This window comes from Ursus arctos, unplaced genomic scaffold (genome assembly GCF_023065955.2).
Source record: "Ursus arctos isolate Adak ecotype North America unplaced genomic scaffold, UrsArc2.0 scaffold_8, whole genome shotgun sequence".
In the NCBI taxonomy this organism is placed as follows: domain Eukaryota; kingdom Metazoa; phylum Chordata; class Mammalia; order Carnivora; family Ursidae; genus Ursus; species Ursus arctos.
Genome location: NW_026623100.1, coordinates 65,509,578 through 65,632,482, shown reverse-complemented (window position 1 = coordinate 65,632,482; position 122,905 = coordinate 65,509,578). Strand labels below are relative to the sequence as shown.

The 122,905-nt window shown below is 44.7% G+C and overlaps 3 protein-coding genes across 10 annotated transcripts; 2 read left to right on the top strand and 1 right to left on the bottom strand.

Annotated features, from left to right (window-relative positions):
• The first annotated feature begins 22,840 nt into the window (after positions 1-22,840).
• GAREM2 (GRB2 associated regulator of MAPK1 subtype 2) lies at positions 22,841-38,468 on the top strand. Its single transcript, XM_026520332.4, has 6 exons — positions 22,841-23,061; positions 25,907-26,047; positions 31,514-31,644; positions 32,326-33,369; positions 34,302-34,471; positions 34,994-38,468. The coding sequence occupies exons 1-6, from the start codon at positions 22,950-22,952 to the stop codon at positions 36,018-36,020; spliced, it is 2,625 nt and encodes an 874-aa protein (XP_026376117.1). The 5' UTR covers positions 22,841-22,949; the 3' UTR covers positions 36,021-38,468.
• On the bottom strand, positions 38,462-85,974 carry HADHA (hydroxyacyl-CoA dehydrogenase trifunctional multienzyme complex subunit alpha). 2 transcript variants are annotated; one of them, XM_026520294.3, is made up of 20 exons: positions 85,761-85,974; positions 77,133-77,174; positions 76,971-77,041; positions 74,479-74,612; positions 72,405-72,543; positions 71,323-71,442; positions 68,400-68,502; positions 57,915-58,037; positions 57,332-57,450; positions 55,131-55,187; positions 53,464-53,573; positions 49,733-49,867; positions 47,369-47,540; positions 44,992-45,078; positions 41,738-41,878; positions 41,262-41,330; positions 40,321-40,516; positions 39,638-39,752; positions 39,048-39,193; positions 38,462-38,959 (listed from the first exon to the last, which is right to left on the bottom strand). In XM_026520294.3, exons 1-20 carry the CDS (start codon positions 85,972-85,974, stop codon positions 38,814-38,816), a joined length of 2,439 nt encoding a protein of 812 aa, XP_026376079.2. In that variant the 3' UTR covers positions 38,462-38,813. The 2 variants fall into 2 exon arrangements, with proteins under 2 accessions (XP_026376079.2, XP_048078732.1); XM_048222775.1 differs by lacking the exon at positions 85,761-85,974 and adding an exon at positions 85,704-85,722.
• A 141-nt stretch (positions 85,975-86,115) lies between these two features.
• On the top strand, positions 86,116-121,255 carry HADHB (hydroxyacyl-CoA dehydrogenase trifunctional multienzyme complex subunit beta). 7 transcript variants are annotated; one of them, XM_026520304.4, is made up of 16 exons: positions 86,116-86,220; positions 92,573-92,647; positions 92,758-92,802; positions 100,296-100,395; positions 103,182-103,226; positions 107,088-107,187; positions 110,765-110,852; positions 112,370-112,557; positions 112,890-113,070; positions 113,937-114,058; positions 116,396-116,475; positions 116,553-116,600; positions 117,457-117,544; positions 117,868-117,942; positions 118,354-118,518; positions 120,697-121,255. In XM_026520304.4, the coding sequence occupies exons 2-16, from the start codon at positions 92,581-92,583 to the stop codon at positions 120,730-120,732; spliced, it is 1,428 nt and encodes a 475-aa protein (XP_026376089.1). In that variant the 5' UTR covers positions 86,116-86,220; positions 92,573-92,580; the 3' UTR covers positions 120,733-121,255. The 7 variants fall into 7 exon arrangements, with proteins under 7 accessions (XP_026376089.1, XP_057165118.1, XP_057165121.1 ...); XM_057309135.1 differs by having other exon boundaries at positions 112,370-112,627; positions 112,819-113,070; XM_057309138.1 differs by lacking the exon at positions 103,182-103,226.
• Positions 121,256-122,905: the final 1,650 nt, after the last annotated feature.

Sequence of the window (122,905 nt, the reverse complement as noted above, 5' to 3'; positions counted from 1 at the left end):
AAACGACAGCTTTTTTTTCTTTTTTTAAGCTTTTACTTACTTAAGAGAGAGCGAAAGAGAGCATGAGTAGGGAGGAGAGGGAGAAGCCTGATGTGGGGCTCGATTGCAGGACTGCGGGATCAAGACCTGAGCTGAAGGCAGACACCCGACTGAGCTACCCAGGCACCCCAACAGCTTTGTTTTATATAAAGAAAAGCTTACTCCCGTATTAGGGCATTATTAGTCAATAGATAGAAATATTTGTTGACAAGATTATCTCTGCGGGAAGGGTAATGTGTAGAAATTTTCTCATCCTGCAGTGTTGATAGGAATCACCTGGAGTGTTTTTAATGCTTCCTCACTCACTCTCCAGCTTTTTCTTTTTTGTGTGTCTAGGGTGAGGCCCACGATTCTCCTTTTGAGACTGGTATAGGAAAATACAACATGGTCTCTGCCCTTAAATTTGAGATCTAGTTTATTGTTAAGATTGTATTTATTTATTTGTCAGAGAGAAAAAGCGTGCACAAGCAGGGGGAGCAGCAGGGAGAGGGAGAAGCAAGCCTCCTGCTGAGCAGGGAGCCCAATGCAGGGCTCGATCCCAGGACCCTGGGGTCATGACCCAAGCCGAAGGCAGATGCCTAACCTACTGAGCCATCCAGGCACCCCTGTGATCTAGTTTAGAAAGCAAAAGCAGTCATTAGCTAAGTGTATATAGGAGCCAATAAGGGGCGCCTGGCTGGCTCCGTCAATAGAACATGCAACTTTCGATCTCAGGGTCGTGAGTTTAAGCCCTGAATGGGGCATAGAGCTTACTCAAAAAAAAAAAAAAAGCCAACTAGATGCAATTCAGATTTTAAGTACCGTATTAATAGTTAAGAGCAAGATCAGTTGATGGGAATAGTTGGGGTGGCTTTTTGAGGGAATAGGGACACGAACTGGTTCTTAGGTAAGTAGATTGGCTAAGGCTAAGGGGGAGGTTAAGAAGGGACCAGAGGTGAATTCAAAACAGGCTTTGCTTATGTGAGAAACCAGAAATCCAGCTGGGCAATGACAGGCAATGGGGATCCTGGTGAGCCCTCAAGAGTGGTGAGAGCAGTGTGTGTGTGAGGAAAACAAGTCTAGATGTGCTGGAAGAGGAAGACGCTGGGAGGTTCCAGAGATTGATCACATAGGAAGTTAGTAGGTTGAGATTTGAATTAGGATCAGGCTAAAATGATGGCAGAGGGCAGGGTTTAAGTTCAAATATGTGAAAGGGAAAGAATATTTTTTACCTACTAGGGAGCCTACTAGTAACTCGTGACACTGTTACAGGGTTATGTCCCCAACGACCTGGTGAGATGGTATCCAAAATACCATTTATTTTGTAAATAAACAGTCTCAGATTAAGTACTTTGCCTCAAGTTGCACGTCCCATTAGTGCTGGAGTTGGATTTTGAAACCAAGCCTGACGCCAGTGCTCATTGTTTTCACATTCACCTTATCACAGTTTCTCAGGATAAGGTCTTAAGGTTTGGTTATAATGATTTTAATGGGGGTAATACGGGCTCTGTGCCAGAGTAACAGAAAGAATGCTAGAGTGTAGTCTTACCTAGTTAATATAACCATTGAGCCTAACCTTGGCCCCTTCTAACAGAGTTATGCTCTTGAAAGTACTTAGCCCAGTTAACTAATGTTTTTAGTTTAAACCCATATTCCACCCCGTACCACCCGGCCCATTTAGTTTCCTCCTACTCCAAACCATCTTTTGGCTGAAAGTAAACAGTAAGGCAGTTGCTTTTCACATTTCTCTTAATTGGCTTTCTAAGGCTAGTTTGAGGGGCGCCTGTGGTGGTCATTAATCACTGCTGCGAGTAATGGTGAAAACACTCAGTACAGGAGAGGGGAAGAAGGCAGTTGGGTGTGGAGTATAACTTGTGGAACAAGATTAAGAGTCCCGTACGGGAATTGAGGGCTTCAAGCTCTTCTGGGGCACTGACTTTAGGCCTGAGGTTTCCAGCCCCGAGATAGAGGTGTACTCCTGTTGCATCTTGGTTAAAGAGAATGGTTGCTAAGAAAAAATCTCTAGCACTAAATTCAGAAATTTCTACCATTGAGGCTTATTGGCCTTCAAAGGGAAAATGTCTCCAATGTGAGTTCATGAAACACATAAATTTGCTTGTCATTTTGCTCTCATTTTTGTGAATTTCTGTAAAAGTACATTGAAAATCCGTGGTGGCATTTCTGCAGGGACCTGAAGTAATGAAGTGTAGACTTGTAGCTTTCTGGTGATTTGCTATCGACAGTTTATTTGCTGCTTCAAGAACCTTTCTTGAAGGTAATTACCATTGTCATTTGATTCTGAAATGATCACAGCTCGTCTTCCGAGCGGAGCTGGAGTGGTCAGTCCGAGATTGAGCTCCCCCGTGCATGCTTGAGGTGCAGGCTTTTAGTGGTAAGTGGAAAAGGTCCATTTGCTTTAGACCAGATGTGCGGGGGTCCGAGTGGATACCACTTTGAAAATGAAGGGACTCAGAGGAGAGAGAGGCTGTTCGCCCGGGCCCCTTCTGAAGTGCTTGGAGTCCATTAGCCTCCTAAGCGTGACCTCGGCAATGACAGATGCCGTGGGCCTGGCAGGGTTTGAAGGCGGGTGCCGCGGTGGACTACCTGTGAGAGGAAGGCGCTCACTTTCCCAGGCCGGCGCTCCGGGATGAGCCAGCCGCGTCCAAGGTCCCTCTAGGCTGTGCCCTTCTCCGTGGTGCCTCCCGCATCCCTGCGGCCTCGAGGACACCCGAGCATGGCCGAGGCACGCATCCCCTCCCTCTTAATCAACACAGGCCACCTATGTGTTACCTCAGAAAGAAATGTTTGGAGAGAATTATGCGAAGAATAAATTCCGAGGATAGGGATCACTTTTCCAGTTTCAGCTCTAGGTCACTCATGTGGGAGGTGACATTACTATTCTTGTTTCTGATCACCCAGCTTTGAGACCTCAACTGCTATGACTCTTTGCCTCACGGTCACCTAGTACTGTTCAGTGTTCCTCCATTGTTACCTGTCTTCCCCTTCACATTCCCACCCCCTCATTTTGATACTTGGTCCTCTCTTGTAGACCACGGCATTACTTTCCTAACTTGCCACCTAAGTGAGTTGACCTGGTCCAACAGTTGAGGACCTTTCCCCAGGTCCCAATCCATGTTACAGCCTTAACTGTCACCCAGAGTGCTACACGGATTGACTTAGCCATTTGTAGGCCTCAAAACAGGTCAGGCAAAAAATCGCCTCTACCATCCCTTGGCCTAATCCCCCTCTGTGCAGTTCTTAGCTGCAAATGGTAAAAACCAACTTTGCTTTACTTAGTGGAGGACATTTCATAAAAGGATGTTAAAGTTGCAGCCCTAGTGGGTCACTATCGGAAGCTGCTTGGGAAACAGCGCTCTTCCCCACCACACCTTCCCTGGCAAATAAAAGAACCAAGAACTTACCTTGACTTCCCTCTACAGGCTGTACCACCAGGTGACTGAACAGGAAAGGCCAGAATCAGCCACTGGGGCATAAAAATGATTTTCAACTGAAGGGTTCTGAATTTCTGAAATCCCATATCTGCTTTAAAGCATAGCTTCCCCAAAGCTCTCACCTGTCACTAAGGAGCAACTCTAAGCTCTTGGGGAGATTTACATCGTCACAGGACTGTTTGACCTCCTGGCCTCCTAAGGGTCCATTTGTCTTTCCAAAAAGTCATGTAAGTGCCCTTTCTCCTCCTCCCCGTGTAAGAAGTCATTTGTTCTCTAAGAAGTGCTTCTCTGCCCTTCCCTACACACTATTAAGGTGGCGTATAAGCCCCGAATTAGAAGAGACCCATTCTTCTGTGAACGCACAGAGACATAGTGGATACAAATCTGCTTTTCTCTTACTAATCTGTCTTGTCGATTTAATTTGAAAGCTTCCAAACACTGCACCTAGGAGGACAGAGAAAGTTAGTAAATAAGGTGATGTATGTCTGTAGAGAAGTATTCCACCAGGAAGAAAGAAGAAATGAGAATATCGCTGTTTTGTAACTGCTAATGAATTAACAGATCCAGGAATGATCAACGGCTAACATCACAAAGGAAGATCCGACAAAACAGAGACCGCCAAACACCTGCGCACCTCTGACCACTAACGCAGGACTTCTACGATCAGGCCACGCCAAAAAAATCTCAAACATGAGTCAGCTCAAAGTTTCGGTCTAGATCCAACTACCAGTTTATAGGAAATCTGAGGACAGAGGACCATAATGAACTACATCGAATCAACAAAATCCAGACTGGCAAATTTTACAGGACAGCTGACCCAGTCTCTGCAACAATTAAATTTCAATGGTGGGAGAGTGAGAGTTTATAAATAAATCAAAGACTGAAAGAGAAAAAAAGGCAAAACTCAACTGTAGTGTATTTAGGGAACTATAGAGGTAATATAAAGAAAATTAAAGAAATGATTAAAAGTCAGGATAGTTATATTCTTAGCAGGGAGGGAGAAGTTATAAATGGTAGGGGGTTGGGGCTCCTGGGTGGCTCAGTCGGTTAAGCGTCCAGCGCTTGGTTTCTGCTCGGGTGATGATCTCAGGGTCATGGGATCGAGCCCTGGGTCTGGCTCCGGGCTCAGAGGAGTCTGCTTCAAGTTTCTGTCTCTCAGGACCCCTGGGTGGTTCAGTGGGTTAAGCATCTGCCTTTGGCTCTGGTCATGATCTCAGGGTCCTGGGATCTAGTACCGCGTTGGGGCTCCTTGCGCCGCAGGGAGCCTGCTTCTCCGTCTGCCTGCTGGAAGTTCCCCCTGCCTGTGCTCTCTCTCTCTCTGACAAATAAGTAAAATCTTAAAAAAAAAAAAAAAAAAAAAAAAAAAAAGATTCGTTTCTCCCTCTCTCTCTGCCCTTCCCCCCCACATAAATAAATAAATCTTTTTAAAAATGGTAGGGGGCACATGGAGGGTTTCAGGGATAGCAAAATCTGGCATGGATGTTTACAGGGGTGTTTGCCTTATAACAACTCATTAATCTACACATCTGTGTTATGGGATTTTAAAGGGTGTATTATATTTAATCATGAAGGACTCTCTGTGGGTTTAATGTTATATTGGGCAGCTCACACTCTCCAGGACCATAGGACCAGTTTCAGAGGCCGAGCGGCCAAGACCACCGCTCAAAATCAGGCTTAGCAGAATTGGTGCGCTGAGGCCTGAGTGCGCCTGCGGCTGACCCCGCGCCCCAGGAATGGCCGCCGCCACCGATGCCGAAATCCTTGCTAAGGTCGGTACTGTGCAGCCTCCACTTTCAGGAGCTTTCGCTGCCAAGTCTGAGATGGTTAAGTTGGCTGGTGAAGCCCAAAGCGCATGCTCGTGCCCCAGGTGCTAGGGAAGTGGGGGAAAGAGAGTCTTGCTGCAGCTTCCCTAGTGTGGGGTGGGCTCTGACTCTAGGTGGGGGGTTCAGGTGCGGGGCAGAGTCACACATGTCCCCGACGTCAGTGATGTTCACCGTGTGTTAGATCACCTGGGAAGCGCTTTTAAAAATACCAACGCCAAGGCTGCACGCAGCCCAATTAACACAGTATCTCTCAGCTGAGACTGGAGTGTGAGTGGTTTTTTTGTTCATGAACCGGTGCCTACACCCTGGCTGCTCGATGGGATGAGCCACACTGGAATCACCTGGGAGCTTGTTAGAAGCGCGGACTCTCAGCACACACGCACAGCCCTACCGAATTAGAATCTACTTTTAAACCAAAGCCCTAGTGCGAGGCTGATTGCGCATATTCCAATTTGAGAAGGGTTGACCTCGACTGTTCTTCCAAGGCCAGCCCCAATCCCCCCCCCCCCCGCCCCCGCCTTGGGCAGGGACGGGATCCCCGCTTGGAGCACTTTCGACCTACGTCCTTTGGGATTTACTGCAGACTTCCTTGGTTGCAGTTAATTGTCTTCTGTTGGCTCATCTCCTTACCAGGTTGTAACCTCTGGAGGGCAGGGACCCTGCCTTGTCCCCTTTGTCTTCACAGCGCTTAGCGCACTGCTGCCCACGCAGCAAGAGTTCAGGACCTGATGGGGCGCCTGGGTGGCACAGCGGTTAAGCGTCTGCTTTCGGCTCAGGGCGTGATCCCAGCGTTATGGGATCGAGCCCCACATCAGGCTCCTCCGCTATGAGCCTGCTTCTTCCTCTCCCACTCCCCCTGCTTGTGTTCCCTCACTCTCTGGCTGTCTCTATCTCTGTCGAATAAATAAATAAAATCTTTAAAAAAAAAAAAAAAAAAGTTCAGGACCTGGGGTAAGTGACCCAGTGGCTTCTCTTCTGTTTCTTTCGACCCACCTCATTCAGCAGGGGCTGCACTGACCTCCTGGTGCCCCCTGCCACCTTCATGCCCTAACATTTGTATTATAATTTGAAGGCAACTTTGAATATGACTTTAAAAGAATTTTAAAACTCAAGCGTAGGGCCAGTTCGGACCTACCCTCTCCAGATACGGGACAGATTGGTTGACTCCTGTGGCTCTCCATTCCCTGTCTATAGAAGCAGGCGGACTAGAAAGCACGCCGAGCCTCAGTCCAGCGTAAATAATCCTGTGATGCTGGTTCCCCTCTGCTGGATTAACCAAGATTCAGTACTTTAACTCTTGTGGGTTGGCCGGAAGTAGGGAGAAACTATAAATTAAATAGAGTCATTGAGCCACCTTGTGGCCATTGCTGAGAACTGCATGTCTTCATTGTGTCACAAGAAACTTCCCTAGAGCCCGGCACTCTGAGATCCTATCCTGTAGGAGTTTTGGTGAACGTGGCCACACAAAATTAAATGGGAGATAGGCTTCCAGTTACAGAATGATAAGTCACGGAAATAAAAGGCACAGCGCAGGGAATATAGTCAAAGATACTGTCATAGCGTTGCACGGTGAGCATAGCATAATGTATAGACTTATCGAATCACCATGTTGTAATCTGAAACTAATGTAACATTTTGTGTCAACTCTACTAAAAAGAAAATGTTAGAAGGCAAACAATCTGTGATGATTAAAAGGTTTATTTCTGCAAATATTGAACTTACGTCTTCTAAAAATGGGAGATGGGGAACAGCTAGGGCTGAATGTCCTAGAACAGAAGTTACAACCTCATTGTTTTCCGGGAGGACTGCCGATAAAAAGTGCGCAGATTTGCCCTGGATCCCAGAGTTCCAGGATTTAGGAGCGCCGGGTTCCACTGAGATGTCAGGCATGGGGCCGCAGATGAACGGGGAGCGGCAGGAAGTCTCTGCAGGAAGTAACGGGAGCCCGGCGTCCCTGACCATCCCTCGCAGCCGGGAGTTGCTGCCACCCCTCCTGAAGGTTTATGATCTGCAGAAATGGAACGACAGAGGCTCTAGACCGAGCACCCGGCGCATGGAAAGGTGGGGATGAGGCCAGGATCAAAAACAGCGGGTTCAGTGAACAGCTGCGCCTTAAGCGATGGGCTCCTCCCATTCTTTCCTGCCGGCCCCCCTCCCCTGCTCCGGTTTTGGGAGCCAGACACAGGTGCCTAGGCAGAAGATTTGGAAGGTCTCTGGAAAACCTGGCTCAAGAGAAAAGACCGACAAATAGGAGGTACCCCAACTGAAAGTCAGCTCCCTGCGGATTGTGCTGTGCTGAAGGTTTCTAGTCACCAAGTCAGATGAACATCCGTAAAGTTTCCAATCTACCTAAAACACCCATGAAATCATTCAAACGTATAAAAAGCATAGACAATAAAAATCCACAGACCTGTTATCCAGACTGAACAGAGATTTGCATTCAATCAGACATTCAGTTCTTCGTGGTGACGTAAAAGAGAATAAGACAAGTAACAAAGAAACAAAAAAAAAAGGAAATAAAAACACTGCAAAAACCAAAGAGAAACCTCAAACACACTTTAATGAATATTCTTGGATACGACATGACCTTGAATCCATAAAGCAAGAATAAGATGCTGGGGCACCCGGCCGGCTCAGTCGGTAGAGCGTGCAACTCTTGACCTCAGGGTTGTAAGTTCGATCCCAGCGTTGGGTGTAGAGGATACTTAAATAAAATGGGGGGAGGGGTGCCTGGGTGGCTCAGTCAGTTAAGCATCTGCCTTCGGCTCAGGTCGTGATGCCAGGGTCCTGGGAGGTCCTGAGATCGAGGCCATGTTGGGCTCCCTGCTCAGTGGGGAGTCCGCTTCTCCCTCTGCCCCTCCCCTGGCTCGCTCTTTCTCTCAAATAAATAAATAAATAAATAAAATCTTTTTTTAAAAAGAATTTTAAAAAAAGAATAGGATGCTATTAAAAAAAGCAATGAAATGGAATTCATTAGAATAAAAACGGTCAACTGAAATAAAAGATTCAATAGAAGAATTAGAAGGTGAAAATGAGGGAAATCTCCCAGAAAGTAAAATGCACAAACCAGCAAAAAGAGAAATAGGGAGAGAGACGGGGGGGGGGGGGCATGGAAAAGAGAAATAGGGAGACAGAGAGAGAGGGGGGAGAGGGACATGGAAAAGAGAAATAGGGAGACAGAGGGGGGGAGGGGGACATGGAAAAGAGAAATAGAGAGACAGAGAGAGAGGGGGAGGGACATGGAAAAGAGGAGGAATGATACGGAATTCAGAGGGCCAATCCAAAGGCCAAAATCTGATTCATTGGAGGTCCAGAAAAAGAAAAAGAATGAGGAAAACAGAAGGAAGGTGATTATCAGGAGAGAGAAAACAAGAAAAGTGCCCAGAACTGAGGATATTAGTCTCCAGATCAGAAGGGCCTAGCCCAAAAGAATGAAAAATCACTGTACCAAGGAATGTCATCATGGCATTTCAGAACCCCAAGGATAAAAGAAAAGATTAAGAGAAAAAAAGAAAAAGCATGGGGGAGGGGGAGAGAAATAGGTCACCTACAAAGAACTGAGAACCTGAATGATAGAAATTTTCCTAAAGTAAGGCAGAGACTTAGGAAACAACAGGGAATAGCGCCCAAATTCTGGTCCAGTTTATGCAAAACTCCCTGAAAGAGCTGTGTATACTGGTCTCCAGCCCTTCTAGAGCATTCCCTCAGGGCATCATCCCCTTCACCCCCATCAGGAGTCCTCTTGCCAAGATCCGAGTGGCCACTAATTCTTGAGACATTGACTCGATCTCCCTCCTTCCTGAAACACCTCCTTCTCGGTGTCCAGGACACCCCCTGCCCCCTCCCTCCTCCTCCTCTCCTCCTCCTCCTCTCCTCCTCCTCCTCTCCTCCTCCTCCTCTCCTCCTCCTCCTCTCCTCCTCCTCCTCCTCGGTCTTGCTGGTGTCGTCTTCATCTTCCTGACCTCTAAGTGTCAGAGTGGCTCAGAACTCAGTGCTCAGAGCGCTTGTCTTCATCTGCACTCACGGCCCCGGGGAAGGTCCTGCAAGCACCTGGCTTTGGACACCACATGTGCCTATAGACTCCCGGCGTAGCATCTCCGCACCCCAGACTCGCCCAGCTGCCTGCTCAGCCACCCCCGTCCCCAGGGGTAACTGTCCTAAGACACACCGATTCCCTTGGCCCTTCCCACAGCCCTCCCACCTGAGAAAACAGGCAGCACCCTCCTCTTGGTGGCTCTAAGCATCCCTGAGTCCTTCTTTCTCTCCTACCTCACGGCAGTCTGTCAGTAAATCCCATCGGTTTTACCTCCAAAATATCCGCAGACCCACCACACCTCACCATGACAGCTCTGTCTCGTGCCCCGGCCCGTCATTTCCAGCAAGTAAGGATGAGAAAGCCCCAACAGTCCGCTTCCTCCCTTGCTGGGTGGGCTCTTCTCCACCCAGCAGACAGAACGACCTCTGAGAACATCTAGATCGGGTCATGGTTCTTCCAAAAACACTCCAGAGGCTTTCCACCTCACTCAGAAGTCCTGAAAATGTCACCCATTGCCCCTCTTCCTATTCTGACCCCTAACAAACCACGCTCTGCCTTAGGACTTTTGCATTCACTGTTCCTTCTGTTTGAAATACGCATCCTCCATATATCAGAACCACTCACACAGCCACTTCCTTCTGGTCTCTGCCCAGAGGTCCCCTTATCATCCAGGCCCTCCCTGGCCGCTCCACATAAGATAGGAGCCATGCCATCCCGGCCCTGGATTCCCTGTCGTTTCCCCTTGCTTTCTTTTTTCGTCCAGTTCTTCCCACCATCTGCCATATTAAAATCTACGTGTTCAGTGGTTGATTGTCTGTCTCCGCGCTGGGATAGAAGCTCCGTGTGGACAGGGGCTCTGTCTGTCTTATTTGCTGCTGTGTCTCCAGCACTACACTGGCCCCTGGCACGCAGGGGGCTCAGTAAGTGTCTGGTGAATGAATGAATCCCATCTCTTGCCCCTACTTCCTGCTGGGAACTTCTCACTGAGGAAAGGGAAAAGCAAAGCAGACATTCTGGAGGCCTTTTCTCAGGGTCGTGGAGGGATTGGTGTCCCCAGAGATGCTGTCTCCCCCCCAAAGGGAAGGGGCTAGCCCAAATGCAGCAGAATTGCCTGCTCTGCCACCCACTGTTTATTATCTGACTTCAACCAATCCTGACTTAGGAGACCTGCTCCTTGACTTACGTGTTCTCATCCCCGTTTGGCACACAAGTAAATACAAGCTCAGCAAAGTTATGTAATTGCCCTGATCACACAGCTCGCAGGGAGAAAAACTTCGGTCCGATGCCCGGTGGGTCTGACTCCCAGACCCAGGTGTTGACCTCCCTCTGAAGTCCATGCCCTGATGAAGGGCTGGCTTCACTCAATATCTGTAGTAAAAATAAAGCAGTACCTTAGGAAAAAATATAAGAAGTATATATATTATGATATTATCAAAATGGGAGTTTGCATCACACAGAGGTAAATTTATACAAGTGTTTAGTTTACAATTCCTTTTTTCAAAACTGATTTTTATTAATATTTAATTTCCCATAATGCTGTAGTAAGTATTCACATAAAAAGGCAAATAGAATAGACTTATGTTGTTTATAAAATAGGATTATGTATATTAAACAGGTCTCAATAAATTAAAAAAGATTGAAATCATAAAAAGCATCTTCTAGGGGCACCTGGGTGGCTCAGGTCATGATCCCAGTGTCCTGGGATCGATCATCGGATCATCGGGCTCCCTGCTCAGCAGGGAGTCTGCTTCTCCCTCTGCCTCCCCCGCCCTCCGCTTGTGTGCTCTCTCTCTCTCTGTCTCTGTCTCTCGCGCGCGCGCGCATGCACACTCTTTCTCTCATGCACACTCTTTCTCTCATGCACACTCTTTCTCTCTCTCAAATAAATAAATAAAATCTTAAAAAAGATAAATAAAAAGCATCTTCTCTTTTCAAAATTACAATGAGATACCGCTTTACACCCATTACGATGGTCATAACAAACACAACCAAACACCACCACGAGACAAGCGTTAGTTAAGTGGAGAAACTGGAATGCACGCACACCGCTGCTGGGAACGTCGGATGGTGCAGCCGCCGTGGAGACCAGTTTGGCGGTTGCTGAGCCAGAATTACCATGTGACCCAGCAAATCCACTCCTAAGTATATAACTAAACTAGTTGAAAACAAGTGCAAACAAAAAATTTATACGGGAATGACCACAGCAGCACTGCTCACAACCGCCAAAAAGTAGAAACAACCCAACTGTCCATCAACTGAAGAATGAATAAACCGAATGTGCCCCGTGTCTATACACTGGAATATTATTCAGCCTTCAAAATGAGTGAAGCGTTGACACGTGCTACAAAACAGATAAGCCTAGAAAACACTGGGGTAGGTGCATGAAGCTGGACGCAAAAGATCACAGTATGATTCGTTTATATGACATGTTCAGAGTAGAAAAATCCTAGAGACAGGAAGTAGCCTGGTCCTTGCCAGGGCTGGGGAAGAGAGGGCCTGGGGACTGACTGCTTGGTGGGGGTGGCGTTTCCTCTTGGGGTGATGAAAATGTTCTGGAACTAGATAATGGTGATGGTTGCACAATGTTGTGAATGTACTAAATACCCCCAAATTGTACACTTTAAAATGGTAAATTTTAGGGGTGCCTGGCTGACTCAGTGGAGTGTGTGACTCTTAATCTCAGGGTTGTGAGTTGGAACCCCACATTGGGTATAGAGGTTACTTAAAATCTTTTTTTTTTTTTTTTAAGATTATTTGAGAGGGAACGAGATAGAGGGCACAAGCAGGAGCAGGAATGGGAGCGGGGCTGGGAATTGGGGGGAGGGGCAGACGGAGGGGGAGAAGCAGACTTGATCCCAGGACCCTGTGATCATGACCTGAGCTGAAGACAGACACTTAACCGACTGAGCCACACAGACACCCCAAAAACTAAATGGTAGAATTCTTTAAAATGGTAAATTTTATGTTATGTATTATAATTTTTGTTACCACAGTTTAAATAGCATTATATTTAATTTTATCAGTGGTTCAGTAGTAAATTAAATGCTTTCCTCAGGGGAGTCCCCTTACAAATAAGTTGAAATATATAATTTGCTAAAAACTTCGAAATTCTCATGTTCCATGTAACAGCCAGTGGTTTCACAGTGAGTTTTGAGTTTCTGCATCAAATCTACTTGTGAGGCCAGAATCATGACATAAAGAATCAATTCAACTTACCAAGAGGGCTGTTTCGTCACTATGTAGGTGACCGGGTGGGAGCTCTCCCACAGGTCCTAGAAACTTCTTTGCTTGACTAGATTAGTAAGCTCAGGGCTCTCAGTTGCTGCCTTCCATCCCTGTTGCCAGGTGGCCGGAAGCCTGGTGCAAAGAGCGGCAAAGCAGGGGTGAGGGTAAATTTGTGGTTGGCTTTCCTAGTTGTAAAAGCATCCGCCATGTTGTGCTTTTTTTGTGATGCGAATAATTTCATTTCCTACGGAAATAGGGAAGCTCTCCCTTTCCTGTCCCGATTTGGATATATGCCAATATGTTAGCTCCTGGAATTTGTTGCCTTCTTCAAAATGTCAGATTTAAATCTGGAGAGGGAAGCTGACGCTCTCTGGTAGCCATGAGTATTGTCCAGGTTTCATCTGCTGCTCAGATCGGTAGAGCAGACGTTTGTAATTTTACTGAAGTCCAATTTTTCTTTCATGAATTTTTTTTTCATGAATGGTGCTTTTGGTGTTGTATCGAAGGAGTCATCACCCAGCTGAAGGCCATTTATGGTTTCTCCTGTGTTAACGTCTATGAATCCGATAGTTTTGTATTTTATAGTTACATCTATAATCCATCTTGAATTAATTTTTGTGAAGGGTGTTAGGTCTGTGTCTAGATTCTTTTTTTTTTTTTTTAAGATTTTATTTTTTTAAAGCAATCTCTATACCCAGTGTGGGGCTCGAACCTACAACCCTGAGATCAAAAGTCACATGCTTCACCGACTGAGCCAGCCAGGTGCCCCTAGATTCCTTTTTTTTTTTTTTTTTCCTTTTTTTTGCGTGTGGATGTCCTGTTGTTCCAGCACCATTCGTTGAAAAGACTATTCTTTCTTTCGGCATTGAATTGCCTTTGCTCTTCTGTCAAAGATCAGCTGACTCTATTTGTCTACGTCTGTTTCTGGCTCTCCGTTCTCGTGCATCGATCTCGTTGTCTTATTGCTCAGATGGGAATTTCAGTGGAATTATTGGACAATCTGTCTCAGCAGACAAAGGCAAAGACGTTAGATCCTCAGCACATCATCGACCTGATTCACACAAAAGCTGTTGGGCAATTTCTAGTTTTGCTTCATCATTTGCTGTCACTTGGGCCCAGATGACACCGAGTCCGTCCAAAACGTCTATTCAGGCAAATGTGGTTCTGGATGGTATGAAAGACAAAGGGCACAAAAACTCTCTTTTAGAAAACAATGTGAATAAAGTCATTTTTAAAGGATTCTGAAACTTGTCATGTTGTGAAAGTAAAAACATTTAAAAGCAAGAGATGAAAAGGAAGAGGAAGCTTCAGATTTAAGAACGCCTTCGTGGGGGGCACTTGGCTGGTTCAGCTGGCAGAGGGCGGACTCGGGGTCGTGAGTTCAAGCCCCATGCTGGGTGAAGAGCTTACTTAAAAAAAAAAAAAAAAAGGTCTTAATAAGGGTGAAGCTTAATTAGAAGAAATTTTACAAAATAAAAAATAGGGGATAAGGAAACTAATGAAACATGTTGATCATTTTTGACTTTTCTAAGCTTAAAATCCTATTCAGAGCAAAACATTTTGTTTTGGATAAATGTATTATTTAGCTAAAAATAAAACATATTCATTTAAAAAATATACAATTTGGGACGCCTGGGTGGCTCAGTCAGTTGAGCGTCTGCGTTCGGCTCAGGTCATGATCCCAGGACCCTGGGATCGAGTCTCAAGAAGGGCTCCTTGCTCAGCGGGGAGCCTGCTTCTCCTTCTGCCTTCTGCTCCCCCTGCTTGTGCCCTCTCTCTGACAAACAAATAAATAATGTCTTTTAAAAAAATACACAATTTATAAGAGGTAGAGTTTGATTTACTGTGTTCAGCGCTATTGACCAAACCTTCAAGTTCTAGCTTCCTGAAGTAAATATTTCATGAGTTACTTATTTTGAGGAAGGAGCATTTCAGGAACAACCAAAAATGAGGATTAGGCCTCCATTCCTCTTCATCCTACAGTACCCTCTTTTTTATGATAAAATAGAAACATGCTAAGAAATTCCCTAAATAGGCTCCTTTCCACATTTTCTTTTTTCTTTCTTTTTATTTATTTATTTTTTTAGTGAGCTCTATGTCCACTGTGGGGCTTGAACTCACGACCCTGGGATCAAGAGTCACATGCTCTACCAACTGAGCCAGCCAGGGACGCCTCCACATTCTCTTTTGCAATAACAAGCTACATTTGGTACATTGCAAAAGCCAATCAAATTGTGCTTCTTTTCCATCTTGCTGTGTTCTAAGTGATTCCATCATTCACACCACAGAAATAAGAAGGAAAATCCTAAGTGAACTATTCTTAACTGTAGAGGACATATAAAAATGAAACTACCACACTGTTACAGCCTGACTTGAATGAGGGCTGAGAGTCAACAAATTAAACTCAGTGTCCTTAAGAATGGCTCAGTTTAAAACAATTTTTTTTGAAGTTTTATGTATTTAAGTAATCTCTACACCCAACATGGGGCTCGAACTCATGACCCTGAGATCAAGAGTCCCCCGCTCCTCTGACATGTCTCAGCTTTTTGTAAGAACACATAGTGACAGTACCCATGTGGTGCTCCAAACATCAGCAATAAGAAAGACTTCCAGACTGTTCTTTGGTCTGTGCAGGCTGCCAGCAGAGAGGGCGGTGATTATGGTGTTCCATCCACAGAGATATGCAGCAGGTGGACAGGATTGTGTTCAAATGACAACACGAGCTTCTTGTTTTTTTTAAGATTTTATTTGTTTGTTTATTTGTTTGTTTATTTATTTATTTATTTATCACAGAGAGAGAAACCGCCAGCCAGAGAGGGAACACAAGCAGGGGGAGTGGGAGAGGAAGAAGCAGGCTCCCAGCAGAGCAGGGAGCCCGATGCGGGGCTCGATCCCAGAACGCCGGGTTCACGCCCGGAGCCGAAGGCAGATGCTTAACGACTGCGCCACCCAGGCGCCCCTCTTACTTGTTTTAACGCTAGTGAGCCTCTCTCAGCGGCCTCAACAGAGCTGCCTGGAGCACAGTTGACGGGTCACTGTGAGGAAGTCCTTGAAGTAGTCCTTGAAGAAATGGCTGATTCCATTCTTGGGCTGGACAGGGACCGTGCCGAATGACCCTGGAACATCCTATTGTTCCAGAAAGTTAGAAAAATTCCAAAGAACTATGGAAGCCTGACAGTGGAACAGAGGAGCTGGCTGAAAGCTGCTCCCATCGGTCAATTGTAGGACGCGTGAGCGTCACAGTGAATGAAGAACTTAGAAGAACTCATGAATTGTTAATCAATAAAGGGAGGGGGAGGGCAAGTGCCTCTTCACAGCAGAATGCGGACTGGTGCGTGTGGAAATGAGAGAGGGAGAAAATCACCGTTTGGCAACCGTGACAGGAATAACTGACTCGGGCAGGAATCAGAGCGGGTGCTGTCATGGGAGGCAAGCGTGTTGGGAGCAGCATGCTTACCCAGCCAAGCATCTCCCCGCCGATTCTTTATTAATCACAGAGGGGGGAGAAAGTGCCTTTACAGTGGGGACAGCTGGCAGACGCCACCTTAACCAAGTGATCCAAGTCAACAGGACAAAAATGCGACACACGGACATCACCTGTCTCCCGACACGACGCGCTAAGTCTTCCCAACAGTGACGCATGAGCCAAAACGGATCATTGAACAGAGTAAATGGTCAGTATTCTTCAAAGTTGTCAATTTTCTAGAAGTTCAACACAGGCTGAGAAACTATTCTAGATTCAACCAGAGACATAACAACTAAACACAATCTATGATCCTAGATCCTAGATTAATCTTGGGGGAAAAAAAACAAAACCAGCTCTATGAAGTATAAATGACAATACTGGGATAATAAAAATTAAACATGAACTGAATATTATTTATTAATATTGAATTTCCTGAATTTAAGAACGGAATTCTAGCTGTGTAAGAGATGTCCTAGTTCTTAGGAAACACACACTGAAGGACTATGGGCAAAGTGGCATGGTGTCTGGAACTTGCTTTCAAATGGTTCAGAAAAAAAAGAATAATAGGTATTATATTATGAATCTAGGTAAAGGACATATGGGAGTTTGTTGTAATATTCTTGCAACTTTCCTATGGGTTAAACATTTTCAAAAGAAAAAGCCTAATTGAAAAATGAAGTTGGGACACATCCGCTTCTGGTAATGGTTGAGTAAGATCCTGCTAGAGCAATTTTACACAGAAAAAAATAATAAACTCTGGATTTAACACATGCACATAAAAACAGCTAAATTAAGCCCCTAGAGAGTGGACTATAAATACCAAATAAAAGCAAAAGGATTTCAGGCCCCTGGGTGGCTCAGTTGGTTAAGCATCTGCCTTCAGCTCAGGTCATGATCTCAGGGTCCTAGGATTGAGCCCCGCATTGGGCTCCCTGCTCAGGGGGGAGTCTGCATCTCCTTCCCCCCCTCCCCCTTTCGTGCTCGCTCTCTCTCTCTCGCGCGCAGCGCGCGAATAAATAAATAAAATCTTGGAAAAAAAAAAAAGCAAAAGGATCTCTTTAAAGGCTGGGGGAAAAAAGGTGTCAACTAAGAATTCTATATCCAGTGAAAACATCCTTCAAGAATAAAGGTAAAATAGGCATTCTCAGATAAAAGAAAATTCACCACCAGCAGATTCTCACTACAATAGTTGCTAAAGAAAGTCCTACAGGCTGAATGGATATAATACCAGATGGAAACTTAGATCCTCAGAGAAGAATAAACACCATCAGTGGGTAAATGTGAAGGGTCTGTTATTTTCCTGTTAATTTCATTAGTATTTGTATGACTCTTTCAAGTAAAAGTGACAACACCATCAGGGCACCTGGGTGGCTCAGTTGGTTAAGCATCTGCCCTCAGCTCAGGTCATGTTCTTGGGGTCCTGGGACTGAGCTCTGCACCGGGCTTCCTGCTCAGCCGGGAGCCTGCTTCTCCCTCTTCCTCTGCCCCTCCCCTGCTTGTGCTCTCTGTCTCTCTCACATAAATAAATAAAATCTTAAAAAAAAAAAGTGATGACACTGTCTTGTGGGGTTAATAAGCTCTATGTGGATGGAATCCATTTCACATATTGGAGAGGGGCTAGATAGGTCTATAGGTTGCAAATTTTCTACATTTAGTCTGAAGCAGTACTGGGAAAACACAAGAGTGAAGGATGTAATCCCTAGAACAACCACACGTACGTGCACACGTGGTGGAAAGAAGAATAGCTAAAAAGCCAATAGAAAAAGTAAAATAGATTAAAAGAAAAAAAGAGGCAGGAAAGGAAGAACCAGAGGAACAAAAAATAGAGACAAACAGTAGCAACGAACAATTGGAAACATTGTCAACTGACAGACATCTGAGGACAGTCACAATTCTGAATCTGTATGATGGCATCGTTGGAGTCACTCACTGGGACAGCTGTATTATTATTTTTAAAGATTTTTTTAAATTTTTAAGTAATCTGTCTGTATACCCAATGTGGGGCTCAAAGATCACAACCCCAAGATCAAGAGTGGTGTGCCCTACCAACCGAGCCAGCCAGGCACCCATATATTGTTTGTTTGTTTGTCTCAAGTTTTTATTTAAATTCCAGTTAGTTAACACATAAATTGTCTGATTCTTAGTATTGCAAAAGACAATCTGAAGAACAGTAAGCAGAGGTTGAACAACATATTGGAACTATATGTCCATGGAAATTACTTAGTGGTTGTGAGTGAAATGAAAGACAATTCCAAATAAACTGTCAAAAGGTTATGTGTGTTTAGTGCAAATAATAAATGCCTAAATTTGCAATAAAGAGGTAACGAGAAAATGTCTTTTTCGGTGGGGGGGGCAAGAGAAGAATTTCTTTTCTCAAAGAAAACTGATGTTGAATGAGACACACGATCTCCCTGTGAGAAGGCAAGCTGGCTGTGTCCAGCTGTGGGGGACCTGCTATGCCCAGAACCCTCGTGTGGACCCTGTCCCCGCAGCAGGCCTTCCCCCGCCCCACCGGCCGGGCCTGCCTGGGAGGCCCCGCTGCTCCCTCTGGTGGGCAGCGGAAGTGCCTGCGTGCAGAATATTCAAAGACCAGACTCTTGGGAGGCAGGCAGGGCCTCATCATCAGGTCCTACTCCCTCATTTGTAAAGTTTCAACCGGCTTCTAATTACCAAATAAATGCCTCTTCACTATCTAAAACTTTGGAAAATATTTGAAAATTAGAGAGACAATATCACGTATTCCGTGACCCAGACACAAACACTTGAAACATTAGCGCAGGGTGGCCGGGCGGCTCCGTCCGTGAAGCGTCTCCTTCAGCTCAGGTCGTGATCCCAGGGTCCTGGCATCGAGTCCCGCATGGGCTCCCTGCTCAGTGGAGAGTCAGCTTTTCCCTCTGCCCCTCCCGTCTGCTCCTGCGTGCGCTCTTTCTCTCAAAAATAAATAAAATCTTAAAAAACAAAAACAGAGCACGTTCCCTTTGTTTCTTTTTTTATAGTTCATTTATTCATGAAATGCTATCCTGACTTTTTTACATTAACCCTATACAGTGAAGATTTCCCCAAAACATCACGATTCTTTCATAAGCATTATTTCTAGTGGGCGTGGGTGGTATTCCCTGGCACATTTGCCTTAGAAACGCCTGACGACAGGACAGCTGCCCTCAGCTGCCCACCCAGATACAAATAATATTTATGGCAAAATCCTGGTGATGGTGGCACAATATGGTGAATATGCTACAAACATTGAATTGTATACTTTATTTTTTTAAAGATTTTATTCCTTTACTTGTCCGAGAGAGAACACAAGCAGGGGGAGCGGCAGGCAGAGCAGGCAGAGGGAGAAGCAGGCTCCCCACCGAGCAAGGAGCCCAACTCGGGACTCGATGCCACAACCCTGCCATCACTACCTGAGCTGAAGGCAGACGCCTAACTGACTGAGCCACCCGATGTCCCTGAATCGTATACTTTAAATAGATGAATTGCATAGTATGTGAATTATATCTCAATAAAACTTTTTTTCCCAAAGATTTTATTTTTTTGAGATAGAGCAAGAGCGAGCGAGAGAGTGAGAGCACCCGGGGGGGCGAAGGGTGCAGGCAGAGGGAGAGGGAGAAGCAGGCTCTCTGTCATGTAGGCAGACCAATGTGGTGCCTGACCCCAGGACCCTGGGATCATGACCTGAGCCGAAGGAGATGCTTAACGAATGGAGCCACCCAGGCGCCCCTTCATAAAACTTTTTAAAAAATTAAGAGGGGGAGTAAGCAGGTGCATAGAAATACGTGGAGGATCATAAGAATATTACCTCTACTTTTGTGTACATTTAGAATTTTCTAGAATAGAAAGTTGGTTACAGTATTTCCTGGAATTCTCAGAGGTGCTTATCCAAATGTTCTCTGGCTTCCCACAGTTCATGGACTCAGAGAAGGCTATCTGTTCCTTAGGTGGGGTGGGGTGGAGCTGTTTCACAAACAACACCGGCCGCTGCTGTCCCCTTTGCCATCTTTCTTCTCCACTGACCACTCTGCCCTACTCGCGGGCTGCTGGGCTAGCCTCTGCTGCTGTCTGGCCTCTGGGCCAACAGAGGGCCTCTGCCAGGGCTACAGTCCCCTCCCCGTTCCTTCCTCCATACCCCTGAACTCTTACGTGTCCTCCCCTTCACCCAGTAGGGAGCCACCTTCTGCCTGTCACCGGCAACCCTGTCAGCAGAGCAGCTGGGACCCCAGTGACCCAGCCTTTGCCTCTTCTTCTCAGCCTGACCCACACTCTCCCCAGGGGGAAAGCTCAGGCATGGCCTCATACACCACCCAGGTCCCCTGGCTCTCTCCCTTCCAGATCCGGCTGCTCAGTCTGGCTTTTCTACTGAACATCTTTCCACTTCACCCTGCTTCCTGGCTCTCTGTCCTGCCAGCCATCTTCCAGAATCCTCAGCCTAAGCTCTAAGAAGTTTGGACTCTAAGTGGCACTGAGTTCCTTCCCACACAGTGCCTGAGCCCCAAGCAAATCCAGGGATCTCCGTATTGGGGTACTTGTCTCGGGTCCCTGGAGCTTTGCCAACCACTAAAAAGCCCCAGAGAAGTTCTGGAACTCTACAGCCAGTTAGGTGGTTCTGCCCGATGTCTCACACCTGTGGTGGGCCCCGACTCAGCCCCCGTCCAGAGCTGTATACAGGGCTTTCAGCGTGAACGACAAAGGGTGGCCTCAGGGAGAGAAGACTGGAGGGGGAACCCAAGTCAGGCGGGGACAAGCAGGGCTGGAGAGGATGATGGGCTCCACAGGACATGTGCTCGAAGCAGAATCGCCAGGACTTGGTGACCAGGTAAGTAAGTAAGGGTTAAGGAGATTTCTAGATTGGGGCACCAGGTGAAAGTGGTTCCTTAGTTGGGATAGAAGGTAAAAGAGGAGCAAATGCAAGTGCAATTGTTGAAACGGGAGGCCTGTGGATGCCGCTGCCGGCGGTGGAGGCGCAGAACTGGAAACTGAGGTCCAGAGCTGGGGGGAGCCAGGGTGAGTTGCCATAAGCCCGGTCTGAGCGTGAGAAACCGCGGTAGGTGCGGCTCAGTGGCACCCTTCAGAGACAGGGTGACCATATGGCCCAGTCCTGGCTTGCACCTGCTGTCCCAGAGTCTGGTTTATGCCTATTCCACTCAGCGTCTCCTTCACTCTCGAAAGTGTCCTCATTTGGGTGACAAATGATCCAGTCACCCTACTCAAGAGAGCCTGCAGGGCAGGGAAAGAAAAGTGACCAAGTCAGGCTCCTCTCACCCACTTGCTGCTTTCGGCCTCCTCCTCCTCCCACCTCTGACCCTCCATGTCTGCCTTAGACGCCTGTATTTTCTCTTCGCTCTACCTCTTCCTGCCCACTCCCCCCCTCCCCATCCGCACAGACCATCTGGGTTACCAAGTCACAACTGTAGTGGCTGAAGGAAGAGCGAGCCGAGGACCAGCCGCTCAGCCTCAGCTCAGGGGACATGGGGGGAGACGGCCTCGGCTGGGCCGTGAGGGCCTGGTTATGGAGTCAGCGCTGGCGGAGGCCGGCCTCCTAGGCCTCTGCTTCCCTGTTTTGTTATCCTGGAGCAAGACATGTCTGCTCTTGGAGTTGCCCTTACTGTCGTCTGCAGAAGACGGAGGTTGAACAAATAATTCGAAATGTCTCTTCGCACTGGGAGGTTGGGTTCATCTTCTCCGGCAGAGGCCGCTGCTCATGGGGTTCAGGTCACACGATGTGGGAGGTCCGTCCCCTCCAAGAGGGTGTGCATGCACGTGTGTGGGGGCCTCCCTGGGTTGGGAGGCTGAGGACTAGAGTCCATGGAGCCCTTTAAGGACCAGTCTAGGGGCTAAGGCCTCCTTCTTGGCGTCCCCGGCCCCTCCGCAGGCCTGCACCGGCCCCCGCTCACCTGCAGAAGGCGCCGCAGACGCATGGAGGGCAGGGGGTCCTCGGGCGGCGGGCGGGCGGAAGGCCCCGCAGCTTCTGGGAAGGGCTTCCCGAGAGGAGCTCCCGCGCTGGAGCCAGGACGGGCTGGAAGGAGGAGGCGCGACAGCAGAAAAAGAAGAGCAACTTCAGGGAAAGAGAGCAGGGACAATCCGCCTGAGAGAGAGGACTCCACCGCCGGTCACCGGCTCGAACGTCAGCCGGCCCCTGCGGAGAACGGGGGCAGTTGTGTGTGGCGTGCTGGGCGTGCTGGAGCTACCCCGCCCACAGGACTCATGGAAATCGTTTCCAGGGCGCTGGGAGCTTGGCAAGTGCTCTTTAGTGGGGGCTCAGGGGGCGAGTACCGGGGAAGGCAGTAGGTTTTGAAGTCAAACCAGGATACAAGCCGAGCGGCCACTTGACCACTCTGAGCCTCAGTTTGCTCATCAGTAAAATGGGGTTGATGAGGCGGCCTCGCCGGGCCGTTCACGTGATGCTGGAGGTGATAGAGGCCGTGGAGGCCGCGACCGCAGCTGCCGAATTGTGGGCAGTAGCTTCGAGAAGCGGAGCAGGACTGGGGTGGGGTGGGGGGCGGCACGAGGAGGGCGAGGAGAAAGGGGGTCCAGATGCACTCGGCGGGGTAGAGGAGGCTGCCTCCCGACTCCGACCCGGAGATGCCGCCGCGCATCTTCCTTTTCATTCCACGCGCCCGCCCGGGGTCCCCCGTCCTGGGCTGTCACCTGGACACCCGGGGAGGGGGGCCGGCGCGCCCGGCGGGGCGGAAAGGCGGGACTTGGCGGCGGCGGCTGCGGGCCCGGGCCGGGGGGTGGGGCGAGGGCCGGGGGGCGGGGGCCGGCGCCCCGCGGGGAGGCTGGCCACGTGACGCCCGCAGCCCCGGCCGGGCAGCCAGGCGGGGAGCGCCGCGGCGGCCCCAGGAGGTGGCGGCCGGTGCGGGAGCCCGGGCCACGCGGGACTGGCCGTCGGGGGCCCCGGGACGGCGGCCCCGGGAGGCGCCCATGCCATGGAGAAGCTGGCGGCCGGGCTGGCCGGCCTGCGCTGGAGCATGGGCGCCTTCCCGCTCGACCTCATCGTCAGCCGCTGCCGCCTGCCCACGCTCGCCTGCCTCGGGCCAGGTACTGGGGTGCGGGGAAGGGCGGCTGGGGGTCGGCGGGGAAATCGGGGACTCTCCGGGCAGGTGCGGGGGCGGCGGCGTGAGGATGTGGCCCCTGCCCTCCCGCTCCCGGCGCGGGTCCCGCGCGGCTCCCGGTACGCCTTCCCTGGGGACCCGCGGCCCGAGAGCCGAGGGTCCGCCGCCTCCTGAGCCCTGCGCACGGGCCCGGGGACAGAAATCCGGGACAGGCACTGAGGCCGGGCCGGGACAGTTTTTTGGGCCAGCTAGAACCCAGAGCGTGGCAGAGGCCCCGCGCCCGCCCCGTCGTGCATCCCTTTCCCGGCCGCGCTCAGACCCCCGCCCGGGCCGCGCCCCCTCAGTCCCTTTGTCTCCCGCCTCTCACCTCGGTCCTCCCGCATCCCTTGGGCCTCGGACTCTGTCTTCCCACCGCCGCCGCCCCCCAGCCCTGCTTGGCTCCTCTTGGGACCCTTCTTGCACCTTCCTTCCTCGTCCTCGGGAGCAGTCTGCGGCCCCAGGCGGGCAGGCCACCTCGGGGAGAGACCCGAATGATTGGCCCTCCCGCCGGGCGTGCCCCCAAGCCCCCGGCCCTCCCCCACATCTTGTCCCACTTCCCAGGGGCCCTGGTGTTCTGCCGATGGGACTGTGCATGGGGACCCTTAAGGGGACGCCTGGAGGCTGCACGGAGTGAGGGGACCGTTTGGAGGAAGGGGAGCTGCTCGGCTGGAGGAGGGGCGGGAGCGGGGGCTGGCAGCCAGGCCGGGGGTTTTGTGTGTGAGAAGAATAGGGGTTTGGCCCGCGTTGGCACACTCGCTTCCCTGAATGCTAATGGGGCCCGCGGCCACAGGCTCCTCTCCTCTCCATGGGGCCCGCAGCCCCTCCTCCGGCCCGCGGCGGCGAGGAGTGGGCACCGTGAGGCAGGCAGCGTGTTTCTCGAGCACGCTCCGTGGAGCCGTCCGTGCCCGGGCCCGTCGGAGAGAGGTGCTCAGCAGCCCGACGTCTTGTGCTCTGGGCCGCCAGCGTGTGATCCCGGGCCGTCCTGTCAGCATCAAGGCTGTATGTGTCTGCCTGTGAATGGGCTAAGCTGGCCCTAGGTTCTGCCTGGCTGCTTCCCACGCATCCTCTTTGGCATCTCTCCTTCCTGGGGGTCCTTTCTGAGCTCCCCAGTCTGGGTGGGCCTCTCTTGGACTCCCGTGACACTGCTGCCTTGAGTCCTGCGTGCCCAGTGTAATAGCTTATTGTCTTACCGCTGGGCTGCAGCCCCCTTCAAGGGAGACATCCTGCTTAAGAAAGATTATGGACTTACCCAACGGATGAGAGAAGGGACGACTGGTCACAGCTGTCTGTGACAGTGGGGGCTTTGGCTGTGGTCACCATGAGTGTGACTATGTGAACAAAAGTGTGTCTTGAGGTCTTCAAGGTCCTTGTAAGCCTTGCATTTGGGAGAGGCCCCTTAGTGGGGCTGTGGGATGAGTTGCATCAGTGGGGTGACAAGCTCCTGTCACTGGGCCAGGTGGCTGTGTTGGCTCAACTGTTGGTGTGTGCCCCGTGTGGCTGTGGAAGGATGGGCTGGGGCTTAGGAGAGCTTTCCCGGCCCCGGGAGGGGGGGGGTGTTGAGGAGGAAGGTTCAGACACCCTCCAACAGAGTGGGAGCCAGGCCCTCCCTCAAGCAGCTGAATGCACCCTCCGCACACTCTTCGTGGAGCCCTCCGTCATCAGGAGAAACCCTTTCCATTTGGTTGGGCGGCAGCGATTTAGTAAGTTGTGTCTGAGAGGGCTGGGAAGGAGGCGCCCCCACCCCCTCCCTGCCCACCAGCTGCAGCCGGGAGACCGGGAGACTGCTCCACCACGGGCCTCCTGGAAGCTGGGCCAGCCCCTCCTGCTCCCCTGGAAACCGTTGCTGGGATTGGAGCTTTCTGGGCCCAGGCCCCTCCCAGTACCTCTGCCCCAGGGCAGCTTCCCCCAGAACTAGCCCCCCCCATCCACCCCCCCCCCCCCCGGGGCCCAACCTCATCACTGTGTTCCAGAGACTGGGAGGGTGAAGGGCTGACAAAGGGAGAGCCAAGAAACAGCCTGAGAGGGGCTGGGGGGTATCTGCGACATTCCTCCTGCTCCTTTGAGGTCCCCTGAATGTAGGAGCCTCCTGGGACAATGGGTGAGAAGGGGCTGCCCACGGGAGAGGCAGGAATCCGTTCCTCTAAGCCCTGCTCTTCTTCTGACTCAAGTGATGTATGGCTCTGGGGGAGCCCTCGGCTGGGACCCACAACGGACAACCCTGTCTCAGCCTGTTGGTGCCGCCAACAAGCCCTCCTTGCCTGGCTCAGGCACTGACTTGGGGGCTGAGACTCTGCTGCTGGTCCCGCGGCCCAGCTCTAGCGTCTGCTGCTCAGCAAGGCCTCACCGCACCAGCAGCGAGTTCGCTGCTCCCCCTGGGAGTGCCCAGACACCTCCACTCAACGTCCAAGGTGGCCTCATTTCTCGGTCCGCATCTCTTTCTTCCTCCCCATGGGTCTAAGTGCTCCTGGAGGGCAAGGCTGGCTCATCAGCTGGGAGGTGCTCCTCCCATCCCCACTTCCAGGGCCCCACACAGCCCTGGACCTGGGACAGCAGGTGGTCCAGGCCAGTGGTGAATGAAGGACTATGGCGGGGCTGGTTTCTGCGGCCCTGTTGGGGGCCCTGGGAGACAGGGCATGACTCACAGCCCTGAGGCCACAGCTGGCAAACTGCCTATCCCCTGAGCATTGTTGACCTGGACAGGATCAGGGAGAGCTGTCCCCCGTCCGTCTGTGTCTCTGCCCCTCCTAATGTTTGCTTTACCTTTCTTTCCTCTTCCGTCCTTCGCCTCCCAGGGGAGTATGCCGAGGGTGTCAGTGAGCGAGACATCCTGCTCATTCACTCCTGCCGTCAGTGGACAACGGTGACAGCCCATACCCTGGAGGAGGGCCACTACGTCATCGGACCCAAGATTGACATCCCCCTGCAGTATCCAGGTGTGCCCAGCCAGGGACAGATGACATAGAGCCACTGGGGGGTAGGCGGGTGGGGGGTGGGGCTTGGGAGAAGCTCTTGTGACCACCCTTTCCTTGGAGCCCCAGGGCTGAGTGCGGGCCTGGCTGGCAGGGGGCGGTTAGGGCCCAGCGGTTTTCATTACTGTTCCAGGGAGTCCTGGTTTTCTTGTTGCAAACCTTTGATTCACATTTTATTTTAAAATAGATTTTAAATGATTAAAAAAATACCCGCACTGTCAGATTGCTACAAATCATACCTTAACCCCAATGAGAGACCTGAGGTGTGTACAGAAACGAAGGGAGGCTCGGGCTGATTATCCGGCTGCCTCTGTCCACGGTAATTCTGTTCTTCCCAATTTTCGTGTTAAACTCATTGTTTTCGTTGACTGACTTTTAAAGTGAATGTTAAAAGTTTAGGCTTTTAAATAAGATTATGCTAATGAGCTTCTTTTATCTTTTATATGTATGATATTGGGATCCTACATCAGATTTTGTTTGAAGGATTCTGCTGCTGGAAAGGGAAAGTACAGCCCTTGTATTTTACCCGTGATAAAACAGAGGGTTTAAGAGGAAGTGACTTGCTCAGAGTCACATTGCTAGTAAGCCGCAGAAGCTAGTAAGCAGCAGAGCGTGGGCTAGAACCCGCGTAACCTGACTCCTGGGCTGGTGCTTGCTTGCGCCGCACCAGCAATGCAGGGTCGTTGTCACCTGGGTGGGAAGGATGGGAATCTGGTGGCCCCATCCCAGCGATGCCCCCGTGTGAGTCCACGATTGCACAGCTCCTGTGTGTTAAACCCATGGCTGCCTTCCAGACACTGAGCTGAGTGTTTCATCATTTTATCCTCATGGCCACCCTGTGAGAAAGTCTTATTAATTCCATTAACTCACAAACTGAGTCTCCAGGAGCTTCAATAGCTTGGCCTCCACCCCCAGCCCTTCTTGGGTCTCCTCTGAACCAGGGGGACAGGACTCAGACAAAGGCTTCTGCTCTTTACGACAACCCTGCGAAGCTGGTACCCCCATAGCCCTCACACCCCATTTAGAAGATGAGAAAACTCTCTCAAGTGTCTTTTTGACCTGGGGTTCTGTCCTGAGCCCTGAACCCCTGAGAAGGCCTGCTTAGAAGCTAGAAACTTCCCAGGCTGGGTATCTATCTGGGTCTAGGAAGAGGTCCCAGGTTGTCTTTTTGGGATAAAAAAGCAAAAATTGGAAAAAGCCCTCACTGACAGAAGTGTGACTTTACTCTATTTCAGTTGTGTGATTAAAAATCTGGGAAACCAAGGCACAGCGCCTCCTGGGGAAGAGTGAGTGCAGGAGGCTTCTAGCCCTTCCCCTATGTCTTTTGGTGGCCCTGCGTGCATGTGGACGGTGTGGTCATGGGGTGACAGCTGGCCTGTAGGAGAGGCACATCCCCATCAGCATCTTTCCAGTGGGTGGCTCGTGGGGGAGGGGAGGCCAGGCCCCTTAGGAGCAGGAGGGGCGGGGTAACGAGGAAGCTGAGTGCAGAGCCCAGTTCCTCCTAATGAATTAATAATGAGGTGGGCGGGGGCAGTGGCTGCGGACGGAGGGCGGCGGGGGAGGGGAGTGCAGCCCAGCACCCGGGGAGTCAGGGGGAACCTGGCTGCTCTGAGGCAGCCCCCACCTCCCGCGTGGGCGGCCGGGGGTCTCTGGTCAGCGACCGCTGGCACTCTGGGAGCTAAGCCGTTTGCGTCCATTTCACAGATGGGAAAACTGAAGCCTACAGAGATTAGTGTGCCTAAGGTGACACAGCCGGTTGGTGCCCGAGATGGGATCCAACCAGGTCTGTCTGCCCCCAAGTCTGTACATTTACCCATCATTCTTGAGAGAACGGCTGCCGGGTCGGGTGCTGGGAGGAGGCGTAGAGAAGCAGGGCTGCTTCGGGCTGGACCGGACGCCGGGCAGCGCACAGGTGTCCTAGGAGGGGAGGGCAAGGAGCAGGGGCAGGCGGGGCGGTGAGGGGGGAGAAGGTCCTTGTGCCCGCGGGGTCCTCGGGGGTCTCGGGCCGGGGAAGGCAGGAGAGGAAGCTGCAGCGGGAGTAAAGGCTTCCAGGGGCTAGCGCCTCACTCCCTGGAGGGCTCCCTTCCTTCCTTCCTCCTGCAGTAATGACCGGTGCTGGGCTCGGGCTGCGGCCGAGCCGGTGGTGCTGGCTACCATGGTTACATCGATCTGCCGGCCACATCCTCCCCCTGCTGCAGCCCTGACTTGGCTCCAGCTCTCCCCACAGGGGGCAGGGGGCATTTGTCCCCGCATGGCTGCCTGGGGTAGGGGGGGCTTGTGTGTTGGGGGGGGGGTCTGGGTGAGGGAGCGGCACTGCTCCCGGTAGGAAGGTAGCAGGTGTGCAGCTCCTGTCACCGGGACCCCCAGACCGCTGTTCCTTGCCAGGCGCCTCCCCACGGCATCCCTGCTGCCCGCAAGGGCTGTGGCACGTCTTCTTAGAGGGTCTCAGAGTGGTGAGGGCAGGACTCCCTTCCCAGCTTTCTCCCGGGCACCTGCCTTTCTCTGTCTCCGTTTTTACTCTTTTTCTGCTTCTAGATGCTCATGGACTCTGTCCGTGGCCCTTTCCTGCTTCCTACCCAGCTCTGGGGAGGTGAGGTGGGGGGTCCTCAGTCTGGGATGCTGGCTGGGTTTGGGGGAATCCAGGACCCCCCACCCTGGATACAAAATGGTGTTTGTGTTCATGCCAGGAGTACGCTGTGGGCATTTTTCTGGGAAGACGGTTCCCAGCCGTTTAAGATCCTCTGTTGTTCTTCTTCCCTTGAGCCATCTTCCCTGCCCTTGTGAAGACTCCTGCTGTGGGCTGGTGACCTTCAGTCTGTCCTTCTGACCCGCAGTCCCCAAGCCCTGCCCCCGCATGCTCGCCCCGCCCCCCCCAGGAGCACCCCCTGGAGGGCCTCACTTGGCCTCCTCAGCACTGGCTCTGGCCCCACAACATGTTACTTCCGGTTCCCAGGGTCCGTTAGCAGCTCTGCCAGCTCCTCTTTTTTTTTTTTTTTCTTCTTTTTTCTTCGTCTTTTCTTTCTTGTAGTTTCAAGTTTTTATTTAAATTCCAGGTAACATACAGTGTAATATTCGCTTCCAGTGTAGAATTTGGGGATTCATCACTTACTTACAACCGCCGGTGCTCATCAGGACGAGCGCCCTCCTTGGTCCGCATCCCCATCCCCCATCCCCCATCCTGCCCATCCCCTGCCCACCGCCCTCCAGCAGCCCTCAGCTTGTTGTGTAGCGTTAGGGGTCTGTTTTGCCAGCTCTATATCTCCGGGGCTGGTAGCCCGGGTCCTCTCCTCCCCTGCCTACTCCTAATGTGCCACCCTGGTCTTCCTTCCACGTACCCCTCGGTCTGCTGGATTCTGCTGTTCCCGCAGCTGCTGTTCCAGCTCGGCTGCAGAGCGGTCACTGGCTGATTTACCTGACCGGCCGCCCCACTTTCTTTACGGAGCTCAACTTGGATCTTGGCATTTCCTTGCTCAAAACACTGTAATTGCTTTCATTTCTTTTTCTTTTGTCTCTTTGTTTTTTTGAGGGGAGGGGTCTGATGACCCTTTATTGAAATACTTCCCTTTCTGTTTCTTACCTAGCGGGCATCCCACGGCACCTCTGTTGATGCTGTCTGAGGTCATGGAGGTGGCAACCATCATCCTTGCAGCCTACAGACTGGGCAGTCCCCAGGATCTCTTGAATGGTTCCAGAGAGTTCTCTAGCTAAAGATGCATGCCGCTTCTGTGGGGCAATGTTGACAGTCTCCTCAAAAGTGATGTTTCCACTATGATTCAGGTTTTTCTGCTTCTTTCTGTCTCTTGGCGGTTCATTGAGGGCTTCAATGATCAGAGCAGAGGCAGAAGGTACCAGTTCAGTCTGGGCCTGTCTGTCCTGAATGGTCAATGTCACTGTCCTCCTTAGACCCTTGCAATCACCACTGACCCAGGCGATGTCCTCACTCACCTTGTTTGGAGACGGACCCAGGGGGCCAGTCTTGGGGGCCCAGCAGACGTGGCCCCAGCTTCCCCACCGGTGTACCTCAGGTGTAAGACTTGGATCTCGTTGGGATTGAATTTAGGCGAAAAGCCGAAAAGCCCAAAGCTCATTTCTTCCTGAGTAGAATCCTTCTGCCTTAGTCTGGCATTCAGAGCCTTTCATCATCCGGGTGCTACTTCCCCTGCTGTCGTCCCCTTCCTCAAGTCCTGGGCACAGACCTCCCCTATCGGCCGGCAGTCTGCTCTCGAGACTCGGTCTGGTTCGAGCCAGTTCTTCCGTGTGCAGGTCTGTTCCATAAAACTCTTCTCCTTCTCTCAAGATCCCCTCAGGCTGCCAGGCGGGTTCCCTCTAACTCTGTGGTCCTCCGGCTCTCTAGTCCGGGTCCCCACCTGCTGGCCCTGGGTGCTCACGCACTCTGTGGGAGTCCCTGGGTTTGCACCCTCTGCCTGGGCTAACCCAACGTCTGGCACGCATAGTGGGCCCCATAACTGTGGATTGAATACATGCTTGGCCCTTGACTGCACCAACCACCAGGAAGACTATGGAAGCTAACGAGCCTCCTTGTCTCACCTTGGCCTGTTGTCCCCTTACCTAAGATTCTCCTCTGTCTGTGGAAGGCCCGAGAAGGGGTCATCCGTCCAGATGTCCGGGAGTTTCGCAGCCTGTCTTTGTGCTCACGTAGGTGGGCGCATGATGTGTGTGTGACCAGTGAGGCGAGACTGTTTACACAGGGTGTTAGCTTCATGGATTAGCCTCCTTCTTTGAAAGTCCGTGTCTTCTGGGGGCATCCGCTGAGCCAGCCAAAACAGCCCTGAACTGTAGGCTTGGAAGGCCTCCTCTGAGGGAGGGGCTTTTGCTGGGCTCAGGTCAGAGGCCTCTGGAATGGTGGGGCTGGACGTTGGGACCAGGACAGGGAGAGGGAACAGAGCTGGAGTCTGTGCGGCTCTCTCGAGGCCTCCAAGGTCTAGGGCTGAGCCCCCAGTCTGCCCAGTGCAGTGGTGAGGGTCAGTAATCCGACGTTGACACGTCGGATGCCAGATCCAGACAGGGCCCCGAATCACCTGTTCCAGCACCCTCAGATGAGGACCCAGAGAGGGGGAGGGGCTTGTCTAGGGTCCCAGCAAGTCAGAGTGGGGCTGGGACAGAGCTAGGAGCCAGCATCTCCAGTGGCACACTGATGCGTGGTTAGAGGCCAGCTCTGTGGGCAAGTGTTCAGCTGCTACTTTGCATCTGGATTTCTCACCCACCCACAAGCTCTCCCTGGGGTTCTAGGTGCTATGTCTGTGGTCACCTTTGCCCTTGAGCCGGCTGGCCAGCCCCTTCTACCTCCTGTGGGTGCAAACCTGCCTTTCTGGCCGCCTGGGTCCCAGCGGGGCTGGCTGCCATGAGGGTAGCAGGAAGCAGGGACTAGCAGGCAGGCCCGCCCTAGCAGCCTGTGCTCCTCCTTCGTAGGGAAGTTCAAGCTCCTGGAGCAGGCCCGGGATGTGCGGGAGCCAGTGAGGTACTTCAGCAGCGTGGAGGAGGTGGCCAGTGTCTTCCCTGACCGCATCTTTGTGATGGAAGCCATCACCTTCAGTGTCAAGGTCAGTCCTTGCCACACCAGGCAGGATGCCCCCACACTGGTTGGAGGGTTGCCTTTAGGCGGAAGGGGTCAGTGTGGCTCCTGGCAGCTCCTTGATGGCATGATTGGGCTGTATCAGAAGAGCTAGGTGCATGACCGACAGGCCTGCAGAACTTTCTGGAAAGGTGGTGAGGCGGGCCGTGTGTGGAGTGTCCTGCCCTGACCTGGAGACCGTCGGGGCAGCCTGTGCTAGCGTCCACCGGTGCAGGGGTAGTGGTTGTTGGGGGAGGGGACGCAGTACCGACAGGCCCCCACTTGTGTACAGATTGCTCTTTACTGTTTACAAACCCTTATCCATCAACTCATTTCTCTTCACAGTAGCCTTGTGGAGTGGGTGGGGCATTATTACTGCCCACATTGTAAAGATAATCATGCTAAAAGTTGTCATTTATTGGATAGTCTCTTAAGTATGTCCCTGTACATACAGCAGTTCTTCCAAGTAAGTTATTACGTGAGGCCGCTCATGTAAGGCTGCACAATGCTCTGTGGCCTTTCCAGGCGGGAAGGTGCGTCTCCGAGCCCCCCCCCCCCCCCCCCCCCAGTCCAGCGGTCTTGACCGGGCTTCAGCGCCACCCTGGGAGCCTCAAAGGGTGGCTTGCCCTGGGGCTCCGGCTCAGGCCTCCCGCGTTTCTGGGCTCCGCAGGTGGTGTCGGGCGAATTCAGCGAGGACAGCGAGGTCTACAACTTCACGCTGCACGCGGGCGACGAGCTCACTCTCATGGGCCAGGCGGAGATCTTATGCGCCAAGACCCCCAAGGAGCGCTCGCGCTTCACCACGCTGCTGCGCAAGCTGGGCCGGGCTGGGGCGCTGGCCGGGGTGGGCGGCGGCGGCCCCGGGGGCGCGGGGACCGCGGGCGGCGGCGGCGGCGGCGCCAGGCCCATCAAGGGCAAGATGCCGTGCCTCATCTGCATGAACCACCGCACCAACGAGAGCCTGAGCCTGCCCTTCCAGTGCCAGGGCCGCTTCAGCACGCGCAGCCCGCTGGAGCTGCAGATGCAGGAGGGCGAGCACACGGTGCGTGCCATCATCGAGCGCGTGCGGCTGCCGGTGAACGTGCTGGTGCCCAGCCGGCCGCCGCGCAACCCCTACGACCTGCACCCGGTGCGGGAGGGCCACTGCTACAAGCTGGTCAGCATCATCTCCAAGACTGTGGTGCTGGGGCTGGCGCTGCGCCGCGAGGGCCCGGCGCCGCTGCACTTCCTGCTGCTCACCGACACGCCGCGCTTCGCGCTGCCGCAGGGCCTGCTGGCCGGGGACCCGCGCGTGGAGCGCCTGGTGCGCGACAGCGCCTCCTACTGCCGCGAGCGCTTCGACCCCGACGAGTACTCCACGGCCGTGCGCGAGGCCCCCGCCGAGCTGGCCGATGACTGCGCCAGCCCGCGCCGCGCGCGCCTCTGCCTGCCCGCGCCCCCGCGCGCCCCTGCGCCCGCCCGCGCCTCCGGCCCACCCGGCGACGGCGACCAGGAGTACGTGAGCCCGGACTGGGCCGGCGCCCCTGAGCCCGCCGCGCCGCCCGCTGAGATCCCCTACGAGGAGCTGTGGACGCACCAGGCGACCGAGGGCCTCGCCGAGGGCCGGGCCCGGGCGCCCCCCGGACCCGACCTCATCTCTTTCGGGGCCGCCGGGCCGCCCCGCCTGGAGCCCGAGGCGCCGTCGCCTCCCCCCGTCCCCCCCAAGTCCGAGGCGGTGAGTGGCCATGTTGGCGGGAAGGGAAGGGTGGGAGGCAGGGAGCGGAGCTGGGGGCTCTCTCTCCTCCAGGGAGGAAGATGGCCGGCCAGATGCAAGTTCTCCTGAGCCCCAGCCTGCAGCCCCTGGAGTGTGTGACAGAGGGGACCTGGGAGGGGGGCGGTGGAAGGGGAGAAGAACAAGGGGAAAGACACAGGAGCAGATTTGTAGTAAAGCATACTAGAGACAGTGGCACTGGGAGTTCTGGAGACAAAGATGCTAGTAGGTCTCTAGCTTGAGAGAATTTGGGGATGAGCTCTGAAGGTCCCACAGAAAAGGAGTCCTTTAAGTTGTCCAGTGAAAAGAAGGCCCTGTGATGGAATAAGTTTAGAAAAATGTAGTGGATGATTCCTAGCTCAACCCCTCCTTACGTTGGAGCCACAGAACTTTGGTTTTATTTAAGGCTCTGAGAAGTCCTGCACTAAGGAACCCTATTTATGCCTAACGCAGAATTTCCCAACCATACTTGTTCATAGAAATGGACTATAGTTTTTAACATCCCAGGGAGTCCACTTTGAGTATTTGACTTATAAAGAAGGGATCCAGATGGCAGATACTTGTCCTTCCCTTTCGTCTCCTTGTCACACCACTTTCCTTTTCCTTGAGGGGGGACTAGGTTGACTTACCTGTTTCGATCTACTTCTGTCTTCTCTTACATTCATGATGGGTTTCCAAGGCCATGGTAGATGGTGTATGTGGGCTCTCTCAGAGTGAAACAGGCTGGAGAGACCAGAAGGGGTGGGGGTGGGTGAGTAGTTGGAGGTAAGGCAAAGGCAGTCTCATGGCAAAGTGTCAGGTCCAGACACCCTCCTTGTCCACCTGCTTAGGAAAGGGAAGATAGGAGTGTCTGCTGCTTGGGGACAGGGTGTGGAGTCATGGCCCTCTGCTTGCAGGTGAAGGAGGAGTGCCGCCTTCTCAATGCCCCCCCTGTACCTCCCCGGGGTGGCAATGACAGCGGCCGGCTCTCAGGCAGCCCCCCGGTGCCCCCACGCTTCTCCAAGCTGCAGCCTGTCCACTCGCCTAGCTCCAGCCTCTCCTACTACTCGTCTGGCCTCCAGGATGGGTGAGCCCCTGCCTTCTCTCGGTGCTGGGTCCTCCTGAGGGCGATTGAGGAGGGGAAGGGCAGGGAGAGGGGAGCCAGTGCTGAGGGAGAGGAAGAATCCAGGCCTGCCGTCCAGAGCGGGTAGTTCTGGAGGGTGCCGGGGCTGGAACGCACTGCTTCGCTTTCCGCCTTCCTGCTTCGGCTGGTTCCTTTCCTAAGTGCTGACGATTGGGTGGGAACACTGCTCAGGTTCCCTCCAGACTGGCATCGGCCACAGGATGGACTGCTCTTTGCTCTATTAAAATTTTTATGTAATTCAGTTTAGTTTAATTTTTCCTGGTGTAGGAGAGGCTGGAAGAAAGATTAGGCCAGTCCCAGGGGGTCTCGGGCCTTGGGGGCTGGGGTGCGAGCAGATGTTGTGAGATCCGAGTGGCGGTCTCTGGCCTGGCGGAGCGGTTTGCCGTGTCCTGCGTGTGAGCCTGTGGCGTCTCCGCCTTGCACTGGCTTACCCTTCCGTCTGTGTGTGTCTCTCTCCGGCCACAGGGCAGGTTCTCGCAGTGGCAGCGGCTCTCCGTCACCAGATGCCTACTCCCTTTATTGCTACCCATGCACCTGGGGAGACTGCAAGGCAGGCGAGTCCTCCAGCCGCCCACCCCCGGGACCCCTGCCCTCGACCACGCAGCCCAGCCAGGCCGCCCGGGCCCTTGCAGAGCCCCTGAGCGGTCGAGCCACCTCCCTCTTGGGGGCTGACACCCCCGTCAAGGCGTATCACAGCTGCCCGCCTCTGTTCAAGCCCTCTCACCCCCAGAAACGCTTTGCTCCGTTCGGAGCTCTCAACCCCTTTTCGGGGCCTGCCTACACCTCGGGCCCTTCAGTGGCTTCCTCTTCTGGGCCCACCACCAGCTCGGGTCCCCTGGCTACCTCCAGCCCTGCTTTTTCTCCAGGCCCGGGCTCACCAGGCCAGGCCTATCCCGCTGCTCCCACCTCCTGTCCCACCTCCTGTCCCACCTCCTCCTCCTCTTCCTCTGAGTGGCAGGAGCCATCCCTGGAACCCTTTGATCCCTTTGAGCTGGGCCAGGGCAGTTCTCCAGAGCCTGAGCTGCTGCGCTGTCAGGAGCCCAGAGCTATGGGGGCACCCCGCCTTTCGCCGCTTGGACCCCCCAGGGCCTTTGAACCAGAAAGCTTGGTGCTGCGGCAGGTCCCCACCCCGCTGTCACCGGTGGCCCTGCAGGGGCCCGAGGCAGGCGGAGCACGGCTCCTTCTCCCCCAAGGGCGCCTGGAAGGGCCTCCTGCCAGTCCCCGGGAGGGGACTGCAGGCTGGGGAGGCCGGGATGCCTCCTCCTGGCAGCCCCCTGCTGACCTGTCTGCACTCTCCCTGGAAGAAGTCTCTCGAAGTCTGCGTTTCATTGGGCTCTCGGAGGACGTGGTGAGCTTCTTTGCCCGGGAACGCATTGATGGCAGCATCTTCGTGCAGCTCAGTGAGGACATCCTGGCGGATGACTTCCATCTCACCAAGCTGCAGGTCAAGAAGATCATGCAGTTCATCAAAGGCTGGCGGCCCAAGATCTGAGCCTCCCAGCGCGGAGGCGGCGGGGGTTAGCCGGGTCTGCGGGGGCCGCGCCCGGAGCAGATCTTCCCGCAACGAGAGTCTGTGCCGAGATGGAGGCAGCTAGGCCGCCCCTCGGGGTGAATCCAGGGCAGACACACTTGGAAACGGGGACGTCTGGCCTTTGTGCCGAGTGGGGAGGGGGCTGGAGGTGCCAGTGCGCACCTGGGCCTGGGGACACGTTGCTGTGATTCCCGCGGGGGGCGCGTGTCAAAAGGAGGATGGTGACCCGACATCCTCCCACGTCCTGACGCAGAGCTTCACAGACCTCTCGCGCCGCTCAAGCTTGTAGGTGCAGGTTAGGCACAGGGAAGCAGGTGTCCGTAATCTAAGCACAAATTCCCCAAGTGCCCCCTCTCTCCTCTGTGCTCTGTGCACGTTTGGCCTTAGCGGCCCCAGAGTCTGGGGGCCGTTTCTGTATCTCTGGGGTGCCCTTCCTTTCCCCTACTATGAATTCGGGCCCTGGCCCCGGGTGCAGGGGTGTCAAGGACGAGCCTGTGCCACTGCGCCTCGAGGCTCCAGCTCCGTGCACTGCGGACCTGCTCATCTAGTTAGCACGGCAGGTGTCCCCTGACGGCTCTAGTGCCCGGGCTTCTGCCTTCCGTCCTGCCGGCTTGGGTCCGGTCTGAGAAGGTTCTCACTCCATGGACGAGCAGGTAGACTGCGGTCAGCTGCTCCTGGATTCTAGAGGCAAGTGGCCTTCAATCACCCCCACTTCCCCCGTCTCCTGCCCCCTTCACTTGACTCTGGCAAACACGTGGTGTCCTCCTCTGGTTTTCTGTCACTGGCACAGGTGGGATAGGTGGGAAGGAGAAAGCACGGTGGTTTGGGAAAACCGGCTCTCCTGCTCCTGGAGCTCGGGCCTCCTGCCCTTGTTCATATGCCTCAGGTCAGGCGTCTGGGGTCTGGGTCCCGGGCACAGCGATCTGCTGGCACCTGGAGCAGCTGGCCTTTGCGTACACTACCCGTCCCCCCGCGCTCTCCCGGTGTCACCCATCCCGAGCCGCACTAACTGCTCATGCCACTAGCGTCGGGCCCTAGACAGACCAGGCTTCTTTTCGGCCTTATCTAGCCTACCTAGATATTTATTTCCTCCATTTTTCTCTCGAGTAGTGAAGCTGTGCTGGTGCTTGTGCCCCGCGCAGGGGAGGGGAGTCGGGAGTAGAGCACACACGCGGTCATGCTGAAGCACTGGGTTTCCTTGCCGATCACTCTGTGAATCCTCAAGGACTCGGGAAATAAACTCTAGAGCGCTGAACAGTAGTGGGGGTGCAACTCTGGGCGTCCACGCTCTCTTCCTCTGGAGGGCCCCGGGACCGACAGGTACGACGTGTAGGCCTCTGGGCAGGGGAGGACTTTGGAATGGGGTGTGCGTGCTGCCCACTCCTGGGTTCCCTTCTGAAAGCCCCTCCTCAGCCCCGACCCTACAGGCACCTTCCAGTTCCCACCGTTTCAACCTAATTTCTACCTTCTCGTGCTGAGTGGAAAGCTCCAGGTCAACAGCCAGGGCCCAAGTTTAAGTTCCTGCACTGACCAAATGCCTGCCTGAGGCTCTCCCAGAGACCCCATTTAGAAGCCCATTAATGGCTCTGGCGAGAAGATCCGTTTTCTATTTTCTGCCGGTCATCTGAAAATCCCAATGCACAGATGACTTGGTTTTAGAGTCTGGCTTCACAGCAACCGTGAGTAGTCCGTGGAGACAGCGCAAAGCTCTCTGCCCACGGCTCCGGCACAGCTGGCACCAGGGGGACGTGAGGGGCTGCACCGGGAGCGGAGGCAGGAGCAGTGGGTCCCACGAGTTCAGAGCATGGCCTGCAGAGTATGGTCTGCACACGTGCAGTGTGGGCCCCTCTGTCAGACTGGTCACGAGCCTCAGGGTGCTGCTGCTGCCAGGACAGGCGCGCAGGGTTGGCTCAGCATTCCTTGAACTGCTCAGTGTGGTCTCCGATGATCCATCTGTCCTTCCATGCTCTGGGGTAGCCAAGACGAGCAGGATCTATTGACCAGGAAAATATTCTCTCCTCTGCTTCACTCAAACGGTAACATCCTGAGAACACGTGAGTCCCACCACGGAAAGAACTGGATACCACTGTGCTACAAGGCATTACGGTTTGGGGAAAGAAGTCTCTCCCGGCCTCCAAGCCTGTGGCACTTCCCCTGCTCTGGTCAGTCGGGCCTCTCCCCCATGGCAAGCAGAAGCCCGCCAGAGCGGGTCAACACGGCCAGGTTTCAAAGGCTTTGGCGCATCAAGTCCCCCTTTGTCATCACGGTCTCTCTCTTAAGGTGCTGCCTAGAACTCTCCCAACACATTCACACCCCCAAAGCCCAGGGCTTTATTCTGGCTCCTTGAAGGGGAGGAGTTAAACTGGAAGGGCAAAGACAGAAGAAAGAGGAGCAGGCAGAGAGGCTGTTAGAAGTTTGGTTTTTATTGTTATCACGTATGTGGCTGGGTGCGTAACGGCCCGGGCCACCCCCCGGGCCCCGGAGGAACAGGCAGCAAGACGGCTCTGGAGACACTGGTGCTCGGGGTGTCGGGACTTAACGGGTTCCTCCTAACATGAAGTGCAAACTCCTTCACAGCCAGACGTCCCCAGGAGGGCGGGGCTGTCCCAGCTGAAGGCACTTTAACCAGGGCGCACATCCAGGGCCGGAGTGTTTGCCTCCTGGTTCCTCTGGTACGTGTCGACGCCACTGTGCCGGCGCCCCAGTGCGGCTGGCCGCTGGGCGAGTGTGCCAGGGAGCAGGGCCAGGGCCTGCTCACTGGAAGAACTTCTTGTTAGGGCTGCTGGCGTGGTCAATGAGCAGCTGGCACGGGCTGAACTGTGTTCCATAGGCGGCCTCGTACTTCCTGAGCCGGTCCACGATCTTCTGAGCACCATACAGATCCACGAAGCGGAAGGGCCCTAAAAGGAAAACCAGGACTTTGCGGAAGGAGACAACAGAACGAGCTCTAGGATAAATCAAGCTACCTTCCCAACTTGCAAGACCAACCTCCAAGACACGGGGGAAAGCCGAGCCCAAAGACTGCGCCGATGTCCCCCTCTGTGGGTGTGGCCAAGATCCCTTCCTGCAGGCACATGACGGCCTCATTCACAAATCTGGTCACCAGGCGGTACTGAATGTCTTCGTCAGAGGAGCTGCCGACGGGGGGAGAGAGACGTTCAGGTAGAGGAAGCGTCACGGGGGGAGGGGTACAGGGGCTGCAGTGCAGAGATGAAGGAAGGCTGGTGCCACTGGCGCTCCGAGGGCCGGCCCTGCTCCTGGCAGGATGGCTCAGAGCTCCTTGCCCTAACTAACCAGAGGCTGGCACCTGGAACGGGCTGGGCGGAGCAGACGGCCGCTCCTGCCAACGTCAGCCATCAATTAGAAATGATAAAGAGGGCTGGGGCGGGGATCTTTCCAAGGCTCAGCTACAGTCCTTACCACGATGCCTGGCAGAAAATGAGACAGGACGTTTCGGAAGGGCAAAAGTATTCTGGTCAGGTAAGGTGATTATCACAGGGAAGATGGAAGACGGCTGAGAAGCTCTGGACTGAAGAGAAACAGGTTCCCACGCTATTAGGTACTTAAAGTTAACTCACACGTCCGACTTCGGGGGCACCTTCAGACTTGCCAAAATACCATCCATGTCAGAATTCACATTCTTACTCTTCACACCCTCCTGGTAGATGTAAAAGCCCTTCCCAGACTTGCGACCTAAAAGAAGCCAGAAGCGGGAGAATTACCAAGTCTCAGAGCCTAGGCCTGCAAGTCCGCTGTAAAGCTCGAGCCTCTCAACTGTGTTCCTGAATTTGTCTGTCTAGCTAAACCCTACAAATTTAGTGTTTGTCAGCAGAGTCGGCAAAGAAGGAAAAACGATCTCGTGTTTCTCAGGGCTTGAAGATCTGTGTATGTGGATGGGAAAGGCCACTTGGGTGAGCTTTAATGTCCAGCTATGCGACACCAGGACCTAGGATATGCCCTGGTCCTAGTGGTGATTTTGCTGTTCCTTTGCCAAGAGAGCGAGCCACGGGGCCGAGTCTGCTCCTGCAGCATCACAAGCGTGTTAGAGGCCTTGGGCCCGATGAAAAGGCCTGTCTTGCGTACCTTGGGCAATGGCAGAGACTCAGGCCAGGGTTCTGCCTAACAGGTTGTCATGAAACCATTTAAAAACTTGCCCATGATAGTGGGCTCTGTGTTCAGGAAAAACTCCCACATGGGCCTTCTGTAACCATGTGTCTCAGGAAACTGCTCTGACGGTGTCAGTTCCTCTGCGGCTACTCACCCAGGAAGCCCCTGGACACCATCTGCTTTAGCAGTTCTACGCTTCCACCTCCAAACCGCTCCCCGAAGGCTTTGCCCAGATCTTCTGATACGTGTTTTGCTACATCCACACCCACTTCATCGACCAGCGTGGCAGCACCCACAGGAAAGCCAAAGCTTGTGGTAAGGGAATCCAGCTTCTTAGGCTCAACTCCTTCCTGAACGGGAGGTAAGCAGGGAACTTAGGGGAGGAAGGCGTTCCAGACCCTCCCGCAAGGGCTCCCCACGCTGGCCCTCCTGCACCTGCTTCTCCTGGGTGCCGCCGGGCCAGGACTGGGGCTGTCCCACTCAGGGAAAGCAAGGGTTTGGGAGCCAATGGGGGAAAGTCTGAGCCTGCCCTAACCCACCGCACTTCTCGGACTGAACGACTTCATTTCAGAGATGAATACGTTATTCATTCCCTCCTTGTCTGCAATTCTGAATCTCAGTAGTCCTGAGATTCCGTGGCAGACAGGGCAAAGTCTCCCACAACTCAGAGAAGAGACCGCCCCACAGAGCAGTGTGGTGGAGCCCCCGAGCCTGTCCGAGGAGGTGTCCCCAAGGAGGTATGTAGCAGAAGCTGCTCCAGCACCTATCAGACCAAGTGGGCCTGTCTGTCTGTCTGTCTGCTCCCGCCTCAAAGGGAGGCAGGAGCTGTGCAGAAGAGCACGTCAGGAGGCGTTTGGTCCTAGTGGAGGAGGGAGGAAGGGAGCAGAGCGAAAGTTCTGCCCCTTGTAGGGCAGCAAATTCCATGATTTCCCACCACTGTGTGGAAGGACCGGGCACAAATGGGGCTTCTTGGAGAAGAGCCTGGACTTGGTGTATTAGAAGGAAGCCTGTTCCTCATCTTGACAGTACTAGTCTGGAGGACTGGTTTAAGGAGTGAGTGGAAGATGCCTCCAACATTCCGAGAGCAGTACCAACCTGGAGGATTCTGAGGACTTCAGACATCATGGGTGCGAGACACCTGGTGGTGTAGAAGCCAGGTCCGTCCTGCCGAGGGAGAGAACGTGAGCTCGCTGGCCCCTCCGCTGTAGGTACGACGCGAGGCTGAAAGCAGGCTCTCTTCCCCACGTGTCATTTCAAAATTCAAGGCAATTTATATTCCCAAACAGAATCGTTAAAATTACATTGTGGGGGAAGCCACAGCCAAGGCAGCACGGCATAGGGTTTCACAGCCACCCGAAAGTTCTGGAATGGCTGGGAGACCCTGCCACGTCCCAGACACTCTCAGACCCTGACTCAGCAGCACAGTCCATACCACTGTCCACACTGCACACAAGGGGAAATCATACCAAAAGGTGACCTATTTCCCCCAAAATAGTTATAAACGAGCCTGAAGGTATAAGGAATCTTAACAGAACTTTGCCCCCATCCGCTGCTGTTACACAGCTCCTTACCTTAACCACAATGATGACCTTCCCCTGCTTGAGCCCGACGGCTACCGCCGAAGCGGTCGTGTCCTTAGATGTTTTCTCGGTTGTGATAATCTCCAACAGCTGCATCTTGTCCACAGGAGAGAAGTAGTGCATGCCGATCACCTGGCAAGGGGAGCGCAAAGCCAACAGAGCTAAGAACGCGGAGGAGGAAACCGGCTAGCACTCATTTTTTTTGCTAGGAAAGCAAGGGAGATCCGGCTGAGTGGTTTGGCTCTGCGGTTCTTTGATAAAAAGTTCAGTATGTTCAGAGGGCTCATTGGAATCTTCCTCTTCCATCTGCTTCTAGAGCCTTCACTGAGGGCAACAGATTCTACCAACAATTAGTGCCAAAATCACAGCTAATGGCCGAACTAGATTTATCACGGAAGCATTCATTCCTCACTCACACTACTGATACTGAGGTTTAGAGGTGGGGGATGCAGGGCTAGGCAGAAGAATCCGTTAATACGCTGGACTGTCAGATGTGTCTGGATTTTACACAGATAGGTCTCACTACCAGGATACTGGGTTTAAATAGCATTTAACATTCCGGGCCATCTGGGTGACTCAGTCGGTTGAACGTCCGACTCTTGATTTCGGCTCAGGTCATGATGTGGGGGTCACTGAGATCAAGCCCTGTGTCGGGCTCTGAGCTCAACGGGGAGTCTGGGATTCTCTCTTTCCCTCTGCCCCTCTCCCCCACCCCCGCATTCTCTTTCTCTCTTTCAAATCTTAAAAAAAATTTATCAACATTCAAATGCACCTGAAGATTTGTTAAACCAATGATTCTCCAAGTGACGTAGCGGGACCAGCAACACTAGCATTGCCTGGGAAATTCAGAACTACAAATTCTCAGGCCCACCCCAGACCCAGGCCTACTGAATGAGAGATTTGGGGCAGGGTCCAGATCTGTGTTTAAGAACCCTTCCAGGGGCGCCTGGGTGGCTCAGTTGGTTAAAGCGGCTGCCTTCGGCTCAGGTCATGATCCCGGGGCCCTGGGACCAAGGCCACATCGGGCTCCCTGCTCGGCGGAGAGTCTGCTTCTCCCTCTCCCTCTGTCTGCCACTCTGCCTACTTGTGCTATCTCTCAAGTAAATAAAATCTTTATGAAAAAAAAAAAAAAGACCTTCCAGGTGATTGATTCTGATACACGCTGAAGTTCAGAACCTCCTACTTAAGCTGACAATTAGTCCTCCCAACTGAATTGCTGTGGGCGAGAATTCATAAATTTATGAATTTAATCATAAAATGTATAGTTCTGCTCCCCCTACCCTTGCTTGAAGATATAACTAATGATATCTACCATTTACTGACTGCTGGCTATCCGCTGTTCTTTAGTACATTCGCCATTTATTCCTTACATTTAATCCATCGCTCTGAACCAGTCAGTCTTATCTTGATGAGGAAAAAAGTCATTGGGGGTTAAAATTGGTAGCTCAGGGTCAGTTAGTGAATGGCAATGGGATTCCATCACAGTTGGCCTGTCTCCAAAGCCTGCCTACTCTCCATTATGTAATGCACAGGTCACTTCAATGTCCCATAAACTTACCAATCCAAAGTTGCTCCTAAACCCTAAACTGTTCCTTATGTCTAAACTAAAAAGACAGGGGCGCCTGGGTGGCTCAGTCGTTAAGTGTCTGCCTTCGGCTCAGGGCGTGATCCCGGCGTTCTGGGATCGAGCCCCACATCAGGCTCCTCCGCTAGCAGCCTGCTTCTTCCTCTCCCACTCCCCCTGCTTGTGTTCCCTCTCTCGCTGGCTGTCTCTGTCAAATAAATAAATAAAATCTTAAAAAATAAATAAACTAAAAAGACAGGACCTGAGTCAGACTCAGACTTCTGAGCAAAAGGAACTAGGCTTTCTGACCTATAACTTATTCCTAATCAAACGCACAGACCTTAAGGTCTTTACTTGGATGGTTTTGACAATTACGTACACGCTCGTGTAATCACTACCGCAAGCAAAATCTATCTGCATGATTCAAGAAAGTTGGGTCAAAGGTGACCAACTTGTCCTGGATAAACAGATGGCTGGTTGCCCTCCCTGTGCCCCTTTGAGCTTAATTTTACATAACAGGGGAAGCAGGTGGCAGAAGGTATCCAGCTACCTGGAGGCCAGGACTGCAAAGCATGACACTTTCCCCACTCCACTGGGAGAATGAGAAGTTAGCATCAAGGAGTCTCCTTCACTGACTTAAATGCTGCCGAGGCGCTCTGAGTGATGTGACACAGCCAAGACTGTCACTCTGCCTTTATACTGTTCCTGTGTCTTCCCTCAGTGTCACACTGCTCCCTGTGACCTTTTCCTGCCGTCCCTGAACCTGCCTCTGTCAGGCCCCATACTGCTTCCATCTTCGGCGTGCTAGGAAATAAGATTACCTTGCCTTACTGAGCTATCAGAATACGAGTAAACAGACTTGTGTTTTCCATGTAAGGACTCTATCTTCATTTCAGCTGCTTAAAGGTCTTTTCTATTTCCTTCCTACTTTTGGCTGGCTCTGGTTAGCTGAGGCTGATTGCTAGAGAGGTGAGGGGTTTTATTTCTCCTTGAGTGATTTCACTTTCCCTGCGTTACTCTGGTAGACAACAGAAGCCCGAAGATAATTTCCAGGCATCATTCCAAATACTCACTGGAAGTGCTTCTGCCCTTTCATGTCCCGGGTAGAAGCTCTCAGTGAACCCACAGGTGGACACGCTTCACCGCACCCCCTGATCTTGTATTCCTGGATGTGGAACTGGAACCAAACCTGTCTTAGATCGTCACCACTGTCCGCTCTGTAGCTGAAGTGATCAAAATTTTGGAGTATCCCCTCTTATTTTAGAGCCTATTTTTGTTAAAATTTAAAAAATGTTTCTAAAGATTTTATTTTTTTGAAGTAATCTCTACACCCAACATGGGACTCAAACTCACAACCCCGAGATCACGAGTCGCATGCTCTACCGACTGGGCCAGCCGGGTGCCCCGTGGGCCTATCTTTAAATACCTAATCGTAATAAAGGTAGGTTTTACGAGCTGTTAGGGATGCAAATCACCTATAAAAGTATACTTTGGTTGTACTTCATTTGTCCCAGCATCTCACAATTGTCACAGTATTAGCTTCTCTGTGCCCAGTTTGGGGGAAGACGTCATCACCCCCTCACCTCACAATGCACACCCGGCCCTTCTCATTTTCTACGCCCTCCTCAGGATGCCCACGGCAGGAAACTACTTCGGGGTCTTCCCTCTGTTTAGAATTTACCTTCTCAGGTCTTTTGCTGACAGCAGCAATCTCATTGATCGGGAGAGCAGATGTGTTACTGGCAAAGATACAGTGATCCGGAATCACCTGCAGGGGAAAAGCATTTAAGAATGTGTCACGTAGGCCTGGGAGATGACTGGAGCCCGAAGCGGAGCTAAGACATGAAACCTGGGCTGGGCCCCGCTACCCCCACAGCTGCTCAGACAGTAGGTACTATTCGGCCAACATTTACAACCACCCAGCGCTTCTGTGATGGGGACTGTGTTGGCCTCGTTCTCTTTCCCATTCAGCCTTCTTTGAGTTCTGGCTCAGCGTCCTAACCTGGAGGCTGCATCTCAGGAGTCAGGTAAATAAGACACCTCAGATAAATACTGAAAAGATAACCTTGAGTCAAATCTCATTCATTTCAAGATCCAGCACGCGTATCAATCCCTCTTCTTGTTTGGATCTGCCCTCGAATCCGAAAGCTGATGATCCCCCCACCTTTTACCTTTATAAGAACAAGCCAGAACATGCATGCCTAGCTCATTTTATACAGGGTGCTGTTAAAACCGTGCACCACTGTAATTAATCCATGGCACACGAATCCTATTAACCATTAGCTTTACCATCCTGGAGAACAGTCTCTAATGGAGACTGTCTCAGCATTCTGTTCACGATCCCAAGTTATTCATGTATTCAGCTGTGTGCATAGAAAACACGGAAGGCACACCTGTTAAATTTGTGCACACTGGGACAGGCAAAATCCTAACACAGGAGATGGGAATCAAGGTTCAAGATACAGGCAACACACTGAAAAGCTGAGTGTAAAATAACATCAATTATAATGGGGACAAAGGTAAAACACCACATTAAGATTTTTCTAAATAGAAAAATGGGGAAAAAGCTAGAGAGGCACCTGTCGGACAAAACCTGGCTCGGCAGTCAGCTGTGTAAGGCCCCCGGATTTTAGTTAATCAAAGTGTGAGCTGAAAGCAGAGCGTGACTGCGAGGAAGTGAAGAGGCTCGAACGGCATGTCTGAGCGCTACGGCGCCTCACGCTGGTGGGGAAACTCTATGAAGAGCAGCGGATGTCTCCAAAGACAGCTGGCACCAATTCCACCCCTCCTGTTTCCTGTGGGGCTCTCCTCCCATCCAGAGGTAAGGTCTACTTCCGCCTCCGGAGTCTTGTGACTTGCTCTTACCAACGGAAAGCAGGAGTGACACTCTGAGCGCCAGGCCTTAAGCAGCCCTGTTTTTTGCCCTCTTAGAAGCCAGAGGTCAACACTGTAGAGTTTGCTCAGAGTCTGCACTTCCTCTTGATCTGATCCCTCTTTCTCTTTCCCTTCCCTTGATCACTAGTTTCCCAACTGCTAAAACTAACACATCCTTCTCCATGCCGCTAGTCCCAAACCCAGATTTTCCAAAGCAAAGGCCACCACCTAGTCAGCTCGTCCATGCCCTTCTCTCCATGCTGCCCGCGTCTGCTTGCGCTGCTCCTCGGGATCTACCTGCCTCGGCTCAGGTACCCTCGAAGCCTCGGGAACACGCCTACCTCTCTGCGCCGAAATGCCGCTCAGCACAGAGGGAATACAATCCACGCAGCTCCTCTGAACCTCCTCCCTCGGCCGACTCTACATTACCCTTAGTCGAAAGGAAAGGTTTTCCAATGCACGGATTCCACAGCGGAAGCCGTCCCAAACAGAGCTGCTCGTCTTGTTTCTCAGCCCTCCGTAGGCTGTGTGGTGAAGCAGGGACCGTCCTCCTGCAGAGGCCACTGTAAGACTACGGCCACTACTCAGGACACCGGGAGTGCGGCCGAGCCAGTGCCATTTCGTGTGCACAATGTCCAATTCGGTTTATTTAACTGTAGACTGCTGCTCCAGGCCCCGGTTCTATCTTGCACCCGGGTTACTGTCATTTGTTCTCCTCTGGGCTCTTTCTTTACACCACCCACAACAGGAACTTGTTTTGTTTGTTTTGTTCCTGGCATGTAGAGCGGTTGAGATCAAGACCAAAGCAGCATTCCCACAAAGTAAGCATCTGAAATCTGCCTGGAGAGAGAATTTCTCCGCTACTTCCTGTGCTGGCTAGACCTGAAGTTTAGTTATGGCTTGTGGCCGCACCGAAATGTCAAGACCGTGAGCTGTACTCCATGAGGTTATCTATGTCTGGGTGACTGAACTCCCACAGAATGTTAATGAGCCTTGCTTTTCTTACCTCAGGACTCAGACTTGACTTTGAAACATACATACTGTGCATGGGTTCACATAAAAACGCCTAAGTTTGGACATGAACAACCCTATAAAAAGAACCATGAGTTTCCTTTTAAAAAAGCCTCTCTCTCTGTCCTCCGCTCACCAGGCTACGATTCAAGCGCAAGAGGCCTCTCACTTACCGCTTCTACTTCCTTTAGCACTCTGTGCTTAAGACTAAGGTCCTCAAAGACAGCTTCAATCACCATGTCAGCCTTTTCAAAACCCTGGTAATCGAGCTGCCCCATCAAGTTGCTGAAAATGGAGTCCCTTTCAAATGATGTTAGAGCTTTCTTCTTCACTTTATCATTCAATCTAGAAAAAACACAGTCCTAGTCAGAAGGAAGAATAGCAAACTTAACATTTATTGAGCGTCCACGGGCCAGACACTGCGTTATGTTTTTTACCAACTCTGCGAGGCAGTTCTGTTACTCCCATTTTGAGAGAGAAGAGTTGCTCAAATAGGCTCAGAGGGACGCATGGTCAAGTGGCTAGGTACTAGGCCAAAGGCAGGTTGGCCCTCAAGTCCACATCCTTTCTCCTGTAAGATGCCTGTAAATGTGAAACTTACATAAACTCTATCACTCATAAAACAGTTAAATTTGCCAAGAGGAGTAAACACAAATACTGGAATGGCAAAACAAAGAAGCGGCTCTGGTAACTCTCTCCCTGTAACAGAGGAAACACCCAACGTGTGTCCTGGACCACGTGGACTTAGACCTGATTATACATCATTTTGTTATTCTGTAAATGTCATCTTCTGGAAAAGAGAGACCAAGCATTATTTCTTATATTCTTAATCTATTTCCCAGTCAGCACATAGTAAGTAGTATTATATAGATTATATAAAATATTAACTCAAGGTTTCTTCTTTCCCACAGGGAGATAAAAAGGATTCCTGCTACTCAGACTTTAACTGATTACTTTTCACTGCCAAGAAAAACAGGCTCTCTCAGGTTATAATCTGACCACACTTTCAGAATAACTAGAATTTTCCTCTGAATGAAGAATGGAACTAAATCCCATTCATTAATTTCCTTAACCAAAAGAAAAATTAGAGCCACAAGGTAGGTTCTAAGAAGTATTCAAAGTCTTAAAAATATGGGTTCAACTCTCTTGGTTTCTGACCACCATGTGAGCAGTCAGCAAACCAGATGTCTGTCAGAGTCCAGAATGTTATTAGTTGCTCTAATCTCACAGGAAACAGGTCACAAGTCAGCAGTACGGTGAGGGGCACTCGCCAGAGCCTGAGGTTTCTGAGGCCCAAAGGGAAAGGTGGGGCACCTAAATCCAGAAGGGACAGAGTGGACCCTACGCTAGCACAACAATTTCTCATTTTGGTGACTGTACGGGATGGCGTTTAGGGGTGCTCACATGCTAGTCTCAGGGCAATGCTGTTATCGAGCACATGCCAATTTTTTTTTCTTCTGGTCACGAATCTTTTACTCCAACTCCTTGCTGTTTTACAATAGTCTGCCAAAATGATTAAACCTGCCATGCCGTGTACGGTAGCAATAAGAGCCTCCCTGCAGAAAAGAGCTCACACATGCTGAAGCTCCATAACCCCATTTAAGAAACAACAACTAAAAAAGCTCACTCAAGGGGCACCTGGGTGGTTCAGTTGGTTAAGTCTCTGCCTTGCGTCATGATCCCAGGTCCTAGGATCGAGCCCCGCATCCGGCTCCCTGCTCAGCAGGGGGGTCTGCTTCTCCCTCCTCCTCTGCCCCGTCCTCCCTGCTTGTGTTCTCTCTCTCTCTCAAATACATAAATAAATAAATCTTAAAAAAAAAAATTCAACTGAAAGTCACACGTAGGACAGTCTACGTGCAGCCAGCTTGTCCATTACACTGGACCATGGAACTGGGCTAAAACCAATTTCTAGTCTGGCCAAGTGGCTGCTCAGTTTCTCCCCCTCTGCAAAACAGGCAGCATGTGGAAGGAAGAAAGGGATAGGTGGGCAGGAGGGAGAGTAATATTCACCTTTTATTAATTCAGAGGTAAGATGGAGACACAGTCTACAAAGCCTCAGACATTGTGGAATCAAATGTTTCCTGCTTCCCTACAGTAACGCCAGCCAAGAAATAGAAGGTTCATGAGTTTTGATCCCAGCCCCACCTTCAATGTGCAGTTATGGCACATTTCCTCCATCCTTGTCTTCCACAAAGTCGTGCTGTTTCAGTGTTCCATAACAATATGGCAGTGAGACGGCAACCACCAAAATTCACAAACCTGAGAATTTCTAGTCTTGATATCAAAGCATAAAATAAATGGCATTTAAAAATATCTGATAGTTTGCTCTTCTGCAGTCAGATATTACAGATTTCAATGATGTGAATGGTTTATACTATGTGCAATAAAACGAAGGGAAAGGAATAAGTATTTCTAAAAATCAAAGGAAACAGCTTAAGTATGGAGCATCCAGTACTCACCATGTTCGGGGGAAAAAGGAACCTGTAATGGCAAAAAACAAACAGCACTCTGCTGACAGAGGCAGGGAGCTGGCTTACCCTTTGAACACCTGCTGCTGTCCTCGGCCCAGCCCGGCTAGGGTAGCATCTTTAAGTATGGTCTTCAGGCCCTTATCCACAGAGACCTGGGCAATGCCGGCTCCCATCAGCCCCGCACCAAGAATGGCGAGGTGCCTAGAAGGAAGCATGAATGACTTTTGGTAAACTAATCATTTCAGTAAAAGTGGGAGATTGCCCAAGTAATTCAATAAACCAACGAAAGCAGGCACAACAATAAGGTATTTTAAATAATTTTTATCTATAAAATCTGTATCTATAAATAAATTTTATGTATAAAAATCTATATAAAGATTTTATAAATAAGGTATTTTAAATAATTTTAATCTATAAAAAATTTAAATAATTTTTTTTAAAAAACTCATTTTCAAATTTATTTAATTTTTTGAGAGAGAGAGAAAGACCAAGAGCATGCGAGTACTTGAACAGTGTGGGGGCGGGAGAATCTCAAGCAGGCTCCACGCCTATCATGGAGCCCAACACCCGGCTGGATCCCATGACCTGAGCCGAGACCAAGAGTCGGATGCTTAACCGACTGAGCCACCCAGGCTCCCCCTTTTAATTAATTAATTTAGAGAGCTTGTGAGTGGGGCAGAGGGAGAGATTTTCAAAGTTAAAGGCAAAAATCCACTAGGTCTAAAAGAATTGGCCTACACAAGAAGACAGAATTATATCGATCTTCAATCAGGCCTGGAGATCAATGAAAACAAAACGACCTGGTTTATGTTGAAGTCAACATGAGCATTTCTGGTTTCCAAACAAAAGCCAATTTGTAGTGATATGCCCAAAGACTAACCTCTCTTCTGACTACTTATCTGTTAGTGCTTTTACCATTTTCCTGTAAGCTTTCATTTCTCCTGAAATTTGTGCCGTTATTACTCCTTACTTGGATTAGATCCAAATTCTCCTGGATGGTTTCTTTGCTTCCAGACCTTAACCCCCTCCTCACAAATACCTCCATACATGCACATTCCCGCCTTTCCCACCCCCAACTTCTCTTGAACTTGTCAGAACCATCTGGCTCACCCCCACAGTATTCTGGAATGGCTCCGTGTACGTTAGTTTTGTCTCCTCAGTTAAATTCTTAGTATTTTGTGGGCCAGAGATCATATCTGATTATTCTTTTTAGTTTTCCATAGTTATGGAGCAATATGCCATACTCCCATAGTAAATAACTAAAAAATTTTTTTCTAGAACAAAAGCCTAAGTTTACAGCACTATGTAGACCTAAATTACACTTGTAATACTAGGATAAAGTTTCATTCCCAACAATCCTGATTATAATGTTTAAGTATCAGGTTTATGACCTGAAAGGGAAACCTAATTTCAAATCCTGGAAGCATCTATCAAATGTAGCTTTGTAGTAACACATACATTTATATGGTGAGTGGGTTTTGGGTATTTGGGTTTTTTTTTTTTTTTTTTAAAGATTTATTTATTGGGGCGCCTGGGTGGCTCAGTTGGTTAAGCAGCTGCCTTTGGCTCAGGTCATGATCTCCAGGTCCTGGGACTGAGCCCTGCACGGGGCTTCCTGCTCAGCAGGGGGTCTGCCTCTCTCCCTCCCTTCTTCTGCCCCTCCCCACCATTCCTTCTCTCTCTTTCTCTCTGAAATAAAGAAATGAAATCTTAAAAAAAAAAGAGAGAGAGAGAAAACAAGTAAGGAATTCAAACAGTTATCCAAGGTGAGGGGAAAGAGCCCAGAGACAGAAGTGGAGGAAGCAGGGGCATTACTGGCGGTGCAGAAAGCAGGAAAAAGGCTACCCTTTCTTCAATTCTTCAAGGGTTTTTTTTTTTTTTTCAAGTTTATTTATTTAAGTAATCCGTATACCCAACGTGGGGCTCAAGCTCATGACCATGAGATCAAGAGTCACACACTCTTCCTACTGAGCCAGCCAGGCGCCCCAATTCTTCAAGGTTCTTTAGTAAATCTTCCGTTCATTCTATCCTGCCTTGGATACCCTACAATTAATTCCTTATCTCCTTTTTCCTCATTTATTTCCCAAGTGAGGCCAACTCTTACATCACCCTGTTTTTCTGTCCATTTAGTTCTGAGTTTCTGAATTTCTGATTCAAGGTGATTCTTTCTTATTTGCAAATGCTTATTTAAGGATACTTCATTCATGTTCGGAAGTGTTCTGTTAACAGTTTTCTTCTCTATTGTGGCTGTTTTTGGGGGGAGAATTTTTATAAGCTTAAGTATTTTGATTCTCATTTTATTTCTTTTTATATGAGACTTATGTGGATGTTACCTGTGTTTTTTATGTATTTGGTATAATAACAGCCCCCCCAGGTGGCATTAGGTGCTAGCTGCATATGACAGGAAGAGGTATATGCAGACAGTAGGAGGCTGGAGTGGCTCATCAGGTTTCGTAATTTAAGAGGACTCTCTTCAGTTGCAAAGTGTAGTCTCTTTAATTCATGGCATTTTTTGGTAGGTGAAAGGATGGGGGTTAAGGGGTAGGGTGGGGGAGAGGTAGAAGTTGGTGTGTGTTTTACAGTTTTGTAATTTTGCAGGACTCAATATTTTTCTCTCTTGCTTCCTTTTCTTCCCTGTTTAATAAAGTTTCCCTCTTACATAATTAGAAGTTAGCAGTGTATCTGCCTTCTATTTATGCCATGCATGGGGAATGGGTCCTTGTTTATGTCTGATTTTTGTAGAATGTATGAAGAGATGCCGACTTAGGTGGCCATCTCATTCCAGTGCAGCATGGAAGGGATTAACCTCAGCCACTGAATGCGAGATACTGTCCACCGTGGGGAGAATAAGCGCCACGGACTGGTACTGAGTGCTGCTGACCAACACGTGTGCCGGAGAAGCAGTTACGGTCGTAGCTCATGTTCTATTTGGAAATCAGCTCTCTGGGCTAACATCTGACCCAAATTTCTTACCCGTTTGACTTCCATTTGGATTGTAATCCCATTAAAGGTGAAGGGGATGGAGAAGGTAGTAACATTAGCTGCTCTGAAAGCCCTCACAGTAACTCAGATAGAGCAATGTGTCTCAACCTTGGCATTCCTGACATTTGGGATTAGATTACTGCGATTCTTAGGCTGGTCCCATGCACTGCGGGATGTTTGCCAGCATCCCTGACTTCTGCTCACTAGATGCCAGAAACACCTGTGACAACCGAAAATGTTTCCAGACATCACCAATGATCCCTGGGGGGCAACATTCCCCAGGCTGAGAGCCACTGAGCTAGAAGGTGAATTTAGGGGCATTATGAAAGTTAAAATGCTGAAGAGCTTTTGGACAGCATAGCATTGAAAGGCTAGCTGAAAAGAATGGACATAAAACAGGCAAGTAGAATCTTAAGTGTTTAGGTTGTAAGCTAGAAGGATAAGCCTTTAACAGTCAGAATGAGACTTCATTTTTTTTTAAGGGGGAAGAAGAGTGAGTTCCCAGAGATGGTATCTCAAGTCCCAGGAAGACACAAGATCATTAAACAGTGCATAGTGTGTGTGTTTGGTTTGGGAACAGGGGACATAGCCAGATTTCTAGGGGACATCAGCAGCAAGACAAGAAAGCCTCTGTAGGAGCCATTAGAGAGGTCTGGGGAAAACTCGGCACAGGCAGAACTCTGGAAGCCAAAAAGTTCTTAGTCGGAAAAGGGATCTAACGTGCTCAGGACAGAAGAGGTGCAGGTAAGACGGAAAGTATGAGTTTAGCTCTGGAGTGAAAGCTACAAGGGCTCTCTAGGTGGAGTTTAACTTACTTTGCTTCCTTCTGTGGAGCTCCAAATTTATTTTTCTTACACAGGACTTGACCATGATAAAGTCCTATCAAGGCCTTTGATTCTTTGGTCATTGTAAGCTCTGCAAATTTCTGAAAAGTAAAGGAGAACAGGAAAAAGTAGAACTTCAGAGTCTCGGTGATGGGGGTTCCTTCGGTCGGGTTTCCCTGCAGAACAGAGGTAACACACGCGGAGCCCTGGGTGCTCCGGGGCCCCCGGGGTGTCTTCTCACCGGCAGTACTTTCCCACTGCTGCTTTGAGCAGGATCTGGACACATCTGAGCTCTCAGATTCTCTGCACCAGAGGTAGCAGTAACTAACCGTTTTCATGGAGCTAGAGTGTCGGGGCCAAAAGGGACCTTCACAGTCCTCTCAAACCCCCTCTCATTTTGAAGACTGGGAAGAGGAGGCCCGTGAAGTCACCACACCACCTCAAGTGGCAGAAACACTGTTGCTTTGAAAAGTACCCTAATGCTTACAGAGAGGAAGTCTCAGGTTAGTGGTTAAGAACATGAGATTTAGAGTCTGGGTTTGATAGAACCGGGTTTGAATCCTGCCTCTGCTATTTCCCAGTTGTGAAGCTCTCTTCATCCTTAAAATGGGAAAAACAATACTTATTTTACAGTATTGCTGGAATTAGATGAGAATGCTAGTAAAATGACTAGGGTCTCAAGGTCAGCTATCATCATCATCAAGACTACTAGAATTTACTGGTATGGTTACAAATAGCATTTCAAAGGAAGAATACCGCTAATAAAGTTGCTTTCATGTCCTAATCGAACATGAAACAATGTTCTACTAATCTTGAGACACTGGATTCTATTCAGTAAACCAGTGATTTTCAAACTGTGGGTAGAGATCCATCAGTGGTCATGAGTTTAGTGGTTTGTGATACGTAGAACAGACAGGAAATACCAAGTACGACATACACAGTAAGGACCACAACCGATTCATGAAACCTGTGCTTCAATTACCTATGTACACGTGTAGCTGGACAGGAGGCCAAAGACTAAAGCAGAGCGCACTGCAATAAGCAACCAGTATAAGAAACGTTTTCTCTTGAACTTGTCCTGACCTCTTGCAATACCTTCTGTCTTATTATCAAAGAGCAGTCATTCTTCAATGATTGCTTAAAACTTAAAAACAACCCACACCACTTCAATCTGCAATACCACCAACTCGTTGGAAAAGTGGGAAGAGGTGATAAGGCTGGTTCATACGCCCCTCTGTGTCCTTTTAGTGGCTACACAACATTTCCTTCCATTCTCTAGTTCACCAAAGAGAGGCCGGCCTTCGAAGTCCTATTGCTAGGCCCTAACGAGGAAGAAACCTATTTTTCTATCAATGTATTCATTTTACCACAACAAAACCAGCCCAACTCCAGAACATAAACATCCCAGTGATTCATTCAGAAAGGATCAGAACTCTGGCCCTGCTCTCCCTAGACCCTCATTACTGAGAGCAAGTTCAAACAGCAGGGACTAAGGTGTTCTCAACATCCACTCACTCACTGAGATTAACCCTAAGAAATAATCACAGGAAGAAAAACATTTGGGTAGGCTTTGGGTACTTTTTCTTTTTTCAGCTTTACACAGAATTTTAGATCTTGATTTTCTTGAATAACAAAAAATGGAAAAGAAAGAACTTTACCTGAGATTCAGAAAGATAGCCAGCATCGCTCCCTTGCTCAATTCCAGTCTTTACCACCTGAAAAACACATAACACTTGTTCGTTGTTGCAAGGGGTGGGCGAGATGCAGACTAACACTGAGTAAAACTGCTAGCTCGTCAGTCTTCAAAGAGAGAGTCAAAAGTCTGGAAGTGGAGTAAGAAAGATGAGAAGACTGAGTGGCTGCTTAAGACTGACTTCAGTCTCCATCTCCGAGGTCACTGCTACAACTAGCATAAAATGGAAGACAATGTCAGAGTGGGAAAAGAAGACCGAGGTCCCACAACTCAAACTCTTACGTCCTTATCCACCTCTAGAGCGCTGTCCCATCAGAGAGCTGCTGTCAGTGCTGACCAGGCTGAGAAAAGGTCTCCCCTTCCCTCTTAAATACCACCCCTCCTGCTGAAATGGTTCTGCTGGCTTCTCTCCGGCTCCAACACAGGCACACCCCCAGAGCTCCACCCTCAGCCCCTTTCTCCCTCCCTGCATTCTTCCTCAGGCCCATCATCTACTCTGTCACGTTACTCATGAACCCTATAAATTCAACTTAACGTCTGACGGAAGTCCTATCCTAAGTACAATGGCAAGTATAAAAGACGAAGTGACCCTGTACTCAATCACCATAATATGGGGGGAAGACAAATTTATTAAAAAAAAAATACCACACCCACAAACAAATCTACATTCTTAACTGTTGTTTGTCTGAACTCCTGTTGCTTGAATTTCCTGAAACATCTAAACTCAGCACTTCTGAAAACTTAACTCATAATCTCTTCTCTTCGGCAAGTCCCTTACTACCTTCACCTTTTTACTCTTCTGTCTCGGGGTCTTATTCAAACGTCAAGTGTGAATTACCAAGATAGCTTCCAACTTCGGGTCTCTACTTTGTCTCTCCTTCTAAACCGTTCTTACTATGACCGTGTTCTCTAAGATCTATATAGGACAAAGGTCAAATTTCCAAACTCATTACTGTCAATCTTCTAAACGCGAGGCTCATTGTGCTCTTTGTACACATTCCACTATCCTACAAAATCTGATCTCATTAAATGTTCCTTGAAGAGCCTCATGCTTTCTAACTTCTGTAACTTTGCTCAGAATGCCCACACTACCTGGTACTACCGTCTCTTCATCTATTCTCTACCCCCTTTCCAGGGCTTAGGTCAAATTCTGTGAGGCTCTTCCCCCCCCTTTTTTTTTTAAGATTTTATTTATTTATTTGACAGAGAGATAGCCAGCGAGAGAGGGAACATAAGCAGGGGGAGTGGGAGTGGAAGAGGAAGAAGCAGGCTCCCAGAGGAGGAGCCCGATGTGGGGCTCAATCCCAGAAGGCCAGGATCACGCCCTGAGCTGAAGGCAGATGCTTAATGACTGAGCCACCCAGGCGCCCCCTGTGAGGCTCTTCCTAATCTGTCTGGCTTACAGTGACTGTTTCCTCCTCTGTGCATTTAGCCATCTTCCTCTGTCCCAATTATCTGGCAGTGGTCCCATGCTGGCGCCTAACGCCCCTTGCACTACAGTCACCTGTCTCACCACAGATACACATCTCATCTCCCCAGCCCACACTGGAGATGGGTGAGGGAAGGGAATCATGGGTCCTATTTTAGGCACTTTGGTGTCTTTTCCTCAAAATATATTTGTTGGCTGATTTATTCTCCGTATTTGAAGACTTAGATTATACGCTCTCTTGATCTTAGACTTTCCAGACTGAAGACTAAAGAATTTCTAAGTTTTAAAGTCTACCTTTAGACAGAAGTTCTTAACCCTGTGATCATTTTACTTATCCTCCTTGATCTTTTTCAGAACTTCTCCATATCATTACACCTTTTTTATAATTCTGGAAATGGGGAAGTCAATGAGACATTTTAGGTAACTGACAATGGTTTCAACTAAGACCATCCATTTTGTTTCAACTGCCTCTTAATTAATGCCCAATATTTCACTGGCCTTGTTATACTGACATAACATAGCTTTTTTTCTGGTTTGTAACTGGTAGTTTTAAACTCATTATTCCCAAAATATCCTTTGATAAGCCCTCATAGCTAGCTTTATTTTTAGTGAGCACTGTAACAGCAGAATTAAGAACTTCAGTATTGGCAGACACGGTTCAGAACGGCAATAAAGAATACTGCTCCATACAAGGGGAGGAAACAGGAGAAATGAAGGAATATGCGGTGAAGACTCACATCGATTATTTTCAGAGGTGCAGGATAAAGACCTTTGGTCTGTTTTCGTACTTTTTCTTCCACCTTTTTGTAAATCTGTTGCCTGACAAATGGAATACTCATGGCATATGATGTCAATTCTGTAAAAGAAAACGCTTTTAGGTACTTATTGGAAAAAGGCTAGCCTCCCTTGTTAGTTTGTTCGGTAAACTCCATAAAAATGCAATAATTATATCCATCTGAAAGAACTTTTCTTTATTTTGATATACAAAATCCAAATTGCAACCCGAAGCACTTCTACACACACGGTTTAATTAGTTGATAAATGCTAAAGCTGGGTGTTGGGTGCATAGGTGCTTATTACACTATTATTCTTTTGTACTAATGCTTCAAATTTTCCAAAATAAAAAGTTAAAAAAATGGCTGTAACCAACCAGTGTAAGGTTTAGGACTTGATCCTAGAGCAGAGCTGTTGTACTCCTTAAGGATGGCTCTACGCTTGGAGTAAATAATGCATTCACCGCTCTCCCAATTATTTGATAGCAAATAAAATTAAACTCTCTGGAGATAACCTTTGCCTTTGTTCTTTAATAATGATACTCACTTTCTACTAATCCCTTATCTCTCTTTATAGAGATTTTCTTATCGGATAGTCCTTTGGCAAAAGTAACTGCAACTTCTTCTAAGTATTCAATTGTCCGTTCCTCTGGAGGTTTTAAGCCTGGTCCTGTAAAGATGAACACAACAGACTGGAGTGTAAATCACTTTCAGCACAGCTTTACGTCAGACCAGAAACTGGTAGGTGGCAAGTCATGAGCTACGGACTCAAAGAAGAGAAGTAACACTGAGCAAAGGTGCGACAATGTGCTCCTAGATAGAAAACCAGGTCTTAAGTCCTATTAGTCTGGCTTCTATTTCTGTGTAGGATGTAGAATGTCTCATGAGGCCTGTATTCTTGCTGCAAAACTGTGGACCAAAATGAAGAACTTGTAAAATCACACATTTGTAAAGCTATGAGAGAGTGGTGGAAGCAACGAGGACCATACAAACTAAAATTCCAGAGAGGGAAGAGCCTGTCTCAGGTGAACTGATGATTGCTGGATATTTTCTTTTCTGAGGGTAAGTGTTGCTTCTGGGCATGGGCTGAGGGTTAGACTACTTGGCTCAAGCAGAAGGATGCTCCTGGGGGCTAGTGAAATGATCAGTTTTTGGAGGTCACACACAATGATCAGAAGCTAGAAGAAACCAAATGCAAAGCTAGTCTTCCCCATGGAACATTCATGGAATTCTAAGGTGGTATGGTGGTTGGAAGGGCTGGGTCGAAAAGCTAGAGGGGAATCTCTCACAGTGTCAAGATGTTTAGCACAGGGGCGCCTGGGTGGCTCAGATGGTTAAGCGGCTGCCTTCAGCTCAGGTCATGATCCCAGGGTCATGGGATTAGGCCCTGCATCAGGCTCCCTGCTCAGCAGGGAGTCTACTTCTCCCTCTCCCTTTATTGTCCCCCCTGCTTGTACTCTCTCACTCTGTCAAATGAATAAATAAATAAATAAATAAATAAAATCTTAAAAAAAAAAAATGTTTAACACACAAAGTACTTCTATGGAGAAAGGAGCATGCCAAAAATATGCAACTCATTTTCTACTTAAGGCATCTGCTCTATATTGAACTTGCTTGAGTCAAGAAACTAAAGAGCTAGGCTCCAAAAATCCAAAAGCTATTTTTACAGGGTTGTGAAAACAGACATCTACCAGGCTCTCAACCAAAAGCCTGGAAGGAGGTGGTGGCTGGGGTTGAAAAGGCAATCCTGTGCAGTCTGGTGGTATGTAGGAAACAAAATCCCAATAGTGGGAGGAGGCTAAAACAAATAGGTAACCACTATGTCCCTTAAGGCATGTGCCCTATTGTGAAAGTATGTGAAAGAGGATGACAAAGAATTGAGCCCCAGACTTCTGAATGGGGTGAAAGTGCACAGGGCCCACAAAAGCCACAATGAGCCTGTAGGGAGGCCAATGCCACTGGAACTTGTAAAGCAGAATGCTGGAGGGTAGTTGCTCCACGAAAGGAAAGCTCCAGAGATCTATAGAGGGCCCTCTGGCTGAGTACTGCTCTCCACATGCATGAGATGAAAGTACCTGAGGCTTCTTTTCTTAAAGGCATGAAAAGGAGCAAGAAAAAAATGGCCTAAAGACAAGAGGCAAATTGACTGATAAAAACAGATGCAGAAATGAAGACAGAATTAGCAGACACAATGTTAGAAAGGCTATTGTAAATTCACGCCATTCGTTCAAGAAAGTAGAAGAAAACAGAAACATAATGAAGAGAAACTGAATACATAGAAGTGAATTAAAAGTTACTTCTAGATATGAAAAAAATCAACACCTGAAATGAAAAATACACAGGACTGGATAACAGCAGCTTATACACCAAAGAAGAAAAGATCAGGAAATTTAAATACATGGCAACAGAAAATATACAGACTGAAAAAGAAAAACTGCTTAATTTTGGGACAATATCAAGTAATCTAACATATATGAAGTTGGAGTCCCAGAAAAGGGGTGGGGGAGATGGGAAAATATTGGAAGAAATGGCCAAAAAGTTTCCAATTTTTATAAAAACTGCAAGTCCACTATCCAAGAAACTCAATGAATCCCATGCCCAATGAACATTAAAAAACAACAGTAATCACAACAAACCAGGCATGTCATAAACAAATGACTAAGACCAGTAATAAAGGGAAGATCTGAGAGCAGCTGGGGAGGTGAGGGATGAAGGGGAGACACACTACATAAAGAACAAAGAAAAAAATGAGAACAGACTCTCTATCAGAAATTATGCAAGCCACAACTTAGTGTAGACATCTATGAAGTACCGAAAGAAAAATACCAGAAATCTGGAATTCTATAGCCATCAAGAATATCTCTGAAAAATGAAATGGAAATAAAGACTTTGTCAAGCAAATCAAAAGGTGAAAGAATTAACTGCCAGCAGACCTATGCTACAGAGTATGTCAAAGAAGTTCTTCAGGCTGGAGGAAAATCAAACCAGATGGGAACTTGGAGCTATACAAAGAAAGAGCACCCAAAATGGCAAATAATGTGGGTAAATATAAAAGACTCCTTTCTCATTTCTAATCTCTTTAAAAAATAAAGTTTAAAACAAAAATAGCAATATGGTGAGGAATGCTGAATATATTAAGAAATAAAATTTTAACAAGAGCACAAAGAATGGGGAAAAATGAAACTACAGTTGACTCTTAAACAACGCAGCTGACTCCTGAACAACTCTTGGTTAGAGACATTGATGCCATTTGCAGTAGAAAATCTCTGTATAACTTTTGATTCCTGCAAAACTACTAATAGCCTACTATTGACCAGAAGCCTTACCCATAACACAGTTGATTAGCACATATTTTGTATATGTATTATATACTGTATTCTTACAGGAGGAGCACCTGGGTGGCTCTGTCAGTTAAGCGTCTGCCTTTGGCTCAGGTCATGATACCAGGGTCCTGGGATCGAGGCCCACACTGGGCTCCCCGAGCAGGGAGACTGCTACGCCTTCTCCCTCTGCCCCTCCCCCTGCTTGTGCTCTCTCTCTTCTCAAATAAATAAAATCTTAAAAAAAAAAAAAAAGGACATTCATGTACAGTACTGTATAAAAATCTGCATATAAGTGGACCTGCACAGTTCCAACCTATGTTGTGCAAGGGTCAACTGTGTACTCTCTTAAGTTCTTACCCTATATGTAAAATGATACATCATTTCCAGATAGATCATATGTTAAAGATGTACACTTTAAACCTTAACACAACCATTACAAGGGTAAAGCAAAGTAAAAGCCCAATAGTGAGGGTAAAAAATGACTAATCCAAAGGAAAGGAGGAAGAGAAAAGGAACAAAGAACAGATAAGACAAACAGAAAACAAGCAGCATTAAATGAAGTTGAAATGCTAGAACCGTGTTGGTACGCAGCAGAGGAGGTTAATGAAAGGTTTAAGGAAATTTCAATGTTAACACGGATTGATCGTGTTGGACCTGCTCAGCCAATGTGATTAGAGGATGTATCTTTCACCATGACTGTAAGAAATCAATTTGGGAGAAGAGGCCTGGCATCCTTGAAGGGCTCTGGGATTGCTCTTCTCTGTAGGTAAGAAATTACAGTGGGAACTGCTACCATCAACTGGGATTTCTTTTTTTTTTTTTTAAGATTTTATTTATTTATTTGACAGCCAGCCAGTGAGAGAGGGAACACAGCAGGGGGAGTGGGAGAGGAAGAAGCAGGCTCCCAGCAGAGGAGCCCGATGTGGGGCTCGATCCCAGAACGCCGGGATCACGTCCTGAGTCGAAGGCAGACGCTTAACGACTACGCCACCCAGGCGCCCCTCAACTGGGATTTCTAAATACAATGGGGATAATGGGATCCTAGGGCGGCCAAGGCCAAGTAGCAACACTTTACTGCCAAAGGCAAACTGAGTATGGTTATCATAATGGACAGCGGAACCAAAGTAGTAATCAGAATGGTCTGACTTGCAGAGACTTAGAGGGCTGGCTAGTTGATCATGGTGTCTCTAGAAAAGAAACAGGAGGGTAGGTCTACTATATTCTTACTTGATCTGTATAAGTGAAAGAATTCTAGTTCTAGTAAATAGAAGTATAACCTAAACCACCAAAGACAGTCATGGCCCCTCAATCAATTCCCAGAAATGAGCCAGTTTACAGACCCAGAACCTCTTGCATTAAAGGGAGGCTGCATCTCCATAAGGGGATTATACTGTTAATCTTTCTCCCAGCCTTCCCCAAAGGGACCCTACCCTATATGGTCATTAACCTTGGGGAAAGGGAAGTATAATAATCAGACTTTGGAGGGGGAGATTACTAGACACTGGCTCTGAACTGACACTAATTTCAGGAGACCCAAAATATCTCTGTGGTCCACCAGTCAGAGTTGGGGCTTATAAAGTCAAGTAATCCATGGAGTTTTAGCTCAGTTCTATCTCACAGTGGGCCTACTGGGTCCCTGAACCCAGCCTGTGGTTATTTCCGGAATGCATAATTGGAATACACATACTCAGCAACTAGCAATATCTCCTTCTTAGCTCCTTGACCTGGGGAGTGAGGGCCATTAAAATGGGAAACGCCAAATGTAAGCCATTAGAACTGCCTCTACTCAGAAGAACAGTAAACCAAAAGTAACACTGATTCCTGGAGGGATTGCAGAGATTAGTGCCACCATCGAGGATTTGAAAGATGGTGATTTCCACTCATTCAACTCGCCTATTTTGCTTGTGCATAAAATAGATGCATCTTTGTAGAACAACAGTGGATTTAAACTTAATCAGGTAGTAAGTGCAATTGCTATTGGTGTTCCAGATGTGGTTCCATTGAGAACAAATCAACACATCTTTTTCCTGTTATGCACGTACTGATCTAGAAAATGCTTTTTTCCTCAATAGCTCTTAGTAAGGGCTACCTGAAGCAATGTCTGCAATATACCGTTACTGTCTTCACCTTAGAGGTATATCAACTCCTCAGCCATATGTCATAATTTAGTCCACAGGGACCTTGATTATCTTTCCCTTCCACAAGATATCATGCTGGTTCATTACATAGATGATATTATGCTGAATGAATCTGGTGAACAGGAAGTACCAACTACTCCAGACATACCCATCTTAGTGAAATTTCTAGGGGTCCAGTGGTGTGGGGCATGTTGACATCCATTCCAAGGTGAAGGATAAGTTGTTGCATCTGGCCCCTCCTGCCACAGAAAAATAGGCACAACACCTAGTGGGTCTCTTTGGATGTTAGAGGCAACATTTCATGTGGGTGTGCTACTCCAGCCCCTTTACTGAGTAACTCGAAGGCCGCTAGTATTGAGTGGGGCCCAGAAAGAAAAGCTATTTGGACCATATGATTCGGATCTGATGGTGCATGAAGTGTCAGTGGTAGACAGAAATGCTGTTTGGAGTCCTTGAGAGGAGGACCCTATAGGCAAATCATAGTACAGACACTTAGGAATTTGGAGGAAAGCCCTACCATTCTCTGTGAATAACTACTCTCCTACTGAGAAACAGCTTTTGGCTTGCTAGTGGGCCTTGGCAGGGACTCACAAAGTTTAATTAATTAACCATGGGCCCTCAGATTACCATGAGACCCGAGCTGCCCATCATGAAATGGTGGTTGTTTGGCCCACTCAGCCAAAAAGTTCACTGTGTGTAACAGCACTCCACTGCATGACCAAATGGGGTCGGTGTACATGAGAGAGGGCTTGAGCAGATCCTAACGGCACAAGTTATATGAGAAAGTGACCAAACTTTCCTTACTCCTCTTTCTCTGTCCCAGTTTGCCCCTATGGCCTCATGGGGGAGTTCCTTATGACCAGATGACTGGGGAAGAGAAAACTCAGGCCTGGTCTGTAGATAGTTCTGTATCAAATGCAGGCGACATCTGACAAGTGCACTGCTGCAGCACTGCAGTCCCCTTCCAGGACTATTAATCCCGATTACCAACTACACTCATTGTACACTGATACCAACTACAATCCTGATTCTCCTACTGAACAACGGGAATAAGGAAAGGTATGTCTTGAATATGACAGATCTCTTAGGGGGTCCTCTTAGTGCTATCATGGCCTGTAATTAGTTAATGGAAAACTACAACAACTCAACTCATGCAGGACTCCTAGTGGCCCAGACCTTCTAGGAATGAAGGTCACCACACTAGGCAAAGAACCACAACCAGCTGAGGTACTTCTTTGCTAGAAATAGGTATAGCTATGGCCACATGACCATTTGTAGAAATTGAGGGGCCCAGCCCCTGGCCAAAAACCTACGTGTGATTTTTCAGGCCCAACCACAGGCAATTAGAAAGACTTTTGCCCAGCAGGCCCCACAAGGAAAGCTGTCCTTCCCACAACAGACCTGGTGTACAGCCAATGCACTGCAGACTTTAACAGGAGTTGCAGTCAATAACTCAGGTATACCCTGCTGGCTATGCTCTTACATGTATTTGCATTCTTACCCCAAGTGCCTCATTCCTGTCTGTTTGGGACCTTCAAAAAAGGTCTACTTAGGTGCCTCTGATGAGGCCTCCTTATTGGGGGAGAAAGAGAAAACCTTAAAGACACTTCTCCTACTCTGACTCAGTACTCTTCCACTCCTAGCTCTTATCATTTTAAACAGTGAAATTACAACCAAAAAGCACAAAAAAAAAAAAAATAGAGAAGAATATGGCACTAAATAGGCCATGAAAAGGATACTTGTTGGCTAAATGAGAGCTGAAATAAGAAGGCAGAATGTTACCTTGTTTGACCTCAGCTGGAACACACGCACTGGGAGATGTGACTTTGTCACCACTCTGTACGTGTCTATTAATGACTGCAAAAGCATCATATGTATTATTTTTGGGGTCACAACAAATTTTAGTGAGTAGGTGAATTCGCAGATAAGGAGCTTGCAAATAATAAGGATCAACCATACTCTGATCATAACAGCATTAAACTGGAAATCAGCAACAGAAAGATTCTGAAACATCTGCAAATATTTAGAAATTAAACAACACACTTCCAAATTACACATGGATCACAGAAGAAGTCACGGGAAATCTGAAAATACTCTGACCTTCATGGAAGCGAAAACATAATATTAAAATATGCGGATAAAGCAATGCTAAGAGAGCAACGGACAACTTGAAACGCTTATGTTAGGGAAATAAAGGCTTAAAATCAACGATCTAGGCTTCTACCTTGAGAAACTAGAAAAATTAAAAAACAAATTAAAAATTAAAAAACAAATTAAACCCAAAGCAAGCAGAAATAATGAATAGCTGAAATCAATAAAAAGCAAATAAACAGAGGAAAACCAATGAAACTAAAAAAGATGGTTCTTGATAAATTTCTAGCCAGACTCATCAGGGACAAAACAAAGAAGACAAATTATCATTATCAGGAATGAAAGAGTATAAATGATATCTACCTTTTCAGAGTATAAAGATATTGAAAGAATAATAATAAAGTATTATAAACAATTTCATTGCAACAAATTTAGCAAGTTAAATAAAAAGGACAAAATCTTTGAGAAACAAACTACTATAAGCTTGCTCAAAAAAAAAGGGGAACCTGAATAGACCTATATTTATGAAGGAAATAGAATTTATATATAAAAACCTTCCTAACAAAGAAAATTCCAAGTCCATATATGACTTCACTGGTGAATTCTATCAAGTATTTAAAGAAGAAATAATACCAATTCTACACACAATCTTCCAGAAAATAGGAAAACAAAACAAAACAAAACCAAAAATAACACCCCAAAAACCTTTCCAATTCATTTTATGAAGCCAGCATTATTCTGATACTGACACCAAAAAAAGATAGCATAAGAAAATTATCCCTGAGACCATTATCTCTCATGACCAGACATAAAAATCCTTTACAGAATTTTAGCTGATCCTGTCAATTTATACAAAGGATAATACATTATGACCAAGTGGAGTTTATTCCAGGAATGCAAGTCTGGTTCAACAGACAAACTCAATGTAACTGATACTACAAATAGACTAAAAAAGACAAAAACCACACAATCACCTCATTAGATGCAGAAAGAACATTTGACAAAATTCAACATCTATTCTCAGCAAACTATAGATAAAAAGAAATGTCTGCAATCTGATAAGGGCATATATAAAAAAAGCTACAGCTAACACCATACACCCTACAGCATCAGAGTGAATGCTCTTCCCCTAAGATGGGGAACAAGTTAACAATATCTGCTTTCACTACCTCTATCCAATATTGTACTAAAGACCTTAGCCATTGCAGTCAGTCAAGAAAAAAAACAAAAACAAAAAACAAATGCCAACAAGATGGGAAAGGAAAAAACCAAAATGTCTTTATTTATAGACATTACTATTTATATAAAAACTCCTTAGAAATCTATAGGAAAAGTTACTAGAATAAATAAATTTAGCAAGGTCACAGAATACAAGGTCCATGTACAAAAATCAGTTGTATTTATATATGTAAATATATAAATATATTAGTGGTTAATGAGAAAATTAAAGTTAAAAAAGTATAATGTCCTAAAAGTATGAAGTACCGAGGTATAAATTTAACAAACTGTGTGCAAGTTATGCTCAAAGAAAAGTATAAAACACTGCGGAGAGAAATTAAAGATGATCTAAATAAACAGAGTTATACCCTACTCATGATGAAAAGACTCAATATGTTAAAGATGTCAATTCTCCTCAAACTGATACATTGATTCAGGGTGATTCCAATCAGAATCCTCGCATGTACTTTTGTAGTTATGGATGATTATAAAATTTATAGTAAATGCAAATAAACCAGTATAGGCAAAATAAATTTTGAAAGAGAACCAAAATATAAGAGGTCATACTACCTGATTTCAAGATTTACTAAAACATAATAATCAAGACAGTATGATACTGGCTTAAGTAAAGACATATAGATAACTGGAGATAAGAAATCCAGATATAGACTCAAACATATGGAGTCAACTGATTTTTGACCAAGGTGTCAAAGTAGGTCAATGGGGAAAGAAGAGTATTTTCAACAAACTGTGCCAGGACATTGGATATTCATTTGCAACCTCCCCGCCCCCCCAAAAAACTCCATCTACCTCATATCACATACAAAAGTTAACTTGAAATGGATCACAGACAAAAATGGAAGAGCTAAACCACAAAACTTCCAGAAGAAAATATAGGAGAAAATCTTTGCAGTCTTGCTAAGAAAAGATTTCTTAGATACAACAACAACAGCATGACCCGTAAAAGAAGATCCTGATACAATGGACTTCACGAAAATTAAGAATTTCTGCATTTAGATAATGAAGACAGGAAGAAAATATTTGCAAATCACAAATCTCACAAAGGATTTGTATTCTGATATAAAGAACTCTGGAAACTCAATAATGAGAAAAACTCAGTCAAACAAAATGGGCAAGACATCTGAACAGACACTTTACCAGAAGATATACAGAAGGCAAATCAACACATGAAAGAAATTTAGTGTCTCTGGTCATTAGGAAAATATAAATTAAAACCACAATGAGATATTACTACGCTTCTATTAAAATTAAAAAGGCTGACCATGCAAAGCAGTTGGCAACCAGAACTCTCATACACTGCTGGTAGGAATGCAAAATGGTATAACCATTTTGAGAAAACAGTTTGACAGTTTCTTAAAAGCCACACACAAATCTTATGATGATCAGCCAATCTACTCTTTGGTTATTTGTCTAGGAGAAATGAAATATATGTAAACACAAAGCCTTGTGGATGAATGCTCATAGCAGCTCTATTCTGAACAGCCACAAACTGGAAACAACTCAAATTTCCGTCATTTGGTGAATGGATAAACAAATTATGATAAATCTATACGATGAAATAACACTCAGCATTAAGAAGGAACAAGCTGTTGATATATGCAACATGGATGAATCTCAAAAGCATTACACTAAAATGAAAGATGACACAAAAAGCTATATACTAGAAATGTTCTATTATAAATGACTGTGGTGGCGGTTACATAACTTATACACTTGTCAAAACTCAAATTATACATTAAAAATTGGTAAATTTGTTATTACATAATATCTCAAATAACGCTGATTTTTAAGAAACGTAAGAGGATGATGAACACACAATCTGGAATAGTGGTTTCCTTGGGTGAGGGGAGGCAAAGAAGTTGTATGTAGGGAAGCAGCACATCAGTAGATGTCAACTACTGGTAACATTCTCAGGTTGTTTCATACATGTTTATTGTATTACTAAAACAGACACAAAAACTGAAGAAGGGGTTATCATGAATAATGATACAGGTAATTTAAGAACCAAAAATAAGGACTTGATTCAATTCTGTACTCTTGATGTCCAATTTATAAAATAAAATAGAAGTTGGGGTGATTAATGTTAGAAATGATTTAGTATGAGCTATATTCAGAAAACTTCAGTCTTCAGAATGACTCAATTTCTTGGGAGTTTGAATTTCACTCTAACCAATATTTAAGATATTAACTTTTTAAAAAATAACTTTATAAGGCTCAATTCCGAGGCATGCTGCCACTCACCCAGGGGTTCCACCAATTGGTCAACCAGTCCCATTTTCTTTGCTCTGTCTGCACGAATGTTTCTACCAGTCAACATCATGTCAAAAGCAGCAGGCACACCCACCTAACAAGCAAGCAAGGATCAGAGTACAAGGGGAAAAATATCAGAGTGACAATTACAGTTTACAAATCATTCAACTGAGCAAAATAAATATTTAAATGAGGAAAGTCAAACCAGATTTTTATGCTATTTATCGATCACTTAAATTTTACACACCAGTACACATTAAGGTAACTTTTGGGATTAGACACCTCCAGTTGAAGCAAAAATGTCTGTATCTCTTCTTTTAATTCAATATGTAAGATTTCTGTCTTATGGAATTGATAAGGTAGAGAAATAATTTCATGTTTCCTAAAACTGTGCGTTTATATATTATGTCATTTATATAATACTTAAAATTCCTTTAGTGGAACTAGTGGAGACTGAGAAACCTGACAGTTTTGACAATGTCTTTATTTAATTTATTTATTTTTAATTAAAAAAAAAGATTTCTTTATTTGAGAGAGAGGGAAAACCCAGGGGGTGGGGGGTGGGGCGGCTGGATCCCTGGACACTGAGACCATGACCTGAGCTGAAATCAAGACCCGGATGCTTAACCAATTGAGCTACCCAGGTGCCCAACGTTTTTAAAAGAATTTTAGGCTTAAAAATAGAACTCAGCTAGAGCTTCTTATGTAAGTACTAGAAGAATGGTTTCTAGCAACATTCAAATACCAACTATTATAAAACAATGAAAGAAACCCAGCAATATTTTCTACACCCATATAGGCTTATGTATTCTTTCAATAAATCCCCTTGACAATTTCTATGAAGGAATGCACACTATTATCAGAAAACACATAAATCTTCCTATTTTTCTGTGCCCAGCTCATATCAACTTCCCTCTAAAGAGTATTTCTGTGAGACTTGTTTTCACTGAGGCATCAATAGTACCTGAAGCTGTAGGGTTCAGTGAGATATTAAGATTGCTCTGCAGCCTCCAGGTCTGACTGTTCTTTTCCTCTCCTTATGAATTCAAAAGCCTGATTGGCCTCTTTTGGTTCTATAGCATACAGCAATGAGATCATACAAACAGGAGAAAGATCTGCCTCTAATATTTATCATGAAATATGACCCATGGATTTGAAAAACTGGTACTGTGCACAGAAGGAACAAACTGAACTATAAGTTCAAGGGGCACCTGGCTGGTTCATTTGGTAATGCACGCAACTCTTGATCTCGGGGTTGTAAGTTCAAGCCCCACGCTGGGTATAGAGATTACTTAAAAATAAAATCTTAAAAACAAAAACAAAAACCTGTTAAGTTCCAGAAAGGCAAACATATACCTTATTTACCTTTATACTTCTTCAGGTGTTAATAAAAGACCTTGATCAATAATTTTGATCAAGGACTTTGGGTGCCTGGATGGCTCAGTTGGTTAAGCATCCAACTCTTGATTTCAGCTCAGGTCATGATCCCAGGGTCGTGGGATCCAGCCCTACATCAGGCTCTGTGTTCAGCATGGAGTCTGCTTGAGATTGTCTCTCTTTCCTTCTTCCTCTGCCCCTCCCCGTGCTCATGCACATGCTCTCTCTTCTTTAAATAAATAAATAAAATCTTTAAAAAATTAATTTTGACCAAGGAATTTAAAAAAGTGGAATTGAGAAAATAAACATCAATAATAAAATTTGTTACTGGTCCTATATACCCATATTTTATTTTGTTTCTAAATTCTACAATGAATACCCATATTATGCCTTTTGTATCAGAGGAAATAGATCTAAAGAGCACATGATGTAATGAGCACTGGGTGTTATGAAGACTGATGAATCACTGAACTCTACCTCTGAAACTATGTAATACATTATATGTTAACTGAATTTAAATAAATTAAAAAAAGAAACAACATTGCATTTACATTTTTTTTAATCTTATACAGAAAAGTATAGTCATTGTGTCTGTTACTACAAAGTGAGGATCATTTCCCACACTGATTTTTTCAGTTCCTACCCCCCAAAAAACATCTTCTATGAAATACTGATTCAACTCTTAATGTTCCTGTGATTGTATGAAGAACTACAAGAGCATGGGGCGCCTAGGTGGCTCAGTCGGTTAGGTGTCTGCGTTCGGCTCAGGTCATGATCTCAGGGTCCTAGCATGGAGCCCTGCATTGTGCTTCCTGCTTAGCAGGGAGTCTGCTTCTCCCTCTCCCTCTGCCTCCTCCCCCCACTCATGCTCATGCTCTGTCTCTCTTTCAAATAAATAAAATGGTAAAGAAAAAAAAAAAGAAAAAAAGAATTACAAGAGCAATTCACATTTATTTCTATGATGTTAAGTACCTAAGGCAGTTTTGGTAGACTAAAAATCTAAGATGAATCAGATGTCTTAAAAGAACTATGTCTTCAGTAAAGATGAGCATAACTTAAATAAGGTTACATTTCTCTTGCTTAACAAAATGGTCTGTGCTCTATTTGAATCTCCAATTTCTATACCATGTATTTTCATGTGTTCTCAAAATAGCAACTTGGTCTAGAAATTGTATGATAGCCAAAACTAGAGAATATATGAAGAAGAGATTTGTTATCCCTGTGAACTTGAATACAATTATGTCCTCTTACCCAGGATGACAATTTTAGCATACTCACCTTTCCCATCCAACTTTCCCTGTCATTTGAACTTTTAAGACTTTTTAAATACTGTAAGAGGAGCTCTCTTTATCACTACAACTTAACTCTTAATCTTTGCTCTAAAAATAAACTGTTTTTTCCCCTGATACAAACCTAAATAAACCAAAGAATGCAAAAATAAAACAAAACAAAACTACAAAAGAATTGAATAAAAAGAATAAATAAAGGGACCTATAGGTACTGAGGTTCTAAAGGTCACAAGGGGGCTTAAACTCACCATTTTGGGCAGTCTTTGTGTGCCTCCTGCTCCTGGCAAGATTCCCAGCAAGACTTCAGGGGTACCTAATACTGTTTTTCTATCTTTGGTTGCTATTCTATATTGGCAGGAAATGGCAAGCTTCAAACAAATAAAAGAAAATCAGAATGTTAGAAAATGTAACTTTATAATATCTTAAGATATGTGAGGGTCTAAAAATTACTTATAAAGCAGGAATGTATTTGATGCTTTCTACAATTTACCTTTCCATCCAGCCTTATTCCATACTTTCCCTCTAATTAACCTTTGCTGGGGTTCTGAATCTCCTTAAAAACCTGATGAAAGCTATGGAAGCTCTAAACAGAAGAACCCACCCACCACTGTACATTGCACGCCAAGTTAAGAAGGCCTGTACCCTACAGAGACCCTCCTTTTCAATCAAGCAGGCCTGGTCACAGTGATCTAACAGGCTTTGCTTACCCTTGTCTTTGCTCATACCATGCCATATGTGAAATGATTCCCCCCCCCCACAATTTTCTGATTAATCAATTTCTGCCCATTTTTTAGGACCAGGCACAGGTTTCTTTAATTAATATATGTGAAAGTGTCTAGCATAGAGCCCAGCATGTGATAAATGCTCATTAAATGTAATTTAAATTCCCCTCTCTTTTTCTACATGCTCCAGTCTAGTAAGCATCTCTTCCCTCAAATCTTACATTATTCACCATCTTTACTGCTCACAAAGCACTTAAACGCATATTATGCTCTGTGTATCTCATCTAGACGTAAGCAGCTTAAGAGCACGGATCACACTTCTGAATCTTTGCCTTGCAAATGTGAACCAGGTTTTTGGAATCGAAAGAGACCTTGGAGATCTAATTCAAATCTTCTCAATTTATAAAAATGAAAACATCGCACTTTGGTTTACTTGCTCTGTGCCATGAAATAAGGATTGAAATCCATCCAGAAGTTTGACAACTAAAAAGAAAGCTGATTCTCCTCCAAGAACTCTCTGCAGGCAAAACCACAACCCACAGGTTTGCAGCTTGTAATTCCCATCAACACGCTGAACAGTGTCTCAGGACTTTAAAAGAAATCTATACCTCAAGTCCTCCGCCTAAGCAGGCGCCACTGATGGCAGCCACAACAGGCTTTGTGGACTTCTCGAGTTTCTCAAACATTCTCTGTCCTTCCTGTGACAATTTTGTTACCTCTTCAGGGGTCTTGCAAGAGGCTATCATGCTGCAGTAAACATGAAAGCAGAGAAGAGAAAAAAAACCAAAGATGACATTATACCCTACTTTGTTCAATACCTCATCCACTGGACCCCTACCCTATTGTCTACCAATATTTGAGAGTGAATCTTCAAATACTCAGAAGTTTAAGAATGGTTTCGCCTCAGACAGCACTAATATCAGCACCATCATCTCTCCATAAAGAGTGTTAGATTTCTGGATCCAGAGAACACGAAACAAAACATGTTGCAAAATTTTATTTTCTATTAAAAAAACCCATTAGATTACAAAGCTCTCCGTACAAGAGAAAACCATCTTCTGGTAAATATTTTCACTATCACATTAACCATTTTCGCTATCAAGTAACTCCCAGATTGAACAGCAGTCAAAACACCAGTGGGAAAAAAAGCTTTCAAGTTGTTTATAGGTCTAATGATTATAAAAGATCTAGTACAGTAATGTACTTAATGTCCTTTAGTTTCAGTTTGTTTCATTTGCTACTTTGTTCTTGAACACATTTAAACTGTGGATTCTGTACGTTTGGCCAAAGATAACTAGTATTTGGCATTTTACATACTGCGAGTTGCTCAGCTAGCCTCACAGAAGCCTCTGGATATAGGAAGCTACTGCCAGGTAGACCACTGTCTCTCTAGGCTCAAATAACTGAGCTAGAAGAAAAAGCACTCGATACAGATAATTTCACTTGTTCTAAAAAATAAACATTAAATATTTATAAATTCCTAATTATTATACATAAACAAAAAAGAGAACACAATGTGGAGCAAGGTTTAAAACTATACAAACACCTTAAGTACAAATTACTAAGCCTATAATGCTGGCTATTGTTGCCTAAGAACAAAGAATAATATAACAAATACTCATATTTTGACGGAATTAACAATTGTTAACATTTTAGCCCACTAAACTAAGATAGCATTTCACCTCCTTATAAATGCTTTAAAGAACTATAAACAAGTTACATATGCATAAATCCTACCATTTAAAAAAAGAAAATATTAGCTGCATCACTAAAGTTCCCTTTGACAGCCTCGTAGAATCCAACCAGCCACTTCATTTACCCTGAAGCACCCATTCTCGAATGTTTGTAGTGTATTCTTCCAGACCAACTACATATTTGTATCTATAGAGAACAAAGAGGCATTTCACATATAATTTTAAAATGTTTACATAAACGACATACTATACAGAATGTTCTACAACTTGCTTTTTTTTTTTTTAACTTAACATTATGTTTTCGAGCTCTAACATTATAGTGTGGATCCAGTGAATTCCTCTGAACTGTTCTGTAGTATTTTATCATATGAAAGTTCCACAGTCTCATCCATTTTCCCAATGACTGACATTTAATTGCTTGAAATTCTTCATTATTTTAAGCTACATAGGGCTGAACATCTTTATATATGTGTCCTTAAAAACAAAGGGTGGGATTTCTTTAGCATATCTATAGCTAGGCGAGATATCGCTGAATCGTATGATACACGCATTTTCAATTTTTTTAAAGGCTGCCAAAATGTTTTCCAAGGTTGCTGTAGCAATGGGCATTCCTACTAGTGATATATTAACCTTCTTATTTCCTCAAGTCCTTGCTAACATGGTATTTTCAAACTTTTAAATATTTGCTAGTCTGTTGGGTTAAAAAAAAAAAAACGGCACCTCATTGTTAGTTTAATTTTATAGTATTTTTTATTCTACTGAAATATTCTTAGAACTGCTTTCGACTTCTTTAAGGAAAGGTTAGTCTTATGTGGTTTAAGCAACAAGCCCCTCTTCTTTCAACTTTATTACACTTGTGAAAATAACTTAAAAAAAGAAAACTTTCAGAGAATTTACTTCTACCTTCTTTTAAAAGAAGGAATGATTAGGCCTAAGAAACATACTATGAACCAAGATGAAAGGTGACTTCAAATTTTTGAATACTTACTTGATGTCAGCACCTGCAATAAAGCAGCCTGGCTTCGATGAGATAAGGACAGCACTTCTGATTTGATCACTAGCCCAGATTTCATTCATTACTTCCATGAACTCTGACTGCAGTTCTTTATTTAGCGTATTTACCTGCCAAAGGGAAATACGTATAAACCTAAGGCTTTAAATCTGAAGTATGAGATATGCAAATCACCATGAAATGCTATTTGGATTGCTGGAAATTTGTTTATCCAACAGAAATATACTGTTAGAAGCGAGAAAGAGGGGGAGGAAGAAAAACCCCCTAAACCCAGATTTCTCTTCAGCTTTAGAGAACTGTAAGAACCCTCCCTTTAAAAATAGGTCTAGGTCTACTCATTTTTTTGGAGAAATGTCTGTTCATGTCTTCTGCCCATTTCTTGACATTAATGGACATTAAGAAGGGCATGTGATGTAATGAGCACTGGGTATTATAAAAGACTTATGAATCACTGAACTCTACCTCTGAAACTAATAATATAAGTAATTGAATTTAAATTAAAAAAAAAAAGGAACCACTGACACACACAAAAAAGATACTAATCTCTTCATGAGGGCTCCACCCTCATGACCACATCTAAACCTAATTAACTCCCGAAATCTCACCTCCAAATACCATCACATTAGGGCGCAGAGCTTCAACATAGGAATTTTAAGGGGACGACTTCCACCTATAACATTATTTATATAGGAGAAATGTTGTTTTTCAAAGAAACTGCATTATCTATAGCATACCCTTCTCTGTTATCTTTTTTTTTGGTTCTTTGGAATTATGTTAACTCTCTGCGAAGTGCAGATAACTGAAAGCAATTAAAAAATATTGTCTATAGGCATGCAAACCAATTGTCCCAAAAGATACAATCAGATCCATGTGGAAAAACCAGTTTGTCTCCATTTGCACATTCATTTCAATATTCCTGACTGTCTGTACTGTGGATTCTTCTTTGAACTGGCTATAACATCTCATCAGTGTTTTCAATAATGATTCAAAATCTTTAATACACACAAACACACACACACACACACACACACACACAAATCAATCTACTCAAAGGAGGAACTCAGGGTCATATTCCTAAGAGTCTGAATCATATGTGGGCTACAAATAAATCTATTTCGTTTGTTGGTATGGAAAAATTTGTGTAACATTAAGAAAAAAAGGAATCAAAATTAGACATATAGTATGATCTTATTTTGTAAATATTTGTTGAAACGGGATTAAATGTTAAAAGTGGGGGCACCTGGGTGGCTCAGCTGGTTGGGTGTCTGCCTCTGGCTCAGGTCATGGTCCCAGGGTCCTGGGATAGAGCCTCACGTCGGGCTCTCTGCTCAGCAGGGAGCCTGCTTCTCTCTCTCCCTCTGTCTACCACTCTGCCTACTTGTGTGTGCTCTCTCTAATAAATAAATAAAATCTTAAAAAAAAAAAAGTTAAAAGTGTTTGCCTTTGGGTTTGTAGTACAAATGACTTGTTATTTTCTTCTGCATAGCTTTCAAACTTTCCACTATAAGCACGTGTTGATTTTGTGTTCAGAAAAAATACTCAGCTTAGAAAATTCTGAAAACATATCTTAAGTTTGAATCATTGGTCAGTGGGTACCAAAATTCATCCTAGTGAGGCGAACTGGTTCTTATTTTCCTCAATTTGTGATAGTTGCTAATTGCTTCCATCTATATCCTCCTAGTCCATCTAGGACTCTAGTAACAAGATTTCTGAAATATGAAAACCTGACACTAATTTTATTTTTATTTATTTGTTTTTTTTAAGTAGGCTCCATGCCCAGTGTGGAGTCCAATGTGCGGCTTGACCTCACAACCATGAGATCCAGACCTGAGCTGAGATCAAGTCAGACACTTAACTGAGCCATCCAGGTGCCCCAACACCGATTTTAGATGAGGGAAAAGCAAAAGGTCCTGCAATAAAGGTCTTCTTGGCAAAGACTGGATGAATGCCGCATGCTTTGTTGAAGATGCCAAAAGCAAATGAGGCTCCACTTGGAACAGAACTTGACTTCCAACATGTGAACTACACTGAGTCATTCATTAAAGTTCCTCAGGAAGCTTAACAACCACATTTAACCCAGCCAATTTTCTATCAGTAATGACTATTTCAGGCAGGTAATGAAGAAAGCATGTGTAACAAGCTGGTAGTTAGGTGAGTTTTGACTTTTATAAAACAAAGCTTGCACTTTGGTTCTTATCTAGTAAGTCACCTCAGGATCCTACACAATAATAGAAGGCTAATTTCATTAATCCTTGATGTTAACCTGAGACCTAAGGTCAACTAGAAGGAATTCTTAAACAAAGACCACTGCTCCAGAAAACTGCATTCCCTGAGCAATTTGTTAAACTATCAAAACTACAAATTCATATAAGATTACTGCCAGATTGGTGGATTTCTTTCCCTCCCATTCAGCACTGGATTTATGAATGTATTACCAGAAACAGACCGCAGCAAGTTAAATTAGGTACCTTTGAATTGGGTGAGTTAATTCGAACAACAGCCACATCCCCTTTGACTCCATAGTTAATATGGGTTCTGGCTAAAAAGAGAAACATAATTTATTTGTAAACATTTATTGCTAAACAAATCTAAAAAGCAGTGTAAGCATGTCAACAAGAAATTAAACTTACTTCGCAAAGCAGAGGTCCCTGAAAAGCTGCGGCAAATATAACCTACAAGAAAAAGGTATTCAAAATAATTTACTTTATAAAACATAACTGCTGTAGTGTTTGCTAAATATAACATAACTGGAATTTATAACAACAACAAAAAACCCAAAATGAGAATAATGTATTCTAGACCATTATTGTGACTACTACCATCTTTTTCATTTTAATGATCAGCTTATAAGATTATTTAAATAGTAAATGTTGTAAGTGGAAAAATTGCCCCCTCAAAGATGTCCAGGTCTCCAGAAACTGTGAATATGTTAGGTTATATGGCTAAGGGAATTAAGGTTGCCAGTTAGCTGACCGAGAGAGAGAGAGAGAGAGAGAGAGAAAGCCTGGATTATCCAGGTGGGCCCAATGTAATCATGAAGAAGAGAGAGTCAAGGACGACCAGAGAGATGGCAGCATAAGGACTCAGCCCCACTTTGCTGGCTTTGAAAAAGTCAAGGAAAGCAGGCAGCCTTGAAACCTAGAAAAGGCAAGGAAATGAATTCTCCCTCAGAGCACCCAGAATGAACAAAGCCCTGTCAACACTTTTGCTTTTAGCCCAGTGAGACTCATTTCTGACATCCATAACTGTCAGATAATAAATCTGTATTGTTTCAGACACTAAATTTGTGGAAATCTGAACACACTAGGAAGTAAGTAATCTACAAAGTGATCCATGTCAGTCCCAAATGTATTACAAAAGTATCTCAACCATGTTCTCTAGCCACAACCTCTTGTATTTTTATGGAGAGATGGACTTTCCAGTGTTATCAAAAGTAAAATCATTTATAATGGAGTATTACTCAGCCATAAAGAATGAAATCTTGCCATTTGCAACCTCATGGATGGAGCTACAGTATTATGCTAAGCGAATAAGTCAGAGGAAGGCAAATACCATATTATTTCACTCATATGTGGAATATAAGAAGTAAAACAAAGAGAAAAAAAAGAGAAGCAAACCAAGAAACAGACTCTTAACTATAGAGAACAAACTGATGGTTACCAGAAGGGAGTTGGGGAGGGATGAATTAAACAGGTGATGGGGATTTAGGAGCGCACTTGTGATGAGCACCGGGTGTTGTATGAAGTGCTGGATCACTATACTGTACACCTGAAACTAATATTACACTGTATGTGAACTACCTGAAATTCAAATAAAAACTTTAAAAAAGGTGAAATCAACAGGCACAAGCGGCCATTTATGGAAAAGCCCAGTCACACTATGCTATTTTAAGAATTTCTCACTGAACAGGTCTCTACTGCATTTCACCAAGAATACTCCTACCCTGGGGATGACAAAGACCAGCTACACTTCTCCTTCCTAATCACTTTACTACTTGAGGCTCTCCTGCATAATGATGAGATGATATTTTGAGCACAAGCCATCACAAGAGAAGTTCCAACAGAGAGTCTTTCAATCTGGACTATGGATAGAAGGTAGGGAACACTGGGAAATTCCTAGGCAAAAATTCAAAGTTTGTTTTGGGCATTACTCTACCTCCTTTCTACCATTAAAGGGTCACATTTGCCTTGCTCTAATCCAAACATCTGGCTCTAGGTAGTAACCAAGCTATTCTGGAGGCCAGCACAGGGTCCACATCCCTTAGTTACAACTTCCAAACTTCTTTAAAAACACCCTGCTCTTTCTTCCTTTGTCTTTCATATTCATGATTCACTTCAAACCATATCTCCTACGTATCTTTCTTTCTTTTTACAATTTTTTAAAAAGTAGGCTCCATGCCCAACATGGGGCTTGAACGCATGACCCTGAGATCAAGAGTTGCATGCTCTACTACTGAGCCAGCCAGGCGCCCCTCCTACACACCTCTTTAATTCTTTACTCCTCCCTACCCACATCTTCCAAACCTTCCAATATCTTAGAAAAAAAGTTTTCTCTTTAGCACTAAAAATAAAAACAAATCATCCCCTAATAATTAGTGAATGTAATAGCAGTACACATGAATACCTGTACCCAGGAATTAGTGCTTTAATAATATCCAGTGGTTTCTTTATCTCCTCTACTTGTACTAGCTTTCCCTCAGTATTTGTTATTTTATTCCTTTTTAAATAAATTATGTGCATGTACCTCTATCAATTCATATACTAAATATCAGCAAATTTCTTTCTTTTTATTCTTTTATTTTCCATCATGATAAGTGTACTCTTTAATCCCCATCACTTTTTCACCCATCCCTCCCTCCCACTTCCCCTTTGGTAACCATCAGTTTGTTCTCTATAGTTAAGAGTCTGCTTCTTGGTTTGTCTTTTTTTCCCTTTGCTCGTTTGTCCTATTTCTTAAATTCCACATATGAGTGAGTTCATACGGCATTTGTTGTTCTCTGACTGACTTATTTTGCTTAGCATTATACGCTCAAGCTCCATCCATGGTGTTGCAAGTGACAAGATTTCATTCTTTATGGTTGAATAATATTCCACCATTATTTCATTCTTAATTATTCATATTAAATTTTTTTATATCTAATTTTCATTGAAATATACTGCATTTGGACTACATTGGGGCTGTATATGGTCTTGGAATCCACAACATAATTTAAAAGAGTGGAGTGCCTGCCTAATTTAGGAGCGCTACTAAAAGAAAAAAAAAAAGGTTAAAATCCCTAGCAACCTCTCAGCAGCTAAACCTTTCCACCAGCCTGTGACCACTTGTCTCTCTTTCTGTCTAGTCTCTCATTCTCCAGAGCCCCTACCTTCATCTAGCTCAGAATTGAGGGATATTGAACAAGAGTCTTAGACTGCCTTAGCATGCAGTGATAATCAAAAATAATGGACAATAAAATTAAACCATGTTGGCCATTTTACGTCATGGTAGTATTCTAAATGCAATTTTAAACACCAATTCTATCAAAAATACTCTCTACAGGATTTAGAAACAAACCTTAGAACCATACCCATGGTTCTATATGATGATCTATATCTGACCAGGAGGCATGGACCCTTCTGCATTGGGGAACTATTACAGGTGGCCAAAGCAGGACCCAAAAGACTATCCAACATATCCAGCTGGACTGGGATTCCCAAAGCAGTATTGAAAGTGATTCCAGAATGAAGTCAAGCATTAAAATAAGTGAGGGAGGCTCAAATACACTCATAAATGTCTGGGCGACATACAACCTAGGACCACAGAAACAGAATTTAAGGGGGCTGGGCCTCAGAGACTTTTTTTTTTTAGGTGCAATAAGGTGTTTTTATTTAAAGCATGGGAAGAAAGAGCTGCACTGGGGTCATGAGGAGTGACCCACTATACACTTTCAAGTTGGGAGGGGTTAGGGAGAGTGCAAGCCTCCCAAGTATTTCGGAAACAAGGTTTCCAGGATCCTGAGGGGACTAGCTATTAGTAGGAAAGGTCATTTATTACTGTTTAGTAGAAACTCAGTCATGAGACCCTTTATATATATATATATATATATATATATATATATATATATATATATATATATATATATGGCACTCCACTCTTTTAAATTATGTTGTGGATTCCAAGACCATATACAGCCCCAATGTAGTCCAAATGCAGTATATTTCAATGAAAATTAGATATAAAAAAATTTAATATGAATAATTAAGAATGAAATAATGGTGGAATATTATTCAACCATAAAGAATGAAATCTTGTCACTTGCAACACCATGGATGGAGCTTGAGCGTATAATGCTAAGCAAAATAAGTCAGTCAGAGAAAGACAAATACCATATGAACTCACATATATATATATATGTATATATATATATATATATCGGTGGGTCATATGCTTGGCGGACGATTGCTAGCTAACATGTATCTTGGGGAGTAGAGCTAAAGAAGTTTCCAAAGGAATTTTTATATGTTAAAGTAGACTTACAGGATCCTGGGGGTGGGGGGGTCAGGCTAGGATTGTCTTCTGCCCTTAGCAAAGTATTAACAATGAGGCAGTTGAGTCCCTAGAGGAATGTCACTTTGCCTGTTTCAAGGACTAGGTAGTAAGGAAATTCAATAATTTCTCTTCTGCCTTTGTTTCCCACATCATTCCCCCCTGAACAATTTTACCCTTAAATCTTTAAGGTTGCTGAGGGTAGAAGGTCTCATTTTCTGTAACTTCTTCTTGCTGAACAGGGGCATAGAGATGTCCCTACCTATGGGTCACATTGGTCAGTCAGGGCTTATACAGATATAGGAGTTACAAAAGGCAGAGGCAGTTGAACCCAAGGGAGACTGCATGTGTGGATCTTCCCACGTGGAAGAGTCCCTATTTTTTAAAAAGGAAACTGAAGCAGACAGCAAACAAGTGTGCCACGTGGGAGCCACTGATTTGGAGAACCTATTGATGGCGCAGCGCATTTGGAGAGGGACCATCGGCAGTAGCCAAGGCTCTTGCTTCTTCCTTCTTTCCCTCTATCCTGCAGTTTTATTTATTTGAGAGAGAGAAAGCATGCACAGGGGGTGGGGGGTGGGCAGAGAGAGAGGGAGAGAAATAATCTCAAGTAGATTCCCCATTGAGCACTGAGCCTGACACAGGGTTGGATCTCATGACCCTGAGCCAAAAATCAAGAGTCAGATGCTAAACCAACTGAGCCATCCAGGTGCCCCTATTTCTTTTAAGTTTTACTTATTTAAGTACTCTTTAGACCCAATGTGGGGCTGGAACTTACAACCCTGAGATCAAGAGTCTCATGCTCTTTGAGCCAGCCAGAAGCCCCTATCCTACAGTTCTTTATGGGAGGGGAAGAGAAGGCACAGAAAACAGCAGCTTTACACTGGTTTGAAAGGCAAGCAACATATTAAAAGAAAACTGTGTAGATGACACAAGCACCAGGGTGAGTTGATCTGTGGTTCTGTCTGCATTTTCTTCTTTAAGCTCTCCAAACAGCCCTCTGAGTGCAAAGACAAAGGACCTGAGAGTCAAAAGACTTAGGTTCAACCACCACATTTATCATTTACTAGCTATATAACCATGAACAAGTCTCTTAGTGCATTTCAGTGTTCATATAAAGACAGAAATAAAAGTGATGTAATGATTATAAAAGTATCTGTCACAGTGTTACACACAAGTAAATTAAGATAGAAGTTAGCCATTTCCTCAATCCCCATGCCTCTACCTCTCTAACATATACATCCCTTCTCTGCTTTACCATCATTTAAAATATGAATCATCTGTATTTATCACTCTTCTTTATCTTTGTATCCAACCTTTTCTACAAGGCCTTATCATGTGATTCCATCTACAATGATCTTTCCCTTCCCTTCAAAATCCCTTTTGATTTTTATAATTTACTATTTTGTTCTCTAATCACTGCATCTCTAGCAGGTGTTTCCCCCAACTAAAGCGTAAGCTCTTCCAGTATCATCTTGCAGTCCTTCATTCAACAATAACAACAAATCGTTGTGGCCTACCATGTGCTGTGCACTGTTTCAGGCACTCAGAGTGAACAAAAAGACAAAATCCCTATCTCTGTGTAGCTTACATTCTACGGCAGCAGGGGATGATATATATATCATAGGAAGAATCAGTTCCTACTCAGTAGAGATACATGAAGAGGTGAAAATAGGCCTGGCATAAAAAGGCATTTGCCTGTAAAGTGGAAATTCCAGTGGGAGGGGAAGCAGGGAATAAGCAATTCTAGCTAGAACAGGGTAAAGTGGATGACAGTGGGGATGGACTGACTGGGAATGCAGGGTGGGAGGGATGGGGTGGAAAGACAGCCAAAAAACCAAGAAACATAAATATGTAAAAAAGTATGTTAAGAGGTAAGTGCTAAGCAAAAAAGAAAACAGAGCAGGTACGAGAGCTCGGGCACGGGTTGTACTTTTAAAGGCCAACTATTTGGACAGCAGGTTGGTGTTTGTTAGGTTATGGTTCAAACCATTTTAAACTCTTACCACTAATCTACCTTTGCTGCACAAACACACACATCCATATTCACACACACAAAACTTCCTCTAAACCAACAGAGACAAAAAAGAGAAAATCAGTAGCTGTACAGACATATCTTGAAATGAATTGAAACCACAAATAATCAAGTTGGTAGGCACAAGGTAGCTTTGCTTTTGAAATCTAGCCTTACCCATTATGTAATCTGGACAGTTTAGTTGGGAGCAGCTAGGTGAACTTTGGCCTAGATCAACTGTGCCAGCAAAAAAAGAAACCTTTGTCCTACTTCTTAATCATTTTGGTAATTTGACTCAAGAAGATACCTACAAGACCTAAAACTATAGCAGCCGAGAGAGCTGGATTATGCTGACACAAATTTCAAATATGAGAATGTTACTTTGGTTGTAACAAAGAGCAACTTTTCTCAATATTCAACTCTGGGGGAAGAGACAGGATTAAGGAAGTGAGTCAAATTCAAATACACGTCACTTACTACAGTATTTGCCTCTAATTCATTTCCTGTGAAATTATTTTACCACTTACATAATTAGAAATTTAGATTTAGGAGTGGGAATTAAACAAGATATCTTGGTTAAGTTGTGACTGTCATTTCACAGTCATATTCAGAATTACAGCATTATGTGGGGGAGGAATGGGTTTGAACTTTGAAGATGACAAATCAGTTTCAAGAGAATTTACCCATCCATCAGTAAACGTCATAATCTCATTAAACTTTGGCCCTGGCACAGACTTTCTGGGTGAAAGACCAATATATTGAATCTAAATGGCAATCCAGGCATACAGGTAATTTTGAATTCACTTTCTAGACATGTTTTCAAAATTCATAAACTGTTATTCAAAGGGGCAATAACTATAAGCCATATATTCTTATTGGTGAAAACAATGCAATATATATACATTTACATGTGTATATATATTTCTGTACAAAAAATAAGGAAAAGCTAAGCTTGTTAATACACATAGAAAATGTAAAAATTATTTAAACAAATTCTCAGATCCATAGAATCAGTTCTTCAGGGCAGGAAAGAGTTAAAAGCAGCATGTACTGAGCATTTAGTCCATGAAAAATTGCTTTAAACTTAGGATAACTCCTTTGAAGTTCACAAAGGTATCATTCCCCATTTTGCAAACAAGAAAAGTGAAGAAATTAATTGTCCAAGGTCACCAGAGAGTAAAAGACTGAGCCAAATTCAAGCCCCAAAGTCAGACTCCAAATTTAATGCTTTGAATTGCTCTTTCATGCGATTTCTCGTGTCTAAGAAAATCCAAAGTCTCATTCATTTTACAGATGAGGAAAATAAAGCTCAGTTAGACTAAGGTATTTGTTCAAAGTTACACAGCTAGTTTAGTGACCAGAAACCCACATGACCTGACTACCAGCTCAGTGTTACACCAGCTGCTAATCCGTAAGAAGTACCTTAAAACCAATACATAGGCAAGTTCAAATATACACACCTGATCTTCATAAAGCCTTAAACCATAAATGTGGAAAACATAAACCAAATTTAAGGTAAAATGACCAAATGCTAACAGTGAGAGAATGGGTGACTTTTTTCTTAACCCTTACCCAGTCTTTACATTTCAATTTTTTTGTAATATTATGATTGGTATACACACACACACACACACACACACACACACACACACACAAAGCAGTCCTGTGGAAACTAAAAATATTGGTTGAGATTCAGAAAAAGTCTGAATCCAAAATTAATCCCTTACAGCGACTCCAGCTACCAGCTACCGTGGTTCAGGAGAAAGACATATTACAAATTAAAAGTCTAATTAGCAGCCAGTATTAAGTGTAACAGGCAATAAAAAGTTACATTTCACCTTACAGATTTGAGATCGGAGGAAAATGCTCGATTTTCCATCATCACCCACTTTAACCCTTTCACTGCCAGTTTGAAGAGAAAAAGATAACACAACTAATGCAAACCTAACCGGGTATCGTCAGAAACAAAATTAGATTAGTTTTTAAAATTATTTAACATTTTATCCCTTAAGGTACAGGTTATTTGCTTATCTTTTTCCCCATCATCCTGCCCCCAGTGTCCACAGATAGGACAAGCACTATTTGTGTATTTAACAAAATATCCTTCTAGCAATTTGCAGAACCTCCCCTTGAAATGTAACATACTATACATTCACACTGGGATTACCGGAACTGTAACAGTCGAGCTCCTTATTGAAATGTGGTAATAGGTATAAAAACGGTTTTTGGGGAAAGGAGCTGGGAGTAGCAGTAATTCGCAAGGCTGGTTAATTCCACCTAAGAAGGTTTTAAGACCGCTCCTGTTACGAGTAAGGTGCTGTGGAGCCACAAAGATGTGACAGACTGGATTGTCCCCTGGACTAGTAGGGACACGTACGAGGTCATCATAGAATATAAAATATGAGGGGCGTGACGCCAGAAGTGCGACGGGTAGACTTGCGTAAAGTGCTAGACAGGACTCAGAAACGTTAGGAGCTACAGAGCCTGAAATCGCTGCAGGACTCGGGGGCAGTGAGACAGGAAGTATCAGTCTGCGCAAGGACACAGGACACAGGACACAGGAGACTGGGTCCAAGGGGGGCATCCTTTCCCCCGTTCAGGGCTGTGTTCCCGGCGGGGCGGGGAGACGACAGCGAAAAGGGAGACGCGGCTCCGGGGCTACCTCAGGCTCTCCAAGAGTTCTGCCCGGGGCTGCGGGGCGCTTCCAGCCAGGCCTCACCTGGGCAGCGGAGCATCCTGGAGGCAGTGGCGCGGCTGAGACTGCCGATCGCCCGGGAGGCCACCATCTTGAGTTGAAGAGGACGAAAGTGGAAAGCGCTCAGATGGGGGCTGCCGTGCGGAGGACTTTTCTGCCTCAGCCTGGCCCCAGCTAGGTGTCCGATGTACTGCCTGACTAAAACTCCTGCGCCGAGTTGCCTCTGGCTCCTTGCCATGCTGTTCCCTTCCGTCTAACGGGGCCGAGGGGCCGCTTTCTCCATAAGATGGAAGGAGGTCCATAGAGGAGGAGGCGAAGTGCCCGGTTTTTGAGACAGGCGGCCGGTGGGCAGCCTGCGGAGTTCGGGGGCGGGAGTGAAGGGGGGGTCCTTTGGGGCAGGACCCGCCCCTTGGTCACGTCTAGTCCCGGCCCTGACTCCGATCTTTCCGTGTCCGCAGCGGGAGTTCAAGAGGACAGAGCTAAGGTGAGATGGAGCGTGAGCTTGGCTTTCCGCCTGGCCTTTCCCCACAACGACAGCCGCAGTTCCTTTTCCATCTTCTGCGCCAGTGCCCGCGGCCGCCTCCCTTCCCCGCGGGGAATGGAGTTCCAGGGAGCAGAAGGAGGCCCCATCGGACGGGGTCTCCAGGACCAATGCGATTGGGGCAGTAACTTGGAGTAGCCTTATGTGTGTAGGTCTGAGCAGAGGTGTCTTTTAATTTATCACCTCAGGTTAACGAACTGTTTGCTCGTGTGTGTGTCGGCATAAAACGCTGGGCTACATTGCAGTGTTTTTGTTTCACCTGTTTTGCTTGTAGCCAGGTTAGAGGCTATCAACGTTTAGAACGGGGAGTTGAGATTACCCCTTCCCTGCTACTGGGCTGGGACTCGTCACGTGACTCTTTCGGGCCTGGAGTGTGGAAGAAGTTGAGGTAGTTCTCCATCCTATGGGGGACTTAATGTTCCAGAGGATTTTCTAACCTAGAAGGGATCTGCTAATCATCTGGTGATTCATCCCTTTCACTTTATAGGTGAAGCCCACGAATCAGCGTGAGTGGGTTTATCTGTGGTCACAGGTGGTGGAAATAGGAATAGAGCTTACGTCTCTTCTAGTCACGAACTCTGCATTGCATAATAGCTGGTTTTGTATTGAAAGATGGGTTCGAGTCCTTGAATAATGCGGTTGATTCCAAACGAAATAACGTTAATTAGCAAAAAGGATTCTTGATCTCTAGAGGCCCTCCCAACTCATAAGATTTTTCAGTTATAAAGCTTGCCTTCTGCTCTCATAATGCTCTCATGCATATAATTCCATTTAGTGCTTACTATTTAGATAAGGGGTAGTAAATTTTTTTAAGGGCCAGATAGTTTCGGTTTTGCAAATCTCATATGTTCTTTGTTTTGTTTTCTACAACTCTTTAAAAGTGTAAAAACTTTTGTTAGCTGAAGGCCACCCTCTTTTGGCTCACTCTTTTGTTCCTCGCACTCTCAACGAAATCAGAAGCTCCATCAGGGCAGAAATGTTAGGCTTCTTATTGTAGCATGTTACATAGAGGGGAACTAGGTACATTTATACCACTACCCAGTAATATTAATAGCAAACATGTATGACCCTTGCTATGTATCAGGCATTGTACTAAGTGCTTTGTGTGTATTAATTTAATTATTTCTCACAGCAACCCTACAAGATAGGTATTGGGATTATCTACATTTTACAGATGAATTATCTACATCTTACTTTAAGACAGAAAGAATTTAATCATAAAACTAGGGTGGAGCCAGGATTTGGATTTAGACAGTCTGGTTTTAGACTCTGTGCCCTTCCATTATATTGTGTCTTAATGATAGTGTTAACAGTGAGCTCTTAAGCCACTCCATTTTGCTTTTTTTTTTTTTTTAAGATTGTATTTATTTATGAGAGAGAGAGTGAGCATGAGCTGGGGTGGGGGCAGAGGGAGATGGAGAAGCAGTCTCCTGGGTGAGCAGGTAGCCGGATGTGGAGCTTGATGCCAGGATCCTGAGTCATGACCTGAGCCTAAAGCAGACGCTTAACTGAACCAACCAGGCACCCCTCATTTTGCTTTCATTACTTGCCTAGCACCTTCCTTTCCCTTACTGCCAAGTGCCTGAACTTCATGCGTCTTTCTGTAGTTCCACAGCTTACTCCAGCCTACTCTGCTTGAGTTTCCATGCTTCCTAAATCCTTGAGTCAAAAAGGTCTATTTCCTAAAGCTTATAGCAAATGACAATAAAGGTCAGCCCTCCCATAGGATAGTTTGCTTAGTCTCTCTTTCTTTTGAAACGTATTTTTAATTAATTATTGAATTAATATTATTTTTCAGAAACTACAGAGAAGAAAATAAATACACCTATAATTCCACCACCCAGAGATAACTACTATTAACATTTTGCTTAAAAAAAAAAACAACAGAAACATTTTGCTATGTATTTTTCTGGACGTTTTTTATGCATTTGTATACATTTATATATTTATATATTAATATGTAGATTTTAAATGAAACTAGAATTACACTGTACCTAAAAAATAAAATGCTCATTGTAACAATTTTTTTGAGAAGATAGAAGAATATAAAATGAAAGCTCCTCTTTATTCCTTCCATACATAGACTCTTAGCTTTATGGACTTTGTTTTTCCTTCTGTCATAAAAATGGTGTCTTACTATACATATTATTCTGCAGTTTGCTTTTTCACTTAATGTATGTTGCGGACATCTTTCTATGTTAGTATGTACATGTATATCGTGTTTTTCATTTTTCTTTCCAAACTGCTGCACAGTGTTCCATGGTATGTTTGTACTGTGATTTATTTAACCATTTCCTACTGGGGTGCATTTAGATGAGTTCCAGTGTACAGTGAACAGTTTGAATATTTCTATAGGCCAGAGATCTATGTATGCTAGACATATATCTCGAGTATTTCTATCGGTTAAAGACCAATTAGAGGAATTACTGGGCTCAGAATTTCACAATTTAAATTTTATTAGGTAACTAACAATTGCCTTCCAAAACCTTAGCAGTTTACACTTTTATCAACTGTATATGGAAGTGCCTAAATCCGTTCTTACTAGAAGTATGTGTTAACCATGTTGTTAATTTTTGCCAATTTTACAACCCCATAGGGATACCTTGTTTTAATTAAAAAAAAGTTTTTATTGTTAGGTTGAACATTTAAAATTTTGTTTATTTGACACATATGTCTGTGAATTGCTCATTTGCTTTTCCTCTTTTAGTCATGTATCACTAAGGAGCCTTTTAGTTGCAAATAACAAAATTCAACTCAAATTGTCTTGTTCAAGGGGATTTATTGTCTACCAACTGGAAAGCACAAAGGGAGGATGGGTTTCGGGTATGATTCAGTTAGGGCCCTAGTTTCCTTTTCGGAAATTCTCAGCTCTGTCCTCCTTTGGGATCGATCAGCTGTATGCTTAGACTAGCTTTTTCCATGTGTGCAAACTGTGGTAGTTGTGCCAAGCCTCAGAAGGAAAGATTTATGTTCCAGAATTCCAGGCAGAATACTGACTGGAATGTCAGACTGACCTAATTATTATCCCTAAATCAATCAATACCATGCACCGTTGTTTTAGGCCTCGGTTACCTGAACCAATGACCTTGGCAAAGAGAATGAAATTATTCTGATTGGTTTAAAGCCTGGAGTTGGGCTGGATTCAATCACATGTAAACTACATATAGCAATTGCATAATGGAGTCAAATGGATATTTGGGTGAAAACCACAGATTCCATTATAGATTGTTTCTCTTTTTGCTATAATTTGTAATAGTTCTTTATGGGTTATGGATATTAACCCTTTGTTACACGTTTTACAAATATTTTCTCTGAATCTGTTGTTTGCCTTTTAACTTTATTTTAGTATCTTTTGCTGTGTAGATATTTTACGTGTTTATCTAATTAGAGCCATTATTTACTCTTTTCCTTTATGACCTCTGGGTTTTGTGCCATATGTTGGAAACCTTTCCCTGTATAGGACTATAAAAATATTCTCCGATACCCTTTTCTAGTGCTTTTATAGTTTTATATATATATATATAATATATATATAATCATATATATATATATGATTAATCACATCTGGAATTGATTTGTACGTGTATGAGTTATGGACCTAAGGTTTTTTCCAGATGATTAGCCATTTCCCCAACAAATTCGGTGAATAATTCTTTTCCCCACTTATTTGAAATATTATCTTTTTTTTGAGAGGGAGAGAATCTTTTTTTTTTTTTTAAGATTTATTTATTTTAGAGAGAGAGGGACAGCAGAAGGGGCAGAGAGAGTGTGTCCCAAGCAGACTCCATGCTGAGTGTGGAGCCCATTGGGAGTCTTTTGAATATCCCCAGGCTGGTGAGCCTAGAGTTTGGATTCCTTCAACTCTTCTCAAACCACATATTTGGGAAAATGTGATTTTCTTTTTTTTTTAAGGTCCTAGGGCATCCTCTTTTTAGTCTATAAAGACCCAAGAGAAGTTAAACAAGACTTTTATATTATCTACTTTTTTTCAAAGATTCGGTTCATTTATTTGGGAGAGAGTAAGAGGGAGAAGCAGACTCCCTGCTCAACAGAGAGCCAATGTGGGGCTTGAGCCCATGACCCTGAGATCATGACCTGAGCTGAAGGCAGATGCCCAACCGACTGAGCCACCCAGGCGCCCCTATACTATCTATCTTTTTAAGGCTTTTATATTAACTGTTGTATTTGTGTACGAATTACCCCAAAATTTAGCAGACCAAAACAATAAAAATTTATCTCATACAGCTTCTGGGGTTGACTTAGTTGGGTTCTGACTTAATTTCTCATGAGGTCAGTCAGAATGTTGGCCAGGGCAGTCATCATCTGAGACCTTGCCTGTGCTTGAGGATCCACTTCCAAGTTCAGGTGACTGTTGGCAGGAGGTGGCAGTCCTCACCATGTGAATCACTTCATAGGGCTGTTAGAGATGTGCCAGCTGGCTTCCCCTAGAGTGAGTGAGTGATTGAAGAGAAAGAATAAGAGCAAAGCTCCGGTGTTCCTTATAGCTTAATCTCAGAAGTGACATACCATCACTTCTGACATATTTTGTTTACACAGACCAACTGTGGTACAGTGTTGGGGGCGACTATACAAGGGTATGAATACCAAAAGGTGGAGATTATTGGGGGCCATCTTGGGGACTGGCTACCACAGCCTTCATAGGCAAATTTCACCAGCTTATTCTTACCTTTTTTTTTTTAAGTTAAAACATATTTCAAAATTAAGAAATTATAAAAGATGGACAATGACAAGTCTTCCTTACACCCTATCCTCTAGTTAATCAGTTTTCTTCCTTTTTAACGTCTTATTTCTACTTTCAGGGGTATTTGATATAGATACCAGGAAATATATATATTATTTTTCCTCTTTTTGACATGAACAGTAGTAGCTATACACTATTTTACACCTTGCTTTTTTCACTTAATACAGGTTAACATGGTTCCATATTGGTACATAACCATTTCCTTATCTTTCATAGCTGCATAGTATTTCTTTGGGTGGTTAGTGTGGTTTTCGTAACCAATTCCCTATTATTTATTCTTCTGATATTTTGCTGTTACAAACTGTGGTGACATGCATGATGTCCCATGTGCATCAGTAACATCCTGGAACTGGAAGTAGAATTGCTGGATCAAAAATTTGATGCAGTTATAGTTTTGACAGTTAATTGCCAAGTTGCCCTCCATAGGGATTTCTCCAGCTTGGCCTCTCAGCAGCTGTATGTTTGTGCATATTAGCACACAGTACATCAGACCTTCCAGTCTTTGCCAATATCACAGGTCAAATACTGTATCTCTCTGTGTGGTTTCGATTGCATTTCTTTTAGGAATGAGATTGAACTTCTTTTCATATATCTAAGAGCCGTTCGGTATTTCCATTTCTATGAACAGTGTGTTCATGTCCTTGGCCCATTTTTTTCCTTACTGATTTGTAAGAATTCATTTTTTAAGAATTTAGGGGAGCGGCTAATATATTTTAAATATTTTTTTAATATGTAGGGTTTTAATATTTTTAAAATTCTTTTGAAATAATAGGAAGCTAATTAAAAAGTAGCAAGTGGGGGGGGCCTGGGTGGCTCAGTCATTTAAGCAGCCAACTCTTGGTTTCAGCTCAGGTCATGATTTTGGGATCTGAGATTGAGCCCCCCCATCAGGCTCTATGCTCAGTGTGGAGTCTGCTTCAGATTCATTCTCCCACTCCCTCTCCTTCTAGCTCGCACTCTCTTAAATAAAGAAAATTCTTAAAAAGTAGCAAGTGCAATACACAAACTTTTTTTTTTCTTACAGCATTTGGAAGTAAGTTGCTAGCAACTACACCACCCCTGAATACTTTAGTGTACATTCACCCACATATGAACGTGCACAAGGCACTAATCACAATACAGCCTTCAAAGTCAGCAAATTAACGTTGGTGGCTTCATGGTCATGTCCAGCAACCTCTCTACTCCTTTGGCCCTAGAGAAGGACATACGCTCTGGAGCTAGACTGACTGGCTTCAGATCCCAGCTCTGCCTTTTATTAGCTGTGGATCTTTGGACAGGTCACTCAATCCCTGTATGCTTCAGTTTTCTAATCTCTTACATAAGAGTATAGTAATGCTTAAAATTGTCATTTGCACACTATGGAAGCCATGTCAGTGTAGCTATAAGACTATTATTAGAGGAAGGATAGTTAGTTGATAATACGTTAAATTTAAAGTACTTTATAGTTAACCATGGATAAGATTATCCGAGATCATAGACTATAAGCCACAAATTGTTCAAATAACCCAGGATATATTTTTGTTCTCTTTTCAGATTTCAGAATGACTTCCATCTTGACTTACACATTTAAAAATCTTCCCAATACATCAAAATGGGCCCTCCAATTTTGTAAGTTTAATTTCTTCTTTCTTTTTTTAGAATGAGATTTAGATTTATAAGCATCTTACACAGGCATTGAATTGTACTGCTTTTTGTAAACAATTTATTTTATCTTCCAGCTGTAAGACCTCTGAGCTGTTCCTCCCAGCTACGAGCTGCCCCAGGTACAGTAATTTATAAAATAAACATTTCTGGTTTAAATGTTAGATTCTAGATCTGTGAATTCTGAATAAAAACCAAGACTAATTTGCACATTCTCCCTTTTTTATAAGTAACGGGAACATCACTATTGCCTTCAAATTAAAACAATATAGAGCTAACCGGTGACGATGTTGCATGGTGTGGGGTTGACAGGAGGCTGCTGCTGGAATCCTGGCAGTTCTGTGAACCTTGCTGGCCAGTTTATTCAGCTGTCAGTCCTGGAGATGATTACCATACAGACATTTTTGAGGCAAAGTCAAATTTTTAGATTTGCACCTTGTGATAGGCTTCTCTAATAATGAACATATATAAGAAAGACCCATTCCTGAAATGTGGGTGACTGGAGAACTAGTAAATAAAAGAATGTTGTTGGGAGCGCCTGGGTGGCTCAGTCAGTTAAGTGTCTGCCTTCGGCTCAGGTCACGATCCTGGGGTCCTGGGATCAATCCCCATATCAGCCTCTCTTGTCAGCGGGGAGTCTGCTTCTCCTTCCCCCTCTGCCGTACCGCCTGCTTGTGCTCGCTTGCTCTCTCTCCCTCTGCTTCTCTCAAATAAATAAGATCTTTAGAAAAAATAAGAGAATGTTATTTAGTCAATATGAAATGAAAAAGTGGGGAAATGTGTTGATTTTATACGGTCTTATAGACTTGGTAAACCCAGCATAGGTAACCTATACCCATTGTAGGTATGTATCTTCACTGGTCAGAGCTAAAAACACTCTGACGTGTTCATACCATTATTCTCTTTGCCCAGGTCCTCCAGTGTGACCTCTGACTTATGATTTTGGTTTTATTATGTTATTTCTACTTGGATAATAGTTTGATAGAAAAGCACTTCACCGGAATTCAGAAGACCTCTTCTTTTTTCCCGTTCTGTCTCTTTCTGGGCACTGTAGCCTTGAACTGGTCACTTTACTTCCCTGTGTTCTAATTTCTTTGTCCAAAAAAGAATAATTCTAGGCTTGTTGTCCTCAAGTTATGAAGATATCTCAAAGCACTTTGAAAACTAAACCCAATAGGAGTGTAAGATGATATTTTTATATTTTACATATAGTATATTGTTAGAGGTCTATTACCTAATCCCACGTAGTGAAGTTTCCTGTTGTTATGTAACAATTATATTGCTTCTGGCCTCTAAATTCTAGCTAGGATATGGATTTTTCTTAGCTTCATGAAGAATAATTCCTTTTTGTCTCATTTACCTTTTCCCTAATTCAGATGTTTGCCCTCATGCTTTTGCTTGCACACAAATGGACCTGATTCTTGACAACTGGGAAAAGGTCAAACTGAATACCAACAGAGGGAGAACGTTCATCTGGCATTTAGAGCATTTTTCTTTATACTATTCTTTAATTGTTCTTGTGTTTCTGTCTCCTCAGCTATACTGTAAGCCCTTGTGAGACTGGAGCCTTTTTATATCCCTGGTAGTCTAACAGTGATTTGTGTTAGCACTGCTAGAGATTGTATACGAGAAAGCACATGATAAGACAAAGGAATGTGACCAACTACTTTGTGGGGAGGGAGCAGGCTTATGCTGAACAGGTTTTAGGTTGCAGTAATTTTATAACATATTCCTCTTGAAGCTCATGTGAATGTCCCTGCTTGACAGAACTCTTAGGATGAAGGACTTAGAATAGAGGGATAGCAGAATTTCTTTTTTTTTTTTTTAATCTTTTTTTTTAAAAGATTTTATTTATGTATTCGACAGAGATAGAGACAGTCAACGAGAGAGGGAACACAAGCAGGGGGAGTGGGAGAGGAAGAAGCAGGCTCATAGCGGAGGAGCCTGATGTGGGGCTCGATCCCACAACGCCAGGATCGCGCCCTGAGCCGAAGGCAGACGCTTAACCGCTGTGCCACCCAGGCGCCCCGATAGCAGAATTTCTTGATGTGATTTTCAGTATTTAGGTGGACTTAAGTGTCTGATGGAAATTTTGACTGATTCCATGGTTATATATCTATTTGTTATGTATCTTTGTCTTTATAAACACACACACACACACACACACACACACACACATATACACCCCTCCCACTGGGATAATAAATGACACATATTTTATCTGCTTTGACTTTAATTGTATGTGTAAAATATAGAATGTATATCAGCCATAGAATTCTAGGTTTTGCTGTTGGGAGGAGGTCATCTAGTCCAGCAAATAATGAAGTTTTGGTAGGGCAGGGACTAGAACCCAGATATTTTAACTCCCAACTCAGATAGTTGTAAGACATTGGTATTGTGTGCCCATATACTATGGAATACATAAAAAAGAGCCTTTGAGAAAATTCTGATGTGGGTAGCAGCCAGTGTGCACAAGAAACAGAATGAGAGTCCTTTGGGTGACTGTTCACTACATAATGAATAATGAATAATGAATATTATTTTTAAATGTGGCTTGCAGCATTAATTACTTTATAATATGCTAAATTGTTTAGAATAGCCAGTTTTTGCCCCAGAGGTTGCCACAGAAGTTCAGAGGCAGGAACTACAGGTAACCGTAGTTACCAGGGAAGGCTTTACTAGGAGGTGGAATGTGAACTAGGCCTTGCAGGGTAAGTAAGAATTAGATGGACAGAAGAGGCCACTCAGATGGGAGGGTAGATGAATAAAGGCAGGGACGTCGAAATGAGCAAATGAGTAGTGTGAGGGACTGGGGGCTTGCTCATCTTACTACATGTTGAGGAGGGGGAAATTCTTTGGGATGGTTAAGGTGGAACCTAGTAGAGGAGGGAATTCATTAGAAGAGTCAGGAATTTGTATTTTATCTGTCAGTACATAAAAGGGACATGAGGTCAGTGCAATGACATGATGGCATGTCATCTGACTTCCCCTTATTGCTTTATTCTCTCCAAGGTCAGTCATGAGTAATCTGCAAATCTTTTAATTCAGTGGCCTCTTTCCAGTCCTCATTCTCCTCGAGGATTGAAACATTTGACCATCTTGTGCTCCTTGATACTCTCCTGCTTTTGCTGTCATGCACTGTTCTCTTCTGACTCTCCTGCTGCCTCTCAAGTTTACCTTCTGTCGCACATCTTCTCTCTGCCCTCTGACTGTAGGGCGGTCACAAAGCCACGTGTCTTTAATTGTGAGTAATGGACCCGCTCAAGTGAAGGGTAGGAGGGCTGGAGTGTACTACAGCTGGGGAGGTGTTAGGAACCAGGCAGCCCTAGAGGCCGGCTACTTTGTCTTTCTCATGGCCAGATAGTATGTCGCTTTCCTGACTTTGCTACTTCTCTCTTTATATCCTTCACTCTTCGTGCTGGCTTCTTTGCTCACTGAAGCTTTTTGCTGCTGCATAACTGGCTTACAAGTGACCTCAGTTTACCAGTACCCTGGTTTTTCTTCATGGCTTCCTTTTAGCTTCAACTAATTAGTGTTTTTCTTTATGCTTCTTTGTGTAGATTCTTAAGAGAGAGAGTCTGACTGGCATTGCTTATCGCTTTCGGTAGATGACACGGGTTACCGGCTGGCCACTCCATGGATTGACTCTTGGTGGTCCAGTACGCACCTGGAATCTAATTAGCTTTGGCTGTGGGCTTAGGGACATGGTGTCTGTGGCTGCCCCTTGGCAGGGACTCTAAGCAGAGCAGCTCCCTTTAGAGGGTGTAATGGGTGAGCAGGCACTATAAAATCTGTCTCTGTTTTTCTCCTCCTTCTAAACTGCAAATATCTTTTGGCTGTCCTGTCTGTACGTCACTTCTCTTTAGAGCTTTACCTGTCAAATGGACATATCCACCTGGGTATCTCTCCATCACTTCAAAGTTAGCATGTTTAAAAGTGAAGTCCTCTTTCTTCCCAAACTAGTACTGACTCTGTACAGAATGGTTAGGTTTTCTTAATCTCGAAAGCTTCCTTTATAATCCTGTTTTCCTTTCTTTCCATTTCTTTTTTTTTTTTTTAAAAGATTTTATTTATTTATTCGACAGAGATAGAGACAGCCAGCGAGAGAGGGAACACAGGCAGGGCGAGTGGGAGAGGAAGAAGCAGGCTCATAGCGGAGGAGCCCGATGTGGGGCTTGATCCCACAACACCGGGGTCACGCCCTGAGCCGAAGGCAGATGCTTAACCGCTGTGCCACCCAGGCGCCCCCTTTCTTTCCATTTCTGATTGGTCACCAGGATACCGCATCTTCCTTTATAAAATCCCTTGTATTGGGCCATTTCTTTGCATTCACACTGATGCTGCCTTTATCCTGGCTTTTAGCCCACATGCTTGGGTTTGCCACAGTCCGCTTGCTTATACTCCTGTGCCTTTATGTCCTTCACCAGAACATCTCCATTACAGCTGCCGGGGAAATCTATGTACCCCATTTTATCGTGACTCCTACCTTTGACTATTATTTTCTTCAAGTTGATCAGGGATATTTATCATAAATAGTTCTTTATGATATTAGTAGGTGTGGTAAGGTCAGAAAAATATACCTAACATGTAAGCGTATGGATGTATATGAATTAAAAGAAAAAAAGTTTGAAAGTATATACACCAAATTAACAGTATCTAACCCAAACAAAATAATATGGCAGGGGAGGACATCAAGAGAGAACTTTAGGGGCGCCTGGGTGGCACAGCGGTTAAGCATCTGCCTTTGGCTCAGGGCGTGATCCCGGCGTTCTGGGATCGAGCCCCACATCGGGCTCCTCCGCTATGAGCCTGCTTCTTCCTCTCCCGCTTCCCCTGCTTGTGTTCCTTCTCTCGCTGGCTGTCTCTATCTCTGTCGAATAAATAAATAAAATCTTTAAAAAAAAAAAAAAAAGAGAACTTTAGTTTTTACTCTCCATATTTTAGTTTAGTTTTTGTTTTTTGTTGTTGTTGTTTTTCTGCCACAAGCATATATTCATGTTTTCCTTTTTTAATTAAAAAATTAGAGAAAGGTTCTTTTTTATTGAAGTATAATTAACACACAGTGTTACTGGTTTCAGGTGTACAATGTAATGGCTCAGCAGTTCTGTACATGACTGAGTGCTCATCAAGATAAGTGTACGCTTGATCCCCTTCACCTGTTCCACCACCTCTCCCCCCACCTACCTCCCCTCTGGCAACCACTAGTTTGTTCTCTTAATTAAGAGTCTGGGGTTTTTTTCTCTCTTTTTTTTCTTTGTTCATTTGTTTTGTTTCTTGAATTCTACATATGAGTGAAATCACGTGGTATTTGTCATTCTCTGACTTCTTTCACTTAGCATTATACCCTCTAGGCTCATCCATGTTGCAGATGCCAAGAACTCATTCTTTTTTTTTTTAATACTCCATTGTGTGTATACACACATCTTCTCCATTCATTTATGGGTAGGCACTTGGGTTGCTTCCATACCTTGGCTATTGTAAATACTGCTGCAATAAACATAGGAGTGCGTATTATCCGTTTGAATTAGTGTTTTCATATTCTTTGGGTAAATACCCAGTAGTGGAATTACTAGATTGTTATGGTATTTTCTATTTTTAATTTTTTGAGGAACCTCCATACTGTCTTCCACAGTAGCTGCACCAATTTGGATTTCCCCCAACAGTGAATAAAGGCTCCTTTTTCTCCACATCCTCATTAATACTTGTTATTTCTTATCTTTTTTATTTTAGCCATTCTGACAGGTATAAGGTGAAATCTCATTGTCGTTTTGATTTGCATTTGCCTGTTGATTAGTGGTGTTAATGCATCTTTTCATGTGTCTGTTGGCCATTTGTATGTCTTTGGAAAAAATACCTGTTCATGTTCTCTGCGCATTTGTAATCAGATTATTGGGGGTTTTTTGGTGTTGAGTTGTGTAAGTTCTTTATATATTTTGCCTTTTTTTTTTTCTTGAGAGAGCATGCAAGTAGGGGGAAGGGGGCAGAGGGGGAGAGAGAATCTAAAGCTGATTCCGAACTGAATGGGAGGAGCCTGATATGGGGTGCAGTGTCACGACCCCAAGATCATTAACTGAGCTGAAACCAAGAGTCAGCTGCTTAACCGACTGGGCCACCCAGGCCCCCCTGCCTTGTCGTTTTGTTGATGGTTTCCTTTGCTGCGTAAAAGCTTTTTGTTTTGTCCCATTAGTTTATTTTTGCTTTTGTTTCCCTTGCCTCGGGAGACATCTAGAAAGATTACTGGTATAGCTGATGTCAGAGAAATTATTGCCTGTGCTCTCTTCTAGGAGCTTTATAGTTTCAGGCTCATATTTAGGTCTTTAACCAATTTTGAGTTTATTTTGGTGTATGCTGGAAGAAAGTGATCCAGTTTCATTCTTTTACATGTAACTGTCCAATTTCCAGCACCATTTGTTTAAGAGACTGTTTTTCCCCGTTGTATATTCTTGCCTCTTTTGTCATAGATTAATTGACCATATAAGCGTGGGTTTAATTCTGGGCTCTCTATTCTGTTCCATTGACCTGAGTCTGTTTTTGTGCCAGTCCTATACTGGCACAAAGGTTGCTCTTTTCATGTTAGAAAGTAGACAGGGGCGCCTGGGTGGCACAGTCGTTAAGCGTCTGCATTCGGCTCAGGGCGTGATCCCGGCGTTCTGGGATCGAGCCCCACATCAGGCTCCTCCGTTAGGAGCCTGCTTCTTCCTCTCCCACTCCCCCTGCTGTGTTCCCTCTCTCGCTGGCTGTCTCTCTGTCAAATAAATAAATAATCTTTAAAAAAAAAAAAAAAAGAAAGTAGACAAATTGAGTCAAACAGAATTAGGAAGCATTCTAGGTTTTTGCAGAATGGCAGTAGACACCAACCAGATGGCTTTTGTTTCTGTATGAAAACACAAGAATACTAAGCTATGTGAAGAGTTAAGTATCAACTATTGGAATTTTTTCTTCTTTTTAAGATTTTATTTTTTAAAGATTTTATTTATCTATTAGAGTGCATGCATGTGAGAGAGAGAGAGCACGAGCGAGCATGCACACACGCACAAGCAGGGAGAGCAGCAGACAGAGAGGGAGAAGCAGGCTCCCCACTGAGCAGGGAGCCTGACGTGGGGCTTGATCCCAGAGCCCTGGGATCATGACCTGAGCTGAAGGCAGGTGCTTAACTAACTGAGCCACCCAGGTACCCCAGATTTTTATTTTTTTTCTACACCCAACACGGGGCTCGAACTTACAACCCAGAGATCAAGATTCACATGCTCTACTGACCAAGCCAGGCAGGTGCCCTTTGACTTCTAATATTAAGGACAGACATGTGTCATGTTGGTTGTTTTCAATATGATAGATTGTCAAACATTTGGTAAAAAGAGACGGTTTTCTTAATGGTATGAATACCCTCATCATTAGGTATAATCTCTGTATTTACCTTAAATTTATTGTTTGGAAACTTGTAAATGCTAGTCCCTTTCGTAGCATTTTTTTTTTTAATTGAAGAGGTTTGGTAAATGGCAAATGCAGCTTGGCGTTGAATGAGGTAATTCTGCTTAGAATGTTTGACTTTAAAAATGTAAAAAGTCATCTGATTTCGTATATTTGAATTAACAGTTTTTTGAACTTTATCTTAAAGCCGCCCAGACCAAATCAAAGAAAACCTTAGCGAAACCCAACATGCGGAATATCGTGGTGGTGGACGGCGTTCGCATTCCGTTTTTGCAGTCAGGCACTTCGTAAGTATGAAATGATTGTGCTCTTCTTTTTTTCTATTTTTCCCCCAGCTTTATTCAGGTATGATTGGCAAATAAAAATTGTATGTAATAGGTTGTACAACATGATTTTTAAATTTTTATAACCGTGATGATTTAATATACGTATACATTGTGAAATAATTACTGCAGTCGCATTAATTAACACATCCATCACCCCACATACTTTATTTACTTCTTCTTTTGAGATACTTTGAAAAGTGGTCTTTGTAATGGCTCAATCGTTAAGCGTCTGCCTTCGGGTCAGGTTGTGATCTCAGGGTCCTGGGATCAAGCCCCCCATCGGGCTCCCTCCTTGGTGGAGCGTCTGCTTCTCCCTCTCTCTCTGACCGTCCTCCCTACTTGTGCCCGCGGGCTCGTGCTCTCTCTCTCTCTCTCCCTGTGTCTCAAAAAAAAAAAAAAAAAGTGGTCTTTGTAAATGTAACCCAGTAGGTAATACTATTGTTAGTGGACCAATGAATGGATAGCATTTTTATAAAATCAATACAGGGTAAGTCAAGCCAGTGGTAAAATAATATGGCAAAATTTGTTTTCCCTCCTTTCTCATGAATAAGCCTAGTGTAGTTTTAGATTGAACCAGCCCTATTTTAAAAACCTGGTGTGGGTCCAGATACCTTGGTTTCAACAGAGATGTGCTTTCCTTGTCTGGAAATACATACATTGTTTCTGTGCTTATTCAGAAGTTTGAATACTGAGGCTGTGGGCCCACAGGTATTTAATTCATTGCTTTGCTTCCTGGAAATGATCAGAATTGCGATTGATAGGCTGGTCCAAATCCCAGCATAGCACAACCCCAAGTCAATGGAACCAGGATGATCCTAGGTGTGTACAATAATTTCCCAGAACCAAACTGCTATTCTCCTTAGACTTTTCTTCTCCTTTTCTGGCCCAGTCTGTCCAAAAGCTAATAGACTTTGGTAACTAGGTTCAAACTAAATAAAACAATAGTTCTGTTCCATTTAGGTTGTTTTGATGTTCGTATTTTGAACAAGCAGTTACTAACTTAGAAATGCACTGGGGAATGTTAGGCACCTGCTAAAAATAGTGAGGCCTATCGTTATGTACTAATACAGAAAGATCTTGAAGATATATGAAGTGTAAAGAGCAAGGTGCAAAGCAGTGTGTATAGGTGCCATCGTTTGTGGAAGTTACATGCTTATACATGGACACACACACAAACAGTAAGCGTTCTTTTTTAAACATACGGTTTAGAATCTAGAGAGTATTTTCTTCTAGAAGTAATGCTGAAGTGGTGGTTACAGAGTGTTACATCATGACCCAAAGGATAAATATTTGTATGAGTCCAACCCGATATAAATAAGTGATTGAATGAATACATACATGAGAGAGAAGGGACACATCATCTTTACCAAAGAATTTCAGCTAATAAATGTAGAAGGAACCAGGAGAATCAATAAATCACCATTAGCACACACGGTAGTAATTGCTGCAAGCAAATTCTACAACTAAATGCTAAAATCAATGGGTGGGAAGTGTTGAGAAACAAGGTATTTGCGTAGCCTCAAACTCTGTCCCCCAAATATTTATTAATTACTGTGATGCTTTTAACATATGTCCACAACTCCTTTGTTATTCCTTCCACTAGGAAGTGGATCTTAATTCTCCTCCCCTTGAGTGAGGGCAGGACTAGTGACTCCTTCCGTACTCAAGTTGAGTACAGAAAGGGAAAGATAGTGGAGAAGACGGATGATCAGTGTAACATCACTAGTAATAAGTCATCTTGCCATCCTGTACGTGCTGATACGAAGCAATGAGAAGGGCACTTACCTCTGTGGTATTCTTCCCCCAAACCCATGACCCTAGTCTTCATGTGCCAAGGTCACAAAGGACAAGAAAAGGCTGAGAAACTGTCACAGATTGGAGGAAACAGAGGCATGACCACTAAAGGCATGGATTTGGTCTTGGAACAGACCAGAAAGGGAATTAGTAGAAAAAACTGGTGAGACCCAGATAAAGTCAGCAGTTAGTGAATAGTCTTGTGCCAATGCTGACTTCTTGGTGTTGACTAGTGCACCATGTGCCACAGGGTATTAGCATTAGGGGGAGCCGGGCAGACGGTACTCGGGAGCTCTGTTCTGTTTTTCCAGTTCTGTCGTGAATCTCAGATTACTTCAAAAAGTTTCTTAAGTCCTAATACATCCTGCATGTCCCTTTGGGCATTACAAAATAAATAACATATTTTAAAAATTAAAGAGGACTTAAAAGGTGGAGTTTAGTTTTAAAGAGCATGTAACATATGTCGTGCTGAAAAGAAAGATACTGGGCCACGTCCTTGTTAGATTCTTAGCCAGCTCAGAAGGAGTTTAGGCTTGCCAGATTAGTAAGGATGACAAATAGTAGTCACACTGTGGCTTCGTTGAAAATGGTGGACCGTCCTCAATAGCAAAATGCAGTACATTTGCAGCAGCACGTGTTAGATGTTATCTCTACGGATTTCAGATAGAATGAAAACATTTTTAAAGTTTTAGGCTTTTAGTTTAAGTTGCTTGTTTTCTTTTTCTTTTTTTTTTTTATAAAGATTTTATTTATTTATTTGACAGAGATAGAGACAGCCAGCGAGAGAGGGAACACAAGCAGGGGGAAGTGGGAGAGGAAGAAGCAGGCTCCCAGTGGAGGAGCCTGATGTGGGGCTCGATCCCATAACGCCAGGATCACGCCCTGAGCCAAAGGCAGTAGCTTAACCGCTGTGCCACCCAGGCGCCCCTAAGTTGCTTGTTTTCTTTCCCCAGGTATAAGGACCTGATGCCACATGATTTGGCTAGAGCAGCACTTTCGTAAGTAAATGCAGTTTTATTTTAGTTCTTATTTCATTAAAAGTACTGTCTCTAGCTTTTACACATGAAACAACATGTTTAATAGAATTTCCGTATCTAGGATATATTAACTTTTTTGTGGTGAGAAACAAATATTTACTGGCCTTTTCAAGATTTCTTTATGCTTCCTTTCATCCATGTGTGCAGTACAAATTCAAGCAGCTGGTAGGTATCAGAAATGTTTATTTTGCAGGCTTGACAATCTCTTGGCACGACAGTATTCTTTAAGGGGTGCTGTAGCTAGCTAGCCAGTATAACTGATCAGAGTAAATACAATATATATCTATCTATCTGATGATTATCTTAGACAGCTAATATTTATCTAGAAAGAAGCCTAGAATGAGACCTGAAGATTCATGTGTAAAGCAAGTAAGAATATAAAATTAGATGTGGTTACATGAGATTGAGATGGATGAGTAATTTGAGGAGAGTCATAAAATACGTGGCTGTTTCTGCAGTGGGAGTAGCATGTAAAGCATTATCTCATTCATTTTTTATTGATGCCTTGCCTCTGTCTCTTCAACCAGCCGCAGATCTTTTCTAGTTTGAAAAACCCTTTCAGTTGACCTTTCTGCCCATCTGGTTCTTTTTCTTCTCTTGCTGCCAGACTTTAGGAATGAATGAAAGCAGCAATTGCTTCTCTTTTCTTACTATCCGTCTCCTTAATCTCATAATAATTATTTCCATTCCTACTGTTCTTCATTAACCGTACTTGGAAGCTTCTCTTTTTAATGGCTTTGTGGTCACTAAATGCACGAGTCTTTTCCCTGGCTTGGGTCTCTTTGTATTCTCTAGCATTGACCCGTCAGCTGTACTTGACCCTGTCTTCCTTTGATTTCTTAGTATTATGCCCTAATGCTTTTCCTTCCCTTTTTGGAATGATTCTTCTCTGCTTTTTAAAAAACTGAATCTCTTCCGCTTTCTCTTAAAAATATTTGGCAAATTTTAATTCTTACAGCATTGCATTTCTTTGTATACATGCTTTTCCTTAAAAAAAAAAAAACCAATCTCATCTACTTAATCTTTATTTTTTTATGTGGAGAACTCCCAAATCTCTGAGTTTGACCTCTTTTCTTAGACACTTCAAGTATAGCATATCAAAAATAAAAATTATCGGGGCTCCTGGCTGGCTCAATTGGTAGAACATGGGACTTTTGATCTCAGGGTTGTGAGTTCAAGCCCCGTGTTGGGTGTGGAGCCTACTCAAAAAAATAAAAATTAAAAAAAGAAAAATTATCTTTTCCTTAAAGCCAACTTGTTTTCCTATTTCTGATGTTGGTGCCATTTCTGATTATGATGCCAGACTGGTGCTTTGCAAGTTTTTCCACAACTTTTTGTTTTAAAAACGGTCAAATCTACAATAAAATTGAAAGAATAATACAGTGAAAACCTAAAAACCTCCTACCCAGATTTAATCATTGTTAACCCTTTTGCCATATTTGTTGTGTCCATGTTGTTTGAAGCATTTGACGGTAAGTTGCAGACATCTTGAAACTTCAGCCTGAAATACTTCAGTGTTTATTTCCCGAGAATAAGGATCTTCTCTGCTATCTGCGATGTCATTACTGTGGCTAAGACAATAAAGATGATTCCATTACTTCTAATGTTCAGTTCATAGTCAAATCCCCCATAATTGTTCCAAGAATGTCTTTTCTTTGAGTAGTATTCCTCCCTCCAAATCAGGACCCAGTTGAGGTTCACATTACAAATGGATATACGACTCTTTTAGTCTCTGATTTAGAACGTTTTCTTCCCTCCCCCTTCCCCGCCCCACATGACAATGACTTTTTGAAAAGTCTAGGCCACCTTCCCGTAGAATGTCCCATATTCCGCATGTTTCTTCTTGGTGATATTTAACTTCCCTTTTGAATTTCCTATTAACTGGAAATTAGTTCTAGAGGCTTGCTTATTAGATTCGGGTTAAACATGTTTCGGTAAGGATGCTTTATGGGTAAAGCACATGGTATTCTGTCATGTCAGGAGGCACATGGTGTATGACGCTAAATCTAACCACTCAGTCATGATGGTCAGACCGCCAGGTCTTTTGATTCCTAAAGGTACCATTTTTTGTTTTGCAATTAGTAAGTTATCTGTAAAGTGATACGGTAGCACCATGTTCCCCAGCAGTCTCTCACCAAGTGGTTGTAGCATTCATTGATGTTTTTGCCTGGGTCAGTTATTACATTAGAGGTCACAAATTTGTGATTTTTCTAATTCTGTTACTCCTCCTGCATTTATTGGCTGGTATTTTGTTTTTACGATTTTACTTGAGAGAGTGGGAGAGCCAGCGAGCAGGGGGAGGGACAGAAGGAGAGGGAGAAGCAGACTCCCCGCTGAGCAGGGAGCCCGATGTGGGGGGATCACGACCTGAGCCAAAGGCAGACGCTCAACCAGCTGAGCCACCCAGGTGCCCCCGGCTGGTATTTTTCTATGAAGACCAGTTTTCCTTCTTTCCCTCCCTCCCTCCCTTTCTTTTTTTCTCTTTTTTTCTAGTGATGAAGACATGAATTTTTGTGTTGTTTTATTTTTGTTTTTTAAGATTTTATTTAAGTGATCTCTGCGCCCAACATGGGCTCAAACTCACAACCTCGAGATCAGGAGTTGCATGCTCCTCCGACTGAGCCAGCCAGGCGACCCATATTATTTATTGTGTTATAACTAATCTTAGTCATTATTCTTTTTGAAGCTCACACATTTTATCTCTACACCCTGCAACCTGCTCCTCAGCCCCCCACTGCTGGGTGAAACGTGTGTGTGTGTGTGTGTGTGTGTGTGTGTGAAATTCATCCAAGAATCTCCCAACTATCTTAATGTTGATGTCTTGCTAGAGGGGAAAACAAGGTTCTCTTCAGCATATGAAAGTTCTTTTCTTTTGAAACCTCCCTTTTTCCTTACCTTCCCCCAACTCCCAAGTATATAATCAGCCACCCCTTACAACCCGGGGACAACCCGGGGACAGCAGCTCTTTCTGCCCAAGGGTTCTGTCCCCATAATTTAATAAAACCACCATTTTTGCACCAAAAAAGAAAAAAAAAAGAAAAAAGAAACCAAGTCTGAGTTCAAGATGTGCTCATTCTATTCCTACTAGAGACTGGAGTGTTATTGCTTCTAGTCTCTGTTGGTGGGCAGAGCCAGACAAGTACACACACACACACACACACACACACACACACACACATAAATCATGTGTTTATATTGATATTCCAAATTTAAATTTAATATACCTGGTACTTTACTTCAACTCTTTGATTTTATATCTGTCTCTCTTTTCTCTTTTGATTGAAACTTAGGTTCCTACTAACATTACTGTGTTTATGTATCTGTCTTATCTTTTTCCAAATTATTTTTGATTCTTTGTATTTAACTTCTCTACCAATTGAACATCAACTGTTGACTTTTTACTAATTTATTTTAAGAAAGATTTTATTTATTTATTTTGAGCGCGCACGTGTATGAGCAGGGTAGGGGCAGAAGCAGAAGTAGAGGGAGAGAAGGAATGCCGAGCAGATTCCACGATGATCACAGAGCCCGGCGCACGGCTGGATTTCACAACCCTGAGATCGTGACCTGAGCTGGAATCAAGAGTCGGACATGCAACCGACTGAGCCACCCTGGTGCTCCTAAATGTTGACTTTTTAAATCACTTATTTATTCATTTCTTCTTTGATAAGGTGCCACATGCTTGTTGAATTAAGGAAAAGATACAGTCTCTACTCTTTTAAATTCATAATTAACCTTTTAAAAGAAGTACAGTGTTTTATCTTATGACCTATGGCACTGTCTTGGTGCGTGAAATGTGTTTTTGCTTTGAACTTCTCTCAGGGGTTTGCTACATCGGACCAATGTCCCAAAGGATATTGTTGATTATATCATCTTTGGCACAGTTATACAGGAAGTGAAAACTAGCAATGTGGCTAGAGAGGTGAGTAAAACAAACTTCGTATTGTTCAAAGAGATTGATAGGCAAATCAACGTGAATTTCAGTTAACAGAATTACTTTTTTACATTATTCAGATTCATTAAAGCTATATGTATATGTGTGTATTTTAATTAATTTGAGAGAGAGAGGCAGAGTAGGAGCAGGGGGAGGGGCAGAGGGAAAGGGAGAAGCAGATGTCCCACTGAGCAGGGAGCCTGACACAGGGCTCTATCCCAGGAGCCTGAGATCATGACCTGAGCTGAAGGGAGATGCTTAACCGACTGAGCCACCCAGGCGCCCCTCATTAAAGCTATATTTGACTTCAGATGTGATTTTACAATTTGAATAACGAATGTTATTTAATACTTAACAGAGTTATAGTATAAATCAAATGATATACACTATACTAGTATATATTTATCCTATACTATAAATCAGATCGATTATTTGAGCTGCTTTGGGCTATATGTTCATTTGTCCTTTCTCCTAGGATAATATATTATGGCAAAGTATGGCTAATGTGACTTTTAGTAATGTTATCGTGGCTACTAATTAACTTAAAATTTCAACATTGTGCAAAGAACTTATTTCGTAACGTGGTTTTTGTTGCAGGTAGCCGTGGTATTCCCATTAACTAGGTGACACATAGGGCGTTGTTTCTTTAAATGATTTCACAGGCATTTACTTTTACCCTAGTTGGCACAGCTCCAGGTAGTGTTTATTGGTGGCAACCGAGGTAATAACAGACCTTGAAACTTCTGTGACCCATCATACAGGCGTTTCATAGTGAGCACGTAGTCCGAACACATCTTCTGGGCTTTGTTTCAATTTGAAAGTGATTATTTGGATAAAGTTGACTCCACAGCACATTTCAGTGTGCTAAGCATTTTCTTTAGTTCTAGTGTTGGGCCTGCCATATTCCCACGTTCAGTATAGTGGTAGGGGCGACGATTCACATGTCAGTCGGGAGGAGGGAAAATGAGCAGCACTGAAAATACTGGTTCTGCCCCACATTTTTATCTGCCAGTAAATGTTAACATTGTTGAAGGCCTGGCATTCCTTAAGCCCACAAAATCAACTGTATATACATGTTAGGGAGGCGGGAAAGAATTAAGAACAGAAGGGGTTTTTTTTCCTACCCATCCTGGTTTTTTTGGTTTTTCGTGGCCTTTCACATTTCTAACTGTGTCAAATATGATAATTTTATAATTGCATCAAGCTCTTCATATTGCATATTCGACTTTATATTCTGAAAAAAATGGCACTTATAAGAGCATTTAAAAAGTAAATAGAGTATTTTAATTTTCTCAGTATTTCTAGTCTATCCTAATACTTAAAGCCATAGTTTTTTCCCCTAAATTTTGTCTGAAAATTTTATATCTGTCTGCACATCTCAGCTATTAATTGACCAGCGGCAGCTTCCCTCTCCCTGCCCTGTCCTAATACCAGTTGCATTGCAGTCCGGGTGATTTTTGTGGTGGCTACAGGGAAAGGCGGCGTTGGGGGAATATGTTATGAAGATGTCTCTACAGTTGTATTGTAACCTCAAAGCTAATGTGACTTCCAGCCAGAGAACTTTTTTAAGGACCTGTTATCTGTATTAATAATGTTGGAAGAAATCCTAAAGGTTCTGATGCTGAGTTCCCATGAACCTGACTTTACTGAAAGACCTCTGTTTATTTCCCTGCCCTCCTACTTAACGAAGAGGCGTCTTCCCCCTTTCCCTTGGTGTACCATCCAGAGCACAGGCTTGCCTTGAGAGCTCTTCAAGCTTTAAATAGAAGCGTGTGGACAAGGTTCACCAGAAACCACTTCTATTTAAAGCTCTTTCAGTCCTGAGAGCCAGCTGGGGCCAAGGGTGTAGCACATGCTAGAAAGGACCTTGTGAGGATGAAGCCATAACGACCTCAGCGCCATTTCCACTTGCCCCACTGGTGTGTTGTCCTCTTCTGCCCCCTGGAGATTTGCTGCTTTGTTCCTTTTGAATTTGGTCTAAATTGAGAGGCTGATTGCCGGTGCCAGAGTAGTTTTCAGCAAAGTAGGTGGGGCACTTAGTATCAAGCCTACCTAGAAAGACCAGAATAAGGTTATGTTGCATATATACTACTGTGACACACTTGTATTTCTACAGACGATGGTATATAGGGCATGTAAGTATCATAGTAAAAATCAGTGAAGAAACATGGAGCCTCAGGCGCCTGGGTGGCTCAGTTGGTTGTCTGACTTCAGCCCAGGTCATGATCTCCGGGTCCTGGGATGGAGCCTATATCAGACTCCCTGCTCAGCGGGGAGCCTGCTTCTCCCTCTCCCTCTGCCTCTCCCCTGCGTGTGCTCTCTGTCTCTCTCAAATAAATAATAAAATCTTAAAAAAAAAAAAAAATATGGAGCTTCCTTAATCCAGACTTTAGAAACATGTTTATTTTAGCAGATTATAGGAGATCTTGTATTCTGAGGCTAGTTAAATAGTTTCAGAAAAGGGCCACTAAAAAAGAATTCCTCTAATGGGAACCCAGATCTCATGGTAAATAGTGGTGGTGGTTGGTGGGGGGACAGTGAGAGCATTATTTTTAAAGTGTAACTTTAATATTATAAAAATATTGTAGCTATCCATTAATTTTTTACATATGCAGAAATGGAATCAGACATTGATATTTTTTTTTAGCAGCATAATTTCCCCAATTAATAGCACAACGAAGTAATAGGTGTCCTCATTTCATGTATGACTCTTACTGTGCCATCATGATAGAGGCCATTTTGCAAGATTAATGAAGCTCCTCGGTTCTTGTCAAGACCCATCAAATTATTCTCTTCTGAAGCACCTGTTACGTCATCATCCTGGACAGCTTTCTCTTTTTCCAGTTGTTTACCTGGTCTCACCCTTATTTGTCAGAGTCTCACTTGGGGCTCAGGCAGTTTCGCAAAGTTTCTTTCATCAGCTTGAACTCCTGTGTGTTGGCAAGTTTTCGAGTTTGGCTTTGTGTTGGCTCTACAGCGTGGTATGTGGAGTATGAGATGGTCGCTAAGATAGATCAACTGACGGTCAGAGGAATGAGCAGAGAGCAGGGAGGGACCTCAGTGGGAATTCTGCTTAGGAGTGGTCGGTACTTCAGAAATCACTTTCACTTTCTGGTTTGATGACTTGTGCTTTGCCACTAACCCTCTCGACTGTAGGAACAGAGTTCATGAGGATTCTACTCCACTATATGTTTCATCATTTCATCAGCTGTATTTTAACAGGTTTACTTTATTTGAAAACTTAAAGCCAAATTATGTATTGATATCCTTGAAGGCTTGGAGCAAAGTTTGGCTAAGAAATTCGGTGACATATAAGGGTGTTGTAGCCTGTTTACCACACTAGACACCAGCTCTCAAGAATTTTGCAGTGTTTGTCAGTTAATGGCTAGATGAAAAATGAGTAAGCCATTTCTGTGATGGCCTTAATTTTATTCTAAATATTACTCTAGAATATTAACTTCAAAAGGGTTTCCTGATTCACCACAGAGAGAAGTGGTGCTCAAAGCGTCAGTTCCAGGTAGTACTTTCTTTAGAAGTGACCGTTTCATTTATGTATTTCCTGTAGGCTGCCCTCGGAGCTGGCTTCTCTGACAAGACTCCTGCCCACACCGTCACCATGGCCTGCATCTCTGCCAACCAGGCCATGACCACAGGTGTGTTCACTTGAAAACAGAAGGTGCAGGTTAATTCTCCTTGAGTTTTTTTTTTTTAAGATTTATTTTACTTACTTTGGAGAGAGAGAGACAGAGAGCACGTGACGGGTAGGGGCAGAGGGAGAGGGAGAGAGAGACTCAAGCAGACTCCATGCTGAGCTCAGGGCCCGATCCCAAGACCCTGAGATCACGACCTGAGCTGAAACCCCAGGGTGGACACCTAACTGTGCCACCCAGGCACCCCATAAAAAAGTACTCTTAACAGAAGTCAGTGATTAGCAAAGATCTCTAAATTTGTGTCTTTTTTAAAAAATAAGGTCACATTTAACATTTTTTATTTTTGACAGTAGTTCTCAACCTTTTTCTTTCTCTTTGCACCTGAGGGACACAGCCATTCGTGTAGTTTCTCCATCAGTGATATGGCTGGCCACCGCAGGGATTATCAGCTAGAAAAGTGTGTCTCTAGGAGGGTGCTTCTGAATTTGAGGCATGAATAATTTATAACCTGCTCGGTTTTAAAGTTAGGTGATTCTAATGTGATACTCCCCTGTGAAGATTGCGGCCCTAGTGATAAATCACTGCTGTAATACAGCTCTTTCTTCTCCTTCCTCCCCACACCCATGGCATTTTTGTAATTAGTTACAGATTCTCCTAACAGACCTTAGCAAAATCGTGGGACATTTTGTAGCATCGGTCCTTATTGTGAAAATTCAGGAAACCTGAAAGATGTCATAATCGTGTGCTCTCTTAATAACATGAAGGCCAGCTAGGGCAGCCCGCCTCATGAGTGGCAGAGAATGATGCCAAAAGCAGTGAGTGGGGGGCATTCACTGTTCTATGAAGCATGTGACAGCTCGTAGATAGAGCAACAGAATACTTGCCAGTGGCTATAAAGATGACGGAGGGCTGCCTCACAGCTTCGAAAGGCAGACTTTCTCAAGCTTATAGCAGAAATTCCCATTGTAGGGGGAAAAAAATCTTTCTGAAACTGAAGCTGGGAGTTTATAAAATCTTAAGAATGTTTTGGTATAGAATATGATTTGTTTGAGAGTTGGTCCAATGGATATTTCCAGAAGCTCGTGTCCATATGGCCTAAATGAAACTTGTTTTTCTTTAGTTCATTGAATATAGTTTTACTCATTCAAAAAAATTATCTCAATCTCTTTGAAAAGATGAGAAGCAGGGAGCCTGGGTGGCTCAGTCAGTTAAGCTTCCAACTCTTGGTTTCAGCTCAGGTAATGATCTTCGGGTTGTGGGATCGAGCCCCACGTCAGGCTCCATGCTCAGTGGGGAGTCTGCTTGAGATTCTGTCTTTCTCTCTCCCGCCCTTTCTTCTCCCCCTGCTCATGCTCGCTCACTCTCTCTAAAATAAATAAAATCTTTTTAAAAAAGAGAAAAGATGAAAAGCTTTATTGCAGATGACTGTCATACAGTTTTTTAATGAAGAAGCTTAAATTATCAGTGGTCTGTTAATTTCTGCAAAAAATGTTCATATACGTGTCGCCTGTGCCCTGTAGGTCTTGGCTTGATTGCTTCTGGGCAGTCCGATGTGATTGTGGCCGGTGGTGTAGAGTTAATGTCTGATGTCCCCATTCGTCATTCAAGGAAAATGAGGAAAATGATGCTTGAGCTCAATAAGGCCAAGACTCTGGGTCAGCGACTGTCTTTGTTCTCGAAATTCAGACTGAATTTCCTAGCACCTGAGGTAAGATTGCGAACTCTTACAAAAGACCTGTGTTTTTTCAAAGCATCCCACGACGAAGATGTGGAATTAGGTAAGACAGCAAGGGTCAGTTACGCTCTAGTAGTTGCTGACTCTGTTAATTACAGGGAAGGGCTAATTATTTGCTCAAGATGGAAAAAAAAAAAAAGATTGTGGTTAGAAAATTTGAATTTGTGAGCCCTCCTCGGAGATGCCCCGCTTACAGAAAGCTTCTCCCATCTTGGTCTTGATTGACTTCCCCAGATAACCCGAGGTGCGGTAGAACACCAGTTGACAGCATACCTGATCCTGATCCTGTGTGGCTCCTTTCCCAGCTCCCCGCAGTGGCCGAGTTCTCCACCAGTGAGACTATGGGCCACTCTGCAGACCGGCTGGCCGCTGCCTTCGCTGTTTCTCGACAGGACCAGGATGAGTATGCCCTGCGCTCACACAGCCTGGCCAAGAAGGCGCAGGATGAAGGACTCCTGTCTGATGTTGTGCCCTTCAAAGTACCAGGTAAAATGGTTTGCTCAACTTTGTAAAGAATGCTTTGTGCCACTTGTTAGGGAGTTTTGAATTGCTTCTAAAACTCCAGAAGCCCCAAATGACTTTTCAATAAGTATATTGGTTCCGTTTCCAGAATAGTCACTCTTAAACATGGACTCAAGTTTCAATTTATGTTATAACAATAGGTCAACATTGCGAAAAGAGAAGTTTTTCTGAGTCTGCTTTGAGGTCTTCCTGCTTGATTTTAGTTCTTATGTACGTCCCTGTTTTAAAAAACTCTTCATTCATATGATTTCTGTATAAAATTGCCAAATATGAATGAATATCATAAGTAGGGTATCCTCCTTTTGTTAGACCATTTAGATTATTTCCCAGGTGTCTTAAGAGTATACTTTAGGGGCACCTAGCTGGCTCGGTTGGTAGAGCATGCGACTCTTGATCTCGGGGCTGTAGGTTCGAGCCCCATGTTGGGCATAGAGATTACTTAATAAAATCTAAAAAAAAAATAAGTATAGTTTTAAATTTGATAATATCTTGGGGCGCCTGGGTAGCGCAGTCGTTAAGCGTCTGCCTTCGGCTCAGGGCGTGATCCCGGCGTTCCGGGATCGAGTCCCACATCGGGCTCCTCGGCTGGGAGCCTGCTTCTTCCTCTCCCTCTCCCCTGCTGTGTTCCCTCTCTCGCTGGCTGTCTCTCTGTCACATAAATAAATAAAATATTTAAAAAAAAATAAAAATAAATTTGATAATATCTTGATGACTGGAAGAGACTTTCTTTTTAATAAGTAGGTGTGGTTTGCATTTTATTTGTCATAGTTTTTAGAACATATTACTCTATCAAAGATACATAAGGAGTTAAAAAGCTCGTGTTTTTATAGGAAAAGATACTGTCACCAAAGATAATGGCATTCGTCCTTCTTCTCTGGAGCAGATGGCCAAACTAAAACCTGCATTCATCAAGCCCTATGGCACAGTGACAGCTGCAAATTCTTCTTTCCTGGTAACTGTGTGTGCGATATGTGTTTACTAGTGACTTGTATTTATGGACTCTCAACAGGAAAATCTACAGTAGATCTATTTGTATGCATCATGAATAGAGGTGTAAAAATACAGTTAATTCATTAGAAAAATGTTAAAATGGAATCATTTAAAAAAATAGGATCCTAGTTTTAAGGCCTTTGGAGTCACCTGATCCAGCCTCCATTGTGATACAAAAAGCTGTTCTGTTCAGGCGTTTAACCGTCAGAAGACTGACCAGCTGTGCCAGGCAGCGGGGTTAGAAAGGCCGGTGATTGTAATGGAGCGAGAAGGTGCGGTGGTGGCTGCGAGCATAGGCTCACAGAGAAGACACGGACAGGAGGCGTTTGAGAGGGTCCTCGGAGGAGGTGGCGGGTGAGCAGCAAATCTGAAGGGAGGGTACAAGCCAACTCAGGAATTCAGTAAATGCATTTTAGGCAAAGGGAATGGCAAGGAGGTATGAGAGCAAGGGTTTCTTTGGGGAAAAGCTTGATTAGAACATAGGATAGGAATCTGAGGAGTTATATAAGATGTGGAAAGTAGGCAGAGAGAGTGACGAGGCACCTCTTCTAGCTCTGATTGCTAGAAAATGATGCTTTCAGGGCGCCTAGGGGCACAGTGGTTAAGCGTCTGACTCTTGGTTTCGGCTTACATCCTGATCTCGGGGTCGTGGGATCAAGTCCTGCGTCAGGCTCTGTGCTCATCACAGAGTCTGCTTGAGATTCTGTCTCTTCCTCTCCCTCTACCCCTCCCACCTGTGCTCGGATGCGTGTGCGTGTGTGTGTGTGTGTGTGTGTGTGTGTGTGTGTGTGTGTTCTGTCTGTCTCTCTCAAATAAATTAAAAAAAAGAAAATGATGCTTTCTACTGGCCCCCATGTTACTGTCCTGTAAGCAGTTTCTGTAAGCATTTTCTTACGAACATATGGAATACATTTATCTACCCTCATTTTTTGTCATTGTCGTTTTGCTAATCAGCGTATAGCTTCATATCCTTCCTTGTTTTTTTGACTCCTCCTTAATTAAACATCCCTATGGATTCTGTTTCTGCTTATAGGATGTGGTTTCTCTTCTCCTACTACCTTGGGGTGTAGTCTTCTAGATACAGTCCAGCTGGTCAGCGTGTCTTGTACAATACATCTTCCCTACCTGGACACAAAGTCTGGAAACCTGGGCACATGTTGCCATATTTGACTTTGTTAAGTGACTACTTAATGCCCACTCCTGGAGTGGTTCCAGCAGGAGGGTGCACGCCCCCCACCCCGCCCCGTTAAGCCTGAGTGGTGAAGGACTGGGTAGATAACCATTTCCAAAACCAAATTGAATGATAGGGCCTATGGGGTGGGCTCTACTCTTGCCGGATCTGACTCCCTTCATTACTTCTGGGGTGTGCTAAAGGTGCAGGTTTATTCAGTGAAAGTCAGAAACACAAATCGTCAGAGGCAGCACATCACGGATACGTGGGTTTTAGGAAATGTGTTCATGCACCACATTCATTGCAGCTTGGCACAGCGGCACGTTATCGTAAGGAAATGTCCCTAAACCATTTATTGTATATAGTCCTCTATGTTTCCAAGCTTTATGGCCCCTCTGTTGGTGGTAGCTCCTTAGTCTCTTCAGGGTTACTAAGTTATAAAAATATTGTAGAATGTGGTAGAAATTGTTTTGATATTACAAACTCTCAAGTAGTGAATTTTGGATTTTGGGTTTTTTGGGGGGTTTTTTGTTGTTGTTGTTGTTGAGCTCTTTTGAAGTCATGGTAAAGGGCTTTTTTTCAGTGGTAGCTCTTTATCTCTGAACTTCTTGATCGTCAGTTGGGAAAAAGCTTATGGGGTGTGTCCAAAGAGGGAAGACCATGGTTCTGATGTTCTCAGCTGCCTCCCTGTTTCTTCTTCCATATCACCTCGAAGCCTGTGTTTCCTTCCACAGGCAGGAGGCAGCTCAGAAACAGTCCATAAAATGTAAAAATAAGTAAGTAAATGAGAGATCGTTTTAATTCACAAAGCTTCTTATATTCTGTGCCAAAAGCACAAGTCTTTGGGCCTAAGTTTATTACGAATACATATTCCTAAAGTTACCTGTTCTCTTCGTCCATTTTGATAATTGTGGTGCTTTTGAACAGGTTCTTCTACCCTCTTCCCTGAAAAATGAATCAGTGTGTGTTTGAATTGTGAATTAATGATGATAAAATGGAAAAAGGTTTGTTACGTAAAATCTCTGTATAAGTTTAATTAGTTGGGAGATTCAGGGACCCTACATAGAAGACATACAGAGACTTCCAGAAGGGCTGAAGAATTTAACATTATTGTTCTTAACATTTCAGACTGATGGTGCATCTGCAATGCTGATTATGGCAGAGGAAAAAGCTCTGGCCATGGGTTATAAGCCGAAGGCATATTTGAGGTAAGGTACATGTTCAAATAAATTGCCTCAGTTTCTTTATTTCATTCCTGGAGCTAACCCCTCTGTTTTTGCCCTAGGGATTTTGTGTATGTGTCTCAGGATCCAAAAGATCAACTTTTACTTGGGTAGGTAGCAGTGTATATCCTTGGGCTATAATCAAAAGTATTTGATTACCCACATTTATTATGTAGATTTTAAAGTATATTAAGTTCTGATAGGGAACAAACTGAGGGTTGCTGGAGGGACGTGGGTGGGGGATGGGTAGATGGGGGATGGGGCTCAAGGAGGGCACTTGTGATGAGCACCAGGGTTTGTATGTAAGTGATGAAACACTGAATTCCACTCCAGAAACCAACATTGCAGTATATGGTAACTAACAAAATTTAAATAAAATACAATAATTAAAATAAAGTACATTGAGTTCTGAGTTCATAATTATTTTTGTGTGTTGGATTCTCTTTTCCCCTCTTTGGGTGTGTGGGTGTGTGATTCTTAAAAAATATTCCTTTATGTTGGTATATCATTTTACAGTTTTGGATCCTTTTTTATTTTTTCTTATACATTTCTACTTATATATACAGTCGTGTATTCTTTTTTTCATTAAGGTGTCGTAACTATTTCTTCATATTGCTACACAGTCTTCATAATAGCCTCCTCATATTTAGATTGTCTCCCCTTCCCTCACGGCTCTTCCCCCGCACTGGCCTCCATCATGTCCTTCAAACGAGCCACACTCTTCCCTATGCTCTGCCCTTTGTACTGTGTGTTTTTCTGGTTCTTCACATTGTTTGTCCTTCTCTTTCATAGTTTGTTTATTAACTGTATCCCTGACTCCAGAATATACCCTTAATGTTTGTACAGTAGATTCACTGAATAAGTGAAAGGTATTATAATACCTTATGTAAAACTCAGCTTGGGGAAGAAGGAGTTCCTAGGTTAAAAATTAAAATTCTTAACCTATTACTTACTTTTTCTTTTTAGACCAACATATGCTACTCCAAAAGTTCTGGAAAAGGCAGGATTGACAATGAATGATATTGATGCTTTTGAATTTCATGAGGCATTCTCAGTAAGTCACTGAAAAGATACATATCAAAGGATTGTAACCATAAAAAATGTAGTCTGTGTTTGTGTGGGAGATCCAGGTGTGGCTTATGATGTGAGTGAAACACCAGGAGAGCTTTATATTTGAAGTACTGACCTGCACTGTTGGAAGAGGCATAAGGGGAGGGAATCCAGTGGTACAGTTTGAAAACCTACCTTTTGAGGTGATCTCTTAGAGGCCCTTGGAAAGTAGCAAAATGTTTCCTCAGGAAAATTTTACTAAAAACTGAAAGATTTGCTCAACTTTAATGGCAAGGGACATTAATAACAAGGTCCTTTCCCTTGTAGGGTCAGATTTTGGCTAATTTTAAAGCCATGGATTCTGATTGGTTTGCACAAAACTACATGGGTAGAAAAACCAAGGTAAGTGTTTGATTAAAAGTATGATTGAATTTCCAAAGCACTGTAGTATTTGGAGTGTAGTTGGCTGCTAATAAAAATATGAAGGGGGAAGCTGCTCCTTCTTATGAAGAATTTTATATTACACTAAATATATTTATTTCTTAGTTGAAAAATAATTCTTGGAAATCTTTAGAAAAAATGAAAGTAAAATCTAGGTTGTCTTTTGTTCTTCCAATTCTGGTGTTAGATGAAAAATAAATGGTCCGTGGCTTTCAGAATTGACCTAGAATTTCTTTCTTTATAGTAAAATAATATGTGATGGGTCTTAAGTTAGTCATTTTCTCAGTCTCTGTTACCTTCCTATTGGTAAGAGCCTGGCCTGAGTCTTAAGTTAACTCATCATTATATTTGTGTCTGTTTTGTGGGAGCCAGGTTGGGTCACCTCCTCTTGAGAAGTTTAACAACTGGGGTGGATCGCTGTCCCTGGGACACCCATTTGGAGCTACTGGCTGCCGGTTGGTCATGGCAGCTGCCAACAGATTGCGGAAGGAGGGAGGCCAGTATGGCTTAGTGGCTGCCTGTGCAGCTGGTGGGCAGGTACGTCGCAGCAGCCTCATAGAGGCTTCTGGAAAGTCATTTTCTTGGACACAAAACAGGCTTATATGAGCATGTTTCATTTAGTTAACTTTGAAACACCCTTAGAGCAATGTTTCTGATGACAGACAACTAGAAAAAAAGCAGCCTATTTTGTGGGGAAGAGGGTACAACTTTAATTCTGATAATATTTTGGAAGGAAGTTGGTTTTTAAACCCAAGCTATTTCTATTCCTAAAATAATGTTTATATTATTTATTTAAGATTTTATTTATTTGAGAGAGAGAGAGCGGGGGTTGGGGGGAGGAGCAGAAGGAGAGAGAGAGAATCCTAAGCGGATGCTGTGCCGAGCACAGAGCCCGATGTGGGGCTCGATCTCACCTGAGCCAAAATCAAGAGTCAGATGCTTAACCACCTGAGCCACCCAGGTGCCCCTATATTTTTTATTTATTTATTTTAAAGATTTTATTTATTTATTTGACAGAGATAGAGACAGCCAGAGAGAGAGGGAACGCAAGCGGGGGGGGGGGGGGAGTGGGAGAGGAAGAAGCAGGCTCATAGCGGAGGAGCCTGATGTGGGGCTCGATCCCATAACACCGGGATCATGCCCTGAGCCGAAGGCAGACGCTTAACCACTGTGCCACTCAGGCGCCCCTATATTTTTTATTTTTAAAAGGAATACATCCTCATTATAGAAAGTACAAAAAGTATACAGAAAAGAATTAGAATCACCTATGATCCCCTCAGCAGACACTATCATTATTAACATTTTGATGTATTTTCTTCTTTAATAATAAAATTTACTCATTTATCTAGTCACCGTGAGACCTTATCTGTAAAATCTCTCCAAGAAGTAAATGATCATTCTTGAAAACTGAACTGCACCTTACGTGGAGAATGTATTTACTTCTGGATGACTCATTGCTGTTCACTGGGGGATTCGTATTCTCTGGATTTCTTTCGTTGGCCTTACTTGTGCTGCGGACACAGCTTACTGCCTGCTGCAGCATTTCACTCTGGGAATAAAATCCAGAAGGAGGTCTAATTATAATCTCTTTTTTTTTTTCCCCTAACCCGAATGGAAACAGATTTGGTTTTCTTCCAGATCACAGAAACTTTCTGTTGCTAATCACGATGAATAAGCTATGTAAAAGTTTAAACATCTTACACTTAAAAACCTCTATATATGGGTTGCCTCAGAAACTTTGAAGAAATAAGAGGTCAGTTATTCGTAGGTTGGGGCATTTCGGACTTCATGGTGAAAAGCATTTTTCAGTCTGTGAAACTTCAGCCACAGAAAACCATAGTCAGGACTGGAGCCTTTTCTCCTATCTTCCAGTGCCAGGCTTAACCGAGGGAGATAACCAGCGCACGGTACTGTGCAGAGTGGGGAGTCCACATAGTTGAGTGTCCTGTGGTTTTGAGTGTGTGTTCCCTGATAGTTTCATCTACCACACAGAGTATAACACAATAGTGGATACTTTGTGGAGGAACGAATAATACCACCCAGTACCTTTTTTTCTAGAATTTTATAGTATGGTGACAGAGAGAGGAGATGATGTACCTTAGAAAGTAGATTGAACTTGGCATTGTTTCATCAAGAGCCGAATGCCTGATAATAAACACAACCAGGAGATTAGAGAAGGGATCCGGCATTTTGGTTCTAGAGTAGGGTTTCCCAGCTTTGGCTCTGTTAACATTTTGGGCCAGATAATTCTTTGTGGTCGGGGGGTTGTATTCTATGTTGTAGGATGAGTTTTTTGTTTTTGTTTTAGATTTATTGATTTATTTTTAGAGAGAGAACCAGCGGGAGCAGGGGCAGGGGCAGAGGAAGAGAGAGAGAGAGAGAAGCAGACTCCCCACCAAATGCGGAGCCCAACCTGGGGTTCCATCTCACCACCCTGAGATCATGACCTGAGCCGGAATCAAGAGTCGTATGCTTGACCAACTGAGCCAGCCAGGCGCCCTGTGTTCTACAATGTTTAGTGTGATCTCTACCCACCAGATGCCAGTAGCAACACTCCCTTTCCCAGTACACACATCAGATCACAGTGTTTGGAAGGCAGAGCTGGGATCAAACTCTATAGCCTGTACTTTTCGCATTGTTCTCTTTTGCCTGGGGACTGGCTGGATTCTTCCACCTTCCACTGCTCTAATTGAACTCTTATTTTCCCCTTTACAGGGCCATGCTATGATTGTGGAAGCTTATCCAAAATAAGAGATAATGAAGAGGTGACCTGGAGTTTCTGTGCAACACTCGCACTAGGCAATGCCATTCCAATGCATTACTAAATGACATCCATAGTTCCTAGCTCCTCTTAGGAAAACACGATCTGTGGCCTTCTGTTAAATACTTCGCAATTAAGCCTTGCTATAGTGCTGTGAGCTTTCCAGTAATCATGGCTTACTGCTCTTTCAGGGATTTCGTAGTCACCAGAATCACATAGTGATAACGTTTAAGCAATTGTTTTTGGTCTCTATTTTCATTAAATACTCAGAGTGGTTGCAGTTTGGGAAAGAGGTTCGCTGAGATCTGGAATCATCTTTGTAACATTTGCAAATTATACTCTTTCCTGTTTGTGACCTAAAGACAAGTGTTTTCTATAAAATACATACCAATGTGCCTAAAGAAACTTAATTATGGAAAGGTAATTCAGAGTTTAAGTGTTCCTGACAACTTACGGTAAATGTTTAGATGTATAAGTACCCTGTTAACCTTAATAAAGTGAGGAAGTACCAAACGGTCTGCCTTATTTTTTACTGGAGGTAAAAGGTGGTTCTCTCGTCTTGGGGGCAGATTTGTCTTGACTCATTTATAACTTCTCACCATCTTAGCCAACCGTGAAGCTGCTGGGAGTACAAAGAGGGTCTTACTTTCGAATAACACCTTTCTTCCCCATTGCTCCATGGAAGTAAATTTATTTCACTGTTTGGACATGTCTCTGTTTGCCAGGATTTAAGTGAAGTGTAAAGAAATTTAAAACTTTTTATCAACATAATAAGAACTTTTTATTATGCACTAAATATATGCTAGTGCTTTGAAGAAGCTCAGGTCTCTCGGTTGTGGCCATTTCTGTGGATGTTGCTTACATCTGTGAAGGTCACTGGCAATCCGAATCCTCCTCTAGTTCAGGACAGATTGGGCAAAGGAGGAAGTACTAACCACTTAACAGGGTATTTGAGACTCCCAGCATCATTTCCCCATGATTTCATGGGTAATTCCAACATAATGGGAGTTTTTAATACTGAAAACCAATATATTTACATAGATATCACAGAATTCACCTCTAGATAAATATGAAAGGTAAAAAACTTTCTTAAAATTTTAGAAAAAAATAAAGTTTTTAGAAAAAATACTTAAAAAAAATATCCACTATGGCCTTAGGTTGGGGAGAGAAGGAAGTTTCTTAAGATATTTAAAGTTCTAATCATAAAGGAATTGATCTATAAATTTGTTCATGTTGAAATAAGAACTTTTGATAGAGTTGAAAGACAAGCCACCAAAGGGGCAAAAACACAGATACTTCTTACAAAGGAGATCTGTATCTCTCTCATGAAGATATATCTGTGTCTTTCTGTATGATGTAGATGGATCTTTCAAAGGATCCAGGATATATAAAGAATTTCTATAAATCAAGAAGAAGAAAGATAACTCAGTAAAAAGGGGGGGGGTATTAAGAAGGATTTTTTAGAAAATGTAGAAATAGAGAATGAACATGAGAAGATGCTGATTAGTAAAAAAAAATTAGTATTATAATGAGATACTATTTTACACCCACCAGGAGAAATGAACAAGACTCAGAACACCATGTGTTGATAAGGATGTGGAACAATAAGAGCTATTACACACTGCTGGTGAGGATACAGATTGATACAAGTACTTCGGAAAATAGTCCGGCGTTATCTGGTACATTTGAAAATGACACACAGTCTATGACCCAGCACACAAGTACCAGGAGACATGTATGTACAAGAGTGTTCATAGCACCGTTGCTTTTTTTTTTTTTTTTTTAAAGATTTATTTATTTTAGACTAGGGAGGAGATGCGGGGGTGGAGAGAGAGAGAGGAACTCAAGTGGACTCTGCACTGAGTGCAAGCCGGACACAGGGCTAGATCTCATGACCCTGAGATCACGACCCGAGCCGAAACCAAGAGTCAGCTGCTTAGCTGACTGCGCCACCATTCCTCTTTAATAGCAAAATAGTGTAAATAACAAATGCTCGTTGACAGGAAAGTTTCAGAAACAAGCAAAACTAAGTATATTTGTAGGATGCCTGCATATGAGATAAAATATTTTTGAAAACAGTTAAGGGAAAAGAGAAATCTTTCATACAGAAGAATTCCAAATAATATGTGTCGACTCTATGCCCCAGGAAGTTGAGCATGTCCC

Coding starts and splice junctions, on each gene's coding strand:
- GAREM2 (XM_026520332.4), top strand. CDS start 22,950: ATGGAGAAGCTGGCGGCCGGGCTGGCCGGCCTGCGCTGGAGCATGGGC. Junction 23,062..25,906: donor GCTCGCCTGCCTCGGGCCAG/GTACTGGGGTGC, acceptor TTCGCCTCCCAG/GGGAGTATGCCGAGGGTGTC. Junction 26,048..31,513: donor CATCCCCCTGCAGTATCCAG/GTGTGCCCAGCC, acceptor CCTCCTTCGTAG/GGAAGTTCAAGCTCCTGGAG.
- HADHA (XM_026520294.3), bottom strand. CDS start 85,974: ATGGCAAGGAGCCAGAGGCAACTCGGCGCAGGAGTTTTAGTCAGGCAG. Junction 58,038..68,399: donor CCAATTGGTGGAACCCCTGG/GTGAGTGGCAGC, acceptor TCATCTTTACAG/GACCAGGCTTAAAACCTCCA. Junction 57,451..57,914: donor AGATAAGGGATTAGTAGAAA/GTGAGTATCATT, acceptor TTTCTTTTACAG/AATTGACATCATATGCCATG.
- HADHB (XM_057309134.1), top strand. CDS start 92,581: ATGACTTCCATCTTGACTTACACATTTAAAAATCTTCCCAATACATCA. Junction 113,071..113,936: donor TGTGCCCTTCAAAGTACCAG/GTAAAATGGTTT, acceptor GTGTTTTTATAG/GAAAAGATACTGTCACCAAA. Junction 116,601..117,456: donor AAAGATCAACTTTTACTTGG/GTAGGTAGCAGT, acceptor TTTTCTTTTTAG/ACCAACATATGCTACTCCAA.